General features: G+C 42.6%; 1 protein-coding gene across 1 annotated transcript; it reads right to left on the bottom strand.

Moving 5' to 3' along the window:
- Nucleotides 1-29,889: 29,889 nt before the first annotated feature.
- On the bottom strand, nt 29,890-99,301 carry LOC115087851 (hormonally up-regulated neu tumor-associated kinase homolog A-like). Its single transcript, XM_029595491.1, has 10 exons — nt 98,956-99,301; nt 95,817-96,109; nt 83,540-83,595; nt 71,746-71,884; nt 71,360-71,487; nt 45,594-45,729; nt 39,815-39,992; nt 36,237-36,329; nt 33,852-34,071; nt 29,890-31,154 (listed from the first exon to the last, which is right to left on the bottom strand). The coding sequence occupies exons 1-10, from the start codon at nt 99,205-99,207 to the stop codon at nt 30,406-30,408; spliced, it is 2,244 nt and encodes a 747-aa protein (XP_029451351.1). The 5' UTR covers nt 99,208-99,301; the 3' UTR covers nt 29,890-30,405.
- Nucleotides 99,302-144,179: the final 44,878 nt, after the last annotated feature.

Consider the following 144,179-nt stretch of genomic DNA (forward strand, 5'->3'; position numbering starts at 1 on the left):
TGCCCAGGGTTAAAGATGGAAAAATGCTCTATTCTAAGTGTGATATTGATAACCAATACATATTCTAATGAATCCAATAACTTCTCTAATAATAACATTAAAATGTGTTATCATCCTTTGATTTTTAAAAGGTAAATAATTAGTGACCAATCCACTAATATTTATTAACACAGAATGAACAATTGATTTCATTTTATTAATCTTACACAATTGACCATTCAGCATTCTATGTGATGAACTGCAGTTCTAGCAGACATATTGGTTTTGGGAGAAAACTGGAGCCTTGGATATGAACGTTTTAAAGAACCAACAAAAAAGATGTTGTAATACAAATGCAAGACTGCTGAAACCTAGCCTGGAGACACTACAGTCAGTTGGATTTTCAAGATATCTGCAGTTAAATATGCATGCAATATTTGTACATCCCCACCTATCCATTGTGAATATCCTCAAAGCCCGACCGACTGTGGGATCTCCTGGACGGTTTTGTGGTACTGAGTTTTTGAGGCCATACATGACTCTTATTCACATGAAGGGGTTGGTGAGGTCTTTAAAGTTCAGATATTACAACATCACTTTTCTGACTTTAAAAAGTATCATGGCCTGCTAGGACTTCAGTACTGTGTAACAAAAACAAAACAAAAAAAACCAAAACGATTTCATCTTTTTAAATATTGGGGTTACATTGGCTATCCTCCAGTCTTCAGGTACAATGGTAAGTTTTTTCTCACTTAAAGATATTAATTTAATTAGGTACAATGGATGATTTTAATGATAGGTTATACATTTTTACTAATAGATCTGAAATTTCATTTTTGAGTTCTTTCAAAACCCTGCGGTGCATGCCTTCTGGTCCAGGTGATTTGCTACTCTTTAGTTTGTCAATCTGGCCTACTACATCTTCCAGGTTCATCCTGATTTGGTTCAGTTCATTCGAATCATCACCTTTGAAAACCGTCTCCAGAACAGGTATCTCCCCAACATCCTCATTAGTAAACACAGAAGCATAGAATTCATTTAGTCTTTCTACAATGGCCTTATCTTCCCTAAGAGCCCCTTTAACCTCTCAGTCATTTAATGGTCCAGCCGATTCCGTCGCAGGTTTCCTGCTTTGGATCTATTTTTTAAAGTTTTTATTATGAGTTTTTGCCTCTACGGCCAACTTCATTTGAAAATCTCTTAGCCTGTCTTATCAGTGTTTTACACTTAACTTGACAATGTTTACACTTTTTCCTATTTTCTTCAGATGGATCCTTCTTCCAATTTTTAAAGGATTTTTTTTTTGGCTAAAATAGCCTCTTTCACCTCACCTTTTAACCATAATGGTAATCGTTTGGCCTTCCTTCCCCTTTTTCAATGTGTGGCATACATCTGGACTATGCTTTTAAGATGGTATTTTTAAACAATGTCTACTGTTGCTCCTGTTGTACACTTTTAACCTTTGCAGCTGCACCTTTCAGTTGTTTTCTATTTTCCTCATTTTATTGTTTCCCTTTTGAAAATTTAGTGTTAGAGCTGTAGATTTACATATTGTCCCCCTCACAGTCAAATTTGATCATGTTATGATCCCTATTGCCAAGTGACCCCGCTACCATTACCTATTTCACTAAATCATGTGTTCCACTAAGAATTATATCTAAAATAGCTCCCTCTCTCATTGGTTTCCTTATCCATTTACTCATGAAGCAGTCATTTATTCCATGCAGTAACTTTACATCTCTTGCATGACCTGATGTTACATTTGCCCAGTCAATATTGGGGTAATTGAAATCTCACGCAACAACACTGGTGCAAGATCAAAATTTAATCACCACAATTTCTATGGTGGTTATTAGCAATTCCAATAATGGGAAGACTCAATTTTTATAGTGGCAACTCCATGCGTTCAACAAAACAGAATTCGAACAGGTCCCCCGACACGGTCCCGTGTTTCGCTGGGCTGCTTCGGGAGGGACCAGGGGTATATTTTAATCTTTATGAAAATACCCGGAGCGCTCCGGGGGACCTGTTCGAATTCTGTTTTGTTGAACGCATGGAGTTGCCACTATAAAAATTGAGTCTTCCCATTATTGGAATTGCTAATAACCACCATAGAAATTGTGGTGATTAAATTTTGATCTTGCACCAGTGTTGTTGCGTGATACTTGCTTATGTGCAAGGGTTCGCTCCTTCTTCATTTGGGTAATTGAAATCTCCCATTATTACTGTACTGCCAAATTGGTTAGCTTCCCTGATTTCTCTTAGCATTTCATCATCCTTGTCATCATTTTGGCCAGGTAGACAGTAGTATATTCTTGCTCCGCAACTGGCGTGGTCCATGACCAGCCCATAGACTGTGTAGGGAGTGTTGCAGTGCAGGGCTCATTCCAAACCTGAATCTGAAACCTGAACCTGATCCTGAATCTGAAACCTGAACTCGAACCTGAACTTATGTCTTCGTCTTATCCCAAGTCTTCAGTGCCTTCGTCTAGTTCCAAGTCCTCAGTGCCTTTGTCTAAGTTCCAAGTCTTCAGTGCCTTGTCATGTCCATGTTTCCAGAGTCACCTTCTGTCCTCGACCTCTGCCTGTCCTGACGCACAAGTCGTTCCCAAGGGCCAAGTCCGGAAGGGCTATTGAGTGGCTGGAGGGCTACCCCAGAGCCTAGCATTGCGTTTCTGAGTCTCACTTCTGTGCGTGCAGGTTCAGTGGAGTCTCCAAGTGTTCCAAGTCGCTGTTTAAGTCTCCAAGCTTCTGTCCAGCCTGTGCCCAGATGCACTCGCCTACCCACGGCATGTACCTTGGAGCCTTGCCCTGGGGTTGTGCCATGGTCCAAGGGCTCACACTCCCCTGTCGATCAGGCCCTAAGCCCGATTGCAACAAGACCTACTATTAGTAATCTATAAACTATCATTACCTGAACATTGGAGGGTGGCCAGCATAACTCCAGTTTTTAAAAAGGATTCCAGGGTTGTTCCAGGAAACTATAGATCGATGAACCTGATATCAGTGCTGGAAAAAATGGTTGAAACTATTATAAAGAACAAAAATACTGAACATATTGATAGTCATAGTTTAATGAAACAAAGTCAACATATATTTAGCCAAGGGAAATCTTGCCTCACCAGTCTGCTACATTATTTTTGAAGGCATGAATAAACATGTGGATAAAAGTGAGCCTGTAGATATAGTATATCTGGATTTTCAAAAAGCATTTAACAAAGTACTTCATGAGAGGCTCTTGAGAAAATTAAAAAGTCATGAGATAGGAGGTAATGTTCCATTGTGAGAACTGATTAAATATAGAAAACAGAGTAGGGCTAAACAGTCAATTTTCTCAGTGAGAAAGGTGAATAGTGGAGTGCCCCAGGGATCTGTATTGGGACTACTGCATTTTAATGTATTTATAAATTATCTAGAGATGATAACAATGAGTGAGGGGATCAAATTTGCTGATGATACAAAATTATTCAAAGCTGTTAAATCACAAGAGGATTGTGAGAAATTGCAGAAGGACTTGGTGGGATTGGGAGAGTGGTATTCAAATGACAGATGACATTTAATGTGGACAAGTGCAAAGTGATGCACATAGGGAAGAGCAACCCAACTTATAGCTGTACAATGCAAGGTTCCACACTGAGAGTCACCACCCAGGAAAAGGATCTAGGCATTGTCATTTATTTATTATATACTGACATTTGATCTGAGATATCACATCAGTTTACATTCAGGTACTATAGGTATTTCTCTTTCCCCAGAGGGCTTACAATCTAAGGGGTAGATTTTAAAACCCCATGCGCACGTAAATCCTCCCGGATTTACGCGCGCAGGGCACTCGCACGCTGGCACGCCTATTTTGCATAGGCCGCCGGCGCACGCAAAGCCCCGGGACGCGCGTAAGTCCCGGGGCTTTGTAAAAGGGGTGGGCGGGGGCGTGTCCGGGGGTGTGTCTGGAGCAGGGGGCTGTCTGGGGTGGGTCCGGGGGCATGGCAACGGTTCGGGGGCGGGCCAGGAGGGCGGTCCCGAGTCCCCCGGCACTGCGGCCTGTGCCGGGGGATGACGGGGCGGCGCGTACAAGTTATGCCTGCTTCAAGCAGGGGTAACTTGTCCAACAAAGGTAGGGGGGATTTAGGTAGGGCTGGGGGGGTGGGGTAGATAGGGGAAGGGAGGGGAAGGTGGGGGGACACGGAAGGAAAGTTCCCTCCGAGGCTGCTCCAATTTTGGAGCGACCTCGGAGGGAACGGAGGCAGGCTGTGCAGCTCGGCATGCGCAGGCTGCCGATTTTGTGCAGCCTTGCGCACGCCGACCCCAGATTTTATAAGATATGCGCGGCTACGTACGTATCTTATAAAATCTGGTGTACTTTTGTTCGCGCCACTGGTGCGAACAAAAGTATGCATGCATGTATGTTTTGAAGATCTACCTCTAAGTTTTGTATCTGAGGAAATGGAGGATAAAGTGACTTGCCCAAGGTCACAAGGAGTAAGAGTGGGATTTGAACCCTGGTTTGTAGCACACTGTTCTAACCACTAGGCTATTCCTCCTCCCATGGAGGAGTCATGGATAATATGTTAAAATCATCTGCTCAGTGTGTGACTGTGGTCAAGAATGCCAATGGAATGCTATGAATTATTAGGAAAGGAATGGAGATTAAAATTGAGAATATCTTAATGCCTCTGTATTATTCCATGCTGAGATCACACCTTAAGTATTGTGTGCATTTCTGGTCACTCCATCCCAAAAATGATATTGAATTAGAAAAGGAATTAGAAAAAGTACAGAGTAGGGTGACCAAAATGTTAAAGGGGATGGAATGATTTCCCCTATGAGGGGAAATAGATTAGGGCTCTTCACCTTGGAGAAGAGATGGATGAGTGGAGATAAGATAGAGGTCTTAAAAAAATGAGTGCAGTGGAAAGGATAAACATGAATCGGTAGTTTACTCTTTCAAAAAGTGCAAAGACTAGAGGACACCCAATGAAGTTGCTTAGTAAAATATTTAAGACAAATAGGAGAACATTTTTTTTTCTACTCATTTCATAATTAAACTCAGGAATTTGTTGCTGGAGGATGTGGTAAAAGCTGTTAGTGTAGCTGGGTTTAAAAAAGTCCTAGACAAGTTCCTGGAGGAAGAGTCCATAAACCATTGTTAAGGTGAACTTGGGGAAATTCACTGTTTATCCCTGGGAAAAGCAGCTTGGAATCTATCAACCTTTTGGGATCCTGCTGGGTACTTGTGACCTGGATTGACCACTGTTGGAAACAGGACACTGGGCTTGATGGACCTTTGCTTTAACCCAGTATAGCAAATCTTATGTTCAGTTCTGTTATATTCCCTTTTCTTTCCCCTTTCTTTATTCTTCTCCCTGTTTCTATGTGTCTGTCTCATTTCTTTCTGAATACTGATGGTAAATAGGAGCACACTTCCCTTTCTCCGGTGCTTCAGATTTGCAGTTTATAGTTCATATCCAGTAATATGAGAAGCCCGTGGGTGGTGGTTCTTTCATGTCAGTCTCTCTTCACCATTCCATGCAGGGTAGATATCTTGACTCTGAAAAAGCTATCTTGTATCAGAATGTTTTTTAATTATTCAACAACTCTGCAGGGGCTCAACAAATATTCCTCTGCTATTAAATTTTTAATAACCATTCATTTGTCTGTTTAAGGAGCATATTAATTACAAGTACAGTTTAGTGGTAAAGTATCTTGTGCAGAATAACTCTATTTTACATTTGTCTTGCTCTTTATAATTAAAAAATTGTTGCCTGGTACCCCATGAACTATTTTTAGTCAGCGAGTAAGATTTTTTTTTTTTTTATTGTTTGATTTGATTTGTGCAGACTTTTTAACTAAAGTACTTAGGTTACAAAAGGTGTAGATAAACCATAATCAAGCAACAGCAGTTCAAACTGATAAGCTGAAAATACTAAAAGATAAGTGAGAAGGATGGCTTTTTTGAATGATAGTGACTTTATTTTGTGCTTCACACTGTAAGAGCAGACATCTGCCTGAGCTTTTAGTTAGCAATTTAAAAAAAAAAACAAAAACCAAAACTTTGACCTTCAGATTAAAAGCACAAAATTTAACTTGCCCGCAACCCCCCCCCCCCTATTTTTTTCTCCCTCACCTTCTAAAATAGGGTTTCATTTACTAAGCTGTGATAGGGGCAAAAGCTGCTGGTGCCATTTTGGAATATGACGTTGACCGTCTCAGGACCTAGGAGGTGTTTCGGGATACTGCTGGATCACCAGGGACTACATTTCTTAGATAAGGGGAGAATGGGGGTGGGGAGATCCAGGGCTGGGCCCCAACTAGACCTTCAGGGTCAATTTTCTAAGTATGGGAGGGGGTCCACTAGACTACCAAGGAAGATGGTGCATGTAATGGGAGGCTAGGGAGGGCCTGCTACTGAGGGGGTATTTGGATCCAGTGGGGGTCTTTGGTTGGGGGATGAGAGTTTTTACTAAAGGAAAGAGGTGGGGAGTTGCCACATTAGGCAAAGGGTATTTTTGGAGTATGTGGCCATTTAAAATGACAGTGGCCCCATGTGAAATGGGCTGACATTGATCATTTTTGCCCCATCCGCTGAGATACTTTTTCTCCTGGCGTTTTCCTATGAGGAAAAACATCATAGGGAAACCGCTGCAATATTTTCCCAGGAAGGGCCAAATATCATGGGATGCCCCCATGATATTTTGCCCCTCCCAAGATAAAATATTGTGGCTTAGTAAATGACCCCCATCGACTCTTATGATGACTCATGAAGTGATATGATAGGGGTATGGACAGTTGCATAATGTGGGTTGTTTGTTTAGTTTTTTGTTTTACTGATGATTTAGGTATTTTTTTTTAATTATTTATGAATTTTTTCAAAATATATTACAAGGAACAACCTTGCAAGGAAATACAGAAAATAATTATCAAGGAAATTTATGTACATTCCCTTATGTATATAATACCAAATACATATCAATCTCTGCTGTTTTTCATTGGAAATTAAGGAGGGAGGAGATAAGGAAAATCAGAGAAGACTCCAAAGGAAATAACAATTACAGACGTCTGGAAATAAAAGTAAATACATTTAAAGTAACATCATTTTTCCTTTACAAGAAACAAAATAAATATCCAGATTCTTCTTGAAACTTAGAATATACTAGCCTTTGCCCTTACTATGTCACAGGGGCTACCAGTGCCATTGGTTAGCCCCTGTGACATAGTAAGTGCAAAGGCTATTGGCGCCATTTTGAATACTGGCAGCCGACGGCCCGAGTGCAGGAGATCACTCCAGGACCCCCGCTGGACCACCAGGGACTTTTGGCAAGTCTTGGGGGGGGGGGGGGTCAGGAGGGTCAGGATGGTGGGGGGTTGTAGTTAATTAAATTTAAAGGGTTGGGATGGGGTTTTTTTTGGGAAACGAATACATATGTAACTAATGAATGGATCAGGGTCCCCCGAGAACGGATGCAACGGATTTGGGTCATGACGAATACAAATACCGAATGGGACGAATCCGTCCCTGCTGCACATCCCTACCTAGTTCACCTTAAATTCCTTGTATTTCCTTTAATGAAAGAGACTTGTTCAGTTCAGTTGAAAGCTCACATAGTGCTGTCATCAAGTATTTTAAAGTTTCCTTGCTGTTGGTTAGTAATACGCAGATTTCTGAATCAAATGAGGAATGCTGAAAATGTTCACACATCTCAAAAACGTATGATCAGGAGCAACGTTCACCTCTGCAATGCTGCTTCAGTTTTAAACTTTTTCCGACTGAAAAGGCCCCTACAGATATAATAAATACACCACCGGTATATAAAATGTATATTTTGTTTTGCAGTCAAGGGTGGATTTAGATAGGAGATAATTTCCTGGTGCATAAATATGTAACTCCTTTAGTTTTATAAAAGTAGGATGGGAACAACTCCTTGCACTTCAGGATGACCTTATGCTTCTGCTCAAACTCTCTCCTCTGACATCAACCGGCAGTCGCAACACTGAGTGCTGCTTCATGTTCACGCTTATTAAACTGAGCCATGATGTTTGCTACCAAATGAGTGATGCTGTTACTCAAACATCTGGCTGCTTAGGAGGCCGACCCTCCTGGATAGTACCAGCAAGTCATCACCAATCTGCTGATGTCAATCCAGTTGGCTTCTGGGGAGATGTAACCTGTTGATTCCAACCCGGCTATTGTAGAACCTGCAATGTTACTCGGTCATACTGCCTTTCTAAAAATGTTTACCCTAGAAGAGAGGTAAGAAAGAGGGAATATGATAGAGAAATTCAGATAATAATGCAAAAGAAACAAGTATTTCCTAGTGGAAAGGAAACTATAATAAAATTCATGACAAAGGGGATAGACTCAGAGTCAGGATAGGAATAGCCTAAGCCAGGAAATATTTGTTCACAGAAAGGCTGATCAATGCATGGAAAATCCTCCCAGTGCAAGTTCAAACTGTAACAGAATTCAAGAACGCGTGGGATAAGAGCAGAGGATTCTTTGACGTGAGGGTAGAGCCTGAGATTGGACAGGCTCTATGCTATTGCATCAACACTGTGGAGACTTGATAGCCCTTAATTCTCTTTATTGCTGTCATTTGCTATTTTTCCACGGTATTTTCACAATTTCCCTGGACATGCATAACCAGAAATTTCATTGTAAAACACCGGGAAAATCTGAAATACAAAATCAAAACACCTTTTGAACTACTGCCTCATGAAGGATTTCATACATAGTATGCCCACTGGATATTAAACTACTTTGCAGTTTATTTAATGTCAGCACATATCAAAAAGTAGGATCATGTAAACAAACAACCTCTCACAAAACAATATCCAAAAAATACATTTATTTAATTATAAAGATAAACCTCTCTAAACACCACAACTGTCAATATAGTGTACACTATCACATAATACTGTATCAAATCTCATTAAAAAACTGTGCAAAATGTGAATAATAAATATCACATAGCATTCTTTAGATCATTTAGGGCAGTGATGGCAAACTCCAGTCCTGGATTGCCACAAACAGGCCAGGTTTCCAGGATATCTACAATGAATATGCACGAGAAAGATTTGCATGCACTGCTTCCATTGTATGCAAATCTGTTTCGTGCATATTCATTGTGGATATCCTGAAAACCTGGCCTGTTTGTGGCACTCGAGGACTGGAGTTCGCTATCACTGATTTAGGGCATAATTTGCACTCAGCTAGCAAAAACACATCAGATGTTTAAAGACTCAACACTTTTCTGTGGGTTGCTGTAGTCCAAAGCCAGTTGTATCCAAGCATAATCCTTAAAGATACACGTTGCCAATATATTACAAAACCAACTATTTTCAAAGAGAGTCTTTAGATATGTGCAAGCTGTAACCAATCCAAGAATGTTCACAGTGTTCTATGTAACCACTTCATCCAGATGAAATCTTAAAAAATAGAGAAACCAAGTTCCAGTTAATCCAAATCTCTCTCAGTGGCAAAACAAATACAGAACATTTCATCCCAATGCATCCTGGTGGAAACAGGCACTGTCAAAATCCTGATGCTAGTGTTTCAGCACAACTGGTCTTTGTCAGGGGAAGTGAACAAGGTTCAATCTATTACAGTGGGGAACACAATTTTCGTTGAGTTAGATCTGACACTTGTTTTTGACTAACTTTTGACATCTAAATCAAAAAAATGACCCCAGTTTTTCTCTATCACGTCAACTTTTTAAGGTACAGGATACCCTCCCTTTGTCCCAAAAATCAGACAAAATGTACATACAAAGGAAATAAAAGAAAAAATTACCTGAATATACTGTTTATTTAGAGTTATTTTATTCATACAAAGGCTATATATTGTTACTGTAAGTCAAATTGTGTACAAGTAGTAAAGTTCTGCTACCAAACATTCATATTAAGGTAAACATTTATGCTTATAGCTTTTACGGCAATGTTCAATCTGTGGACAATCTCACCTGATGCTCCAATAATAGTCAGTCATCATATGTACATCCCATCTACCCTGATATCATGCCTCCATGACCTTCAAATCTTGGTGGAATCATTCACCTTGCTCATCACTGACTGCACCAAGGTTTTTCGGGAAGTCAGCAAGATGGCTATGCAGAAAATGTACCTTGATGCTCATGTTGCAATGAAGCATTTTGAAGCTCTCCAAGAGTTTCTGGACAATTTTGGTGTAATTCTGTGCTCGTGTATTTCCAAGAAAGTCCTTGACAAGGTTTTTGAATGACAACCAAGCATTCTTTTGGAGTTCTGACATTGTCCCGATGAAATGTTCATCTTTAATGAGCTGCCGAATCTGTGGACCTTCAAACACACCTGCTTTTATCTTTTCAAACGATAGGCTAGGAAATGCCAAAATGATATACTTGAAACAGTCTCCTTCAGTTGGCAAAGCTTTAGCAAATTGCTTCATGAGTCCCAGTTTTATGTGCAGAGGTGGGACTATAATGTTCTTTCTGTCAGCAAGTGGCTCATGTAGAATGTTTGGATAACCAGGTTTGAGGTCAGATCTTGGAGGCCAATTCGACTGCACCCAATGCTTCTCATGAGCTCTGCTGGCCCACATACACAGAAAACAGGGATACTTGGTGTATCCGCGTTGCTGACTGTTGCGACCGTCACTGCCCGACGTCTCCACTCCGCCCACCTTACCGCATTGGCGACTCCCTCCGGGGTTGATGGAAGGCTGGCTGCCGCGGCGTCTTTCGGCCATCTTCGTCTGGCGTCCCCAGACTGGCCCGATGCTGCAATCCGCCATGTTGTCCTGATGCCTAGGGGCGCGCGCACGGCGCGGCCCCGCCTTAAGTACCAGAATTGGCACTGAGATGACGTCATCCGCTTCAGATATTTAAAGGTCTCTGAATTGCTAACAACTCAAGTTAGCAAGGATAAGGTTAACGGATATTGGATAAGGATTCGTTCTATCTACGCTACGCTTCCTCCTCGGACTAACCAGGGGTACCCGCTCCTCGGGGGCCTCATTCTCTCTTACTTTGTAGATTGCAATCTGGAACCGGTACTCGCTCCTCGAGGGCCCTTGTTCCTGGACTTCTTCAGAATTCACTTCTGCCTGGAAGTCATCGCTGCCTACTACATCTGTGAGTTACCATCGTTCTCTCAGAGCTTTCACTGGAACCAGGTATTCGCTCCTCAAGGGCCTTCTTCATTCCAGCTCCTGGGCTTCTATGAGACATTGTGTGAGTGTTACCATCAGGTTCTATCCATGAACCCTGCATACCCTGCCTACTCACTATATTTCAGTTTCTCTACAGCTCAGCCTCCAGGGATCGCTGTTCCAGTATCTGAGGGACTACAGCCCAGCCGGGCATTCCAGTTCACTACTGCCACCTCTGGTGGTTCAGTATACTGTCTAATAAAAGAACTAGTGTGTGTCTGTCTCCTAACTCTTAGCCTGACCAGTGGTCCCTCTCGGGATCTTCCCCCGGGGGCGTGGTCATCTGCCACCGGTCCAAGGATCCACCCACAACTCTCCTAAATAATAACACTGACCAAGAAGGAAGCAGACCATTTTAAGGTCAACACAGATGATCCAATTGTGTTTGTGATATTGCAACAGATCAATGACTCTCTATGTCTTCATAGTCTTCACGAAAACAAACTGAATGGCCAGTTGAGACCGCACCAAATAAATTGCCATTGTGGAGGAGGACACACTTCAAGCTCCGCTTTGAGCTATCGATGAACAGTCGCCATTCAGTTGCGTTATAGATTGGAATTCCCACTTCCTCCATTAAACCATGTATGTTATGGCAATAGACAAAGCCACCATCACTTCAAAAGTACTGCAGAAATGCACTTTCTCTTGATCGAAAGTAGGATACTTAAGATAGGCTGTAGAGAAAAAACTTGACATGATAGAAGAAAACTAACTGCAATTTTGAAATCAGCATGCCTATTTAAGTCTAAAACAGCTGAAAAATCAAACTCAACAGGAATTATGTTAAAAATTGTTCCCCAGTGGTAATGTGAACACAAACATGCCTCCCAGTGTTTTTTCCACAACTGGTTGGGATGAAGACAAGTTCTGCTGAAACACTAGAGATGGGATTTGGACAGCACATGTTTCCACCGGGATTAGGATGAAATGTTCTTTGTTTCAAAAGCCAAATTACAGCTTCTCTCCCTAGCTTGATGCATTCTCTACCTAGCTTCAATCAAGGCTAGGTAGAGAGTACATTGTACAAAATCAACGCCTCTTGTACCTTTCATCACTCCAAATGACAGAAAATCTTCAGTGATGTTAACTTTGCTGTTTGTACCTCTGACTGTATATGTAAAATCACCCCCAACCTACCCCAGTCCCAACCTCTACACTGAGTTTAAAGTAGCCCCCTCTTACAATGCTATAAATAGAGAGTGAGATAGTGAGGTCTATTCAAAGGCTCTCTCTCTCTCTCTCTCCCCCCCTCCAATAAAATAATCTTTTCTCCAGTAATAGAGGAAGAACGCTTGAAGTGAAAAATAGCGCAGGTGCGATAAATTTATCACGGGTTGCGGAAATTGCCTATGTGGTAGACAGGAAATTATCCTAACCATGCCCTTTTTTTTTATCACAGGCACTATTTTTGCTATATTTATAGCATTTTGATAAATCTAGGCCTAAGTTTGGCACTTAGCCGGACAAACACAGAAGTTTCAAATTTCTTGAGTATTGAACACCTCTGAGTGATCCAGTTAGGTAGTTAGCTGGCTGAAAACCAGCTGGGTGACCCAGAGGCGCTCTGGGGCGGTGCCACTTATCTGATTCAAGTAGCTGCATACATACTGATAATTGGCGTCATTTGGGCTAAGGTAGCTGGAAATCTTATCTGGCTAACTTAATGACAGCTGGGGGTATTCAGCAGTGTGTTCATGCCGCCAAATATAAGTTTATCTGGCTAACATAGCCGGATTGTCCACAGTTGAATGTTGCCCTCTGACTGTTTGAAGAACATGTTAATTTGAGTAGGTCAAGTTGAAATTTCCCCTGCAGATGTATTCAGTGGGTACTGCTATACAGTATATCCTTAAAAGGAGAAAAAAGGCTTTCTGGGGTTTTCCGTTAGGCATACAGCATTCAGCTGCCCTCTGTACCTAGCTAAATCTAATTGGAGGCTCACATCCATCTGAGCGGGTCTGCTGAGTTCTGAAGTGCTGCCAGGGAGCAAGCAAAGTTTCACGTAGGGACAACAAGCATCATGTTATGGATAGGATTTGGGTTTTTAGGCTTAATTATTCACATTTCCAAAGCCAAGCTACAAATCCAGTTACAGTAGGTAAGTCCCTGCTCAAGAAAGGCCTTGCAATTTAATTTGGTACCTGAGGAAATGGAGCAGGAAGTAACTTGTCACAGGTCTGAAGGAGCCTCAGTGGGAGAGCGGGGTTTGTGTGCTGGCTTCCCTGCTTCTCATTCTGCTGCTCTAACCATAAGGCTACTCCTCCACTGAGGAGTAAGCATATCTATTTTTTTAAATTTATTTTATTCCTTATGGGTGTACAGTGCTATATTTTAGCTTTATACATCCAGTAGTGGCTGTGGTGGTTGATGGCAATTCAACTTCGCTAAACTTGGTTATGTGTTGAAGTGCTTCAGTCATCCAGTCTGATTGGTTGATTCAGTCAGTGTTTTAAACAGTCAAATGTAAGTTGCTGAATGGAGTCCTTAAAACCGAAGTAAGGCAGTCTTGACATTTGTATATATACTTATTCATTTCTATGACTGACAGGTCCATTTTAAAAGCATTGCTCGTGCAAAAATGCCCACAATCGCATGTTGTTGCGCTTCCCGGCCACGTCCGCTCCGCGGCCGGGCCTGCTCACCTTTCTCTCCCGTCCATGAGCTCCGGGCTCTCCTGCTCTCCTGCCACAGTCGCTGCGCAGCGTCCCCAGTCCTCCCGTGCTCAGTCTCCTGTCCAGGCCTCACGGCGGGGCTCAGTGTTCTCTGTGGCGTCGGCCCCATCCCTAGGCAGACGCGTGCGGACCGCCCGGCCTCTTAAAGGGCCAGGGGTGGATCCCACCTCCGCGGCGCGCCCTGATTGATGGCTGCATTCAAGGAAGTGGTCAGACACCACTTCCTCGTCTTGGCAATCGGGTCGTACACTCCGGTGTCTCTAGTTTGCCTTTTAGTGACCCTTGTTCCAGTGTCACTTGTTCCAGCGTCTCCTGTGTCTCCTGTTCCAGCGTCTTCTGTTCCTTCACCTCTCCATCCCTGGTAGTACCCTTCGGACTGATCTCACGGTACTGACCTTTCCTTGCTCCTGACTACTCCTGTTTGCTGCCCGGACCTGACCTCTGCCTTTTCACTGACTACTCTTGATCGTTGCCTGGAACTTGACCTCTGCCTGACTTGACTACTTCTGGATTGACTAGAGGTACTGACCCCTGCTTCAGCTGACCATTCTGGACTGTTACTCTGGCCTTGATCCTCATTATCCATTCGGACACTCTCTTCTGGCCTCCTGCAACCTCTGGACATTCCTATTTTGACATTGACCGCATACCCTTGTTTGTGGTGGGCACTCCCCTGTGCTTCCTCTCTTGGAGACCCTGTAAGGCCCACCTAAGACCAGGTGGCCTGGGTAACCAATGGCTCAACCTGAGGGAACCCCGGGTTGCTATTGGCGAAGTTCCAGCTAGCCTCTGTCTTTTCCTGTGCTCCGCCTCCTGGTGGCAGGCGCTCTCCAGGTCCGACCAGAGGGTCATATCAATCCTGCACCAGGCCAAGGGTCCACCTCCAGTGAAACACATTGTTATAATTAGTGAGGTTTCGGTGGACCCTTGGACACTGTGGCAGCTGACCACGCCCACGGGGGGAAGTCCCGTGAGGGTCCACAGGTCAGGCTCAGCTTAGGACACACAAACACAGAGATTGATCTTTTATTAGACAATGTGATGAAGCCACCAGAAGTGGCAGTAGTGAGAAGCAGAAGTAGCCCAGCTGGGTTAGTATTCCTCAGGCGCTGGAACAGCGACTCCTCCAGTAGCAGTGCTGTAGTGGAAAGAACTGAGAATGATGAGTACAGTGGAATATGCACAAAGCCCCAGTATGGAGAACCCCAGGATAGGGAGAGCAGGCCCTCGAGGAGCAAGTACCTGATCCCTGAGAGCTGAGAAGCTTGAAGGTGATGTACTCACACAGCGGTTCCACGTAGGAGATGGCACTAGGGCTAGAACGGAGGCAGGCCCTCTAGGAGCGAGTGCCTGGTTCCAGGGAACAGCTCTGAGGTGAAGATGGTAGTACTCACTGGTGTTGAAGATAGCGAATCCTTCCAGGCAGAAGAGAAGGTAGGAGCAGGCAGCGAGTCAGGGAACATGGGCCCTCGAGGAGCGAGTACCGGTTTCCTGACAGCGACCTGAAAAGCAAGTGAGGCCCCCGAGGAGCGGGTACCCCGTTAGCATTAAGAGTCCAATGGAAGATTGGAGAGGCAGAGTAGCTAGGTACGGAGAGCGAATCCCATCCGTAATATCACCCTTGCTAACTCAAAGGCTAGCAAACATCGTAGGCTTTAAATATCCGGGCAGCATGATGTAATCACAGGGGGACACCCTTGAGGTTCGCGCCAAGTAGGAAATAAGAGTGAGGGCCGCGCAGCGCGCACGCCCTAAGGTACCAGCGGAGCACGGCGGGAGGCAGCGCCCAAGCCGGTCCGGGGACGCCGGAGAGGACGGCAGGCAGACGCCACGGCAGCCAGGCATCCATCCATAGCGAGAGGAGGTGCAAAGAAAGAAAGGTAGGCGGAGTGAAGCCGTCGGGAAGGGACGGTTGCAACACACATGTACAATGTGTGAGCAACGCAGATTTTTAAAAGCTGCAAAATACACACACATGTACCAGTGCACACGTGAGGAATAAGAGGGTGGAAAGGGGCAGGGACTGGGCGGGGCCAAGACTTGCATGTGTAACTCCAAATTTTAAAAATGAAACCCGCAGCGCACATCCGCTAGATATCTGCGTAACTTTACTGCTGCTCCTGATGAGGAGCAAGTTAGTAGATCTCACGTTTCAGGGCTTATAGGACAGGATGAGGGGTCCGGGTCAACTGGGCGGTGTGTAGGATGAAGAACCAGAGGGTCAGAAAGACCTCACGATTAACTGGACAAATTGGTAGACTATTGGAAAATTGGGAATGTGCCTCATGCAAGAACGTTTTAAAATTCACTGTCATATGCATGTAAAAGCCGACATGGTCCGTATTGAAGAAACGCGCGCTAGCTGTGCTTGAGTAACCTCTTAAAATTAGGAGTTTACTTACACGTGTTTGGCGCATTTTAAAACATATGTGCACCAGATTAAACATTTTAGTGGATCCATGCTTGTGCACCAGTATGTGCGTGAATGGGCATACACGTGCTCTGTTTGAAATCGACCTGTTAATGTTTTATTAAGCTAATGCTAAAATGATAGATTTACATATCTTAAATACTTTTTTTTCTTATAAAAACTCATTTTCAACTAAGCATAAACCTCATGTGAAGTTATTAAAGATATATAAAGGTGTTAAAAATTTTCTTAATGAAACATTTATACAAAAACAGTACTTTTATCAGGACTTTGCATTTATTATCACTCTCTTCATTTGGCCACCATACTTTATAGAAAACATTGACCAGGAGGCACAGTTCTTACAGTATATCAAACCTTATGTGTTATTCTTGACATTTTATTTCATATCTTGTCTGTATGAAATATATACATTGCAAATAACTAATTTGAACACAGCCTATAAAAATTATGATCACTGTATCTATCTTGCTGTGATTATTGAAACAAAGCACAAGTTGGTAAGCACTTAGAAATCTTTGCAATTCATTTTGTGCAAAAGATTTTTTAGTGTGTGGGTCTGTAAAAATTTAATATGCATACTAGTTCATTACCTAACCCAACCCGTGATGCAATGCATTTTACTGCATGCATATTAAAAAAAAACAAAAAAAAACAACCCTCAGTAAGATGAGAATGGTATTAGTATGGATGTTAACACAACAAGTATAGCATCCACAGTCTTTGACATGAAATCTCTGGTGCTAACTGGTCGAAAATTAAAGAACTGGTTAGTCCAGGGGACTTCCTCTTCCCTTGAACCCCCTCAGATCAGAAGCTTTCTTCTTTCTATCCTCCGTCTAGTCACCATCAGGCATCTCCTTCCTCAAGTAGCATCCCAATATTCTCCCCCCCTCAGCATCATCAGACTTCCACCCCCTAAAGAAGATCTGCCCCGAGTCCCCTCTGATCCCTCCAACCTGAATCAGCTCCCACTCCACCTAAAACCAGGGCCAGTGTGTCTCAATAGGCGAACTAGATGGACACTTAGGGCACCAGCCATTAGGAGGCGGCAAAGAGCAGCCATATGCGGCTGCGAGCAGAGCCCATTCCACTCACGGACGAGAGGAGTAGAGACTCGGCGGGCCGCGAGCACCATCCATCCTGCTCACGGCTGAGAAATGCAGACACTCGGCAGGCTGCGAGCAGCACCCATCCTACTCACGACCAAGAGAAGCAGAGACTTGGTGGGCCATGAGCGGCACCTCTGTTTGTGTGTGTATGTATGTGTGTGTGTGTGTGTATGTGTCTGTGTGTCTGTGTCTGTGTGAGTGAGAGGAATTGTGTGTATGAGAGAACAATGATATTAGTGAGAGAGAGGGAGGGAGCCTGTGAAAGCATGTGTGTGGGTGAATCAGTCAAGGAATCTGTGTGTGTAAGAGAGGGGGGGACTGTCTGAGTGAATGAGGTTGGGACTGGAGCCGGTGCCTGGACCGGAAGGGGGGAGGAGGGAGTGGTGGGCGGGCGCAAGGCAGAAGCTTCTCCTAGGTCACCTAATACCCTTGCACCGGCCCTACCTAGAACTCTGACAATTCTCCCAACCCTCCCGAATGAAGTTCTACCATTCTGGAAGGTCTTGCTTTTCACAGGCAGGAGGGACTTCAGAGCCTTTTTACCTGTACCACTGTGACTTGCTGAATGACACTGTTAGGTGATACTTGGGTGAAACACCATTTAGCATTGCCATTCATTGGGCCACAGTGGTATGAGAAGGATGGCTCTCTGACATCCATCCTGTCTCTGAAGACCAGGACCTTCTGGAATGGTAGGATCTCATCTTGGAATGATAGGAGGGAGGTTGAGGTTTTAGGCAGTTGGGGTGGGGAGGCATTGTGTTGTGGGGGTGGATCTTCCTGGGAAGCTTTGGAGGGTGACAGTTTGATGTTTGGAGTGGGTATCTGAATGTCCTCAGAGGGGAGAATCTTGTGATCCACAGTCTAAGGCTAGAAGAAATCCCCCGTGTTTACTAACCCTTTCATTTTGGGCTGCTTAGTACAAGGGATTTGGAACACGGCTGGGCACTTTTAGGAATAACAGGGTTAACTTTTTTTTTTTTTAACATACTACAAATTTGAATTATTTTATATGTATTTTGTGCTCTAAATGTTTTACACGGGCTTAAAAGTCTGTGCATACTTTTGCTGTTAGATGCCCTATTGAAAATTTTATTGTGAATTTTCAAAGGAGATTCACGCATATGTGTGTGTAAGTAGCTTGTACTCATGCACATATTATTTTAGAAACTTCAAAAATACATGTGTAGGGATAACCCAAATATTGTGCACTCTTTTTGAGTTGGTAGCTGTACAAGAGGTTCTGGGCAGGGAAGACCCGGGGGTTATCATGTAAGCATGTTTGAAACAATGGCTTATAAATCTGTTGTATACTACTACTAAAAGACCACTAGATGGCTTTTTAGAGGCGTGAGCAGTATATTTAGTGGATGATGTGTCATTTTGGGAAAGAGTGTATGTTCCCTTAAAGACTTTGGGCTGTTATGAATGGGTGATTGCGGTTTAGCAGGACCTTTGGCAGGGTTTTGCCTTTTTTGATTCCTGTTCTTATAGAGGAAGGATATGTAATAGGGACCTCCAGTATGTGACCAGCTGGAGCAGTTATCCTGTGAGCTGGTGAGGCCCAGGAACCTTTCCAAGTGGTAGTGGATCCCTCAAGGGGAGATGTCCATGGCAAAGGAATGCCGTGGAGTGGGTTTCTTCCTCCTCCCAAGGATCTAACCAGGAAGCAAAGGAGAGACAAAATCAGGAGACAAAAGAGAGAAGAGGTCATTCTTCCCTTTGAGTAAGACTGCCAGGAGTTCAGGAATAGGGTGAGTCCGAGACAAGGAGTGCCCCAGAGTATCCCTTGAAGTGCAGTTGTCTGGGTAACGTGCACCGAGAGGAAGGTGGAGTGGAAATCATAAGGAAGTTTGACAACCACAGAAATGTGAGTAACTCATGTAATTGGGAGTGACATTTGGTCCTGAATGGATGTGAATGTTGATATGGGTATGTTAAAGATGATTACCTATCCTTAACAGGTTTGAAAGTGTGATACTCTAAGAATATGAGGGGGTGGACCGGCCATTCAGGTTGGTCCATGGAAAATAAGTTGTGTGAAAAAAGTACTGATAAGGAGGAATGTACCATTAGGTTCCTAAGTAAATTGAGATTTTACATGATTCTGACTATTTGGAAGCACATGAATTTTTTATGTATTCAGTTATTCACAATATAATCTGCTTCACATCCTTGTATATAGCAGCTGTTGGTTCATCTAGAAAAATAAAGTTGATTGGAATTTTGAAACTCTGTGTCTGCTACACTTATTTGGGTACTTGCCAGGTTCTTGTGACCTGGTTTGGCCTCTGTTGGAAACAGGATGCTGGGCTTGATGGACCCTTGGTCTGACCCAGTATGGCATGTTCTTATGCTCTTACAGGCCGATACAGTACAGTGCGCTCTGGTACAGCTCCGGTGGAGCGCACTGTTAGCCCAGGTTTGGACGAGCGTTTTCGACGTGCTAGCTTTACCCCTTATACAGTAAGGGGTAATAGCGCATCCAACCCCCCCCCGAAACTAATAGCGCCCGCAACATGCAAATGCATGTTGATGGCCCTATTAGTTATTCCCGCGCGATACAGAAAGTAAAATGTGCAGCCAAGCCGCACATTTTACTTTCAGACATTAATGCCTGCCCAAAGGCTGGTGTTAATTTCAGCAGGCACCGGGGAAGTGTACAGAAAAGCAGAAAAAACTGCTTTTCTGTACACCCTCCGACTTAATATCATAGCGATATTAAGTCGGAGGCCCCAAAAGTAAAAAAAAAGTAAAAATTAAAAAAAAAAAAATTAAAAATTGGCCTGTGGCCCATGGGTCGGAAGACGGACGCTCAATTATGCCAGCATCTGTTTTCCGAATCCGTGGCTGTCAGCGGGTTTGAGAACCGACGCCGGAAAAATTGAGCTAGTGTTCCTAGTGCCTACTTTTACCGCGGGCCCTAATTTGCATAGGCCACCCTCCTGAATCGCACGCCCAGGAGAGTGGCCTGTGCGCGCGCCGGGAGAGCGGGCACTCGCCTGCTCTCCCGCGCGTTTTTCTGCATCGGCCTGTTATTTATCCAGCACTGGGGTGAAGCATGGACTCAGAGTTCTTGGAGAGGAGTTGATGGTTATCCTCACTGTCAAATCAGTGAGGATAATAAACCTTCAACTGCTGTTGCTTTTAAGGTCCACTTCATCATCTGCATGTCCAAACTATAGAACACACCAAAAAAATTGGAAGGGGTGATCTTTATCTAATAGGGAATCCCCATGCCATCATTTTATATACCCAGTCTGTTGTCAAGCATTGGTTGGGTGGGAGGTCTGGGTGAACTGGAGGAAGTTCAGGCTGAAAAACTAGGAGGATCTTGATGGCCTGAAGAAGGAATGAGGAACTGATGGAGGAATCAGAAAAACTGTGATTTAGGTTATGCACACATGTATTAAAATATACAGATTTACGTGCATAAATCAAGGTTTTCTGCGAGCAAGCTGTATTTTTTTATATGTAAAATATACACACATGTTTATAAAATAGATAGGAAAAGTATGTGCTTTCAGTGCATTACAGGGATTCTTATGTAACCATATATATGAGTGTATGTTGTGAGTAGACATATACGTATTTTATAGTCTGCATGTACTTGATAGACACAGGTAATGAAATAGAGTAGAAGATCTCCATGTGGCCATATATGTGCATATATGAGGCCATGCGGAGTGCTTAAAGGTTATACTTATTGCCTTTTAGGAGATTATATTAATAATGTAACTATACATATTTGGTTCACATATGTAATGTTGTAAACCATTTATTCATCTATACTGCAAAGGAACGGTAATTTTCAAACCAGCACGCAGGTCCACATTTGCGCACATATATCAGCCCACACCCAGGGACTCAGTATTGTATAACTTGTGTGTGTATATACACGCATGTTATGAAATAGCCTGGCCATGTACACATGTCCTGCATAGGAGAATCCTACTACCCAAGAAAGAGATCTAGGCGTCATAGTGGATAACACATTGAAATCATCGGTGCAGTGTGCTGCGGCAGTCAAAAAAGCAAACAGAATGTTGGGAATTATTAGAAAGGGAATGGTGAATAAAACAGAAAATATCATAATGCCTCTATATTGCTCCATGGTGAGACTGCACCTTGAATACTATGTACAATTCTGGTCGCCGCATCTCAAAAAGCTATAATTGCGATGGAGAAGGTACAGAGAAGGGCTACCCAAAATGATAAGGGGAATGGAACAGCTCCCCTATGAGGAAAGACTAAAGAGGTTAGGACTTTTCAGCTTGGAGAAGAGACGGCTGAGGGGGGATATGATAGAGGTGTTTAAAATCATGAGAGGTCTAGAACGTGTAGATGTGAATCGGTTATTTACCCTTTTGGATAATTGAAAGACTAGGGGGCACTCCTTGAAGTTAGCATGTGGCACATTTAAAACTAATCGGAGAAAGTTCTTTTTCACTCAACGCACAATTAAACTCTGGAATTTGTTGCCAGAGGATGTGGTTGGTGCAGTTAGTATAGCGGTGTTTAAGAAAGGATTGGATAAGTTCTTGGAGGAGAAGTCCATTAACTGCTATTAAGTTGACTTAGATAATAACCACCGCTATTACTAGCAATGGTAACATGGAATAGACTTAGTTTTTGGGTACTTGCCTGGTTCTTATGGCCTGGATTGGCCACTGTTGGAAACAGGATGCTGGCCTTGATGGACCCTTGGTCTGACCCAGTATGGCATGTTCTTATGTTCTTAATCATGAATAAAATGAAAAGCTTGGGACACAGTGCTAAGGTGGTGGAGTGGATTACAAACTGGTTGACTGACAGGAGACAGCATGTAATGGTAAATGGAACATATTCTGAAGAGAGAATAGTGTTAAGAGGAGTGCCACAGGCATTGGTGTTGGGACCAGTTCTTTTCAATATCTTTGTGAGTGACATTGCAGAAGGGATAGAAGGTAAAGTTTGTCTATTTGTGGATGATACTAAGATCTGCAACAGAGTGGACGAGCCTGAAGGAGAAGAGAGAATGAAAGCTGATTTAAGAAAGCTTGAAGAGTGGTTGAAGACTTGGCAGCTGGGATTCAGTGCCAAGAAGTGCAGAGTTATTCATCTGGGGTGCGGAAATCCAAAAGTGTTTTATGTGATTGTTGGGTTTGTGGCATAGTGTGGACTCTTAGTCGCCGTGGTGATGACTCCTCCCACGGGGAGGGGCCCCATGGGGAACCACAGCGATAGGCTAGACTCAGAGAGCAGACACTTGAGAAGGAAAGCTTTTTTGTACTGCTGAAGATAGAAAATACTTGCACAGGAACGGATGGCACAGAAGTCCAGCAATGTGCCAATAAGCTCAGGCAGTCTCAGATGTAGATGGTCTCACCCAGATGTAACTAGGTTGGTAATGTTCCGCGGAGCGGAATAAGCTGAACCTGGAGAGTGGAAATGGAGAGCTGGAGCATAGAGGTACTCACTGAAGAGTAGTGCAGGAATCCTCCTGGTAGTAGATGAAGGCAGGACCCGAGGTCCGTGGTGCAGGATACCCTGAACTGGATAGGCCCTCGAGGAGCCTATCCAGCATTGCTCTCCACTTTGATAGTGGGGGGAGGGGGGGGGGGAAGAAAAGGGCAATTGGATTCAGATGACAGCCAGTACTGAGCCCTGACTTTTACAGTCTAGGGCACTGATAGGCAGACATTATGGGAAAAAACACAAGGCTGCTTCTACATCAAGTCCAAAAGCAAAGCACATGCAAGCAGAAGCAGTGTATGAATTATCAGGAAGGCTGATCATTCTGTATAAATGTTGCCAGCAGTAATTTTGTTGTGGATTTGACAGTTTCTTGTTTTAGATTTTTAATATTACTACCCTTGGGGGTAACTTGCATGGAGCGGCAGTTACTACCATAAGAAGCTTGCTGGGCAGACTGGATGGACCATTTGGTGTATGAATTTTAAGTGGATGTGAAAATCCCACTTCTACCGTGTAAGTCGGGGGATTTTACAAGGGCTGCGCACTGACGCCATTCCCAGTTTACCAGTTCATCCCTAGTTTGCCCAGTTAAGGGATAGGTCCTCCAAACTTCTCCCCCTAGTTTAATAACCTTCACTCCCCCCAGATAGCCCCGACCCTTAAAACCCCACAGATCTGTCCTAGTTTTCTTTATTTTATAACTTACGCCTCCTACTTAGCAAAAGTAAACGTACACAGCAGGGATTCTGGGTGCGTGCCCAAGAATTTACGCACGCATCTCTGGCTCACGCTCCAAAACGCCTAAGCCCCGCCCCTTTTTTGAAAACTTTTTAAGATGCTGCGGGAGATATGCGCGTATCCGGTCGGCTTTTAAAATCCACTCGGAGCACCAGAGCCTGACTTGTGCAAGCATCCCCTAATTGACGCATGTGCCGGGCTTTTAAAGTTCACTTTTACATGTTGAGAAAGTCATCCTAGACAAAAGATTTAATTCCTACTAGTGAGAACAAATGTGAAAAAAAACCCCTTTCAAATCAAACAATTAAACAAAGTCCAACAGAAATAAAATGCATGCGTGTGTGCATAGAGACTTTCCAGTTTTACCAACTTCCGCAATGAGTTTTTCAGTCTTTGTTAATGAACTTTTTAGATTTGTCAGCATCCTGGCACCGAAGAGGTTATCAGCAAATGTGAAGAGAGAGTGAGTAGTGCTAATGTTAATGCAAGATAAATGAATTCAGGTAAACACAAACGCTATAGTAAAAGTCAAAACCTGTATGGGCGCAACATTGCAATTTCAAAGGCACATGATGGGAAAAAAGTCATTTATGAAGAAGGTCCTTTAAGGATTTTAGTTTGGCAATTTTCTCTCTGCATCTGGACTCTGACCTGGAAACTTCATGCCTTATTAGATTGCTTAGTTAGTATATAAGGTATCACTCATCTCTGGTCATTTTTTTCTCTCTACTAGAAATTTTCAGTTATATTTTCAAAAACCTGTTGGGACTTACACCTATAATTTTGAGAGTTATGCAAGTAACTGAATAGCAAATGTTCAAAAATGGCATTGAGTGTGTCTGTCTGTGGGGGCCTATGCCCTAAAGCAGTGGTTCCCCAAACTGTCCTGGTGTACCCCCAGCCAGTTACGGTAGGTTTTCAGGATATCTGCAGTGAAGATGCATAAGAGAGATTTGCATAGAATGAAGGCAGTGCCTTCAAATCTATCTTATGCATCTTCACTGCAGATATCATGAAAACCCAATTGGCTAGGGGTCCCTCAGGACAAGTTTGAGAGCTATTGCACTAAAGATTTCTTCCCATTTTGTGTATATTTATTTATTTATTTAGTGTTTTTTTTTTATACCGGCATTCACGATAGGCATCACATCATGCCGGTTTACATTAAACAAGGGGTGAATAAAATGAGAGAATACAGTAAAACTTTGACAAGTGCGAAGCTAGAAATGTTGCAGTTACAATAAAACAAGGATGTACACAGCTGGGAGCCGAAAAAGAAATAGGCGATAGGAAGTTTAACAAAAAGAGCAATTATTTACAATGATATGATATTTACTATGTAATTGTAATTTTTTACAGTGTAATGTTAAAGTCTGATAGTAAATTGATGGTGAGTTAGGGTTCAGTTGGGGTCTGGAAAGGCTTTCTTAAATAACCATGTTTTGAGCCTTTGCCTGAAAGTTAGTAGGCAGGGTTCCTGTCGCAGGTCCGATGGGATGGAGTTCCATAGTGGTGGTCCTGCTGTGGAGAAGGCTCGGTCTCTGAGGGATTTGTGTTGAGAGGTTTTGGAGTGTGGTACATGAAGTGATTCTCTATAGGACTCTCTGATGGGTCTGGAGGAGGTATGTTTTCTGAAAGGGAATTGTAGGTTAAGCAGAGCGTGGTGATGGATGGCTTTGTAAATGGTAGTAATGGACTTGTAAATGATTCTGTAGTGGATTGGCAGCCAATGTAGGTCTTTGAGGATTGGGGAGACGTGGTCTCTTCTCCTAGAGTTAGTCAGGATTCTGGCTGCCGTGTTCTGCACCATCTGCAGAGGTTTGGTATGAGATGCGGGGAGACCTAATAAGATAGAGTTACAATAATCTATCTTAGAGAAGATTATTGCTTGCAGAACTGTTCTGAAGTCATGAAAGTGGAAGAGTGATTTTATTCTTTTGAGGACATTAATTTGTGAAAGCAATCCTTAGTTGTTTGGTTGATAAATGATTTTAGGTTTAGACGATTATCAATGATAAAGGGGATTATGATTTTAGGTTTAGACGATTATCAATGATAAAGGGGATGGAACAGCTTCCCTATGAGGATAGGCTGAAGAGATTAGGGCTGTTCAGCTTGGAGAAGCTGAACAGCTTCCCTATGAGGATAGGCTGAAGAGATTAGGGCTGTTCAGCTTGGAGAAGAAACGGCTGAGGGGGGATATGATAGAGGTCTTTAAGATCATGAGAGGTCTTGAACGAGTAGATGTGACTCGGTTATTTTCACTTTCGAATAATAGAAGGACTAGGGGGCATTCCATGAAGTTAGCAAGTAGCACATTTAAGACTAATCGGAGAAAATTCTTTTTCACTCAACGCACAATAAAGCTCTGGAATTTGTTGCCAGAGGATGTGGTTAGTGCAGTTAGTGTAGCTGGGTTCAAAAAAGGTTTGGATAAGTTCTTGGAGGAGAAGTCCATTAATGGCTATTAATCAATTTTACTTAAGGAATAGCCACTGCTATTAATTGCATCAGTAGCATGGGATCTTCTTAGTGTTTGGGTAATTGCCAGGTTCTTGTGGCCTTGTTTTGGCCTCTGTTGGAAACAGGATGCTGGGCTTGATTGACCCTTGGTGTGACCCAGCATGGCAATTTCTTATGTTCTTATGTTCTAATGATAGCTTCTAAGTCTCTTACTTGGGAAATTTGCAGGTTGGCTGGTGGATTTGTGGTGATGTTATTGTTTTCCGGGGATATGAGAAGGAGTTCGCTTTTTGAAGAATTAAGTTTAGACTGGTGAGGAGGCTGTTGATTTCTAGCAGGCAATTTTCCCAAGATTCTATGGTTTTTTTAATGGATTCTTTAATGGGGATCACGATCTGTACATCGTCGGCGTATAAGAAGTGTTTCAGGTTCAGTTTAGTTAGCAGCTGGCAGAGTGGGAGAAGGTAGATGTTAAAGAGCGTGGGTGAGAGGGAGGAGCCCTGAGGAATCCCTAGTGAGGAAGGATAACAGTGAGATTCTTTATTGTGTATTTTGACTTTGTAGCCTCTGTTCCCAAGGAATGTTTTGAACCAGGCCAGTGCTGTACCTGTTATGCCGATGATCGCCAGCTGATTTAGGAGGATGGAGTGGTTAACGGTATCGAATGCAGCCGAGAGGTCCAGGAGGATCAATAAGGAGGCACGACCTTTATCAAGGCCAGTGAGGAGGTAGTCTGTAAGGGAAAAATGTTTAGCCCTAAATGTACGTGGTCGATCAGACTTAGACGGGACATGGTGCAGGTGTGTTTTTAATGCCAATGCATAAATGAGATTTATTAAAAAATTGGGGAAACTTACCTGGCCCTGACTTGAAGTCAGATTTGGTGTTGTGGAAATACTGTAGGAGAGCAGCAGTTATCTGTAGCTGCCAAATGCTGTGTGGAAATGTGTTGGCATCCTTCTGGTAACCGATCAGATTAACCTAGTGGTTAGTTTGATAAAAAGTGATCAAATAGCCTAGTGGTTAGAGCAGTGGACTATGAGCCAGGAGACCAGGGTTCAAGTCCTGCTGTTGCTCCTTGTGACCTTGGGCAAGTCACTTTACCCTCCATTACCTCAGGTACAAAAGCTTAGATTGTAAGCCCTCTGGGGATAGAGAAATACCTACAGTACCTGGTAAAACTGTGTGTAAACTGGTGTGATATCTTGATTGAGATCAAATGTTGGTATATAAAAAAATAATTAAAAAAAAATTAGAATCACTAACCATACACAGATGGACTTGAAAGATAGAGACCTTCATATACTCAAAGCATAGTTCTGAGTATATGAAGGTCTCTATCTTTCTGCCTCCTTTATCATGCGCACAAGAATTGTAATCATTGGTTTCAGCAGTCTCAATTTTTTTTCAGTTTTTCCAAATAATGCATATAAAATTTCACTTATCTTCAAAATGTTCTATAAAACAAGGCATCCAGTGTCTCACTTCAATACCAAATGCACTGGGTTAATGTGGAGAGGGATTAATGGTCTATATCAAATGCTCTCCTTTAGGAAGGATAGAGATTTGTTGCGTTCATGCCTATTCTCACCCTCGCTCCACCCTCTCTACCTTAGTGGCAACTCCCTTCGGGTCTGACGGACAGATGCTGCTGCAGCTTCTCCTCGCCGTTCTTCCTGGAATCCCTGGGCTGGCCTGAGGCTGCGGATCTGCCATGTTCCCGATGACGTAAGGGCGCGTGCGCACGCTCCAGAGTTTGTACCGGCAAGGGCGCGAACCTCCAATCAGACCTGAGAAAAATCTACTTTCCCCAATAAACCTGAACCGAGTTGAAATTCATCTGGTTCCAGTTTGATCTCAAATGTTCCACATGTCTAAATAGGAGCTCAGCTTAATTTAATTCAAATATTTCTGTCAAGCATAAACAAAAAAAGGATTTCGTTCTCAGAAAAGGCCAAATTGGAATTTTTCAGTGTAGAATCTCTTACATACCATACAGGTATGTAGAATGACCTCAGTAGAACAATATCTCATAAGAACATAAGAAAATGCCATACTGGGTCAGACCAAGGGTCCATCAAGCCCAGCATCCTGTTTCCAACAGTGGCCAATCCAGGCCATAAGAACCTGGCAAGTACCCAAAAACTAAGTCTATTCCATGTTACCATTGCTAATGGCAGTGGCTAATCTCTAAGTGAACTTAATAGCAGGTAATGGACTTCTCCTCCAAGAACTTATCCAATCCTTTTTTAAACACAGCTATACTAACTGCACTAACCACATCCTCTGGCAAAAAATTCCAGAGTTTAATTGTGCGTTGAATAAAAAAGAACTTTCTCCGATTAGTTTTAAATGTGCCCCATGCTAACTTCATGGAGTGCCCCCTAGTCTTTCTACTATCCGAAAGAGTAAATAACCGATTCACATCTAACCGTTCTAGACCTCCCATGATTTTAAACACCTCTATCATATCCCCCCTCAGCCATCTCTTCTCCAATCTGAAAAGTCATAACCTCTTTAGTCTTTCCTCATAGGGGAGTTGTTCCATTCCCCTTATCATTTTGGTAGCCCTTCTCTGTACCTTCTCCATCACAATTACATCTTTTTTGAGATGCAGCGACCAGAATTGTATACAGTATTCAAGGTGCGGTCTCACCATGGAGCGATACAGAGGCATTATGACATTTTCCGTTTTATTCACCATTCCCTTTCTAATAATTCTCAACATTCTGTTTGCTTTTTTGACTGCCGCAGCACACTGAACCGATGATTTCAATGTGTTATCCACTATGACACCTAGATCTCTTTCTTGAGTTGTAGCACCTAATGTGGTACCTAACATTGTGTAACTATAGCATGGATTATTTTTCCCTATATGCTTCACCTTGCACTTATCCACATTAAATTTCATCTGCCATTTGGATGCCCAATTTTCCAGTCTCACAAGGTCTTCCTGCAATTTATCATAATCTGCTTATGATTTAACTACTCTGAACAATTTTGTGTCATCTCCAAAGATGATAGTAAGGAATTAGGAGAAAGGTTATCATTCTAATAATGTAATGGGTATAAAGGTACTCTCTCAATTTGCCTTCTAGTAAAAATGGTCTTCCACCCTTAGATCCATAAGGAATAACCCAATATGTTCTTCAGCTGGTAAAGCAGAGTCTTTCTGGGTTCACCTAAATTGGGAGCCATAAATATGTTTTTTATTAGATGAATAAACTTACTATAAATTGCCAGTAATTATTTTGAGCCCAATTTTATGCCAGAATGCATAAGGCTGAAGTCCGCATGTACAAAGTGCACACAGACTCCAGTCGTAATTTTCAAAGAGGACATAATGCCCATAAGTCTGCTTTGAAAATTAGTGGGTACACGTGAACCCTTGCATGGCATGCATGCATACATTGATGCCTGAATGGGAGCAGGTGTAAATGTCCATGTGCACATGTACATGCATACTTTCAGTTTTAGAAAGCATGCGCGTAAATGCTTTCCCTGCCCTAAGTCCACCTCTGGGAATGTTGCTTTCAAGTACACATAAAAGCGCACATGAAATTGCTCCCGTGCATACTTTTACATTTACCCAGTTTTGGGGTAATTTTTAAAAGGTCTATACATGCGTGTAAAATGTTTTTTTACTTGCATATATGCTTTTGAAAATTCACTCTTTTTTATATGTTTCATCTCTATTCCAGAAGGGATTTTTTTTTCTGTTGTGTGCCATAAACTATGAAAGAGTTCTTTATGAATAAGGGTCCTTCATATCTAAATTTAATTTGCTTTTCTTTATTTTTTTATTCAAAATATAAGTAAAAATATACAAACAGAACTGATATTTGGGACATAGTTATTGTGAATGAAAGCTACTGTGCTGCTGATGTCTTTCACCATTTACAAATTAATTTTTACTATTATATAGTGCCAAAATTATCTTTCATTTTAGCCCCGTACTTGACATTTTCTAAGTCTCTGCAGCCATTAAAAGAAGTGTCCAATAGAGCTGTCCATATGTGAAGCACACCTTTTGTGCGAGGAATCTCCACATTTTTGCATATATTTGGACAACTGAAATGTTCTGTGCATGTTTTGCATGGCATATTTTAAAAATAAAATATTAATAATGTAAACTTTTGAAACATATGTTTATGAACTGATATTATTGCATTTAGGCCAGAAATTAATGTTTCCCTCCTACTCTATCTGACCTTATTCAATCTCTTTCCATAACCCCTTACTTTCCCATCCCTCTTCTCTCTGTGCTCCCCTCCTAATTCCATGTCAGCCATTCATCTCATTGGTTGATAAAATTTGTGGTTCATGATACCAATGTTTTAATGGAAGTGCCATGTTTTTTTTTTTTTATTATACAAAATCTAACCTTAAAATCTCGGACTTTTTCTCTGGTTTTGTTGAGAATGGAATAGATAGCATTGGGAGATTCAGATCTGTAGCTTTATGAGTGTGCTTCAGCTGTATCAAGTTTCTTTTAATCCTGTTATTGGTGAAAGAAATCCTTGGTCTCTCTTTAGACTGCCTTAAATTTCTGGCCATCAGTGTTTGCTGGCGGGATACTGAAAAAGCTGGAGGTTTAGAGCAATCAACCAGAAATGGAGGAGAGCCACTTGTTGCTTGCTGTGAGGGTCCAACCCATGAAAACTTTTTTGTTAATATGTCCCTAAATGCAGCTTGCCTAAGCCTAGGTAAAGGAGAAAGCTGTGGCATTTCATTCGTTCCTAGGTTGGGACTTTCTTTTTCTGGGTACCGCCAGGTAGGAGCTGGAATATTCCCACCTACAGCTTTAAGAAGGTCTTTAAATCTTGCGTCTTGTTGAGGTGCTGGGCTTTGATCTTGTACTTTATTTTCCAGTAAAACTCTTGGGGTTATTGTGCCTGAACTTGATAAGGCCGACTTTGGAGCCTGCTGGTCTGATGGTGAGTTATCCATTAAAGCAGTGGTTTGTTTATCTTGAACACAAGGCTTCTGAGCTTTAGCTGGTTCATCTGGGTCAGTCAAACGATCCTGATCGTCCAGAGATGGCTGGTCTGAGGGATTCTTATGGGGAGACCTGGGTAGTTCTAGGTGAATCAGTTCTCTGCCTGCAAACCTGGAAACTAAGAAGGATATATATACAAGTAGAGAAGATTAGTTCTAAAAACACAGATCTGCTTTAGAGGCAGCAGTTATAGTAGAATAAATCAATTCATCAGTAAAGAACTAATAGGGTCAATCATCAAAATGTGTTATGGCGTTAACCCCCGTGATAGTAATGCTATCGCATTGCACACATTTTCCATAGGGGCGGGACTGATTAAAATGAAGGGCATTATTGCACATGTTTAATGAGTGAGAGCGAGCAAGAGAGCGAGAGCCTCTTTATAAGCCCTGTATAGCAGTGAACTATTTATATCACTATAGGAAGGCCGGCTAGTAAATTGAGTTGAGGTGTTGGTGATGGTTGAGGGTTTAGGGGCCAGTTTTACATGCAGAGTGATACGTACAGCCAGCACAGTACACCTCAGTGAAGACTTGACGTCAATCAGAGTGAGGAAAGGCTCACAAAGATGAGATTTCTACAATGTTCTCTCGCCCTAACTCGATAGTACCCTGTTATAGAGTCCATCAAGCGAGAGAATATAGTAGAAATCTCATCTTTGTGAGAATTTCCTCACTCCAAATGACGTCATATCTTCCCTGAGATGTACTGTGCTGTTCGTGCATCTCACTCTGCATGTCAAACTGGCCCCCAAACCCTAAACCACCACCAACACATCACCTCGAGTTCTTAGCTGGGTCTCCTATAGTGATATTAATAATTAACAGCTAACTCTCTCTCTCTCTCTTTCAAAATTATATCATTTTGATGAATCTAGGACTAAGAGTTTCTTTGTAGGCTTAGAACTGAAAAGGTAGAAAAAAAATCATTTTTGTACAACATTAATTTTTGTACTTGCATGAAAATGTTTTTAAAAGGGGCACATTGCATAATGGATTTCAAATTCATGCTAGTATATAAACTTGCATTTTCATTCATGGTGGATTTCATTCATGGTGGAAGTGAAAAACAATATCTGGTCATCTCTGCACTGAAGTCCCTTTCTCTTTTAATATGTATAGAAATTAACAACTATACAAATAGATGAGAAGATCATAAACTATTAGTTAACCATACATAGAATGGAAGAACATTTCAAAACCATGACCTTGTCAATGTCATGGTTTTGAAATGTACAAAGCAGCGGCAAATGGCCCTGCTGCTTTGTACATCCCGAGGTATTTTTCCTGGTGGTACATGATGGTTGCTTTGGAACTGGGGTTTAAGGAGGCCAATTGGCACAGAGTAGGCCCTCCCCTCTGCCCCTCAAGGTGGTTATATAGTAAAAATATATTAAATAAAAGTAGAAAGGACTGTGCAAGGCCCCACCCCTAACTGCACAACCCCTCCCTTTAAATGCACTCAACATTCTACCACCCCGAGGCTGAACCCCTTACCCTAACCCACCCTCTAGGCTCCAATCACTTACTGTTTAGTTTCTGGTGGTGTAAAGGGGGGCCCGGATCGCCCCCTAAGCTCCATGCTCTGCAGCGGCCATTTTTCAGAATGGCACTGCCAGACCTTTGCTCCTACCATGTGATTGGGTGGAAGATGATGGAGGTCCGGGGGGGGGGGGGGGGGGGGCTGTGTTGGTGAGCTGAATGCATTTATGGGGAAAGGTTGAGGCAGGGCCTCACACAGACCTTTTATTAACTTTTTTACTATATGGGCTTCCAGGGGCAGGGAGGACAGGGGTCTATGGAGATCCCTGGTGTTTTTTTATTACTTCGTGGAGGAAGGGGGCTTACTCAGGACTGAGCAGCCTCAAAGCAATGAATCTTTTTCATACTAAGAGGGCTGATTCTCAGAAACATAGAATGTTTAAGTTGTAAGCTATACTACTCTTTTTTCATTATCGTGCCTTACTGTAAACTGTTGTGATGGTTATCTAACTTAACGACGGTATAGAAGAGTTTTTAAATAAATAAAAATAAATGATGGTAAGTAAGCATCTTGAGGTCAATATTAAAAGCCATTTAGATGGCTAACTCAGAAATTATCCATCTAAATGGCAAGTTATCCATCTAACTCACATGTTATCCATCTAACTCCAAGTTATCCATCTAACTCCCAAGTTATCCATTTAAATGTTTAGCTATGAATATTGACCTCCATAAGACCAATCCAGTGTGCCTAAGTTCATTCCTCCTGCGATATCATAGGTCCCAGCTAATCTCTGGCTTTCCCTTCACTTCTTTGCAACTAGGGATCCTCTTTAGTTATTCCAGACTTTCTTAAATTCCATTTTTATTTTTGTCTCTACCATCTCCACTGGGAGGCGGTTCCATCCATCAAACACTCTTTAAATGAAGAAATATTCTCCTTTGTTGCTCCTGAGTCTATCTGCTTGGGGCATCATATTGTGACCTCTTGTTCTAGAGCAGTGGTTCCCAAACCTGTCCTGGAGAACCCCATCCAGTCAGGTTTTCAGGATATCCACAATGAATATGCACAAGATTAATTTGCATATCACGGAGTCTCGGTGTATGCAAATTCATCTCATGCATATTCATTGTGGATATCCTGAAAACCTAACTGGATGGGGTCCTCCAGGACAGGTTTGAGAAAGTCTATTGCAGAGCATTTGTTCCTTTGAAAAATGGTTTACTTTGTGTTCATTATTTATACCTTTGAATTGTTTAAATATTTCTATCAAATTCCATCATCTCTCCCCTCCTCTATGGTCCCTAAGAGGCAATGTATAGTGCTTCAGTACCTTCCTGAAGGTTTTCTGAGTTTTTCAAGGAAATAGCAATTTCCCCTTCTTCAATGGCATCTGGGAATGTTGGGTTTTGGGTAGCTGTTTGTTCTTTCTTCTCACTTTTCTTGACTGGGTCTGGTGACCCTTGTTCCGTTTGTTTAATTCTCAGAATCTCTGCTTCATGATTTATGTTTTCAGGCTGTATGCCATCACATTTTTCCATTATAATTGCTCTCTGAAAGATTATTAAGAAAAAACTGCATACATTAACAACAGTTACTGTGGGTAAAAAAAAAAAGAATGATAATAAATCTCATTTAAATGTTCTATTGTTTAAACAAGATTTTCCAACTTCTTATGGAGAGGATAAAAATATCTAAGGATTTCAACTAATGAGCTATCTTTAGGACTAAAATTGTCTTAACAAACAATTCAAAATAACTTAACGGATTAATAGAAACGGTGGATAGATCTTAATTAGAAAATGAAATAGCCTACGAGCTCCAGAGGGGTCTATGATACAGTGATAGTCTACTCTAACCTTGCAGCCGAGTTGATGGTTAAAATGTCTTCAAAACCTTTGAAAAAGTATTTTCTAAAATTGATAGTTCTGTTGACACTGGGTTCTATTGCCAATAAAATTGTCCTTGACCTGTATTAGATTTCCTCAGCTTTGGCTCTGACTTCCAACTTAGGTTATTATGGGAGTGATGTGTAGTCATTTGAAATAAAAGCAGAAAACGTAGCTAAACCTCTGGTTTCATTTACTTTAATTTTACATCCAAAAAGAAATAAAACCAAACAAAGGTTGTACGTAGTTTTGTGTAATGTTATTTTGATACTAACAGGCAACACTCTCCTGGCAGATTGATTCCGACATCCCCCCCCCCCCCTCTCCAGATCAATCATCGTCCTGGCACCTTGATCCTTCCCCCCCAGCCTGATCACTCTCCCGACAGAATGATCTACCCTCTGCCCCCCCGCCACTTGATCACCCATTCCTCAGCTTAATCCCCGCATTCCCATCTTCTCAACAGCTTGATCCATTCTCTAGCCTCCTCAGCTTAGGCACTGCAATGTATTTATTTGTTTATTTAATCAGAATGAGCTCTGATTAAATAAATGCATTTAGGTACTTAAGTGCAGGTGAATTTTCATCTGAAAACTCAGGTTTCTAAATTCTGCTGAAAAATAACTTAAATTTAGGTTCCAAAATTTTAGGAAGTAAGTTTAGGCACTGAACATTTCTTGAAAACTGACCCCCAAGTTACTATGTCAGAGATAGTCATGGTATGAAAAATTGTTTAATCTTACTTTAACAAAAACCACCATCAAAACAAACTTTTACCATATGTAAAAGGCATAATGACAGTCATATGTGAGCAAACAGCGATTCTCCTCATTTTTGAAATTTTGTAGGCAATGCAGCTAGCCTGGATGGAATAATTTGCATTTAACAATGTTCTCATTGAAGACATGAATAATCTCATTGTGTCTGATATCTACATTTGTAAAAAAAAAAAAAAAAAAAAGCATGCTAGGTGAGTAGAAAGTTGAACAAATTTAGGTCTGCTATTCATTTGCCTAGATTTAGGCACCTAAGTTAGGGGTAGATTTTCAAAAAACGCGAATAGGCATACTTTTGCTGGCGCATCAGGCGCCAACAAAAGTACGCTGGATTTTAGTGGATACGCGCGAAGCCGCGCGTATCCACTAAAATCCTGGATCGGCGCGCGCAAGGCTATGAATTCTGTATAGCCGGCGCGCGCCGAGCCGCGCAGCCTACCCCCGTTCCCTCCAAGGCCGCTCCGAAATCGGAGCGGCCTTGGAGGGAATCCTCTAACGCCCTCCCCTCACCTTCCCCTCCCTTCCTCTACCTAACCCACCCGCCCGGCCCTGTCTACACCCCCCCTTACCTTTCTCCGGGGATTTACGCCTCCTGGAGGGAGAAGTAAATCCCCACGCGCCAGTGGGCCGCTAGCGCGCCGGGACGCAATCTGGGGGCGGGTCCGGAGGGCGCGGCCACGCCCCCGGGCCGCCCCGGGCCGTAGCCACACCCCCGGGCCCGCCCCCAGAACGCTCCCGACACGCCCCGAAAACGCCGCACGGTTCGGGCCCGCCCCTGACACGCCCCCGACACGCCCCCTCCGAAAACCCCGGGACTTATGCGAGTCCCGGGGCTCTGCGCGCGCCGGTAGGCCTATGTAAAATAGGCTTACCGGCGCGCAGGGCCCTGCTCGCCTAAATCCGCCCGGTTTTGGGCGGATTTAGGCGAGCAGGGCTCTTAAAATCCGCCCCTATATGTTTAAAATCAATGCTAAGTGCTTAACCTTTTTCTCCAATCTTGATACACCCTTCTTACAGTACAACAAATAAAAAAAAAATAAGTTGATTAAGCACCTGGGTAGGATGTTTGCTGACAGAAACATTATTTTCTGCCAGTTCTAGCCATACGGTTCTGGATGGTAAGTGCCGTTCATCAGGCTTTCTTTTCTAGAACACAAAATATGAAGTGCAAGTTCATCAGCTGATAATGTTTGGAGGAACTGAGCCACAAGTTTGAATATGACGACAACCTTCCAAAGACATGCAATGTCTGTATATGTACTGCATTTTATGCAATTTCCTTTTACTCTGTTGCAAATAGCTTTTGGCAGTCCTCTGGGATTGATTAGGCAATAGATAACTTTAAATGGAATGCAATGTGGAGTAAACTTTGAAAGGAGATTTGTGCGTAAAAAATAGCACATACATGCCCAAGTAGTATGCCGTCACGTGCATGATATTTTGTAAATGTTGAGAGTATGCGAGTGTCCTCCATTTCACGCCTACATTTTGTTGTGGGGGAAAAAAGGGGGGGGGGGCGGGCTGGGGCGTTCTGGTGCAGGGTTCAGTAGTACAAGTGGTAGCAGCCATTTTACATGAGAGACATGCATATCCATTATCGAACTTATTCGTGCAATTGTACACCTGCTGATTGACTGGCGCGAGTGAAATCGAACAGGTCTGAGGTCTGAGTGACCTGGTGGGGGCTCAGGATGAAGTGCTAGAGGGCCTAGGTGGACTGGTGAGGGATCATTGAACTGGTTATCCCAAGTACACGCACAAGTATTTTCAAAACAGTATACGAACACACTTTATAAAATACCCGCCTCTGCATGTAAATTGGGTTTATGATGCAAACATTTTTTTTTGCATGCCTAAAATATATGCCCATTTGTTTATAAATTAGGCAGAGAAAGTATGCATTTTCTTGCATTGGAAATATCTGCATGCACCGAGACATTTGCGTGTACTTTTGGAGCAGAAACTCGTCCTATTTTATAAACGGTGCAGCTCCTGCTACACCATTTAGAAAATACTAATGTAAGGGAAACCCAAAATCTGCCCCTTACTAACAAGGTTTGCCCTTTAGTAGCATGGCATTTGTGGCCTCAGCAGGTCATCCTGCCAGCAGGGTGATTCAGAGGTTTCTTTCCAGACCCTGCCCCTGTATGCGAGATCAGTTTACTGTAGATATGGTAGTGTAGTATACAACTCCCCACTGGGAAGAGTCTGTGCCTGTGGAACATGGGGGAGTACAGCATCAGCCTTAGCACAGATCTGAGAGAGCAGGTGTTTTTCCTCACAGAAAATGCTTGGTGGCTCTGCCCCTTCATAGGGACAGGGCCTGAAGGAATGATGTCCTTTTAGGCACGAGGACCCTTGAAAGGAGAGAGGAGTTCCAGAACCCAGGAGGGGTGAAGTCCTGGGTCTCCAGAGAACCCAGGAGAGGCGTGCTGTGTGAAGAAATTGCACCTGAGGAACCCCAGAAAGAAGGGATCTCTTCGGAGACAGACAGAGTGCAGTAGAGAGGATTGTCCAGAGAGAAGCAACCTGCCCCAGGAAAGTCCCCAGGTGTGCTGACTGACTAAATCCAGCAGCCAGAGACTCCATTAAAAGACAAGAGAGAGACAGGGGATTTATAAACTCTAAGGGGCAGATTTTAAAAGGTACGCCCGATTTTATAACATGCACGCAGCTGCACGCGCATATTATAAAATCCGGAGTCGGCGCACGCAAGGGGGTGCACGATTGTGCACCTTGCACGTGCCGAGCCCTATCCCAGCCGCGCTACCTTCCCCTGTTCCCTCCCAGGCCGCTCTGGAGGGAACTTCCTTAACCCCCCACCCCACCTTCCCTTCCCTTGTCCTACCTCCCCCGCCCTTTCCCCCCTACCGTTTCCTTTTTGTTTTCTTTGTTCCAAAACTTCCTTCAGCCCTGGGGCTGAAGGAAGTTGTGCGCGCTGGCCGACTGCCATCCCAGGCCCAGTGGCCATGCGGAGGCCTCTGGCCACGCCCCTGCCCCACCCCCGGCCCGCTCTGTGAAAGAGAGAGAGAGAGAGAGGTTGGGAGCCTACTTGTGTGTGTGTTGTGAAAGAAAGAGAGAGAGAGAGATTGGGAGAATGCTTGTATGTATGCCTGTGAAAGAGATAGAAAGATTTGGAGCCTGCTTGTGTGTGTGCCTGTGAAAGAGAGAGAGATATTGGGAGCCTGTTTATGTATGTGCCTGTGAAAGATATATATTGGGTAGGTTCAGATATATACAGGTAGGTTCAGAAACCTACCTGTAAAAGATAGAGAGAGATTGGAGCCTGCTTGTGTGTGTACCTAAGAAAGAGTGAGAGAGAGAGAGAGAGAGAGAGTGGGAGCCTACTTATTTGTGTGCCTGTGAAAGAGAGAGATATTGGGAGTCTGTTTATGTATGTGCCTGTGAAAGATATATATTGGGAGAATGCTTGAGTGTGACCTGTAAAAGATAGAGAGAGAGAGAGAGATTGGAGCCTGCTTGTGTGTGAGCCTGTGAAAGAGAGAGAGAGAGAGAGGTTGGGAGCCAACTTGTGTGTGCTGTGAAAGAGAGAGAGATATTGGGAGCCTGCTTGTTTGTGTGTATGCATGTGTAAGGGAGAGAGAAAGAGAGATTGGGAGAATACTTGTGTGTGTGCCTGTGAAAGAGAGAAAGAGAGAGAGAGAGAGAGAGAGATTGGGAGCCTGCTTGTGTGTTTGCCTGAGAGAGAGAAAGAGAGAGACACAGAGAGAGATTGGGAGCCTGCTTGTGAGTGTGCCTGTGAAAGAGAGAGCCTACCATCTCAGGTTGACTGGTAATGAAAAGTTTCCAGGTATGGAGATAGGGGGGAGGATTTTTTTTATCATTATTAGTTTTAATTATTGGGTGTTGATATGTCTGCTGTTTTGAAATATTTGATTGATTGTGGGGAAATGTTTAAAGTATTTTATCATTATCATTATTATTATTATTATTAGGTGGTGTTTTGAAATATGCCTTTTTTTAGTATGGTTTCCTTACTGTTATGATTGATTTATATTTCTTGACTTTGTTTTATGAGGAATGGTGATATCTCTGTTTTGATTTATTGCACTGCAAATGAATCTGCCTTTAGTGGTTTCCAGTCCAGATTTTTGTCTACACCTTACTATTTATACTTATGGCCTGCATTTGTAACTGAGGTGAGGTGGTCTGCTAGCTGGGAAAATGCCTTGTATCTGTTGGATTGAAAGCTTTTCTAATTTTGATAGAAGCTGGGGATCCATGATTGAAGGGTGCTAAAAATGATGGTGCTTAAGCCTGCTGGATACTGAAATGCCTGCAACAAGTGGAGGAGATTTGATTGCTTTGTTACGGATCCACCCCACCACAACCTACCATGCCATGCCTGCCACATCCCACCCTGCTAGGCCATAACCTACCCTCTGGCCCTCGTTGCGCTCAATAACTTGTAATATGGCCCCAGCACAAAAAGTTTGCCCATCATTGTTCTATAACCATCCTCTTTTTTTCCCCTCTGACATTTAAGGGCTTACAGTTTTTATCCATGAGCACATACACTACTTATGAACCTAGTATTTTTCAGTTGTTTTTATTTCCAAGTGCTGTGAGATACAGTAAAATAATACACAATGTGAATATATCTTGCTTACCTTCACTGTTTTGTGCTCTCTTTGATACTTTAGCAATTTTTTCAACAGTAAGCAATAAGAAGCCATGACAGGAGATGGCCGGTTATTTATCAACACATTGATAACTTCTGAAAGGCCGAGTTCCAAGTTTTCAGTCATGTAATTTAAAACAATAGTGTTTAGCTCGTCTGGACGGAGTCTGAAATGAACAAGAAAACCATTAGCTTGAGGCACAGGATGGCTGGGTCAGGCTTTTGCAAAGTATTGTGGCATAGGGAGAGGAATGGTCGGTAGAAAAAGGGAGGTGATATTGTCACTGTATAGGTCCCTGGTGAGACCTCACTTGGAATACTATGTACAATTCTGGAGACCGCATCTTCAAAAGGATATAAACAGGACGGAGTCAGTCCAGAGAGTGCCTATTAAAATGGTCAGTGGTCTTTATTCTAAAAGATAGGGAGACAGACTTAAAGATCTCAATATGTATACCCTAAAGGAAATGCGAGATAGGGGTGATATGATACAGACATTTAAATACCTCCAAGGTTTCCATGCACAGGAGGCTAGCCTCTTTCAGTAGAAAGGAGGCTTTAGAATGAGGGGTCATGGGATAAGAGTGAAAGGGGGTAGACTCAGGAGTAATCTAAGGAAATATTTCTTTAAAGAGAGAGTCATGGATGCATGGCACAGCCTCCCTATAGAGGTGGTAGAGGTGAGGATAGTATCATTAATTTAAGAAATCATGGGATAGACACAGGGGATCTCTGAGGGAGTGGTAGGGATTGTAAAACTGAATTAATTGGTGTGGATGAGCAAATTAGATAGGTAGTATGGTCTTTTTCTGCCTTCAAATTTTCATGTTTATATGTTTCTTTGACACTGCAGTCAGCATGCTCTAGGACTGTGCTGTACATATATATGTACTGTAATTATAAACATTTCTAGACTTCCATTGAAATCTGAAGGCTGCTCCAGGTAAACCATTAGAAACTGATCTGGGCATAGACAGAATGCCTTCAGAAACCTGTAATAGTAATGGTTAAAATTGTCAGACCAATATTACTCACTGCAGTGTACCCTTTGTAGGTTGGGATACCTTTTAAAAGGACCAACTAAAAAGGATGTTGGTCTCAACAACCTATGTACTGTACCTTTTTGGCTGACTTTTAAATGGCATTATAACCTAGAAAGATTCTACTGTTCTCTAGGATCTCTATAAGATCTCTAGAACTATATTCCATCGCATGGGAATATGTTAAATTCATTAGAATAGTATTCATTCTATCCTCTTCACTTTTGGTCCATCCATATATACTTGCATAATATTCCATGAATGGAACAAAATAGGCTTGTTTATTGCATTTTATTCATTTATTTCAAATGAATGTGAATCCCTAACACATACACACACACACACACACACACATGCGCGCGCGCACACACACACAGTCAGTATTGAAAGGATTTGTCTGGCTAACCTTTGGAATTAGTCGGATAAACCTGTACATGATATTAGGGTTCAGAAACCTACCTGCTACTGTGCACCTCGTTCCCCCCCCCCACTTCCCCACTCACACCTATCAGGGCTGTGTGTGCTATAGACAGTTCTCTCTACTATCTCCTATAACTATGGCAATCTGAATAGTTCAGAAATGACCACGTGTTTTATTCACAGAATTAGACTTTTATTTGTCAGACTTTGCAGGATTAGTATTTAGACGAAAAAAAACAGTACATGTCTCTAAAGTCCTTGCTACTTAGCATTGATTTATACTAGAGATATGCATCATTAGTGGATTGAAATGTGCTATAAACCATAGCCTGCGTAGAGTATTAATAAAGGTGACTAGCTAGCTTACCCTCCCCAGTTTTGGGGTATTCCCTTCTGTATACCACTAGAACAGTCTCTGGCTGGAGATCTTGGGGACCATCTTGAAGGAAAGGTTTGCTTCCTTGGTCATGGTACTGGCTTGACTGAGGAGGTGTCTCTCAGCTCTGGGGGCATCTCTGGCTGGAGATCTCAGGGACTGTCTCGAGGGAAAGAGCTTGCTTCCTTGGTCTTGGTACTGGTTGGGTTGAGGAGGTGTCTCTCATCCCTGGGGCCATCTCTGGCTTTGTGGCCAGTGGCCAGATATCAGGAAGGGCTTTCTTTTCTCCAGTCTCCTCAATACTCTCAGTCCTCTTCCTCCTTAACACAGGGAGGGGCAGGGTTGATGCCTCTGTGTCATTAGATTTCCTCCCTTTTTCCTTGTTTGTCTTTTCTTATAACAGTCAGCTGATGAATATGCAAAAATTTCTTGCATAGTCATGCAGTATTTATTTATTTATTTATTTAAAATATTTCCTATACTGTTGTTAAGATATATACCATCACAACAGTTTAAAGAAAGGCACATATAGAATTATGGGGATTGTATATCTTAATACTATCTATAAAAGTGCCATTAAAGTCCGGTAACATAGTTTCAAAATAAAGACTAGTTGATGAAAGTTATAAATATTGTCCTTTTTTACATGTCTATGCATAACTGTATATTTTACTAATGTTAATGGTGCAATAAAATAACAAAATCGCACATATTAAGTTAAGTGCTGTGTGCTGGTGTTCTGCTGCCTGTATTCATTACTCTCTTAAACTCCGTTTTCTCTAACAAATGCTTGTTTAAAAAGCCAGGTTTTTAAACTCTTTTTAAAAAGTTTATAATCTCTCTGTAGTCTAATCTCCAGAGGCATGGTGTTCCATAATATGGGTCTGGCTAAGGATAGCGCCCGTTCTCTGACTTGGGTCAGTCTTGCTGTTTTAACAGAAGGAATGGTTAGGAGGGCTTTGTTAGCAGATCTCAGGTTTCTATGTGGGTCATGTACACGTAGTGCTGTGTTCAGCCATTCTGCTTTTTCGTCGTGAATTAATTTATGTATAGTGCATAGTGTTTTGTATTGTACTGTGTGTTCAATGGGCAACCAGTGTAATTCAACTAGAGTTTCAGTGATGTGATCCCTTTTTCTTTTACCGGTAAGTATTCTTGTGGCAGAGTTTTGCAATATTTGGAGTGGTCTTAATGTGGTGTATGCTAATCCTAAGAGAAGGGCGTTACAGTAGTCGGTGCTCGCAAATATTAATGCTTGAAGGACAGTTCGAAAGTTTGTAGGTGTTAGTAAAGGTTTTAGTTTCCTGAGAACCATATGTTTAGCGTATCCTTTTTTGACTTTTAGTGATACGTGTTGTTTGAGGCTGAGTTCCGTGTCAATTATCACACCGAGGTTCTGAACTTTTTCGGCTAATTCTATTTTCTGTTTATTTTAAGCTGTATTGGAGTTTGAATAGTCATCATATTTTTTTGTTCTAGACGTAAGAATTCTGTTTTTTCGATATTAATTACTAGCTCCATTTAGTTTGGTAACTGTTTGATGATGTCTAGGTATATATTAGCCAGGTTTAGTGTTTTTTTCGATTGTGTCTTCAATGGGTAGTAATAATTGAATGTCATCAGCATATATGCAGTGTATGAGTAGGTAGATGGTGCCATCTCTGCATTTCAGATCACTGACCTCCCCCTTTTCCATGGGTGGAGTCACTGCTCTTGCCACGTAGAGACACTGGACTGTGTCTGGTCACATCTTTAATAGCGTGCCTTGCCATGTCAGCAATTTGCTTCCTTTCAGATGCTCCCCCTTCTTCCATCGGGAGGTCACTGCTCCTGTATGACGAACTGTCCTTGGACAGGCTGTGTTTTCTGCTCTGGGGGGGGTGGGGGGTGGGATTAAGTTGTTTTTTTAGTTTCTGCCCTAGCTGTCCTAGGGCTGCTTGCTTTTTATTTAGAAAAGTTTATAGTCACCAAGCTGATCTGATAAGCTGGGGAGCATTGCGCTGGTCAACATTATTATTTTGTTTCTCTCTACTGAGACAGTGTTTCTTTGCTGGAACATACATATCAGCATCCATCTTTTAAGGTCTGTTCAGTATTCATAGAAGGTAGAATTCATATTTTGTTGCATACATCTGGTATCTCCCTTACAAACCCAGTGTTTGAAATTTACCCCCACTCACTGATTCAGATTTGTTCAGCACATTGTTGACTGCACAAAATTTACTTGGATAAAAAGAGTGGGGGTAAAGGCATTTCTGGGGCAATGGTTAAATATTATCTGGTCAGCATTGGTATTCAGGGATGATCAAATAATAACATTATCTGGATAACTCAGATCAGCCAAATAGGTGTCCTATCTGGGTAACCAAGACAGGCCCTGATCTACCCTCTCCCCCCCCCCCAAGATAAAAGAAAATGTAGCGGGCAAGTAATGCTGGATCCTCCCTCCTTCCCAGCCCCCAAGTTAAAATGTAGAGGGTGAGTAGTACTGGATTCTCATCCCTCCCATTAACTAAAGAAAAGTAACAGCCAAGCCTGAAGACCCCTATTTCCTGTATAAAATATCACAGCACCAAATCCCCACCTTACCCCCACGCTGATCCCCCAAAGTGTCCCTGAAACCAGGAGGAAGGAGGCAATGGTCTTATTTCCTGCCACTGGTATTAATAAACTCAGTTCTGAATGGGGATTGGTCCATTCACCCCAGAGTGCTTTGTAGCACCACTTAATATTCAGCCCAGTGAGAGGAGGTAAGGCCCTCTCCTCTTTCCTCTGGGTTTCAGAGATGAGTTTGGGAGGGGAGGTCAATGCTGAGCTGCTGCTTTTCTTTAGTGGGCAGACGAGAGGGGCTAGGCAGTGCTTATCCAATCCTTTTTTAAACACAGCTATACTAACTGCACTAACCACATCCTCTGGCAACAAATTCCAGAGTTTAATTGTGCGTTGAGTGAAAAAGAACTTTCTCTTAGTTTTAAATGTGCACATGCTAACTTCATGGAGTGCCCCCAGTCCTTCTATTATCTGAAAGAGTAAATAACCGATTCACATTTACCCGTTCTAGACCTCTCATGATTTTCAACATCTAGAAGTGGTTCACCATAATAGCTAGATTCATTAAACTCTACCAAAACAGTCAGCTTTGATAACTATTTACATTTTTCTGAAAAAGTCAAAGGCCTTCCCCACCCAGACTTTTTCCAGGCCACTCTCAAGTGACAGCAAGGCTCTTTTGAAGGATCTATTACATATATGTGCAGGAATATTTGCAGAATTATTTAAGGACATTTTGCAGTAGCGCTGTGTTAATTTCTTTAGCCAGTTTTAAAGGAAGTTAAATTTTGCTTTCCAGTGAAAAGAGATACCCTGTTTTAGGATAAACACAGATGTGGTGTCTTAGGGGGCAATGTTCAAACTATTCACAGTGGTGAATAGTGTGTTTTTTACCCACTGGCTTTGCATTCGTTTTAAAAAGAGAATTCAGGCATGTGTGGGTAGATTTTTTGGCTGGAAAAGTAGCTGTATTGATTTGAAAATGTCATTTATGAGCGCACTTTTCCCCTCCCTAGACCTATAAATGCGGCTCTGGGAACGCCTTTTCTGAGGGAGGGGTGATTTTCAGACAACCGGTCAATATGAGTAAAACACTTTTACCTACATAAGCTGCTTCGACAATGGACCTCCCAATGAACTATCTCAAGAGAAAACTATTTGATATAATAGAAGGCGATAAAGAGAGGGAAGGGAGCCGGCAACCATACCAAATTCTCCAGCTACTTCTGTGAGTGGGATGTGCTGCTTCGAAAGGGGATAATGAGATCACACGTTCAGATTCTGAGAACTTCAGAGAACTAGGCCATAATATCCTTAGCATTGTTATTGCTAGGACATAGAGTCTGGCTGCTGTCTATTGAAAAAGCTGTGCACTGCATTACCTGTTTTTATATGTAACAGAATTTAATGGCTTCTGTATAAATCCTTCATTTAGCCATTTGTCTTCCATTGCCTCCTTAACGGTAGGTCGCTTAACTGGATCAGGCTCAAGAAGTAAATGCATAAAATGTGCAGCTCCTGTAAAAATTAAAATAAAATCTTTAGCTTGCCTAGAATTTTTTTTTTAATCCTATATTATATTATACAGTGATTTTTTTTTTAAATGTCTAATATAGAGCAGCAAACATGATTTTGAGAGATTCTTGCACAGTATTCACAAGATTATGTCAGCTTCTCCATCCTCCATAGTTCTGCCAAAGTCCCAGTCTGTAGTTTGGTTTAGGCATGAATCAAATTTTCAGGGCCAGTGTGTATTTCCAACACACAAGTTGTTTACATGCTGGAGCAGTTCAATTACCTTTTGCCCTTTTTTTTTTTAACTGATATCCCCTTTTTTGATTTAAACTCTTGTCTATTGCATGTTTCTAAGTGAGCTTAACCACCTTCAAATTCACCATAAGACAACTCTGCTGTTACCTTCCTATGTGGGCTTGTCCTAAGAGATGACGCTGAGGCTTCACATCCAGCAAGGGCAAAGCATTCCCTTAGGTTATACATTGCCCAGGAGTCCTACTATAGGGAGCCAGAAGACTCCTGCAGACAGGAGGTGCAGACGTCTGGAGACAGAGACGCTGGAGATCTGGAAATCACAGGTGTAGGAGTCACAAGACAAGACTGTGGAGCAAAGGCAGCATTCAAGTTGCTCTTTCCCAGCCTGCATGTACAGCTGTTTCCTCAGCCAATCTTCTCCCTCAGGGATTTTTGGTTCATGTCTACTAGGATGCTAAGCATTCCCAGCATTGTTCAATGACTCCGTGGCTAAGTCATTCTTCTGCTTCACCTTGGATCCCCCCTCCCGCAAATGGAGTCCACATGACCTCTCTCCCCACCCAAGGGTGACCTCAGGGCACAGGGGGGCCTGGTTTATGAAGATACAGAGCCTTCCCAGATCATTTACATTTTCTGCCTGTTCCCGTGATCTATTCTCTGGGCCATATCCTCCCCAGTCTTTGAGGTAAGCAAGTTTGCCACAAGTGTTTTTTGTTTTTTTTCAGTCCAAGATTGCTTTCATGACATATTTGTGATCTGGACTAGAGATGAAAGTCAAGTGCTTGACTGTGACCTAGATACAGGTTGGTGAAGGCCTTTAGCAAAGATATATGGAGAACTGGATGTACTCAGAAGTACTAGGGGAGCTTTATCTGGAACATGACCAGGTTGATCTGTCTGAGGATAGGCTATGGTCTGAGGTACCCATGGTCCAACTTGATGCATAGGCAGGTGGCCTTTAGGTGTTTTGCTGATGTCCGTACCTTCTGACCCGCTATAAAAATGAAGCCCTTCTGGAAGTTTCCATTCAACCACTTGCAGCTTATATGTCACCTTTGCTGCATCTGGCTGTTTTTGAAAGCTGAATGGACCCAGTGTATCATATCCATTGTAGAAGTGACAGGGCAATTGATTGGTACTATCAGAGGGTGAAGGTGAAATCCATACTTAGCACAGAAAGATGTCTGCTGTGTGGAAGTTTGTATTGCATTGTTATAGGTAAACTTAGTCTAACTTCCTTTACACTTGAGGTCACCTTCCCAGCCTTATAGTCACTACCCCAAGGTGGGCAATTAAATCTACGAGGCCATGAGCTAGGGGGCAGAATAGCCTGCAGGCTATTCTGCCCCCTAGCATTCTTATGAGCAACTACTTTGCTAACTGAGGAAATTAAAGAGAGGCCCAGGATAGGTTGTGCAAAAGCCTGAGAAGAGAAAAGAAATAAAATAACCAGAGCTACTGTGTTTCTGTAAGAATAAACTGTTATTCGGGCCTAGGCCTGGGTCCTGGTGACTGGGATCTGCCTTCTGATTGGGCCTGGGCCTAGGCCTGTGACTTGGCCTCAGCCGGGCTTTGCATCAAACCCGGACCTATGTTCAGGCCTGGGGCTTGGAAAGTGAACCCGACCTTTTGGTTTGTTTCATTCATACTAACTTAAAATGGCTTCATTTGCTGTGTTTTTCATATTCATTGAAAACAAATGCACATCCCTAGTTATTTTGATGGCAGCAGGCTTTTTCTTGGAGGAGAGGAAGGTCCCTGAGGATAGCTGTGCCTACGTTTCCTTTTTTTTTTTTGTTAAAGAAATGAAACAAAAAATGGGCAAACTTCATTTTTTCTTTCATTTTATCTTCAAAATGAAATAAAACAAAATATTAAATTTTGTTGAGATTTCTTATTTCATTTAAAACAAAAGCTTCTCTCTCTCTCTGGGAGTCCATAGTACTCCCTTGACAGATAGGATGTACTCTGGAATTCCACAACTTTTGATTAAACAAACCCTTCTTCAAGTTGGCATTATCCTGTATTGTCACAACCATTCAAGAACTTTGGCTACTTGCTGATTGTGGATTAGGACAGGGGGGTGAGCAAATTTTGTGAGCCTCAAGCCCCCCACCCTCTTCCATCCATACAATTTGTTGGGTCCCCCACCCACCAAACTTGGGGTATATCGTGTATATAATATATATTTATATGTGTGTGTGTGTGTATACATATCTCAAAAATACACTCTAAAAAGAGAGGGACAAAAGCAATTATGGGATAAAGTATCTTCAGTACAAATCAGAGGTAAATCTGTTACAATAAATCTTTATTCATATACATATACACAATTAAAATGTTAGTATTTTCTCACAATAAAGAATAATATAAAACTAATACAAATATACACTAATGACCCCTAAGACTACATCTACAAACAAAAACTAAGTATGAATAAGAATGGTACTTGAAAGAGATTGAGTCTTTCAAAGCAAGGTTGCAATATCAGCTAGTTTATGCAAAATTGTTATTCCTCCATAGCAAATGAAAACCATGTCTCACAGTCTTAGCATCATGAGTAATATTACATTGTGGCAATGCAGTAACTGTTGCGCCTGGAGGTGGACCCATGTTCTGGAGCAAGGTTGGTAGGCTCCCTGGTCAGGCCCAGGAAGTGCCTGCCACCAGGAGGCAGAGTACAGGAGGAGACAGAGACTAGCTGGAGCTTCACCACTGGAAGCCCGCGGTCCCCCCGGGTTGAGCCCTTGGGGACCCGGGCCGCTTGGACTTAGGTGGGCCTTGCAGGGTCTCCCAGAAAGGAGGTTCAGTGGTGTGCCCACCAGGATCAAGGGTGCGCAGTTGATGTCAAGGCTAGGGGTCTGAGGGACCAGAGAAGGCCAGAACAGTGTCTGAGATGACAAGGCTAGGATCAAGGCCAGCATCAAGGAAGCAAGGTCAGTAGTAGCAGAGGTCAAGTTCCAAAGGTCAGTCTGAGAGTAGCCAGCCAAAGCAGAGGTCAGGTTCCAGAGGTCAGATGTGATCGAGTAAACAGACAGGGGTCAGTATCCGGGCAGAGGTCAGCATAGTCACAAGCAGGCAGAGGTCAGTATCCGGGCGGTGATCAATGTAGTCAAGAACAGGCAGAGGTCAGTACCAGAGAGTCAGTCCAAGAGGTACTACCTGGGGAGACAAAGGAACAGAAGGATGCTGGAACAGGAGGATGCTGGAACAGGATTGGAACAAGACCGGGACAAGCGATAAGACGTGGAGGCAAACTAGCACACACTCGGTGTCGACCTGATTGCCAAGGCAAGGAACTGCAGGCGGGCACTTCCTCTTGTACTGTGTTCAATTAGGGTGCACCATGGAGCTAGGACCCACCCCTGGCCCTTTAAGCGACCAGGCAGTCCGCGTGCGCGGCTAGGGGCAGGGTCGATGCCACGGAGGATGCAGAGCTCCGCCGTGAGGCCTGGTATATTATGACCGCCACCATGGGACGCCGAGGCCTGGAGGAGCTTGCGGCTGCTGCTGGGGAGGCCGACCCAGGACCTGCGGAGGAGTTGGAGAGGTGAGCAGGCCTGTGCGCGGGCTGAGCGTGGACGGGGCGTGCAACAGTACCTTCCCTTCTAGGCCTCCCTCTCTGCAGGCGAGGTTTCTCAGGGTGAGCCCTGTGGAAGGCCCTGAGGAGCGCCTTGTCCAGTATATTATGGGATGGCTCCCATGAATTCTCCTCAGCCCCGTAGCCCTCCCGGATAATAGAAAGACTAGGGGGCACTCCATGAAGTTAGCATGTGGCCCATTTAAAACTAATCGGAGAAAGTTCTTTTTCACTCAAGGCACAATTAAACGCTGGAATTTGTTGCCAGAAGATGTGGTTAGTGCAGTTAGTATAGCTGCGTTTAAAAAAGGATTGGATAAGTTCTTGGAGGAGAAGTCCATTACATGCTATTAATTAAGTTGACTTAGATAATAACCACTGCTATTACTAGCAACGGTAACATGGAATAGACTTAGTTTTTGGGTACTTGTCAGGTTCTTATGGCCTGGATTGGCCATTGTTGGAAACAGGATGCTGGGCTTGATGGACCTTTGGTCTGACCCAGTATGGCATGTTCTTATGTTCTTATGTAAGTCCTTGGTCCATTGTCATTTTGAAGATTTATCAACCATCTAGAAACTTACAGTCATCTCAGAGAGGCCTATTAGACATTCCATCATCGAAATGAGTATGATTACACATTACTTGAGAATGCTCTTTCTCTGTTGCTGGTCCAGTCCTCTGGAATTCCTTTGGCTATGTGTCACAGTTAAAACATTCAGAGGACTTTTAAAGACCTTTTAATTTAAATTGGCTTATCTGTAATTTTATACAGCTGCATTTTTGTATTTTATTGTATATTGGTACCTTTTATTGTATTTTTTTATGTTATATTTTCTAATTTTATGCACGTTTTACTGTACATTGCCCAGGCCTATTTTAGTGATAGGTGATTAACAAATTTTAATAAATGTAAATGTAAATATGTGTAGCATGAAGTAAAGTTTAGTGCATACCTTGACTAGTAAATTGAAGCTTTAATCTATTTTATGGTCTACTTAGTACCCAGGAGAAATTTATTATGCTTATGAAATGGATTATACTTAAAAAACACGCTCAAAACATTTTAAGATTAGATCTTGGATTTAACAAATCATCCTTCCACAATGAAAAATAATACATGAAGATATGAGGGGTAGATATTCAAAACCTAGCCAAGTACCTTAGTTAGCCAGATAGACTTATCAGGCTAACTTAGGCGGGATATTCAACTGCACGGCTATGCAGCTGACTATCCCCAGAAAAATCACTACTTAGTTGGTAAGTCTTATCCATCGAAGTTTAGACCTGCTATTGAGCAGGTCTAACTTAGACCTGGATTTATCAGAATGCACTAAATATTGCATGTGATAGGAAAAGGGGTGTGTTTTATGGTAATAGTGTGTTTATAACAAAGTGCACTACCTTAGTACTTCACATAGGTATTACTGCAGACTGCAATAACATTTTTACACTAAGAACCACAATTGTTGCAATTTCTACCTACAACCACTGGGGGGGGGGGGGGGGGAGAGAGACTAGCTATAAGACCCTCATACTAGGTAAGTATTTATACCTCTGTATGAGGCCCACCTAGCTACTCGAGGTCAGGTTTAGGTATTAGTGTAGGGGTTAGGGGCCACTTTGACATGCAGAGTTCAACGACCTTTATATTAGTCCATCAAGCTAGGTTGAGAGAACTTTGCACAAATCTCATCTTTGTTTGAGTTTCCTCACGCCGAAGGTCGGGAGGGGTTTCCTCTTCCAGTCCATTCACTGGCTGGTTAGGATTTTCCCTCTGGGTCTATTTTTTGTATTTTATGTTTTGAAGTGGTAGGACTCTCACTGGATACCTGAACCTTTCTTGAGCTCAGGGCATGGGGAATCCTGACTCTAGAATGCCCCTGGATAGGGAAGACCTGCTCCTGAAGTGGTGGTGACCCGTTGTGAGGAGGAACTCCAGTGTTAACTTCAGTTGGGGATAAAAGACTTTGAGTTCAAGATCCAGGAGGAAGTTGTGGCTGCCCTTCCTTCCTGTATGAAGCAAAGAGAGCTGCTTGCTTCAAAGGGATCCCTCCCATCATGGATCCAGAAAGAAGAAATAAAGAGACTATGTAAGAACCAAGGAGATCCAGAAGTTCTGCGAACCATGAGTAGGGGAAACCAAACATCACTGTGGACACCTATCCGGTGTTTCCCCAACCTGGGGAGAGAGAAAGAAAATTTACTCTCTGTGCCATAGACTCTTTAACATTTGTATCATATTGGAAGGGGTTTTTTGACCAGTCAAAAGCAACCCTGCCCACCTGGGAGCTCCACATTACCTAATCCAAGAGAGTGGAAGTTTCCCTTGCCCTGATATGTGAGACCTGCGCAGGTAGAGCGAAGTCACTATAAGAAAACAAAATAATTCTGTGGTGCTGCAGTTTGAGTTATTGCACCATTCACCACCATTGTTTGAACAGTAAAGACTTTAATTTTGGACACGAACCTAGTGACTCCAGCATCTTTATGTGGGCAAACAACACACAGAAAGAGAAGAGACCCCTCTCTCAGGGATAACCAAAAGGAAGTTAGCCACCCCTGCACTGGGACCCGAATGGACACCTTTCTTCCTCCAGCCAAACAGATTCAGACCTTGGGGAAGGGGACATCAGAGAAGAGATAGTCAGGGTTCTGGCCCAAAGAACTTACAGACACTTTTATGGCCCCCACCTGTGCAGGATAGGCACACCGGGGTGGGGGTTACACAAGAGACTGTCACTTTAGAGAATTAAAAAAAAAAAAAGCCCCTCTCTGCTGTTTGTTCCAATGCATCGATCTTTCAAATGAAGATTTTTCTAGGCTTTCTTAGCATGCAAACAGATTTCCTGACATCTCTAGAAAGCTGTGAATCTTTACTTTCTAATGTTATAAATTGTTTGTCTAACAAAAGACACCAGAGGTATTATAACTTAAAAATGGCATGGTGCAGTATGAAAAGTAGAAAGTAGGGAGATCTAGAAGTCTCCATTTGTCCCTTAACAGCTTCAAAGCAGACAACACAGAAGCAGTAAAACTACATGAAGGAAATGAGATAAGAATGCTGATGTCTGAATACACAAGTAAAATGCAGATTGGATTACAATATTGGTGTTTGTTTTCAAAGGTGTAAAGAGTAGCAAGGTCAAAGTATGGGTATCCTTACAGTCATTACATTAGTTAAAGTCTGTTAGTTGTCTAGATATGTGATAACGTAGGAAAGCAGTAACACGTTGACTTCATTTGTCTCTAGGAGAGAGAACAGGGTGGTTGTGTATTTTAAGCTCTGCATTCTGAAGAAAAATTGAGGAAAGAGACTGAGAAGGTACTAGGAGAATTGTGGGGTGGGCTTGGCTCTGTTTGATGTGTCCTTTTCTGAAAGACTGGGGGGCAATAATCAGAGCTTTTCTCCAGCTAAGTTCAACACTTAGCCTGTCAAATGCCGGGGTTTCACATTTCTCCTGCACCGAACATCTCAGAGTTATCTGGCTAAGTAGTTAGCTTTAGCTGGCTAAATCATAACTGGATAACTTGGAGTCTTTCTGGGTATATTCCTGGGGTTGGGGCCACTTACCTGGCAAATACCCATATTTGGATTTTAGCTGGCTAAGACTGCAGAAAGCAGTCCTAAAGTTAGCTGGATACACTTATCCGACTGACTTTCCAATAATTGGGTATTTTTAATGGCGTGCCCATACTGCTGAATATCCTATGCATGAATATTGGACTCACTGTAACTATATCAAAAATCATTTTTATGTTTTTCAATGAAATAGCAACTGTGTAATGCTGAAAAAAGCAGAAAAAAAAAGTCAGTGAGAGATCTGTGTACCGGGTGCAATAGTTACTATACTGAGAATGACACTAACAGGCCGATACAGTAAGGAGCGGTAGGAAGAGCTGCGTTAGTGCCAGGCGCACCCGCGTTTGCCGCACGCACAGTCCGGCTCACCTACCGCTCGATACTGTATTAAAACCGCATGCAAATTCAAGCCGCTTCCAACATGCGTCCAACGCGCGCCCATGAAGCGCAATCCATTTTACTGTATAGGCGCTTTATACAGCGCCTATACAGTATCCTGGGTGCACTGGTACCTGTCATTTCAACTGTCATTTCAAATCACATTTGAAATGACAGGCACCAGGAAGTGGATCCCAACTTTAACCAAAGAAAACCTAAAAACCTAAAATCCCCTCCTCCCGAAGTGACTAGACATGTAAAATATGTAAAACCTAAAAACCTAAAATCCCCTCCTCCCGAAGCGACTCGACATGTAAAGTATGTGAATAAGTGTAACCAACTTACTTTTTGTTTCTTTTTCAGCCCTTTCAGCCTTCTATGCCGTCCTCCGGAGGGGGCAGCCGGCAGTGAAAGCGGCTTCCAGCGGCCCCTGCCGGCGAAGACGGATGAACGCACGGGTGCTCAAACCACCAAAAGCACATGGACGGGCGTGCGTGACATACGCCGTGACGTCACGCACACGCGTTCATGTGCTTTCATTGGCTTGAGCGCCCGTCAATTTGGGCACTCTAGCCAGCGAAGCGCATGATGTCATGGCCTAGCATGACCTTAGCAGCTCCTTGCTAACGTGACCCCGCGGTTGCCGGTGGTCTGCCGACTATGAACACCGACGCCGATAAACTCGGCGTCGGTTTTCATAACCAACTGACAGCGGGTTAAACAGTGCGCTCGGCTGAGCGCACTGTTTAACCCGCTGTCAGACGTGGGTTAAATAGACGCTAATCCACCCCCTAATGCAATATTACTCATTCACTCCAAATGCAAAAAAATAAATGTGCATCTCAGATGCACATATATCGCTCAGCTATTAACGCCTGCCTGGAGCAGGCGTTAATAGCTGAGCGCAGAAAAAACTGCAGTGCCTCTGTATGCATGCATGCATGTATATGTGTATTAGAGATGTGAATCGTGTGATCGATCGTCTTAACGATCGATTTCAGCTGGGAGGGGGAGGGAATTGGATCGTCGCAGTTTGGGTTTTTTAAATATCGTGTAAATCGTGTAAATCGAAAACCGGCACACTAAAACATCCCTAAAACCCACCCCAGCCCTTTAAAATAAATCCCCCACCCTCCCGAACCCCCCCAAAATGCCTTAAATTACCTGGGGTCCAGAGGAAGGGTCCCGGTGTGATCTTTCACTCTCGGACCTCCGTGCGTTGTAGAAATGGCACCGGCGCTACCTTTGACCTGTCATATGACAGGTCAAAGGTAGCGCCGGCGCCATTTTGTTTTTTTGTCCCCCGACGTCAGGAGCGTAGGAGATCGCTCCCGGACCCCCGCTGGACCCCCAGGGACTTTTGGCCAGCTTGGGGGGGCCTCCTGACCCCCACAAGACTTGCCAAAAGTCCAGCGGGGGTCCGGAACGACCTCCTGCAGTCGAATCGTGTTGCCGTATGGCCGGCGCCATTTTCCGTACAGAAAAACGATTCGTGGTAGGAGATCGTTCTGGACCCCCGCTGGACTTTTGGCAAGTCTTGTGGGGGTCAGGAGGCCCCCCCAAGCTGGCCAAAAGTCCCTGGGGGTCCAGCGGGGGTCCGGGAGCGATCTCCTACGCTCCTGACGTCGGGGGACAAAAAACAAAATGGCGCCGGCGCTACCTTTGACCTGTCATATGACAGGTCAAAGGTAGCGCCGCGCCATTTCTACAACGCACGGAGGTCCGAGAGTGAAAGATCACACCGGGACCCTTCCTCTGGACCCCAGGTAATTTAAGGCATTTTGGGGGGGTTCGGAAGGGTGGGGGATTTATTTTAAAGGGTCGGGGTCGGTTTTAGGGTTGTTTTAGTGTGCCGGTTTTCCCGCCCTCCCCCTTCCCCTCCCCCTTCCCCCGATTTACGATTTTTTGACGATAAATCGGGGGAATTGTTATTGTATCGCGGCTCTAACGATTTTTGACGTTTTAAAATATATCGGACGATATTTTAAACCGTCAAAAAACGATTCACATCCCTAATGTGTATATATGTGTGACTGAACTTTTTAGTTTCCACACTGGTACATGTGTCTGCGTTCAACCCATCCCCAGCAATAGAAGCACCCAAGCCTCTAGAGAAAGAAAAGAAGCCCCATATGAAATGTGGAGATGCTTCAGAATGAAGGAGAACCAGCAATTTGCAAAATGCATTCACTGTTCTAAGTGCATCAGTACAGGAAAGATAGATACTGGGGCATCTTGTAAACAATGGCAGGCAGCATCATATCAAAAGAGAACACCCATTAGCATGGCCTTCAGGCAGTGCACCAGACCATGCACACTGGTATCCTGCCCAGGGATTTAAACGCACACAATTACTGGGATTATACCTGGGGGCTTGAACCCAGGAGCTTATTCCTAACACAAAGAGCTACACACAAACTTTGATTCAGTACATCACGGTTCCAGGTACTTAGAAAAGTGAGTTTATTTGAGCAATAGGAAGATGAAACAAATAAAATCAGATCATACAGAAGAAGTAATGGTAGAAATAACAATTACTACAAAGATATAAAAAGCTTACAATTCCAAAAGATCAGCTTGTACTAGGGATGTGCATTACTTTGCGATGAAATAGGAAATATTGTTATGAGCGCGACCTCCGTCGGTCGTCACGCTCCAAGGCACGGAGGCGTGGTCGTCTCTAAACAGGGTTGTGAGCCCTTGGGCCACAGCATGACCCAGGGAGGAGCCCCACGCCAAACCGTGGGAGGTGAGCTGGTGCAAGCATGGGTACATGGCAAGACATGGCAGACGCAAGGACTCAGGTACAAGAGCTGACCCTCAACCGGTCCTGCACACCCCGGACAACCAACAACGCAATGTTGATTGATGCATGAGCGAACGCCGTGACCTCGGAGGTCCATCCGGGCGCTCAGGTCACGGTGTACACTCATGCGCCTTCGCTGCTTGAGCGCCCAAATTGGACGTGTGTTCATGCACCTTCGCCAGCGTTTGGGCGCTCAAGGGTCAGGGGTGACGTCACAAGCTGCAAGATGGCGCTGGGGAGGCAGTGAGCGGCGGAACGGAGGGAGGCAGGCAGGCAGGTGAGCCGGAGCTGCCCTGCATGCAGGAAAGGTAGGGGAGCCGCCGCCCTGCCCCTTCCCGCGCACCCCCCTCCCGGCCCTTGCTCCGCCACTCTGGCAATCTTCCAGTTGCCTGCCGGTGCAATTTTTTTGGCATGATGAGCTCGCATCGCCTGTATGTCCCATTTGGGTGCTCAAGCCAGCGAAGGTGCCTTGAGCTGGCTTGAGCAGCTGCTGAAGTGGGAGAAGAAATGCTGAAAGAGAAAATGAAGGGACAACATGAGCCAAAGCGGAAGAAGGAATGCTGGAGGAGAAAGTGAAGGGTTGTGAGCCAAAGCGGGAGAAAGTATGCTGAAAGAGAAAATGAAGGGACATTTGTGAGTCAATGTCCCTGTCCCTGTCAGCGCGGGCCCGTACGGGAGACCGGCACCCATGGACACGTCCAGGGCAGGTGAGCAGGGGCTGGGGGAAAGTTTGCCCGTGAAATTTCACGGGCAAACTTTACCGTCTACCCTCTAACGCAGGGGTAAGGGTAGGCGGTAATTTAGTAGGTTAAAGACGCGGCTAAACTGCAAGTTAAAAAGGCGATAGTCGGGGCGCACGTTACTGTATGGGAGGGAATAGCTAATCCGATTGTTTACATATCATATACATGCCGCGGGCGGAAAGGGTTACCCATTGATTTAAAGAAGCGGTAAGGATGGGTTAAAAGGGATAGTGAATCACGGGTTGGACTTACGTGGCCAAATTGCGGGTACAAAGCGGGTTAGAAACGGGGTAATCGTGGCCGCGCTTTACTGTATTGGCCTGCACACTGCACTGGCAGTGCAGCAGATTGGCATGCTGCTCATTGTGGCTTGATGTGTTCATGCCACTATTGCTGCTCCATATTTGCTCTTTAAGTGCCTTGTGGTGCAAATGCCACTATTGTTGGTGCCTTTTGTTGCTTTTTAGGTTCCTTGTGATGCACATCCTAGTATTGTTCTTGACCTTTGCAGTTGCTGAGGGAGTCATCATTGGTACCTTTTTGGTCCAACTTATGCATTTATCACTGGGGCAATGCTTACAATTTTCTAAACAGTAAAAAGGCTTTATAAAATGTAATGACTGAAAGAACACCTTCCTGTTCCAGTTCCTACTTCCACCTCTCCCCCTCCCCCCACAGATCCTTTTATTTTACAACTCTTCACAGCTTTGAAAGCAAACACTAATGGTGTAATCAAGTCGATAGTTTACTGGTATATTTGGACATCACCATCTTTAGCTCATTTTATATTGACCTGGTGACAAATGTACTGAGTTAGTCAATATAAAAATATAACTAACAACTTGTATGTTGACCTTTATTTCTATGTATTTAAATGGACTAATACATCAACTCCTCTACTTTATTCAAAAAAGAAGCCTACAATATCCCATGGTCAGATCATTGTTTGATATCTTTTAAATTAAGTTTTAATACGGAGTCACCTTTAAATCTAAAAGGTTGCTTTCAAACAGAAAAGAGAGGTGTCATTGACTCTGAAAAAATTTAGAGGTAAAGAATTGCGACCATGCCATGAATTATGGAATAGTATCAACATTGAGGGGAATGGAGTAGATGTAACTCCATTTACAGTAGAGAATGTATGGGAAGAGCTGGAGAAACTGAAAGTGGACAAAGCCATGGGGCCTGATGAGGTTCATCCCAGGATACTGAGGGAGCTCAGAGATGTGCTGGTGGGACCGCTGTGTGACCTGTTCAATAGATCCTTAGAAACAGGAGTGGTGCCGAGTGATTGGAGGAGAGTGGTGGTGGTCCCGCTTCACAAGAGTGGGAACAGAGAAGAGGCTGGTAACTACAGACCGGTCAGCCTCACCTCAGTGGTGGGAAAAGTAATGTAGTCACTGTTGAAAGAAAGAATAGTGAACTATCTACAGTCGGGAGAATTGCTGAACCAGAGGCAGCATGGATTCATCAGGGGAAGATCCTATCAGACAAATCTGATTGACTTTTTTGACTGGGTAACCAAGGAATTGGATCAAGGGAGAGTGCTCGATGTCATCTACTTGGATTTCAGCAAGGCTTTTGATACGGTCCCACACAGGAGACTGGTGAATAAAATGAGAAGCTTAGGAGTGAGTGCCGAGGTGGTGGCCTGGATTGTAAACTGGTTGACGGTCAGAAAACAATGTGTGATGGTAAATGGAACTTATTCTGAAGAGAGAGTGGTGTTAAGTGGAGTGCCGCAGGGATCGGTGTTGGGACCGGTCCTGTTCAATATCTTTGTGAGCGACATTGCGGAAGGAATAGATGGTAAGGTTTGTCTTTTTGCGGATGACACTAAGATCTGCAACAGAGTGGACACGCCGGAAGGAGTGGAGAGAATAAGACAGGATTTAAGGAAGCTGGAAGAGTGGTCGAAGATATGGCAGCTGAGATTCAGTGCCAAGAAGTGCAGAGTCATGCACATGGGGTGTGGAAATCCGAAAGAATTGTATTCGATGAGGGGAGAAGGGCTGATATGTACGGAGCAGGAGAGAGACCTTGGGGTGATAGTCTCTAATGATCTGAAGTCGGCGAAACAATGTGACAAGGTGATAGCTAAAGCCAGAAGAATGCTGGGCTGCATAGAGAGAGGAATATCGAGTAAGAAAAGGGAAGTGATAATCCCCTTATACAGGTCTTTGGTGAGGCCTCACCTGGAGTACTGCGTTCAGTTCTGGAGACCGTATCTCCGAAAGGACAGAGACAGGATGGAGGCAGTCCAGAGAAAGGCAACCAAAAAGGTGGAGGGTCTTCATCGAATGACTTATGAGGAGAGATTGAAGAATCTAAATATGTACACCCTGGAGGAAAGGAGGAGCAGAGATGATATGATACAGACTTTCAGATACTTGAAAGGTTTTAATGATCCAAAGACAACGACAAACTTTTTCCTTCGGAAAAAAATCAGCAGAACCAGGAGTCACGATTTGAAGCTCCAGGGAGGAAGACTCAGAACCAATGTCAGGAAGTATTTCTTCATGGAGAGGGTGGTGGATGCCTGGAACGCCCTTCCAGAGGAAGTGGTGAAGACCAAAACTGTGAAGGATTTCAAAAGGGAGTGGGATAAACACTGTGGATCCATAAAGTCTAGAGGATGTGAATGAAGAGAAGAGGCACGGGGGTGGCTTGCTTGCGGGAATGATGGCTACTACCTGGAGATTAATATCCTTATTCAATAAACATACACACAGTTAATGCGACTCCAACATTGCTCTATGCTTCAAGTGCAAGAGGAAATGTGGAAAAAAGAATTTACATCCACAATAAAGCAGGGGAGTAGCTTGCTTGTTACAGCGGTTACTACCCCAAACCAAATAAGCCTGATACTTCACTTGGAATACATATCCAGCATAGCTCTCTGCTTCAACGGCAGGGAGAATGAAGAAAAGATTTATATTCAGACAACAACCAACAAGGAATGAATTACATAGTCTGAGTAAACAAATAAGCATGGGTGTAGCTTGCTTGTTACGGCGGTTACTACCCCGAATCAATTAAGCATGATACTTCACTTGGAATACATATCCAGCGCAGCCCTCTGCTTCAACGGTGGGGAGAATGAAGTAAAGAGGATTTATATTCAGACAACCAACAAGGACTGAATTGCACAGGCAGGGTAAACAAGCATGGGAGTAGCTTGCTTATTACGGCAGTTAGTACCCCAAACCAATTAGCTAGATACTTCACTTAGATGCAGCTCCAGCACTGCTGTCTGCATCATTGGTGGGGGTGGAAGGGAATTGGAACTAATAAGTTACAAATAAGGGCCCTGATCTCAGCGGTCAGAGAAACAGATAAGTATGAAAAAAGTGGGTGTGAAAGCTTGCTGGGCAGACTGGATGGGCCGTTTGGTCTTCTTCTGCCGTCACTTCTATGTTTCTATTAATAAACTTGCCCCTGTCCAGACTGTCAGTTTTCCAAAACTTATATAAACCCTGCACCATGGTACAATTCTGACCTGAAGAAGCTTGATTACAGTGTAAATGGTGCAGAAAGAATTTAGAGACCTATAGGATTGCTCTCCATAAATATAAGGAAAAAGGAATTTTTTACAAAGAAAATCCATGTCACTTGTTTTGATAGCCATCTTCTTTTTAATACCATAAAGAAATTATTAAAAAGCTCTGATAACTATGCGATTTCTGAGGTTCTACCTTCAGGCGAGGTTTTTGCCAATTTTTTTAAGGATAAAATATCCATCTATTGAATTACCTGCCTATTACTGAAGGTCGCTCAGAAGCATCTTCTCTCTCAGTTGTTTCTACCTGGAACGAGTTTGTGTCTATATCTGTTCTTGAAGTTCAAAATGTCATTGCAAAATTAAATCCTGCCCCTAATTAGCTAAATCCGATCTCTGTTTGTCATCTAAAGATGGTGATAGCTCCATTTTTAACATCTCTTGTCAATCTTTCCTTGACAAGTTCAATTAAACAAGCGATTGTCAGGCCTTTACTTAAAAATGGGAATCTTGATCCATGCTCTCCCAATTGCTATAGGCCAATTTCATCCCTTTCATTTATTGCCAAAGTTTTAGAAAATTTTATTTTTTCCCAATTATCAAACTTCTTGGAAGATAATTCATTGTTGTTCCCAAACCAATTTGGTTTTAGGAAACATAGCAGCACTGAGATTTTATTATTATCTGTTACTGATACTGTGCTGTTTGGCTTTGATGGTGGTCAAGACTATCTGTTAGTACTGTTGGTTGTGTCAGCCGCATTTGACATATTAGATCATAATATTCTTTTTTTTTTTTATTTATATTTTATTAATTTATAGAATATCATGACATACAATGTCAGAATAACATTACGGATTTCTGCTATTACTTATACAAAAAAAAAAAATATACAACCATTTCTGTATCATTACAACCATTACAATCGTATGACAACATTTATCCTAATTAACAGGAAATCAAGCAGATATCCAACCATAACAATTACTGGAGCATAAGGAAAATTACATCAATTCTTAACTGGAGGTATTGCTTCTCTATTTTATACCGATAATTAACTCTCTAATTATTCCCTAACAACCTTTTTGCTTCCAAAAATACTTTTAATTCTTCGGGTTCAAAATACACATATTTCTGATTTTCATAACGAATTAAACATTTACACGGGTACCTAAGCAGCATTTGGATTCCTAATTGATCAGCAAGTGTTTTCAATTCGAGAAACTGCTTCCGTCTAACTTGAGTTACCCTAGTGAGGTCAGGAAAAATCCATATCTGATAATCATAAAATCTTTTCATTCTGTTTCTGAGGAACAGCCTCAAAACTGTATCCCTATCTGATGGGAAGACAAACTTAACAAGGACTGTTCCTTTTTTCTCTACAGGCTCATCATTTGATGACTCTAATACATGCGAAACATCTAAGAGAGATGCTTGTTCCTCCAATAGGTTAATTGACTTCAAATAGTATATTTTAGAAATTGGAGGAGAAGCTTCTCTTGGTATTTGTAACACATCTATCATATATTTTTTAAACTGATCCTGTAATGAGGAAAACCTAATTAAAGGAAAATTGTTTACCCTTAGGTTTAAATACCTTGCTTCATTTTCTAATCTTTCTAAATTTCTGTTTTGGGCCTTATCCTCCTGAATTAAATTAGCTTGTACTTTTTGTATTTGAGTTACTTTTTGATCTATCTCTAGTAATTTTTCTTCATGTTTCTTTATAGACCCCTCATTTATTGCAACTCTATTATTCATCTGCAGCGTTATAGTTGTCAATTTAGTTATTGCACTTTCTAAAGACATAATTGCTGTCCAAACAGTATCCAATGTTATGACATTCGGTTTTTCTATTTTCGTCATAGGGAATAATATAGCAGAGTCTTTCATCCCAGTTTCAAGCACACCTAAGTGTGCACTGGGAGAACCATTCAACACTCCCTGCGTTGAAAACTTTTCTTTTTCCAATTTGGACATACTAGAAAGTTCTTCCGATATCCGAATTGGAGTACTAGCAGATGTTATGTTTAAATGTTGTACTTCCTGACAGGGGGGCGATGGAGTTATCGGTGCTCCCGGACTGAGAGATATTGGTGAAGCAAGCATGTCACTACCAGGCTCCTCTGTGTGACTTGCAGCGCTTCCCTCGGGAGTTTGCTCTGAAGCAATTTTGAAAAACCTCTCTATTTTCCCTTGAGTTGGGGTTGTCAAGGGGGTTGCTACCGCCATCTCCCTTAACCTCCCTTTCCTCTCGGTATGAGGGATTAAATTGCAAATAGGTAATATTAAAATTAGAGAGTCTTTCAGTTCCTTCAGTGATATTTCGAATGGATACTGCTTCAAGATGGAGGAGCAGGAACGTATAGGAGAGTAGAATAATATGAAAATCGAAAATAGGAAACTTGTTTACTCACTTAATATGAAGTTTTCAATCAATTCTCAGTCAAAGCCGCACGCCCCTTAGGCGCGCGCGGCTTGGGCGACGCGCACCGACGTCGACTACGCGCCGTGGGCGGGGCGTTCTTATAGTCCCCGGTGGATGACGTCAGCCAGTCATTTTTTCAATTCGGCGGGGCTCCGGGGTTCCTTACCCTCACCGAAGAGGGAAACAATTCTTTTCAGGTAACTTTAAACACCTCTGGCGTCTCCAACTCTCCCACAAGCTGTTTCTCTCTCCTCCTTGTCTCCTGCTCCTCGAAATCAGCTGTGGGCGGGGCGTTCTTATAGTCCCCGGTGGATGACGTCAGCCAGTCATTTTTTCAATTCGGCGGGGCTCCGGGGTTCCTTACCCTCACCGAAGAGGGAAACAATTCTTTTCAGGTAACTTTAAACACCTCTGGCGTCTCCAACTCTCCCACAAGCTGTTTCTCTCTCCTCCTTGTCTCCTGCTCCTCCAGATCATAATATTCTAATCGACCGTTTAAAAGTACTTGGCATTAGGGATGTGAATCGTGTCCTCGATCGTCTTAACGATCGATTTCGGCTGGGAGGGGGAGGGAATCGTATTGTTGCCATTTGGGGGGGTAAAATATCGTGAAAAATCGTGAAAAATCTAAAAATCTAAAAATCGCAAAACCAGCACATTAAAACCCCCTAACCCCCCCCCCGACCCTTTAAATTAAATCCCCCACCCTCCCGAACCCCCCCCCAAATGACTTAAATAACCTGCGGGTCCAGCGGCGGTCTGGAACGGCAGCGGTCCGGAACGGGCTCCTGCTCCTGAATCTTGTTGTCTTCAGCCGGCGCCATTTTCCAAAATGGCGCCGAAAAATGGCGGCGGCCATAGACGAACACGATTGGACGGCAGGAGGTCCTTCCGGACCCCCGCTGGACTTTTGGCAAGTCTCGTGGGGGTCAGGAGGCCCCCCACAAGCTGGCCAAAAGTTCCTGGAGGTCCAGCGGGGGTCAGGGAGCGATTTCCCGCCGCGAATCGTTTTCGTACGGAAAATGGCGCCGGCAGGAGATCGACTGCAGGAGGTCGTTCAGCGAGGGTTCCGGCGCCTCGCTGAACAACCTCCTGCAGTCGATCTCCTGCCGGCGCCATTTTCCGTACGAAAACGATTCGCGGCGGGAAATCGCTCCCTGACCCCCGCTGGACCTCCAGGAACTTTTGGCCAGCTTGTGGGGGGCCTCCTGACCCCCACGAGACTTGCCAAAAGTCCAGCGGGGGTCCGGAAGGACCTCCTGCCGTCCAATTGTGTTCGTCTATGGCCGCCGCCATTTTTTGGTGCCATTTTGGAAAATGGCGCCGGTTGAAGACAACAAGATTCAGGAGCAGGAGCCCGTTCCGGACCGCTGCCGTTCCGGACCGCCGCTGGACCCGCAGGTTATTTAAGTCATTTGGGGGGGGGTTCGGGAGGGTGGGGGATTTAATTTAAAGGGTCGGGGGTGGGTTTTAGGGGGTTTTAGTGTGCCGGCTCATGATTCTAACGATTTATAACGATAAATCGTTAGAATCTCTATTGTATTGTGTTCCATAACGGTTTAAGACGATATTAAAATTATCGGACGATAATTTTAATCGTCCTAAAACGATTCACATCCCTACTTGGCATAGGTGGTTATCCATTAAAATGGTTTGCTTCTTATCTTAATGATAGATTCCAGCAAATTACTATTGGGAACCACTCATCGAGCTGGATCAAAGTTCTGACTGGGGTTCCTCAAGGCTCTGCCCTTATGGCATCCTTATTTAATATATATCTAATTCTATTTGGTGGGTCTGGGACTTTTTTCATGTATGCAGAAGATTTTCAATTTTTGGTTCCCATAAAGGGTACAATTGCCTCTGCAATGGACTATTTGAAAATCTATTTGGAAGCAATTCAATGCTAGATGTCTTATAACCGTTTGGTTTTGAATCTTTCCAAATTAGAGATATTGGGGTAGATTTTCAAAGGGTTACGCATGTAGGTTACGCGTGTAACCCCCGAAAACCTACCCCAAACCCCCCCTGCGCGTGCCGAGCCTATCTTGCATAGGCTCAGCGGCGCGCGTAAGTCCCAGGGCTTTCCTGGGGGGGGTGTCCGGGGCATGTCGGGGGGGTGTGTTGCGGCGGCGTGTCACACGGGGGCATTCTGGGGGCGGGGCTGCAGGCGTGGTTCCAGCCCAGGGGCATTCCAGGGGGCATGGCCGCGACCTCCAGACCAGCCCCCGGACCGGAACATGGCACACCGACAGCCGGCCCGCTCACGCGCGTGCGTTACGCCTGCCTCGAGCAGGCATAACTTCTGGAATAAAGGTAGGGGGGGTTTAGATAGGGCTGGGGGGTGGGTTAGGTAGGGGAAGGGAGAGGAAGATGGGGGAGGTGGAAGGAAAGCTCCCTCCGAGGCCGCTCCGATTTTAGAGCGGCCTCGGAGGGAATGGAGGCTGGCTGCGTGACTTGGCGCGTGCAGGCTGCCGATTTTGCTCAGCCTTGTGCGCGCCGATCCTGGATTCTAACAGATACGTGCAGCTACGCACGTATCTATTAAAATCCTGCGTACTCTTGTTTGCACCTGGTGCATGAACAAAAGTACACAAGTGCGTAAATTTGTAAAATCTACCCCATTGTTTCTATCTAGAACTAGAGATGATCCTGCAAAGTTTGAGTTTCTCTTAAAAGGTCATACAATTAAGATTATATCAGTAGTAAGAAATCTTGGAATCATCCTAAACTCTAGGCTCTCAATGTCTGCTCATATTAAACAAGTGATTTGAACCGGATTTTTTTAAATCCATAGGTTGAAGAGATTGAAACCCCTGTTAGAACTCCCAGTCTTTAAGCTCATTGCGCAATCTTTGGTTCTGGCATATTTAAATTAATGAAATTCCCTTTTGCTTGGCCTTCCTGATTCAACAACACACCAATTGCAGCTCTTACAAAATTCAGCAGCCCGTTTACTATCTGGAAAAACAAGATTTGATCATAGTACTCCGGTCCTTATGAAATTACATTGGTTGCCTATATCTTTAAGAACTAAGTATAAAATTCTTATGCTCATTCATAAATTAATTAATCAGGCAAATATTCCATGGCTTGATGCATCCTTGAGAATGTATATCCCCCTCGCGAACATTACGATCACAGAAAAAAGGGTTGTTGGAAATTCAATCAATAAAAACAGCACACATAGGCGAGGACAGAGATCAACTTTCTACATAGGTATTCCTGCTCTATGGAATAATATGCTAGAATCACTGAGAGGTGAACTATCGATTCCTAAGTTCAAGAAAAACTTAAAGACCTGGCTCTTCCAGAGATATTTTGGGACAATAGCATCTTAGGCAGATGTAGCGAATAGATGTGACTCTTGGGCATGATTGAATAGTTGATCTCAGAATGGCAATTTGAAATGTTTGTCTTTTTATTTTGTTTTTTATTGTTTTAGATTTTATGGATGTATTTTAAGTTTGTAAACCGCATTGATGTACTATCTTTTTGTGGTATATAAGTGATAGTAAGTAAGTAAATAAATAAATACAGTTCTGTTTTGGAATGATTATCATTTTGATTGATGACGATTAGACTAATAAAATCGTTCTATTGTTGGTTGCATAGATTTGAGAGATAGTGAGGAGTAGGGATGTGAATCATTTTTATAATGAATAGAAATACCGTATGATATTTCTTAATTCATTATATATCGGTAAAACGAGAAATGAACACTTTTCCCCTGAATTTTCGTGAAAATTGTTTTTCACGATAGTGCGCGCTAACTCCCGTTATATCCCGTTAGCGCGCATTAAGCCGAAAAATGATTTTTTACTAAAAAAAAAATGCCGATCCGTAGGAAAACGAGATTTTCCTGTGGCCACATGAACCCGAAAGTGCAAACGATCAGGCACCCAATGCACATCCCTAGTGAGGAGTCAAAACAATATCTAAATGTGTTGAGAAGCATATTTTGCTGCATTATCACATGATGTGGTTTGTCTTATCTGAATGCTACATTTTTCCACATGTTTTTCTAATACAGTATATGTAATCCACTATGCATTATTATTATTTTTGGGTCTGTGGAGTACTTAACTGAATTGAACAGCCCATGCACTAGCTCTATATTGGCAGAGGAGCTGAAAACGTGCTGCCAATTAGTTGGCGGTGGATTGCACACTAGTGCTTGCTTGTAGGTTTGACTTGAATTTGGCAATACATTATATATAAGGAAGTAAATATTCAGTGATGCAGCGAGTGGCTAGTTACTTGGTTAAATTTAACTTGGGTAAATAGTTAAATAGTTACTTGGGTAACTTTAGCTAAGATATTATTCAGAGAGATGTGTTCCCTACTGCAGTGATTTTCAACCAGTGTGCCGCGGTACACTAGTGTGCCGCGACACATGGTCGGGTGTGCCGCGGGGAAAGTTCCCCAAACTATAGTGCCCCCTGTGTTTTGTTCCCCTACGATGCGCAGTCACGCATCCTACAGTGTAGGAGCCGTGTACAATAACACATGCGCGAGCTTTGAACGCTCGCGCGACTTAATGACATCACCGAGCTGGTACTTGTACTCTGGCCTCATGACCATAGTATTTCTCATTGTACCCCTTTATATTGCAGTATATGCTTGGCAGAGGTCCTTTAAGTGTGGCAGATAATGTAATACTCTTCTATTTTAGTGTGTGGCTGCGCACACTATCTCAGCAGTGATGGAGAAGTATTTGAGAATGGAAAAGGCAAATGCCGAACAGGACCCTGGACACAATTCTGACCTAGATGAAGGCCCTAGTATCAGAGGTCGACAAAAGAAAAAAGACAAGACGGTGAGCTCAAGGCAATACAGTGAAAGCTATCTTTCATTTGGATTTACTTTCACTGGGGATGCGACAGCACCAACACCACTGTGCTTGGTGTGTGGTGAGAAGCTATCCAATAGCGCCATGGTGCCAAGCAAGCTTAAACGCCATCTCCAAACGAAACACTCTTCCGTTCAAAACAAGCCGATGGAGTATTTTGTACGCTTACGTACAAACAATGAGAAAGAAGCAACTTTTTTGAGAAAAAGCACACAGGTAAATGAGAGAGCCCTCAAAGCTAGCTACCTTGTTGCTGAACTCATAGCTAAATCAAAAAAGTCTCACACTGTGGCAGAAACATTAATACTACCAGCTTGTAAAGCTATTGTAAATGAGATGCTTGGCCCTGACGCAGCCAAAGAGATAGCTAAAGTGCCTCTCTCTGATAACACAATTTCCAGACGGATTGATGACATGTCTGCTGACATTGAAACAGTTGTTTTGGAAAAGGTGCGCATCAGTAAGAAATTTGCCTTGCAACTTGATGAGTCGACGGATATCAGTGGACATTGTCAGCTGTTGGCCAATGTGCGTTTTGTGGATGGAGAAGCCATTAGAGAAAACTTCCTATTTTGCAAGGCACTGCCAGAAAAATCAACAGGAGAGGTAATATTCCAGGTCACATCGGAATATCTTGATAAAAGTGGGCTTACATGGGAAAACTGCACAGGTGTCTGCACTGATGGAGCCGCAGCCATGGTCGGGCGCATCAAAGGCTTTGTAAGTAGGGTTAAAGAAAGAAACCCAGATGTTCTTGTTACCCACTGTTTCTTGCACCGTGAGGCCCTCGTTGCAAAGACCTTACCAGCAGATCTAGTTCCTGTGTTGGATGATGTTGTGCGCATAGTGAACTTTGTGAAGATGCGACCTTTGCGATGTCGCTTATTTGCGTCTTTGTGTACAGAAATGGAAGCGGAACATAAAATCTTATTGCTCCACACGGAGGTCCGGTGGCTGTCACGCGGCAAAGTGCTGGCCTGTGTGTATGAGTTGCGAGAGGAACTTAAAATATTTCTGACAAACGAGAGGTCCGATTTTTCAAAGCTGCTTGCAAGTGATGAGTGGTGTACAAAGCTGGCATACCTGGCTGATATATTTCAATATCTGAATGAACTGAACACACAGATGCAAGGCCGAAATGAAAACCTGCTTACAAGCACTGATAAAATGAACGGATTCCGTTTAAAGGTGCAGCTCTGGCAACAACATGTTCAGGGTGGCAACCTTCAGATGTTCCCGCTCACCGAGAAACTGCATGATGGCAACACTGCTGCAATGTGCGAGGTGATTGGCAGACATTTGAAAACTCTTGAGGAGAAATTGTCGTTTTATTTCTCTTCAGCCTTCACAGAATGCCTTGACTGGGTTAGGGACCCATACAGTTCATTATCCGTTGCTGGAAAGGACATGACTTTAAAGGAGCAAGAGGAACTCATTGAACTGAAGCAAGATCGCGGTTTAAAGCTAAAGTTTGCTGATCTTCCTTTAGACAGTTTTTGGTTATCTGTTGCCAAGGAGTTCCCCATTCTGGCCAACAAAGCTATTTTGACATTGCTCCCATTTTCAACCACATATCTATGTGAGCTGGGCTTCTCAAGCTTGACTGCCATAAAAACTAAAAACAGGGAGAGACTGAGAACTGTTGAGGAAGAGCTTCGTGTGTGTCTTTCCACCATTCCTGCCAGGATATCCCTTTTGTGTTCATCGAAACAGGCCCAGGTTTCACACTGAATGAGTATAGATACATTTAGAATCTATATTTTTAAACATATGTATAATATGTACTGTTTTAGTGTCATTTTGTGCCATTTTGGTTGGTGGTGTGCCCCGGGATTTTTTAAGTGTAAAAAGTGTGCCGCGGCTCAAAAAAGGTTGAAAATCACTGCCCTACTGAATATACCCAAGAAAGTTTGCCAGGTAATTTTAGACGTGTTCTTCACCACAATCAGACTTATCTGGCTAATCTTAGCTGGCTAACATAGGGCCTCATTTTCTAAAGTATTGCAGGCCTGCGATACTTTAGGTAATGAGGGGCGGGGAGCCGAAATGGGGGGCGGTCCTGCGCTAGCTGGCAGCGATCGCACCGCCAGTTTCACACCTAATAGCGCCACCATAGAAGGTGTAGCTATTGGGCGTGAAATAGGACACGAAAAGGCCCTTACCTTTTCATCATCCGCGGCGTCTTTATGGAGTCATCCCCGGTGATGCCCTGACTCCTCCTCTTCCGGGGCCGACTCCGCCCCCATCTTGGTATCGCACGTGATAAGGGACTTTTCGCGTGCGAAACATCTCTTATCGCGTGCGATCTGTCTGGTAAATGACCTCCATAGTATCATAGTTAATGACAGTATATAAAGACCAAAATGATCCATCCAGTCTACGCAACAAGTTGCTTAGGATAACAACTCCATTCCATGTAGGTTAGCCCATGCCTTCTGTTAAAGGAAGTATTGCTGCTCCATGCAGGAACTCCCATGAAGAACTGTAAACTTTGGGTTTAACAGAGGTTACCCTATTTCTTCATTTCCATTCTCTAGCCACTAGGGATGCTCTGTATTTGTCTCTCACCCTTTTGAATTCCATTACTATTCATGTCTTCATCACCTTGTCCAGGAGGGCATTTCATGCATTCACCACCCTTTCTGTGAGGAAGTATTTCTTGACATTGCTCTTGTTTTCCCCCTTGGAGTTTCATATTATGACACCTAGTTTAATAGCTTCCTTTCTATCAGAAAAGGTTTGATTTTTGTACATACATCATTAATTCCTTTTAGGTATCTGAAAATTTGTTTCATATCACCCTTGTCTCTCCTCTCCTCCAGTGAATACATATTTAAATCTTTCAGCCTCATCTCATAAGTCTTCTGGTGCAGACTCCATATCATTTTGGTTGCCTTTCTCTGGACTGCTTCCATTCTGTATTTATCCTTTTTGAAATATAGTCTACAGAACCAAACTCAATACTCCAGGTGAGGATTCACCAAAAACCTTTACATATATAGGGCATATCAACTTTTTTTGGAAATAGCATTACATTTTTTTTTCAGATAAAAGTACGATTTCCTAGTTATAAGATTTAATATCTTGAAATTCCTTGACTTCTGTTGTTAGCAATCAATTACTAGTACATTGGATGTATAGTTTAATGCTTTGATACTGTATCTTCTTGTGTTAACAAGATTATGGTTTTCTGAAATGACTAAAATGTTTATACTATATCACTAATTGTATAGGTCAGGGCTTCCCAAACCTGTATTGGGGACTGCAAAACCAGCTGGGTTTTCAAAATATCCACTATGAATGTGCATGAGACAAATTTGTATAGATTGGAGACTAGCATATGCAAATCTATCTCACGTATATTCATTGTGGATATTCTGTAAACCTGACTCTCTGTGAGATCTCCAGGTTAGATCTAGGAAGCCCTGGTTTAGGTTGTATGAAGGAAACTGTGCATATCAAACAACAAATAGAACCATTGCCCATTGAAGAATGAAAGAATGATTTACCTGAAGAAGTATCTGGAGGAATAGGGCTGATTTCACCATTCACCATCTTCTGATGAAGTTGCTTTATATTAAATGGCTCCACAGTAAAAGGCAATGTGCCAGTTAGCATAGCAAACATGCTAACTCCTCTGCCGACAGAAACATAGTAACATCAAAGCTGTAAATAGTTGTAGCCGGTGAATCAAAGCAGAAGGCTATCTGATGAAGATTTTAGATCGTCATGCCCTTTTGACTTCAGAAGGGCCAGTCTCTAACCTTGCCTGACTCAGTATAGATCTGGGTGTACTAAACTAATTTCCAGTACTCGTCACAGAACCTTAACTTTGAGTTTTACTACTGTCATCATTTTTCCTGTTGGAGTTTAATCTTGCTGCAAATCTACTTACATAGACCAAACATCCACTTTTGGACCATATTTTTTATGTGCTAGAAGTTCAGGGGCGGCATAGGCTGGACTTCCACACTGGGTATTTAACAGCTCCTGAGAAAGGCTTTCAAACTTCAGAGTGTTACTCAGCCCAAAATCTGCAAGAAATACAGAGATAAACAAAAATCCTTCAACCCACTCAAGTCTTTAGCTAATTGGGGGGGGGGGGGAGAGGGGGGGAGAACATATTAATTGATATCAATGATTGCGCCTGTTCTGTGCTTCTGTCCCAGTTATTGTTCTTTTTTCTACCTTCTTTCTGCTCATTTCTGGGTATTAAGAGTTAGAAAATCATAGCTCTACCATGGTGCCTATGATCTTCTTTTGGCAGAATATTGTAGAGATTTTCCATTGCTTTCTGCAGCCCTTAATGCCTTGTCTTTCTCAGTGGTCATCCATCCAGGCATTCGCTAGTCCTGACCCTGCTTAGATTCTGAGATCTGAAAAAATGCAGGCTCTCCTATGCCAGCCAGTGTTAATGGGAGTCCCAAGGGAAGCAAAGAAAGCAACTATCACTAATTTAAAATGAAATATAGAAATATTAGGAATCAAATAACACTTGTATAGGAAGGGTTTTTTTTTTAATTTTTTATAGTCAAATAACCATTTTGTATGCCCACAGTTTCTTCCTACTCCCTTTGGCTTCTGCCTCAGTCAGAATTGGCCTTGACTGGGCTACAGCATCTTAAACTTAATACATAGTATCATAGTAATAGTTAGTAGATAAAGGACCATTTGGCCCACCAGATCTGCCTGGTTATTATGGTCTATCTTGGTCTAGTCATCACTCTTTATTGCCTTTACTTCCACTTACTGTGCTAAGGCTATCTTCCAGCTGTAAGCTATACAATCTTGACCACTTGTAAGAGAATACAGCTTATCCTTTATGTCATTAATTGGAAAGTTTAGTTGGGTCTGTCTGCTTCTCATGCTTGGTGATCTACTGCCTCCCATCAATTATATGAGAGTATTCCAAAGTCTTGTCGCCATTCAATGCCGATTGACATTTCCACCTCTCACTGGGAGCACAGCACAGTCAAATTGCAACTCTGTGCAAGTTGGCTCTGTGGTTTTCTTTTCTGGCTTTCTATCCTTCTGGGTAGATTGGGGTATATGTTTCTATACCTAAAACAACACCCCAATCCCCTGTTCCTTAGCAGTCTCTCTCTCCCCCCTGCTTTTACCTCTGCCCTCTGTATTTCTCACAGACTTGCTTCATTCACAACTATATGGAGTTTTCCCCCTACATTTAACCCTCTCTGCCTCTAATCTAGCTCAGCCATCACAGCAACAATCCTCTGCCAAGAGCTAGTGACCGTGGTTTCCTCCAGAACTCAGTATATGTGCACCCTGAGTCCAACCATTTAATAGTGCCATTATGCAATGGCTGAGATTCCCTCCATTCAGGCTCTATGAATGCTGGCTCTGCATTCTTCCCAGCACAGGTTGGTCCAAGTAGAAAATCAAGAACATCCATTATGCATAGCTAAGCTACACAATACAATTTTACATGCTTTCACCTATGTTTTGTTTTCATTATGGATGTAATTTTATGTCACTCAGAGCTTTGGTTATTGGGTGGCATAGAAATACTTTAAATAAATAAAAAGAAATAACCAACAGCAAGCATCCTTGACACAAATAGATAAACTATGCAAGCCACTATTAGATAGTCTACCTCATGTCTTCCATAATTCTTAAGATGGATCAAAGAGATGATTCAGACTGCTTCTTGGTCAATTTTGAACAAACCAATCAATGGGCTGGATGGCCAGAGTCCTGGTATTCAAGCTGCCTTTCAAGCTGCAAATCCTGATGAAGAGCCAGCTACACAGAGGTTAAAGCCACCATCTTTGAAAGGGCTGGGTGCAACCCAGAAGTGTATTGACAACAGTTCCAGTGGGGAATTCTCGAGCCTTGGGAGAGTCCATAGAGCCTTTCCTACCAGCTAAAATATATAGGTTTTAAATGGTTATAGCCTGAAGGGAAGACTGGCACTGACTTAGTCAAACTAGTCCTTTTGGAGCAGTTTTTGGATGGGGGTTGGACTAGCCTAAGTGATAGTGGGTATGTCAGCACCTAAATCTCAACCTGGAGATTGCCCTGGAAGTGACTGACACCTTCCATCAGGCCCAGTTGATGCCAGACCAACTGTGACTGTTAGTGAGACAGCCTACTCAGATCCCCAGATGCCCCACAGGCCTCAGAGTAGGACTGGCTAGATTCCCTACATCGGTCATGGGATTCAGGCCTGCCACTCTGCTTCATCTATAAAGAGAGAGGCCTCTTCATCTGGAACTGTCACTGGATGGGGGATGTCACCCCTATGGATGTCACCTGATGACCCCTCATTTTAGCAACTTTGTGGACATTTCCCACTTGGGTTCTCAACTTTTGTGGTTCTTGTGGAACTAGATGGGTCACCTTCCCATGCCCTGGTAGACTAGGGAACATAAAATCTCTCATTCAGAGAAAGGTGGTCAAGAGAATACAGATCAATTATGAGAAGATGGCGACTCTTGCCTGTATTCATGGAGACTAGCAAAATTACTTGACTAGACAGGTCTTGTTGAAGACCTCAGCCAGACAAGTCAACATAGAAGTTGACTTGTCCATGGCCCCCATACCCCATTGTTCTGGGATGTGATTATCCAGACTTTGAGACTCTCTGGAGTCAGTGTAGAACTGGTCTGGCAAGCTCCGACAATGATGATACATCATTCCCTGAGGTATTCCTGTTAGAAGACCTGGACCTATATGTCTGGGACCCTAAAATACCAAAAACCTGATGAAAATACTGGCAAAAGAAGCTCAGCTATTCCCAGCACTTAGAGGCTGCTATACATAGAGCTCATGAGGGAGAGGAGAATCCTCAAACACTTCAGGATCTCTTAGTTGTCCCCACAATATGGGATGGGGAAGGTAACCCTGGTAACTTTAGGCATGCCCAAAAATAAGATGAGTCATTTGTTTGACCATGAACATATACAATCAGTAGCCAGGAAGCCAATTCCTGGGTCTGAAGCCTGTAACACAACTACTCCTATTTTCATAATGATAAAGGTCTTAAAGTACCAAGTAGCCAAAGGGAATCGAGAGAGTGAAACCTTTGAACAACTCTTGATGCCCTGGCCCTACTGCCACCAAGTACAGCAACTAGCTCACAGTCACCTCCTAGGATGCCACTTAAGAGAAGAGAAAACTTATGAAAAATCCTGGCTTAGTTCTATTGGCCTGGCCTGTACAGGTAAGACTAGAACTATTATTGTACGGTATATAAAAACTTTTAAATAAATAAATAAATATTGTCAGTCCTGCCCTACCTGCCAGCATCTCCCCATTGCCAATGCTCGTCACAGAAATTCCTTTTGAAAGAATTGCTATGGACCTGGTAGGACTGTTGGAAAGGTCAATTTGTGAAAATATATATATCTTAGTCATCATGGATATCTTATGGAATATGAAGTCTCAAATGATAGTGATGACCTTGATAGAAGGTTTCTCATAGGTTGGATTTCCTAAGGAAGTATTGACCGACAAAGGGATCCCATTCATGTCTAGAGTGATGAAGCAAGTTTATGCCGTGCTGGGAATGAAAACCCTTTGAAACCCACAAACTGATGGGCTAGTTGAACACTATCCTTCAGGCAGATGTTGAGGAAATTCATTGTAGAAGATGGCAAGAACTGGGACTTATTGTTATCCTATACCTTGTTCACACTCCAAGAAGTTCTCCAAAGCTGAACCAGTTTCTCCCTGTGTGAACTGCCATATGGCAGAAGACCAAGGGGATCCTAAATGTAACCCAGGAAACTTGAGAGGAGAAACTGAAAACTAGGTTGACTATGTAATCTGGAAGCAAGAATGGTTAAGGAAAGCTGGAGAAGCTGCATACCTGTCTGGAAGGGCCCAAACTACCAAAGTCTGGGAATATAATCAGTTTTCTGTTCAGCGGCTCTTTCAAGCAGGAGAACATGTCCTGTTACTGTTACCATCTTCAGAAAGTAAATTACTATCCTGATAACAAGACCCTTATAAGGTAATAGAGAAGATAGGTTTTGTGGATTACAAGGTAATCCAACTGGACAAAAGAAAGAAGGTCCAGATCTTCCATATAAACCTCCTGAAAAAGTGGGTTACATCAACCTGTTGTCTTGACCAGGGAGAAGACTTTGGCAAGAAATCTCACCAAACACTGAACCATTACAAGTCCTTTAGGGGACCAACTCTCCACATCTCAAAAAGTTGATTTAGACCAGTTGGTAAACCAGAATAAAGATGTCTTTTCCAGTGTTCCAGGAAGAACTCATCTTGCTTGACATATTATTACACCACCAGGCATGGTGATTCGACAACTGCCCTACCAAACTCCAGAGGCCAGGCATCATATTGTAGAGGCTGAGGTGAAAGAGATGTTCCAACTTGGCATAATAACGACTGATCCTCACCCATTGTGCTTGTTCCCAAACCAGATGGCAGTATCTGCTTCGGCATAGATTTCAGGAAGGTTAATTAGGCCTCAAAGCTGGATGCATATCTGCTTAAATGTCCCACGTAGATTTATATCTATGCTGGACCAAACAAAGGGACACTGGCAGGTGTCCCTCACTCTGGTAGCAAAAGAGAAAACAGCTCTCTATACCTGGAGGACACTTCCAGTTTACAGTCCTTCCCTTTGGACTTTTTGAAGCTCAAGCTACACTGCAGTCTATCTGTCGACATTGTCATTTATAGTGGTGATTGGAGAATATACTTGATCCAACAATAAGCAATGTTCACAAGCCTGTGGAAGGCTGGACTGATGATCAACCCTGAAGAAATTCCTATTAGGAAGCTAAAAGGTGCAATACTTGGGATATTTCCTTGGGAAGGAACAGATCTATCCACAGGCATAGAACATAGAGAAGATCACCTGCATGCCGGTTTCAGAGAAAGAGAAAGGTGAGATTTTTTGTGAAGGTTCATACTAAATTTTATGGAAAAGACCAAACCCTCACACACCTATTAAAGAAAAATGCCCCAGAGAAGGTCAGCTGGTCAAAAGAGGTACAAGAAGAATTCCATTAAATAAGGCATTAAGCTCAGAATAAATTCTGATGAACCAGAATTTAGCAGGCCCTTTATAGACCAGATGAATGCCTTGGAGGCAAGTGTAGGAGCAGTCCTGGCACAAGAGATAAAAGGTCAGGAACACCTGGTGGCCTTCATAAGCAGAAAATTAATGCCCAGGGAGAGACAATATTCAACAATTAAAAAAGAGGCCTTAGCCATTATGTGAGCCTTAGAACTTTTTGTTATTATCTGCTGGGCTACCTGTGTACACCTATGACAGACCACCAACCCCTCATGTGGATCACACAGAACAAGGAGTGAAATAGTCAGATGATCAGATGGTTGTTGGCTTTCCAGCCATTTACTTATAAGGTGCAACACAGAGCCAGGAAGGGGAATGCCATTGCCAACTACCAGGTGCTCCTGGTAAAGGCAGGTGCTCATCCAAAGAAGGTTGAGCTGAGGTGGAGAGGGTGTGAAGGAGTGTACAAGAGATAGCCCCAGAATACCTTAAGGGAAAGGTTCCTGGTATCTAGCCCGGTCCACCTTAAGGTGCAGCCGAAAAGGGAATCCTGGCCACAGGGCATTTCCCTAAGCAGCAGAATAAAAGAGGAGGCCCAGCAAGGAACAGAACGGCCCAGGGAAGGAGGAAAAAAAACAGCCCCTACACTAAAACTGTCTATTTGTGATTGCTGTAACTTTTAATTTAAAGCTTTTGAGGTAAGCAGATCTTTTTCTGCTATTTTTCTGTTGTGCTGTAAATAATACGATTTATTATGTGAAAAAAAAGATCCTGAGTCCAGACTGCTCTGTCCTCTGATACCCTCCCAAGCGATGGTTTTTCCCCAGTGCAGGAAATGTGAAGAGGGATCCTGTATTGCTGCAGCAGATATAGCAGGACCCTGGTACATCGGGGGGGGGGGGGGGGGGGCTGAATGTGGGATACTATGCAGTTCCCAGGACCTATGGTTTTCTCTCTGAAAGGAAATTACACAGTTGCTGGGATGCTGGGCATCCGTCAGCGGGGAGGAGGTTTACACCTCCAGAGCCCCTGATGCAGTCCAGTGCTCGGACATACAGGTCAAGGGGTACCCACAGTCGCTGTTCTGCTTTGAAGGATGATGCACTCTTGCAATAATAGGATGGAGTCCAACTGAAAAAAATCTTTAACTTAAACAAGATGATCCAAGATAGTATTGCAAAAATCATAAATAGCAAAATAAAAATCATGACAAGAAAAGCAGGGGTGCAACTTCTAGCCACTTGGTGCAACTTCTAGCCACTCTCCTTCCTCCAACTGACCCAATCTCCACCATCTGTACTATCCCTTCCCCATAGACGGTGGGTTGATTGTCCTCATTAACAATCATAAACTGGGGTAGCACACAAAAACTTCCTATGTGGGACAAAAAAAAAGCTGTTTCCAATAAAAAGTTCTTTTTACATTCACAGATCTCTAGGGCTTCTCCTTTGTTTCAACTAGGCACAAAGAATAAAGAACCCCAAAAACTGAGCCCTTCCAGAGATGGGAGTTTGCCCTTCTGTCAGGAACTGGTCCACACCAGACAGCAACAAAAAAACATCTCAAAAAATCCTCGTAAAGTTCCTCTCTTCTTACTACTCCTCATACTCTTCAGTTCTCAAAAGCCTGAATCCAGTTCACCAGGGGAACAGAAAGACCGTGATCAGTCCTGTAGGGTAGACCCCAAGAGGGAAAAACCGTGCGCACATGCTCAGGGGAAAATTGATATCCCTGAGACACATCCCAGTAAAAGGTGGAGGCAAAGGCAAGGGGAGGATCCCAAAACATGCTCAAATCCTACGATGCTGGAAAAACCAGGGCAAAAATAGTAGCAAAAAATTAAAGATGAGAATAATACATCATAGAGAAGAACAAAGTGATACACTTTTGCGAAAACATTTTGTAAGGCCAGGCCTTTGCATCAATGGCCTCCTGATCAGAATACTAAAAGGAAGCTTCAAAACTATCCAGGAATGTAAGACTTTTGAAATTAAAATAATAAAACACTTTGAAACAAATATAAATAGACTTAACAGAGATATTACTTTCCTCACTCATCATTACCAGATATCGGCCCCTATGTACTGAAGAGTAGCCTAGTGATTAGAGCAGCAGCCTGAGAACCAGGAAAGGCAAGCTTCAAATCCCACTGATTCTGTTTTTGATCCTGAGCAAATTACTTCTATAAACCTAGAGTGTGAGCCCTCTAGGGACAGGGAAGACCAGGATATAACTGACCATGAGCTGCAATGAAAAGGCATAAATAAAGTAAAACCATCACTAAAAGAGTTTTCAGTTACATGTGCTGAAGGTTTTAGCATGCACACTACAATGGCCCTTAATGGGTAATGTTATCGATATTTTTGCATGCACACTAAAATGTTGCCTCTATAGTGAGTATGCAAAAATGACATGCATGTGATCCCATAAAGTGTGGCATGCTTGCTAGCTGCATCTTGAAGTCTCCTCTGTTAACTGGCCCAAAGTGAAAGGACTATAACATGAGGTATTACATTTTCCCTCTGATACCAGTAACAATGGCTTCAGTAGCCTCCTGATCACTCCATTGACGCAAGTAAAAAAGGCCCTCCAACCACTAACCAATCGATGATCAAAGGGCCTCCATATCAAATTCCCCATTGGCCCTTTCTCCTCCTTTCATCCTGTCCTCACCTGTCTATCCCCCTCTGATGAACCAAAAGGTCAGCGGGGTAGGAGATGGCATGACTCATCCTGCCACATTCTGCCAACTTACGAAATGGCTGACCTCTAACATTCTCTTGCCACTGGCATGTGTGCAGGAAAAAAGATTGCAACAGATCCGCTGGCAGCATTTCAGTAGTTGTCTTAGATGAAGCAGGCAGTAGTCATGCTCTCTCCTACCCCCATCATCCTTTAGCTTCCTCAGAAAGGGTAGGCAGGGAAGAGTGCACACAAGCCCCAATATCTTGAAGGGGTTGGAGGATGGGGATGAATGACACTGTAACTTTGGTTACTTGTGTTGGAGAGGAGGATGAGCTGGGAGAGGAAATTGAGGCCATTGTTACATGTATCAAGGTGATTGAGGACAACAAGGTCATTGTTACTTGTGTTGGGTGTCTGATTGGTGCAACACAGCCCCTTGATGTTGCTGTTGGGGAGTTTGGGCACTGTATGTTGGGGGGAGACCTCAAAGGTAGGGCCTCCACCTCATTGTAAATGTTAGTATGGTGGTCTTGTGGCCATGTTTGTGAATCGTGTCCTCGATCGTCTTAACGATCGATTTCGGCTGGGAGGGGGAGGGAATCGTATTGTTGCCGTTTGGGTGTGTAAACTATCGTGAAAATCGTTAAAATCGTGAGCCGACACACTAAAACCCCCTAAAACCCACCCCCGACCCTTTAAATTAAATCCCCCACCCTCCCGAACCCCCCCCCAAATGCTTTAAATAACCTGGGGATCCAGCGGTGGTCCAGAACGGCGGCAGTCCGGAACGGCCCCCTCAATTGAATCCTGTTGTCTTCAGCCGGCGCCATTTTTGCAAAATGGCCGCCGCAAAATGGCGGCGGCCATAGACAAAAATGATTCGATGCAGGAGGTCGTTCCGGACCCCCGCTGGACTTTTGGCAAGTCTTGTGGGGGTCAGGAGGCCCCCCCAAGCTGGCCAAAAGTTCCTGGGAGTCCAGCGGGGTTCAGGAAGCGATTTCTTGCCGCGAATCGTTTTCCGTACGGAAAATGGCGCCGGCAGGAGATCGACTGCAGGAGATCATTCAGCGGGGGTTCCGGACCGCCGCTGAATGACCTCCTGCAGTCGATCTCCTGCCGGCGCCATTTTCCGTACGGAAAATGATTCGCGGCAAGAAATCGCTTCCTGAACCCCGCTGGACTCCCAGGAACTTTTGGCCAGCTTGGGGGGGCCTCCTGACCCCCACAAGACTTGCCAAAAGTCCAGCGGGGGTCCGGAACGACCTCCTGCGTCGAATCGTTTTTGTCTATGGCCGCCGCCATTTTGCGACGGCCATTTTGCAAAATGGCGCCGGCTGAAGACAACAGGATTCAATTGAGGGGGCCGTTCCGGACCGCCGCCGTTCTGGACCACCGCTGGATCCCCAGGTTATTTAAAGCATTTGGGGGGGGGGGGGTTCGGGAGGGTGGGGGATTTAATTTAAAGGGTCGGGGGTGGGTTTTAGGGGGTTTTAGTGTGCCGGTTTTCCTGCCCTCCCCCTTCCCCCGATTTATGATTTTTTAACGATAAATCGGGGGAATTGGTATTGTATCGTGGCCCTAACGATTTTTGACGATTTAAAATATATCGGACGATATTTTAAATCGTCAAAAAACGATTCACATCCCTATTGGACACATTCTAAGTAACGTGTGCTGCAGACTGTGCAATGATATTTACCACATGCCTGCTTAATGACTTTTTCCATATGACACCCCTGCATTTATGTGCAGGTTTGAACTCATGTTAGTGCCTACCCATTAGCGTCTCCTCGTGCCTGTTTAGTGGGAGCTCTAGGGCTTTAGTGCGTAACACATTATGCAGCAGGTAAACTAAATGTCTTTAATATGCACACCAAGCATGGGCCCCATCATCTGCTTATAAGATGGGCAGACTAGAGAGACCTTATAGTCATTTTATGCCATCACATTTCTATGTTTTTATAAACTCTGCTATTTAATTAACCTTCTCACCTTACTTTCACCAGTCCAAATTTGTACCAGATCTGAACAAAATGGCCATTGTAAAATAAAAAATTATTTCCAAATGCACAGAATGAGAAAAAGTCCTTTTTCAACAAGTCCCATAGAGGTTAAGAAATGCAATGACAGGAAGGACACTGAGGCAAATGCATTCCAGTATTCCAGGTCCATCAGTCCTGCCTCTCTCCCTCCCCCCCACCAATCCTTTCCTTTTATACATTTTTATTTTTGAAAACAAACGGCGATGGTGCAATCCAGTTTATAGTGTGCATTATCACCATCCTTTACTCCTGATGAAAGGAATATATAAACTTGTCACAAATGTATCAGATTATCCCAATAAAAAGGTAGAACCTTCGAAACTGAATTCAGGTTTGGATTGTAATATAGCAATCAGGGCCGAATGGGGCGAAGGGGGGAATCGGGATGACTGCCCTGTGACCTGGGCTTTGGAGGGCCCTGCACAATCCTGGTAGCCCTGATCCCGACAGCAAAAAAGTTCCCAACCCTTGGTCCAATGCTCATTGCCAGGAGGAGGCAAGGCACAACATCATCAGGCTGCTGCCTTCTTTGTGATGAGACTGCTGTGAGAAATAGAAGCCCAGCTCCACTGCCCTGCTTTTGCTACACCAGACTAACATGGCTATCCTTCTGAAGATTTTTTGCCCTGCTTTGATGAGGCCCGGGAAAGGAGGTAAGAGTCTAGGCTGCCTGCTCTACCCTTTCCTCCCCTGTCTCATAGGAGGCTCCCTCAGGATCATCAGGGTGGGAGAGCCTGTCCCCCAACTCATGAGTGGCACGGAATGTTATGGAGATCCCACACCTTTTGATTTGACTGGGCCCTGCACCCTGTAAAGTTCAGTCGAGGTAGCAATCTAATGACTTAGGGGGTCATTTTCTATCCCTATCGCACGCGAAAAGGGACTTTTCAGGAAGGTGATTCAGGAAGGCGTGTGAAGATAGAAAATCCAGCCCTAAGGAAGTTAGGGCTGGATTTTCTATCCTCGCACACCTTTCTGAATTCTGCAGTAATGGGCGCGGGGAGGGGGGGGGGGGGTGAAGCGGGGGCGGGCCTGCGAAAGTCATCAGCAATCGTACCACCGCGGTGTTATCGCTGCCAGCTTTTGCGAAAGGTGGTGCTATTGGACGCGCTACTGGCGATGATAAGGGGTCTTACCTTTTCGCTGCCAGCGATGTTTCTGCGGCGTCTGCCCCGATGCCGCCCCGACTCCTCCTCTTCCAGTGCTGATGCCGCCCCGACTCCGCCCCTATCTAGCTATTGCGTGCGATAGGGATAGAAAATTACCCCCTTAGTTTGAAGCCTGTCATGCTCAGCTTTCTCAACTATCTAGTTATATTCAGTGATGTGCTCCAAAAGGGATCCCAGAAAACCTTTGTTAAATTATTTTATGAAAAAACAAAGGAATGTTTTATCATGTTTTATCACTGAGCAGAGTGGGTGGGTCTAGGGATCCTTATTTACTGACATTTGCTAAGCTACTATAAAAGTGGAGCAGAGCTGATGAGAGCCCACCGATGAGAAGAATTGATGGCACCTCAAAGTAATTGTATATTATGAATGGTTGAAACCGTCCTGAAGTGTGACCTTAAAAGTAATAAATACTACTGCACATAACTGAACAATAAACAAGGAAAAAGAAAACCTTCATGTAAAAGAATGAACTTTTGTACAAAATTAGGGATCATGAAATGTCAATTAGTTAATAGGATTCTGGTAGTATAAATTCAATGCTCTAAATAAGGACAGCAATTTTGTTTGCCTAAAAAGTGCACATCTAATTAGTCAATCTATACCCTATCACAAGATATTAAAGACAGGTTCTCATCCTTGTTTTCAAAACTGCAATTGTTAAACAATAACCAAATCACTGTGTACAGCTAACGATGCACTTGTTACCATAGAAAGTTTCATGAGCTGTTAAAAAAGATGTCCTGAAAATTAGAGCAAACTTGCATGCTGATCTGGACTTACCTACAATTTTGATGTTGTTGTTCTCATCTAGAAGGAAATTTTCAATTTTCAGATCTCTAAACATCAGAAAACAGAAGAACGTGATATTGTACGGTATGTTAGTTATTTAAATGAATCTATTGAAGTTATACATAAAAATAACTTCATGGTACATTAATTGCAAAGCAGCAAGAAAAAACAATATCAGCTTTCCTCTATTTAGTACATTTAGGGTCCTCATGAGATTTTACTATGGCACTGAAATCGTATTTTAGGAATGAAATATTCTAGCCATAAATAAGTAGGTGATCTACGATTCGGTGCTGGCTATCTTGAATCACCTGTTTGGATATTGATCCAGGTTGGAAAGTCAGAGGTGACCTTGCCTCGGTTCAGTTCAGAATTTAATTTTAACTGAAGGCTTCAATTGCCACAGTTTAGTTTGGAGTTTCACCAGATTCCAGGACATCTCTCAAGGCTCCATTGAAATACTTTTAATAAAAACCTTTCATAAAACCCTTTAAATGCAACAAAATCTCATCAGATCTTTTCTGAATAGTCCCTCCTCCTCACTCCCTGCTCCACAGGACTAAACGGGACATTTCTAAATTTTGATAATCCAGGACTATCATGAAAATTTCATATGGGTTGTCATGGCAACTAGTTGTAACTTCATTGACATCACTGAAACAGCCTAAGGGACATTATAGCACATCCAGAATTATTCAGAAGTATCTGGCATTGTGCACATTTTAAAACTGCTGAACAGGCTACTTTGAATTTATCATGCTAAAATTTAGTAAAAAATAATCCTACATTCCATTCTTCTGCCCTAAACCCTACCATCTGTACCTCATTAAAATAGTCACACTGGGCAAACTGAGATCTTATATTGGCTGATGACTGGAATAGAAACCTTCTCCCTGGCTGAACCTTCAGCGTGCTTTTCTGACAGGCAAGGATGCCACTGGCTTACAAAACTGTCCTCAATTCCCTGGGGTCCAAGTGAATTAATTTTGAAACATGCTAAGACCCTCATAGTTCCAGCAGACAGGAGGCCTGGATCCTTATTTCTTTATTTTTAACATGCTCAAATGTTAATACAGCAACTCAAGTAACACAAATCATAAAGCAAACCAGTGGTATTGCTGCTACTTTTTAAAAAAAAAAAATAAATTATAGCATATATTTTGGGTTACACATCTGCCCCAATTTTAATATGGCTTTTGACTGTGTATCACATGATATAATTTAACTTGGACAATGTAATTTAGACCATACTACTGTGATATCAGGTATACAACTATATGAAAAACTGTTTTCAAATAATATTCATCACATGTTCAGCATCAGCCTGAAGGCCACATCCATAGGGGCAGGCCCTGGGACAATAGTTTCATTAATGATTTGGATTTTGGCATAGAAAATGAATTTATATAAAATATATGAATGACATTTACTTTGGACTAGCTACAAGCACTATGGAAGATAGAATTAGAATTTAAAATTGAAGAACTGGTACGATATAAGCAAGATGAAATTCAACACTGGAAAAATGCAATGTATTATTATTATTATTATTATTTATTGGCTTGATTAATCAAATATATTTCAAAAGTAAATCAATGCGATGTACAAAGAATAAAATAACCAAAATAACAGGTTATAGTAAATAGCCAAAGTAAATGCATAATGTTAAAAAAAAAGTTACAGCAAACATATAACCAGGGTTGTCAAAAGAAGGATAAGAAGGATATGGGTTGGTATAAAAGAAACAAAAAAAACCCTTACAACTCATAACAACATTTTACAAAAGTAAAACAATTTAAAACCACATAACAGACATCATAAATGTTTAGACGGAAAAGTCACAAGTTATCCGTCTAAATGGCAAAAGTGGCATATTAAGCCACTTATCTGGCTAAATTATAGCCCGATAAGTAATCGGGCTATAATTTAGCTGGATAATAAAGGGGTGTTTCAGGGGCTTTCCAGGGAGGGGTTGAGTTGTCCAGATAACCTAGCCAAATATCGGGTATATTCCCACTCCTTCCCCGACCCTCCCGATCCTCCCTAATACCTCAAATTAGATTGCCTGGAGCAAGGGATTCTTCACCCTGCTCCTGGCGCCTCCGTGCTGCTCTGCAAGAGACAGCACTGGGAGACAGAGGCAGCGCTGGAGGCGTAAGCTTAACATAAGCATTTGCTTCCAGAGCTCTCTCTCTTAGAGCAGCACGGAGGCGCCGGTAGTGGGGTGAAGGTCCCTTGCTTCTGGTAATCTAATTTAGAGTATCAGTGGGATTGGGAGGGTCAGGGGAAGGGGGTGGGGGCACTGAGATATGGCCAACGCCTTGCGGGTGGGTGGGTAGGAGGGAAGGGAGGAGGAAATCTGATTTTATAATTTACGATACACTGGGACTGTGGGGTGTGTGTGTGTGTGTCTGTCTTCTTAATATTTTAAAGAATTGGGGGGGGGGGGGGGGGTGAGGAGGTCTAGTCCTGCAGGGTCTTTATAAGATATTTTGGGGGAAAGAGACGGGATGGTCCGCTGTATTTTTTTAATTGTTTTGACAGCACTACTTGGCCAGATATCTTTAAAGATATCAGTTTAAGTAGCAAGTTATCTGGCCACACAAGGCCGGATAATTTTAGACCTGCTCAGAAGCTGCACTTTTCCGGTTAAGCTAGCTTTTTATACCTGATATTTGGCTATGTTAGTGGGATAACTCAATCCTTTCCTGGAACGCCCCTAAAATGCTCCCTTTTTATCTGCCTAAATTATAAAGTTAGAAGATAATTGTCCTGTTTATTCAACGGGATAAATATCCCACTGAATATACTTGCTTAAAGTTATCCGGCTGCATGATGCCACCCCTACATGTAGCGGATAACTTTAAGCAAGAATATTCAGCAGGATGTTATCAGGACAAGTGACAGGCTGTTACAGGACACGTTATCAGGCTAACTTTGGGGGTCATTTATCAAAGTGCTATATGGCGTTTTCGCATGCAAAAAACGCCTTTAACGCATGCGAAAGCACCATAACGTTTGGTGCAATGCAAATGAGATAAAGGGGAGGATATTGGGGTGGGAATTTTAGCCAAGTGGGCTGGGCTCACAGTTTTGCATGGCTTTAATGTGAAGTTTAACCACCCCTTTTTCATTTGCGTAAAGCCATGCGATAGGGCTTTTATTGTGGTTGTGATGTTTTTTGCACATGCTGTTTTAAGCTGTGAGAGAGAGAGAGAGAGAGAGAGAGAGAGAGAGAGAAGCCATAATGCCCTCGCACTAGATAGGTATTTATATCTCTATGGGAGGCCCACCTAGTAACTTACCTACTATGAGTTGTATCATTTTGATTCAATATTCTGTAGGCCATTTAGTGCACAAGTTACCCGGTAAAGGCCTGGATTTATCAAAATGCACTAAATATTGCATGCAATAGGAAAAGGGGTGTGCTTTATGGTAATAGGCAGTTTATCACAATTTGTGTTAATACCTATGCGAAGTGCAAATTGCAATAACTTTTTTGTGATAAGTGCCAGACTTGATGTATTTGCTACATATAACCACTGGGGGGACCATGTTTAGTAGGTTTAAGGAGAGGGAGAGAGAAAAAGAACACCTAGCTGTAATGCCCCTACTCTAGGTAGGTATTTATATCTCTATGGGAGGCCCACCTAGTCACTCGAGGTGAGGTTTAGGTATTAGTGTAGGGGATAGGGGCCACTTTCACATTCAAAGTGAGAGGTACGAACAGAACAGTGCTCTCTTGTGAAGATTTGATGACCTGCGGAGTGAGGAAACTCATCCAAAGATGAGATTTGTGCAGTGTTCTCTCAACCTAGCTTGATGGGTAACAAATGGAGCACTTCGCCTGGGTTACAACCTTTTTTGCATGTATTATTGTAACCCACCCTGTACTTTGGAGGGCATGGGCTAAAAATAATGCAAAATAAATAAAATAAATAAATAAGCCTGTATTGCTCCAACCACAACCCCTGTGGCCCGAATCTTCCAGCTTCAGCATGCATTGCTCCAAACACACCCATTGAAGCCTAATGTATCCTGTATAAGCCTGTCTTGCTCCAATCATAAACACTGTGGCCTGACACTTCCAGCTTCAGATTGCATTGCGCCAAACATATCCACCGAGGCCTGTCATAGCCTGCATAAGCCTGTCTTGTTCCAAACACAACTTTGCGGTCCGATCCTCCCAGCTCCAGCATGCCATGTTTCTGTGATAACCACTGTGGCCTGATAGTTCCAACTTCTGCATGCCATGCTTCAACCATATCCACTGAGGCCTGATGTATCCTGCATAAGCCTGTCTTGTTCCAACCATAACCACCTTGGACTGTCACTTCCAGCTTCAGTATATCAAAACAGTCTTAGAAAGGCTCATGTTTTTAAATCATTTTAAATACACTTTGCAGTCCCTAAGAAAGCTATATTTTCTATCTGTAGAGGTATTTTATATATGATACATGGACCTGACATGCTGAAAACACTACAGCTTTGTGGTTAGGTGTGGCTTCATCATGGAGCAATACAGAGGCATTATGACATTCGCCATTTTATTCTCCATTCCTTTCCTAATAATTCCTAATATTCTGTTTGCTTTTTTGACTGCTGCCACTCATTGAACTGATAATTTCAAAGTATTGTACACTATGATGCCAAGGTTCTTTTCCTGGGCTTTAACTCTTAATATGGAACCTAATATCCATGTAGCTACAGTGTGAGCTATTTTCTCCATGTGATTCACTTGGCACGTGTCCACATTAAATTTAATCTGCCATTTAAATGCCTAGTCTTCCAGTTTAAAAGGTCCTCGTTTAATTTTTCACAATCCACTTGTGATTTAACAACTTAGAATAATTTTGTGTTGTCTGCAAAATTTATCACTTCACTCATTGTTCCCCTTTCCAAATCATTTATAAATATATTAAAAAGCACCAGTCCTAATACATATCACTGAGGCACTCCACTGTTTACCCTTCTCCCCTGAGAAAACTGACCATTTAGTCCTACTCTTTGTTTTCTATTTTTTTAACCAATTTGCAATCCAGAGTAGGACATTACCTCCGGCCCATGACTTTTTAATTTTCTCAGGAGTCTCTCATGGGCCATTTTGTCAAACGCCTTCTGAAAATCCAAATATTTTACATCCACTGGCTCACTATTGTTTATTAACTCCTTCAAAAAAATGTAGCAGATTGGCGAGACAGGATTTCCCTTATGTAAATCCATGCTGGCTGTGTCCCATTAAACCATGTCTTTCTATGTATTCAGTGATTTTGTACTTTACAATAGTTTCCATGATTTTTGCTAGCACTGTAGTCAGACTCACCTGTATATGTTTTCCCAAATCATCCCTGGAACCATTTTTAAAGATTGAGGTTACGTTAGCCACCCTCCAGTCTTCAGGCACAACAGATGATCACCACTAACAGAACTGCAATTTCATTTTTTAGTTCATTCAGAATTCTGGGGTGTATACCATCTGGTCAAGACAATTTGCTACTCTTTAGTTTGTCAATCTGCCTTATTACATTTTCCAGCTTCATAGTGATTTGTATCATTTCTTCTGAATCATCACCAATGAATACAGTTTTTGGTACAAGTATCTTCTCAAATTCATCTTCAGTAAACACCGAAGCAAATAATTCATTCAGTCTTTCCACAATGGCTTTATCTTCCCTAAGTGCTCCTATAGCCTCTCAGTCATCTAATGGCCCAACCGACTCCCTCACAGGCTTCTTGCTTCAGATATATTTTTTAAAGCTTTTATTATGTGTTTTTGTCTCTAAGGCCATCTTCTTTTCAAATTCTCTTTTAGCTCACTTATCAATGTTTTACATTATTATTAGAGTCACCTCTGCCAACAATAACAATTAACATAGAAACATAGAAATGACGGCAGAAAAAGACCAATCGGTCCATCTAGTTTGCCCAGCAAGCTTCCACACTTATTTTTACATACTTATCTGTTTCATCAACCACCAAGTTCAGGGCCCTTGTTGGTAACTGTTTGATTCAAATTTCCTCCCATCCCCTGTCATTGATGCAGAGAGTAATGTTGGAGTTGCATCAAAGGTGAGCATAAGGCTTAATGGTTAAGGGTGGTAACTGCCGCATCAAGCAAGTTACCCCGATGCTTGTTTACCCAGACTGCACAGATCAATGCCTTGTTGGATATTGTCTGAATGTAAATCCTGTTTTCCACATTTCCCCCTGCCGTTGAAGCAGAGAGCAATGCTGTATAGGCATTCAAAGTGATGTATCAGGCTTAATTGGTTTAGGGTAGTAACCGCCGTAATAAGCAAGCTACCCCCATGCTTATTTGTTTACCCAGATTGTGAAGTTCAGTCCTTGTTGGTTGTTGTCTGAATGTAAATCCTCTTTTCCACATTTTCCCTTGCCGTTGAAGCAGAGAGCAATGTTGGAGTTGCAATAACCATGTGAAGGCTTATTGAGTAAGGGTAGAAATCACAAGGGAGTGGCCTCCACTCCAGTAATCCATCCCCATGGCTCTTCTCTTCATTCCCATCCTCTAGCCTTTATGGATCCACAGAATTTATCCCATGCCCCTTTGAAATCCTTTACAGTTTTTGTCTTCACCACTTCCTCCGGAAGGGCATTCCAGGCATCCACCACCCTTTCCGTGAAGAAATACTTCCTGACATTGGTTCTGAGTCTTCCTCCCTGGAGCTTCAAATTGTGGCCCCTAGTTCTACTGATTTTTTTCCAACATAAAAGGTTTGTTGTTGACCATGGATCATTAAAACCTTTCAAGTATCTGAAAGTCTGTATCATATCACCCCTGCTCCTCCTCTCCTCCAGGGTGTACATATTTAGGTTTTTCAACCTCTCCTCACAAGTCATTTTATGTAGACCATCCACCTTTTTGGTCGCCCTTCTCTGGACCCCCATCCTGTCTCTGTCCCTTTGGAGATACGGTCTCCAGAACTGAACACAGTACTCCAGGTGAGGCCTTACCAAGGCCCTGTACAAGGGGATCATCACGTCCTTTCTCTTACTAGATATTCCTCCCTCTATTGACTCAATACCATTGAGCCCTCCTAACAGCTCATGCTGCTTCTGCTTATACACCTCTGGTTCTATCAAGAGTCCAAATGGTAGTTTAAGCCATCTTTATCTTCCCTAGAGGGGCAAAAACAGTGTCATGAGACTCTTTTTCTCATCTAACTTACATTGCAGGAATGCAATGCACAACAAGTATAAACATTCAAGCTTTAGGCAGTTTGCATAAAACATTTCCAAGTACTGGCATAACATAGTGACATTTCTTCAGTGCTAAGTTTAGAAACTTTGGATGAAAACAAATTCTCAGTTTCTCCAGCTTCATTACTATAACCAAATTGCTTATCCAGTCAGTTGGTTTGGTCATCGGTGTGGGATGACCCAGCTTGATGTCTGCCTAGCTGTGTTTCTACCTTTGACTTTATTGCAGCCTAAATAATAACTCTGCAATTTGTAGCATTAAATCTTAATTGCCAGACTCTAGAGCACTCCTCAAGCTTCACTAGATCCCTCTTCATGTTTCCACACCTTCCTGGCTGTCTATCCTGTTGCAAATTTTGGTATAGGCAATAGGGCAAACCTTTCCCAACAATCTTTCTGTAACATCACTCATGAAAATGTTGAAAAGAACAGTACATGGATCAGTCCTTATGGCACACTGTTAATAATGTCTCCTGCTTTGGAGTAACCTCCATCTTTCACCCCCTTTGTTGCTTCTTACTCAACCAGATTCTAACCCAATAAGTCACTTTAAAGCCCTTACTAAGGGTGCTCAATTTATTTATCAGTCACCTAAGTGGAAGCCTGTCAAAGGTCAGGTATACTACATTTAGTGCTCCCTCTTGATTCAATTCTCTGGTCACCCATTCAAAGAAATTGAGAGTCTTTTGACAAGACCTACCTCTGGTAAAATCATGCTGCCTCAGATCTTGTAATCCATTGGATTTCAAAAGCTGCACTATCCTCTGTTTTAGTAGTGATTCAATTATTTTGATCAGCCTTTAGTTCCCAGGCTTCTCCTTACTTCCACTTGTATGAATAGGAACCACATCCACCTGTTTCCAGTTCTCTGGAACTACTCCTCATTCTAAAGAAGCATTGAAAAGGTCAGCTAGCGGAACTGCAAGAACTTCTCCGTTCCATTAATACACTCAAATAAATCCTATCTGTCCCCATCGCTTTATCTACTTTAAGTTTAGTTAGCTCCTCATGAATACACTTTTCTGAAAATCGATTGAGGTTTTCCGCACTTCTAATCTTATTTGTGTTTGTTTTATATGGTCCTAACATGCAAGGTGAGATCAAAGAATTTGTCAGCAATTGTTCCTCCTGCAACAAATATGTGCACAAGCAGCAGAAGGAATCCATGATGTCGCATGACATTCCAAAGCAACCTGGGCAGATCACTATTCAGACTTCAGAAAATTGAACTGCTCCCAGACATGTCTCTGGAAGGCACAATCAAGTTCTGCAAGGTACGGTTTGCAAGTTATAGTCTAGCAGATTGATTAATTTTGGATAATGGACCTCAGTTTGCATTCATGTCTTTTAAATGGTTTGTTACTTATCGGGAGTTTGACCGTGTCACTGTATCACCATGAAAACCAAAAGCTAAAGGCAAAACTGAACCAGCTGTGAAGATAGTAAAAAACCTGTGCAAGAAGGCTAAAAGAGATGGCAAAGACCCATGGAAAGCTATACTCCATTGAGAAGCACACCAGCAAAAAGCAAGGATAACAGTCCAGCACAGTGTCTGATGTTGAGAAGACTGAATATATCATTGTCAGTAGCCAGTAAACTAGTTGAGCTCTGTGTGATGCAAGGTATTTCAGAAATGCTGCAATACAAGAGGCAAGCTATGATGTAGCTGCTAGGGATTTGCGAGAACCAATCCACATGAAACCATCAGCAGGAGACTGAATGAGCTATTGGAGGCTGTGTACTTGCATGCAAAAGGTCACACCCTGCTCCTATCTGGTGGATTTTGAAGGAGCTCTCTATTACAGTAATCTTGTGGATCTGCAAGTGGCTGAGCAGCCAGCTTCACAAGGCTTCTGTGGGCAGCTCACACATGACTCAACTGAAGGGCCAAGCAATCCCTCCTATGCAACTACTTGCCCAAGCATGGAGAGTAGAGTAATATTGATGGGAACCCTAAGCAAGGAGACACATCTGTTGGCAGTTTGGGACCAATCAAGACAGCCAGGAGAGATCACAGCACACTGACCCAGAGATCAGTAGCACAGAAAAGCCCCATCTCACTAGCAGTGGTCAACACTCAAAAGTCTTCTAAGAGACTTAATCTATAGGACATTTTACAGTAGAAAGTTGTGCATATACTGAACAAAGGAAAAGGGAGATGTTATAGATGTTAACTTATAGATTGATGCCACCTTGTGGCTGATTGTTATATTTCCCCTTTTTCTATTTCCTGTCCTTGTTGTTACTTTAATCTTGTGAGTTTGTTGCTGGGTAATACAATAGAACATGGTACCTGCTCATTAGCAGCTTCAGTGGTCTTTATTTCTATTTATGAAATAGTCAGTGCTCTCTGGCATGTATGACAATAATTACTAGATATTTGACCATTTGCAGAGCTTGGGAAGTTTGCTGAATTGAGACCAAAGTATGAAGAAAATCAATAGGCATTATGAATCACTGGAAAAGACTGAAATTGCCATTTTGATTCATAACTCCATGCCAAATTCTGAGTAAGTGATTTTTCTTTTATTCTTCTAATATATGGTTTTTTTTGTTTTTTTTTTACAAAATATTGCATATGAGAAGATGGCAAAGGCAGTAGCTTGAGAATTTATTCTCTTCTGCATTAATTAACATTAAATGATTGGTTATTGTGGACATTTATTTCCAAACACTTATCACATATTTGCCGAATTGAGCACTTTTTAAAATATACATTCTGCCCTTTTATGATGCTTCAAAGTGGCTTGTAGTCAGGTACTATAGGTGTTTCCCTATCCCCAGAGAGCTTATAATTTAAGGCGGTCATTTACTAAGCTGCAATATTTTCCCCAGTGGTAAAATACTACCGGGAAAAATATTGTGGGCTTAGCTGCCCCAAGAAATAATGTGTGATGGCGGTCTCAACTTGTTAAAGGACTCAAGTGGCCCAAAGGCCCCTCATCCCAAATTGTAAAAAAACCCTGATGGTCTTGTGAGCCCCCCCCAATCCCATTCCTCTGCTGGCTTTAGAGGCTGCCCCAATGTAATCATGCATTACAAGCCTTATTTCCCCCCCCCCCTTCCCAACCCTCTCCCCTTTATCAAAATTGACCACCCCTCAGCCTCCAAACCCCCATCAGGCCTCTGCCCCTCCCCCCTCAATCCCCCTGTCATACATTTCAATCCCTGGTGAGCTAGTAAGGCCCAGAGCGCTCCCCAGGCTTTGGGTTCTGCACTGTCTGAGTAAAAATAGCATCAGCTGGTTGCTTTTCAACTTATGCCTCTGTCACATGATAGGGGCATAAGTTTAAAAGTGGCTATTATATCTAGCACTTCATGCATTGTTTTAAAATATGTTAAATGCTAGAACAAGGAAGCTTATTAGAATGAATAATAAGTGCAAAAAGTTCAGCAATTAAATATCTCTATATTTGGGTCCAGTGAAATGGAAATGGTTATAAGTTTGTCATCTTATATACCTTTGTTATGGGGCTTACCTGCTCTAGAGTCTCCATTATCAGAAAGAGTAGAGGAGTACCTAATGGTTAGAGCGGTGAGCTGCAAACCAGGGTTGAAATCCCACTGCTACTTCTTGTGATCTTGGGTAAGTCACTTCAACCTCCATTCCCTCAGCTACAAACTTAGGGCCTGATTTACTAAACGTTTTTCCCATAAACACAGATGGTATCTTTCAAAGAGGCCCACGGATGCACATTGATGCACAGATGCCTGTGTAAGTTATAAAATAGCCTGGGCACGTGTATGCGTGCATCCTATTTTGCAACTGGGTGTGCTCAGGTGCGCACATTTGGGATTGAACCGTGCAAGTGGGAGAATTTTTTAAAAGGTGGACCTCCACGCCATGACCAGTTTCACCAATTTGTCCACCAGTTTGCCCACTATAAAGCTAGGTCCTCCAAACCTCCCCTTGGTTTAATAGCCTGCATTCCCTGCCCCCCTCCCCCCCCAGTTACCCCAGACCCTTTAAACTCCTCAGGGATGGCTGTTTGGTTTTTTTTAAACTTATACCCCCTCCACAGCAGAAGTAAAGTTACGCGGCATTGGACCTGGTATTTATGCGCACATCTCTTGGCCCCGCCCCGGAACCCATGTCCCTCCCAAACCCCGCCCACACCCACCCCTTTTTGAATCAGAGTGAGATAATCACGCCTCTGGAGATGTGCGCGCATGTAGGTGGCCTTTAAAATCCGCTGGGCGCGTGCATGTCCTACATGTGCACATCTCCCGATTTTGGCAAGCATCAGGCTTTTCAAATTTACCTCAGAATGGGGAAAAAGCCCTAGTAAATCAGGCCCTGTGACTGTAAGACCCCTGGGGCTAGGGAAATACCTGCAGTACCTGAATATAATCTGCTCTGAAGTGTCACAAAAGGCAGATTATAAATAATTAAACAAAACACTTTAAAGATTTAATAGGTCTTGTATTAATTTGATGTTCCAAATACCTCTTGTTCTTATCCCTCCATTTGATGGTTGTATCTCTGTATCTACTCTCTGAAGGAGACTTATGAGCAAGGCTGGGGTTTGGATTTTAAGGGTGGTAAACTAGGTTAGAAAATGGTTGAGTCGTAGGCGACAGAGGGTACTGGAGGGGATCAGTCCTTGGCTAGTGTCTTGTTTTATATACCTAGGGGAGGGTCATTTTCAAACTGCCTGTGTAGGAGCAAAGTCCATGGGCACTTTTATTTTACCCGTGAACGTTGCCCTCATTTTCAAAGAGAAAGCATGCATGGACTTTCACTTTGAGCAATAACCCGGGAAAATTAGCTGCCCACATTTACGCCGGCTCATTTGTACGGGTAGTTTTCCCAAGGAAAAAAAAAAAAAAAAAGATTTTTTTGAAAATTATGTGCGTTGGGCGAGCCCCTCCCCCCAACCCCGCCCCTCACTGCGGGTAAAGCCTACACGTGCAGCGGCGCGAATTGCGTGCATTTCCTGCACCCGAGCAGGACAGTTTAAAAAAAAAAAAAAAAGGATTCCTGGCAGAAATGGCCTTGAAAACTACCCTCTGCGTCACTGCATAATTAAAAGAACAAAGAGGGACCTACCTGTGGACAATCCCATGGCGATGCAAGTGCTCTACGGCTGACATGATCTGCCTGGTGTATCTCCTCACTTCCCTTTCTTCCAGTTTCTTTTTGTCACAGATTCTGTCCATGAGGTCTCCTCCTAGGCACAGCTCCATCACCAGGTAGTAGGAGTTTTCCGTCTCCAGAGTTTCGTACAGCTGCACGATGTTGGGATGCTTGATCATCTGGTGGATGCGGGGCTCCCTCTTCATATTCTTTAAAACATAGGAGTCTTGCTTGGCTTTTTTCTTGTCAATAACTTTCATGGCTACCTGTGTTACAAGTTAGAACAGCCAAAGGTGAAAAACCGTGGTTTTGTGACTTTGAAATTTTTTTTTTGACTCAAAATTGCATGCTGTGCAATATTTAGGATTCCATATTTTATAGCATTAGCTTTAAGTCTTTAATGCCTTAGAGCTTATGCTCATGTATTTTGAGAGTTCTAAGTTACACAACATGGTATGAAAAATAAGCACCGTGCAGCGTATCCCTTTAAAAATAATTTCCCTGGGAGGGGGCTGCAGGATCAAAAGTACAGACTAGAGTTTGCACATGCAAACTCCCCTCTTTGGAAATATGCGCAGGGAATTAAAAATAAATGCCCCACAGGTACCTTGCCTGACCAGCCCTGGCCTAGCACTGTCCCTGCCCCCAGCCACACTCAGTTTCCCAACAGGGGAATATACTCATGCCGTTCACAGCAGGGCAGGGATTATTTTTTAAAATTGTCCTCACCCATGGGTAGATTTCATGAAAAAATAAATGAAGAACACTGAAGCAATGAATAAGATTCTGAATACAGAAAAAATAAATTTGCTCAGTCCTAGAACCTGATTTGACCACATCATTTCTAGCATCTGAAGGAAAAATAGTAGAAATCCTCCTAACAGAAGCTATCGTAAATGTAGTTATTCATGTATTTGGCAAAAAAAAAAGGTTATTCTCCATAGCATGCAAAAAGATATTCAGAACATACATGAAGAGCCGTCACCACAGAAACTCAATTCATGTCCTCCTATCTGCCCCCTGTGAGCATGATGGGGGAAAAAAAAGGTATCCTTTCTTACATAGGACTGTGAAAACGGTTTAAGAGCACTAAGGCAATTTATTTTACAAGCAAAACTAAAAACCTGTTCTTGAAAAGAAACATGCTTCTGTGGTCCTTGGCTAATGGTTTAATAAAGCAGACATGGAATGTTATTAAAGGGAAATAAGATGAAATAGTTGAGTGGTGCTATTTCAATAGTGCTTTTCAGAGGTTGTGAGTTCTAATAAACAGCTGAATTATTAATCCATAGCAAGCATTGATTTGGGAATTTGATTAAGGAACTCTGTCTATGAATTTCCGTATTGCTTTACTTTGTGTTTTTATGTAGCCTGCCAAAAAAAAAACAAAAAAAAAAACCCATGAGAAAATGCAGGCAATACATTCTGAAAATAAATAAATAATATGAACTGGCAAGGAAAACTGAGCCCCAGCGGAAATGCTACTTATGTCCTTTCGCTTAAGGCAATATAATTTTCTCCCAGTCATAAATTTCAGTCTCAGGGTTAAATAATCTCCATTATGGATCCCATTGACAGTTTGACAGTTCACAATTTTCGGATCACTTGCTATCCTATACATTTCAGCAGCTATTAAATGCATTTTCAGGGAATATTACTTAAGATTCCCTTAGTTCTGAGCTGTAACCTCTGTCCTGGAATTGGAATGCATTGGTTAAAAAGATCACGTCTGCCCCATCAATAGTGATTGATATCACAGGCTCAGTTGCTTTCACACTAGTTGATGGCATCACAAGTCCATTTTGACAGTTATAGTCAGTGGAATCTGTGTAATCACTCTAACATCAACTGTATCAGTAAAACACTGGGATCATAACCTTGGCAGCATTGCAGAGAATGAAGAGATTGTGATCACATGGGACATTCGCATTCCAACCAATAAAAGGAGAAATCCACAAAAACAACATTATTAATAGAAGTGACTGTAGCAAGTAACTATTCTGTAGTACATAATGGAGAGAGAGAAGATCAAACATTAAGTACCAAGAAAGGCAATCAGAGGCCAAGAAAATATAGCAGAAAGATACAGAAATAGACCCAACTTTATGCCACTGGCCTAATGAAAAAGAATTTCCAAGAGAGTCTTGATATGTTGCCTATGTACATTACACTCATTGAGCTCTGGAAGAAACTGCTTTTTGGCACAATGAATGAATGCAAGTATTAAGATATGCACTAGAAGTAAATTTGAGAGACTGAAATCATACCCAGCATATCTTGGCTTAAAACTGAGGCTCATTGCTATCATAGTATGCAGAGAACAAACACTACCCAGAGAAAATCTTTTTATATTCAAACCAAAATGGATAGGAACCGCTACATTAATTCATTAAATGCCATCTTTATACAAAATGCCATTCAAAATCCATTAAGAATTGTTTTTATTAGATGCATTTTAGGTTAGGTTTAAAATAGGACAGAGGTCTATCAAGTACAATCATCTAAACCCAGAGGAGAGAGTAGCCCCACTGTACTTCTGTAGCAATTTCTGAAGAACAGAAAAAAAGATAAAAGATTCTCTGTCCTGACCCCAAATATGGTATATAAAAATGGTATGCAAATTCTAGTATTTCAAAGTAATCTAAAATTTCTGTTAATGAAATCTGAACACGTCAACATATTATAATTGAAATGTTAGTGGGATATGAAAATTTCTTTAATTAGTTTGCTTCTATAATACATGTGCTCGTGCATTTAATTTTATAAAAGTCATGTCAATGACTATTGAATTATTAACAAAAGCAAAAGACCAAAGTCTCCCTATTGTGATTATAGTGTTGTCCTTAATATACAAGTTTCAGTTTCATTATATATATATGGATTTTCCAACAATTATATATAGTACCATCAAATAACCAATTATTTTAATACATACCTTCAAATTTCAAAGCAACGACTTGATTCCTCAGTGTTTACCTCTGCAATAAATATCTATAAAAATATCATGTTTCATTTTAGAGCAGATTTTCAATGTTAAAAATCCCAGACATTTCTCATATTCTGCAAATGCTGGATTCTGTTTAGCAACAGCCAGTAATGATTGCACATTTACCTTCTGTCCTGTAGGGATATGCAGTCCCTCCATCACCTTAGCAAAAGAGCCTTTGTTGATCATTTTCCCCACCAGATAATTCCCAACTCGTTTGGTGTGAGAGAACTTCTTCATAGTATCCTGGGGCACCTTGCCAAAGCATGCAGGTATCTGGAAATCTCTGCTTGTTTTCTCCCATTCTGGTAGCATCCGCTCCAGATCGCCAGTGTTTGCGATGGTGCCATTGAGGTTTCCTTTGACAGCTGCAGGCATCTTTGAGTGAAGCCTAACTCACTGGCTCTTGAAAAGAGACCTACTTTACACATACAATATGACCGTGAGGTTGGTACATCTCTGGGCGAGAACACAGTCCCGTAGATCATGCTTGATCTGTTCCCTCTAAGGCAACCTTTTCATCACCGATCTGCCCGGTCATGCTGGTTTGCTCAAGTAGAACCTAAACTGTGGATTATTAACTTAACCTGATACATGGTGTCAATTAATTCCCTAGAGCAGCCAGCTCCAATGACACTTAAGCCCTGTATCAGTAGTGAACAAGCCATTGCCTTGCACAAGGCTGGCGGGTTAATGATAAGTTCACTGGCAGGCAACACCAGTCCGTTAAATTAGACTTCAGGCTCTTTGCTTCTTTTTCAGGGGAAAGAACGGCACTGTTTCTTACAAAACGGTTCAAGGCAATGTGCACAGACTGAAGGGCTGATTAAGCAGAAAGTGGTTGCAAGAGAAGTTTTTATATACAAACACCTGCTGTAGAACCAATGCTACAGATAGCTTGTAGGTGGCTTTATGTTTTATTTGGAGGATTTTTACATCTATCAGCATGTATTATGAGCATTTGGTAAGCTAAATTAATAGCAATCTGTGCAGCGCTTGCAGCATTTGACCAAACTTTTATCATTTCATTTCTTTCTTTTTTTTTTTTTTTTTAAGAAAGAGAAAAAATGACAAACATTTTCATAGCAGATCTGTTATAGAGCCCTGTGCAATAAAGATCTAAAGGCTGCCCACTGTTGTCATTTTTCACCTTTGTTTAAAAAATCTCCAGGTTTTTGCATTTCCTTTTTTATTCTGAATAGGACAAGCAGAATTACAAATACCAGAGTTCATTGGGATTGGACTTAATAGCTGGGTGCTGACCAGAAGTGTCACCGTGACCAGGACATGAGCTGGTCAACTTTCTAGTAAGTAGTCCTTTCATGGACCATCTTCCACTTCATCAAAATAACAGGAAATAAGTTAATGGTTAATAGATGCAGTGCTGTCAGGGGAAATGTGTAGGCGGGGCAGGCAAGATAGGTCATGAGCCAGTGAGAGAAGGCTCTTTATAACCTTGGTTTGCTCATCGCTTCTTCCAGTCAGGACAAGATTGGATGGTATTAATGGCATTACATTAAGGGTTGAATTTTCAAAGACTTAACACAGGAGGACTGCGCATGTAAAATCGACAGATATGCACATAAGTAGCCTCAGAGTGGTAAATGAGTTTTCAGAAAGGCGGAGTCACTGCCATGTAGAAAAATATGCACTTACCAAAAAGGCGTTTTCAGGGCATTCTAGGGTTGGGCTGGGAAGTATCTGCACAAGTACATAATTTATAAACAGAGTGGTGTGGATTATAAAACCTGTGCGCATGTGCACTTATGCTGGCTCGTGCATATAGACACGGCAATTTTTATAACATCCGTGCACATGCTATAAAATTGGCTGTGTGCTCAGTTTTATATAGACATGCGCATATGCATGCAAATGCCGCGTCTACCGTGTAAGTGGGGGGAATTTTATAAGGGGTGTGCGCAGAAGCTATTTACCTTTTTCCCAGTTCATTCCGTTCGCCCAGTGTAGGGATAGAACTTCTTAACTCCCCCAGTTTTAAAGGCTCCCCTCTTCCCTTAGAGACTCAACCCTTAAAACCCCGCTGACTAGCCCTGATTTTTAAAGTTTTTAACTTACACACCAGCAATTACAGAAGTAAAGTTACGTGGTGGGGACCCTTGGCAGTCACTGTACATTTTATAGAATGCAGATGTAACTTTAGGCTCATCTACTAATGTGCCTGTGTGCTGAGTTATTGCAAATTATTGTAAATGACCTCTTTTATGTAAAGTCAATACAAAATGAGTGCAGACCCTCTGAATATATCACATAAACATCATAAAAATGATCAGAGGTACATATATAAGTTAAAATAACATTTATTTCCACAATCACCTAATAATTTTTTATTAACATTCTTATACAAACTATCTTTTTAAAGATCTTCTTCATACCCCAACATGTGGTGTTTTCAGCTACAAGCTATCCCACAATCTTAATAATTAAAGCATAATCATATCCCCCAATCGATGCTCACACATTCCCAACCACTCATACCCTAATGCACTCATACACACTCATTAATACATGCTTCATTATCCCAAATAAAATTACATCTAGTAAGAGAACAAACCCCCACTACAGTAAATTGTGCCACATAATACAATATGGAAGTTACCCAAAATCCACAATAAGGTTCAATAATGACAATGACAACACAGTATCAGTAGATTGAATTCCCAACTTCAATTGGCTTAACTCATACAGCTCCCCAAAATATAAGTAGATTGAATTCCCAACTTCGATTGGTATAACTCATATGGGAGCCATTTTTATTACTGGCAGACAGGCAGGTTATAAAAACCGAGGCCGAGTTTACTGGTGTCGGTCTTCATAACCGGCAGCCGCAATGGGTCGCATTAGCAAGGAGGTGCTAAGGTTGCGCAAGTGCATCATACAGCTCCCCACAGTATAAGTAGATTGAATTCCCAACTTCGATTGGTATAACTCATACGGGAGCTCAACTTGTGTGCACATCCTCTCATGGATATGCGCGCCAGGCTTTTAAAATTTACAGACTACCCCACAAAACCATTTCTATGGCTGCCACCAAACAGCCTGTTTAAGGGGGCCCACAACCACCACAACTATGCAGCCTCAACAATACAGAATTCTTCATTGGAGACACCCTTCACACCACTGTGGTCTTGGAGCAGTGGGTTAAAAATAAACTTAGGGTCATTAACAACAATGGAGTAGCTCTGATCCTTGCAGTTTCTAACATTTTCCTGCCACCTGCACTGGTGCAGCGTTTTGTACTGCCCACCCCCATCTGAAAATGAGGCCTCACCTCTGATGTTAAAATCTGATTTTCACTCATGACTTGACAGCCTGATTCTTCCTGTATGTACAGCCTTTTATTTCAGTGTAGTTGATATTAACAAAGAGCCACATGCAAGTTTAGGAGCTGCAGCTGCTGACTTCTGCCCTACACAGAGGAAAAGTGAACAGGCAGCATGAGAAATCACGGAAGCAAGTTGGTCAACTATGTGATAACTGTTCTGTCTTAGGCCCAGGGAGAAATATGAAACTGTCAGGAAAACTAGTTGCAAGACCAAGAAGTGTCCCCCTGGAGGCAGAGTTCTATGAAGTTGAAGAGTCAGAACACCAATTCCCCACCCTTGTTGCCATTTGTCTTAAAAAATGGATGGTGAGACTTTAGGGAAACATAGGAGCGGAAAAGCGAGTTCTGCTCAGCATTCCTTTTTCCTCCCCAAAGTGGATGATGATGATGTTCCAAACCTGGAAGAAATTGTACCCTGGATAGACAGGAATGGAAACGCTTTCCCCTATGTGCTAGCAGAGATTTTCTGACATCTCAAGCCTGATCTTGACTTGAAAGGCAGCCAGTGAAGTCTTTCCTCTGTAAACTGATGGTCTTACTCTGGCAGGTAGTTAAGAGGAACAAGAAGGAGAGATTGACTCCAATGAGATGCACCAGTTTCCCCTTGTGGCAGGCTAAGTGAAGATAACCAGTACGAGAATTCTGAAATGTAGACGATAAGGCTGCTGCAGCCACTAGGGTTACCTGAGGTCATTCTATTAAAAAGGACAATACAACAAAAGTGACCACTAATAGACATTTCCAATGGTTCTGGGCAAGAAAGAGATGACTGAAGAGTATCTTAGAAGACGATGGCAATTACCCACCGCTCCAAACTCTCCCCAGGCTAGTTTATAACAAAGGGTACATTATAGAGTAATGTTCAAGCAGCTCACATAGGCTGAAGCCTGCAGATATTTTTTACCTGCAGACTTCATCCAAAATTTCAAAAGCACAATTATGCACATAAATCCACCTAAAAATGTGCAGGTTTGAGCAGAAACCCTTGCGGCATACAAGCATGAAGTTACCCCTGCTCAAGAGCGGATGTAACTTTGTGTGTGCGGATTTATGTGCATACTTTTAAAAAATTGAAAGTATGCATATAAATCCCAGTCCTGCCCCGACTCTGCCCTCAGAATAGCTAAAGAGGTGAACAAAAGGTGAGCGTTCTAGCTTTATAAAATACAAGAGTAACCCTGAGGGGGTCACTAGATGGTATTGTGCCTCTCTTTACTGGGCTATGTATTTAATGTCAATGGCTAATGGGAGTTCAAAAGGTTATCCTATCCTTTAAAATGGAGTGTTCTGTTTAAAAGGGGTCAGCCAAGGTTTATGAGAAAAAGATGGCTAGTAGGAGGAGATGTGTGCATAGCCCTTCCTATAAGGGGTGTTTATTGGGTATTTTTTTTTGTAAAAGATTAAAAGTTTATTCTATTTCCTATAATGGGGAAAATTCTCGAGTGTGGTGCAAGGACAGCCCTGGTAAGAGTGTGTTTGTGTGCTGAGTGGCAAGTGTGACTCTTAGCCAATGGCTGTGGGAGTTGCATTCATATATAGAGATTATGTGCACAGGCGCCAGGGGCTGATCGCCTGAGGAAGGAGTCAGGACAAGAGGAGGCTCTGGAGAGTTCATGACAAGGGGTTAGAGGAGAATAGCAGTGCTTCATCCAGAAGTGCTACAACTTACAACTTGCCAAAGTACCATGCACTGAAATGCCAAAGGATCTTCGGTGAGCTGAAAATGAAAAAGATGACCTACAGTGTGGGTTGAGACTGAAGAGAGAGATAGACCAGTGTGGAGTACAAGGCGTGAGCAGAAGAGTGCCTTGGGGGTTTCTAACAGCCCAGAAATGGACAAACGTGCAAGAGTGGAGTAAACGTTCTTGCTGATTAAGGAGAAGTTTGGAATTTGGATGCAGAGACTGTGCTGAGGGAGATGGCTGGACCTAAGGGGGAAGTTGCAGCTGGTTATTTCAGTGCAGGGTTCGAGACTATCACTAAGCTCCAACGGACTGGGGGGAGAGGGTGTGCACCTTCATAGAGGTGCTTCTGTGTGCAGAGAGGCTGAGCTGAATCTGAAAAGCGAGTACTGAATTCTGAAAGGCAAAGTAGTTTGAGTTTGGCCTTAAGCTCAGGAACTTTGTTGGGTGGGGGGGAGGGGGCTGGCCGACCTTGGTGGGGTTGCAGCTGGTTTTTTCATCACAGGGCTGGAGATTGACACTATTATGCCCAAAGTACTGGCAGTGTACAGGCTCTGATGCTGCTCCTGAAGTGTGTGACTGGATGTGAGCTGCTTTCTGAAGTGAGAGCAGAATGGGAACTTCTGTAAAAGAGAAAGAAATGTATTCAGTGGCTCTTACTGGTCCTAAACTAAGAGGTCGTAGAGAGAGAGAGAGAGACCGAGTAATGAGAGATGCTGGCCAGAGGTGCAGCGCAGGAGAAGGAGATGGAGCAACAGAGGCTCTGGAATACAAATGATAGAGCTGGGAAGAAACAAAGTGGTAAACTGGGAGTTGTTATCTGACCAAGATGACAACTAAGCTAAATAAAGATCTGAACTGTGACTTGAACTTGAAAATCTATCAACTTCTATCTTTGTGGATTACAATAAATGTTTACTATTTTGGCTCACCAGTAAGGTGGGGACCTTGGATTTATTGGACAGTGTTGGAAGTGCTTTCAGCCAGTTTGGACTTACAGGTTATCCTGTCCAGAGACTTAATATACCCCACCCTGGGGTGGTTAGCCCAATGCTCCCCAGGGCTGGGAAGGTATCCCCTTAGCACAGGGGTTACACAAGAGATCTGGGACTTTTGAAGGCCATAGAGAATAAAGATGTAGAAATCAAGATGGATTGATACGATCAGATTAGGCAGATATTTTATATTTTGACCTATGCTTGAAAAGTGGGTTGTTACAATGACCCTCCCTTCTGTTTTGTGTATTCTAGCTTTCCATTTTCATTCTATGTTCATATGTAATACCGTGTCTACCTTTTAATTACTGTGCTTTTTTCTTGTTCTGTTATGACTTTACAGGTGAATTTTCAAAGGAGTTTTGCGTGTAAATGTAACATACTATCATAGCAATTTTCAAAAGCCATTTACGTACATAACGTGCACTTACGTGGGTAAATCCTATGGATAATTCAATGGCATATTTTCATAAACCCACTTACATGTGGAAAGTATATTTACATATGTAAATGTATAACATCCACAGTAAGACCATCATACTAGGCATCATCAGGATAAATGTGTGCAAGACATTTATACATCTTCTGCCTTACTTTTAATCATCGGTCATTCAATAATTTTTTAGAACATTTTTTTAGAATTTTTCATTGCATTTAAAAACATGTGGCAGTACTTCCAGACTTCTGAAAAATTCAAACCAAACACTTATCTGAAAGTTTGAAGTGCAAGGCTGACTCAAAGCTGTTCCCTTTAGTGCCTAGATAGTCCCAACATGGGCCATGTTTCGAACACATTGTTCTTCCTCAGGTTGAAGCTGGGACAATCTAAAATTATAGAGGTGATAAGTAAATCATAAAAATGCAAAATAAGACTCATGACAAAAAATAAAATGAGACTCACTGATATAATGGCGGGATAGCTGTAGATACCGGAAGTGATGTCAAAGTTCGTACGCTGTGAAGCACTGGTATATATGCTAATATTGAAGCTGTCATTCAAATGACATCACAGCTAGCCAGCTGTCATTTGCCAAGCTCTAATGAAAATATGATCACTATAGTACTTAAGTCAAGGAATACCAATCAATGTCATGGTTGAGTCCCTCTGGTTCTACAGTGTTTAGGGAAAAGATCCAATATTGTTCCCGATAATTCAGACTATGGGCTAAATCTCCACCATGCACAGAGCCCCGAATAACTTCAATGACTCACCATTGTAAATCACTGAATGAATGGGCAAGTGTTATGCAATGATGTACTAAAGGGTCTTGAATTTTGCGATGTTCAGTAATGCGTTTCCGAATCGAGCGAGATGTGCGTCCAATATATTTCTGCACATTGTTATTTAAATAGACTTATGAGTAGCAGAGGAATATGTGACAGTCCAAAATTGGGGTATTGGTTATATTACTGTTATATGACTTAGTTTTGTGTATTGGGTCATGAGCAATGGGTGAGGACAGTAACTGCTTAAAATGATGGTATCTAGAGGGTTTTATATGGCCATGCTTTTATTTCGGACATTGTAGAATTACTATCTGGCTAGGCTTTTATTGGGAGCCTTTTTGATGAGCACAAAAGCTAGGTAAATATTAATAATGCAAGGTCTTTCCTTTTTTGTATTTTGCCTTTGTTTTTATCTCATTTTATGATTTTGGTGAGCACAAAGGCTAAGTAGTTATTAATAACGCAGAGTCTTTCTATTTTCTATTTTATCCTGTCTGTTTATATCACATTTTATGATTTTATGATGTCTATTTTGATTGAAATGTATATTATTTATTGATATTTTGTCTGTTTTTGGATAATGTTTTATTTGTTTTTAATTTAACTACTTTTATGGATGTTTAGCATATGATCTGCCTAGAATTGTAGATAGGCGGGCTATAAATATTTAAAATACAATTAATAAATAAATAAGAGAGGACCTGATAGATAATCAAGAGGTCCTAACTGTTGCGCTTCCCGGCCACGCTGGCTCCGTGACCGGGCCTGCTTACCTGGCACGACCCTCTACCAGTGCTGCCTCGAGTTCCTGCTCTGTCCAACCCAGACCACGTCCTCCATGGGCATCCCTGGCTCCCTCACGGTCTTCAGCATCGCAGCTCTTTTCCAATGGGCAACTACCTCACTGCTGAACCCAAAGGCATATCTAACTGTTCTTCTCTGCCTTCTTCCCTCAGGTGAGAGATGATATCCACTCAAAACCTGGTTCATGAACTGCTGGCTAACCTACAGACTACTGCAGATATTTGCTACAGCAGGGATCACTGACAGAGCAGGACAGTCATCAAGAGAACTTTTAACCTACTCAAAGCATATTTATTTATCTATTTAGGCATTTTATATACCGTCATTCCAAAAGAATGTCACAACGATTTACATATTTCTACTGCCTGGACAGATATGGGGGATGCCTTCTTTACAACTCCTCCAGATGTCTGTGAAATCTTTCTAACCTACTGCATACTTCATAATCAGGCCAGAACCAGAGGCCTGCCTCCTCCAGAAGAACTATAAGATCATCTAAATGAAGAGGCAGAGGAGGAACTAAATTAGGAGGAATTGCAGGAGAGACATTGCCAGAGTCAACAATACACTATTGAGGAAAGGAACACTCTGATACAAAGACATTTTTGAAGGTGAACGTGCATTCATTTACATGGTGTGATGCTCAATGTGATGACTATTATAAAAAATCTATTTAGTGCTTCCTTGGCCACCCTCTTTTTCTGGAAGGGGGAAGCTCTGGTGCCTTCAATTGCCCAATTATGGAACTCCTCTGCAGCAGTGTCCTATCACAGCTGACATTGCCCTCAGAGGTTGTGGGACCCTGGCACAGTGGCACATCAGCAGAGCTGATGGTGGGGCCTGCAGGGCTCTCAGTACTCCAAGAAGATAGCCTGGCAGCTGTGGTAGGCATTTCCTCCTCAGTAATCTGTTACCTCAGAGAGGTGAGAGTATCTCTCTTAACTAGTAATGTCAGTGGTGATGATGCAAGCTGCATGGGCAGAGGCAGTGGTGGCATAAGAGGATGAGATAGCATGATGGATGCTGGAGAAGGAATAGGTGAAGCTGGCAATGGTGCATGTAGAGCTCCAGCCAAGGGAGGGCCCATACATCCTGGTGGGGGCTGCATCCAGTGAAGCATGATATAGTAGTGAGCAGGTGGGGTCTGTGGCTGCCAGGGGTGCATTATTTGTAGCATCTCCTGCCACACTGCACTTCTGGGCCTCCATTACATGCCGAATGCTCTGTAGTCAGAATCATTGCCTTGCTGCTCCTCTGCAAAATGTAAATGTGTACATACTTTCAATATACATGCTGTGTGAGAGTATTTCACTTCACATACACGAGGCCTTCCTTTCGGCCTAACAGAATAGCTCTATGATCCCCAATATAGCACCTCCTGTTACACAACAAAACATGTAAAAAGCATTCCAGTGGTACAGATAGATACCCTGGAAACAGTTATTATGTACCAGCATGCAATGCTAGAAAGAGAATTTACTACATGATGTGGCTCTTGAAAAGGTTTGCTTACTAGCTCGAGGTTTTGTGAGCAGAAATATCCAGTCCTTGAATTTAGCCATAGCATTCAGGTACTCATAGTTCAGACTTCCATAATGTTGTCCTTTAGAAAAGTTAGACTACAAGTCCCTGCATAGTATGGGGTAAAGTCTGGACTGGATCAACCTGTTCAGAAAATCTTAGCTCTTTAATGCTCAGCTATCTGCATTATGCACCAAATTATATTTCACACACATAACAATTTTATATGTAAGCAGTTGGCCAATTGTGTCGCCTTAAAAGATTTATCCACACCTTACTAACATCCTGTAGGTCCTTTAACTGGTCTGAGTATCTTCAGTAGGAAATGACTTTCATCAAGCTTAGCCTGTCAGCTATCAGCATAGTGGCCAATTACAAAGGAAGTGCTGCACTTGCTCATTATGTGGGGCGTGTTCTCTGAATGCCAATATAGGGACAGTATTGAAGAGGCTCAGAAGAGTAGAAGAGAAGCTTTCTAGGTAAAGATGTATGGGAAGTTAGATGAGTGATGAAAGAAAGATGGTCCAGCAAGCAGAGGAGTAGTGTAAAGAGAGTTGCAAGATGTAGGGCATTCTGCTTGGGAGCAATCACCAGAGTCTGAGTTCGATTCTTCTATAAGCTGCCTTAGACTGTAAGAAGAGTACACATTACATTGGAGATAAATATTACAGCTAACTTTTATCTACGTGGGGGGGAGCAAAGGTGGACATGGTATCTGTCCTAAAGACCTATTCATTTTGGTGGAAGTTACAGAAAAGTGGGGGGCTTGTATTATCTGTGGGGTGGATTTTCAGAGCCCTGCTCGCGTAAATCCGCCCAAAACCGGGCGGATTTACGCGAGCAGGGCCCTGCGCGCCGGGAAGCCTATTTTACATAGGCCTCCCGGCGTGCGCAGAGCCCCGGGACTCGCGTAAGTCCCGGGGTTCTCCGAGGGGGGTGTGTCGGGGGCGGGCCCGGTCGTCGCGGCGTTTCGGGGGCGTGTCGGCAGCGTTTTGGGGGCGGGTACGGGGGCGTGGCTACGGCCCAGGGCGGTCCGGGGGCGTGGCCGCGCCCTCCGTACCCGCCCCCAGGATGCGGCCCGGCGCGCAGGAGGCCCGCTGGCGCGCGGGGATTTACGCCTCCCTCCGGGAGGCGTAAATCCCCCGACAAAGGTAAGGGGGGGGGTTTAGACAGGGCCGGGCGGGTGGGTTAGGTAGGGGAAGGGAGGGGAAGGTGAGGGGAGGGCAAAGGAAAGTTCCCTCCGAGGCCGCTCCGATTTCGGAGCGGCCTTGGAGGGAACGGGGGTAGGCTGCGCGGCTCGGCGCGCGCCGGCTATACAAAATCCATAGCCTTGCGCGCGCTGATCCAGGTTTTTAGTAGATACGCGCGGCTCCGCGCGTATCTACTAAAATCCAGCGTACTTTTGTTTGCGCCTGGAGCGCAAACAAAAGTAGGCTATTCGCGCGCCTTTTAAAATCCGCCCCTGTATGAATAGATACAGAGGCAGTACTATACAGAAAAGGATCCTGGTTAGACATTCCTTTCCAAGTAATCAATCTATAAAGGGGTAGATATTTAAAAGCCATTTAGACGGATAATTCACAAGTTGGCCAAAGAAGCAGGTCTGTGCTTTTTCCCTTATGTTTGTATCAGTGTTCCAGACCATGAAAACTGGGGCCCTCTGCTATAATCTGAATCCAGTTCCTCTTTTCCCCCTGCTGTCTAAGAAGTAGATTTTAAACATGTTGCTTGCGCAATAATGGCCACATACTCGCATATGTAGGCCATGCACGAGCAAGTGAATTTTAAGAATTCACGAAGTATGTGCATCCATACCCATGTGCGCATCAAGAATAACGGGGTGGAAAAGGGGCGGGGCATGGGCGGAACATGGGCATTCCGGGTTGCAGCTAAGATTTACATGTGTAACTCCGAATTTTAAAAAAACTGAATATGGTGCACGTCCATGTATTATCCACGTAACTTTGATGCAGGTACTGATGAAGAGCAAGTCTAGAGATCTCAAGTTTTAGGGCTTTCAGCATAGCATGAAGGTTCGGGGTCAAGTGGGAAGCTTACAGAATGAAGAACTAGAGGGGTCTTGAAGGCCTCAATATCAGCTGGACAAACTGCTGGACTATTTGGACAAACTGGTTTTTCCCTCGTGCGTGCATGTTTTAAAATCCGCCTGCATACATGCGTAAAAGCCGCTAAATCCCTGGCAGAAATATACATGGGACATTTTCTCGGGCACATTATGCGCACACATACGCAAGGCAGGGCGATTTTAAATTATATGTGCGTACTTGTGTGCACGATATAAAATCTGTTGCAACCGTCGCTGTCTGACATCTCCACTCCGCCCTCCTTACCTCCTTGGCGACTCCCTCTTGCTCAAATGGAAGGTTGGCTGCCGCGGCGCCATTCTGCTGACTTCCTCTGGCATCCCTGGAGCAGCTCAATGCTGCAAACCCCCATGATTCACAAGAGCCTAAGGGCGCGTGCGCGGCGCAGCCCCGACTGATGTAACAGCAAGGGTGCGAACCTCAGGGGCGTCCCCCTGAGATGACATAATCCGTACCGGATATATAAGATCTCAGAAATCGCTAACTAATTGAGTTAGCAAGGACTAGTTTCGCACTCTCCAAGCTGCTCTGCTTCCTCGGACATACCAGGGGTACCCGCTTCTCGGGGGCCTCGCTCTCTCTTTGTTTTTCAGGTCACAGTCAGGAACTGGTACTCGTTCCTTGAGGGCCCATGTTCCTGGACTGGTTGCTGAATACTTATTCTGCCTGGAAGTCATCGCTGCCTACTACACCAGTGAGTCACCTTCTCTCTCTCAGAGCTTTCCCTGGAACCAGGTACTCACTCCTCGAGGGCCTAACTCATTCCAGTACCTGGACTACTTCTAGAGACTATTGTGTGAGTGTTACCATCAAGGTTCTGTTCCTGAACTCTGCATACCCTGCCTACTCACTATATTCAGTTTCTCTACAGCTCAGTTATCCAGGATTGCTGTTCCAGTACCTGAGGGATTACAGCCCTGCCGGGCACTTCCAGCTCAGTACTGCCACCTCTGGTGGTTCAATATACTGTTTAATAAAAGAACTAGTGTGTGTCTGTCTCCATACTCTGAGCCTGACCGGTGGTCACTCTCGGGATCTTCCCCCGGGGGCGTGGTCATCTGCCCCCAGCCCAAGGATCCACCCACAACTACCTCAAACACCAACAAAATTGCAGCATATCTTCGCTCATGCACCAATACATTTGGTTATGGGCTCATGCGTGTTCCTTTTAAAATTAGCCAATAAGCAGGGAGCAATGTTGCAATTGCATTAAAAGCATCAAAGCATATTGGTTAAGGGTAGTAATTGAAGGTATAATCATAAATCGGAGTTTACAAATAAATCCTAATAATATTCATAATTGTAACTACTTTTAGGATTCCATACTGTGAACTAAGTTAAACAGACAGAATTATTTTATTAAGATTTATGTATTCAGAAAAAATATAAAAAATCACATATATCAATAATACACATATATATATATACCTTTGTAAAAATACAAACATTTTTTATTAAAAATGGTGATAATCACAAACACCCATACTCACTATCATTTACAACCATCCATACTCATTTAAAAAAAGCATATCCAATCTGTGACTCTGCTATGCACTAAACAATTATTTTCATAATAAAAAATCTTTCTATATATCCCTTTCTAGATATCCCAACAACGGGCCCTGCGTTTTCGCCAAATTGGCTTCCTCAGGGGGATTGATATATTTCTCCCTCCAACCTGAAAACTGTCGATTGTTCACAGATTTTATATAGCAAATAAATCTCAAATTTTCTCCAGAGTATGTAGTCTGTTACTTGATTGAAGGACCAGCAACACATGTCAAAAGTTTACATTTGTGCTGTACATGTTGTTTAACTGTTTCCTTGAGTGCACCACACTTCATCAATTGAAGAAAGAGGATTTCCCCATAATCTAAAAAAATTAAAAAAACAAATTAATCACCTGAATAAAACTATATTTGTACTCTTACCAAATATCAAGACTAACTTACCCTTAAAAATATGTGACTGCTTATGGATTATACCCATATATTATTATCCAGCAACCTGGAATCGATAACATCTACAATAAAATCATACATAAAAATCATTTAAACAAATATAATAACAATATAATAATTTTGTCTATTTAACTTAGTTCACAGTATGAAATTCTGTAAATAGTTATAATTAAGGGTAGTAATCTCCATGCCTTCTTCTAAAGGTAGCAACCGCCATACCAGCAAGTTGCCCCCCTACACGCTTATCTCATTTCCGTCCTCTAGCCTGTAGAGATCCACAGTGTTTATCCCATGCTTCTTTGAATTCTTTGACTGTTTTCTTCTTAACCACCTCCTCCAGAAAGGCATTCTAGGCCTCCACCACCGTCTATGTGAAGAAATATTTCCTGATGTTGGTTCTGAGTCGTCCACCCTGGAGTTTCATTTCATGACCCTTATTTCTATTGTTTTCTTTCCAACGGAAAAAGTTCAAGTTTGTGCATTATTATAACATTTGAGGTATCTGAAGGTCTACCCCTCCTCTCTTCCAGAGTATACATCTTCAGATCCTTCAGCCTCTCCTTATAAGCCTTCTGATACAGACCCCACACCATTTTCGTCACCCTTCTCTGGACTACCATCTTGTCTCTATCCTTTTTGAGATATGGGCTCCATGACTTAACACAGTACTCCAAGTGAGGCCTCACCAATGTACGATGCTGCTCATGGGCCCCAGCCACGAGCAACCTCTCACCTTCGCCAGCCCTGAAGTCCCGATGCCGCTGACTTGTGTGGCCTGAGTGCCACCGCCATCCTCTCTTTGCGACTGGCGGAGCTGCCGCCAACCTTGTTCCTTGCAGCCCGGAGGCCGCCGACATTGCTGCTGCCCTTCTTGTAGTGGGAGCACTGTTGCTGCTCCTCCCTTGTGGCCTGAAGGCCACCGATATACCTCTCCCAGTGTTGCAGGGAAGCCTTCTCCTTTGCAGCAGAAGCGCACCCACCACTCTCTTCTTCGCAGCCTGGAGGCCGCTGACATTGCTGCCCCTCTCGCGGCATGGAGCCTCCATCATGCTGCCTTGTCCTGCAGCAGGAGTGCCACCAGCAGCCTTGTTCTTTGCGGGAGGCTGCCGCCGCCGCTTTCTCTGACCCATGCTCTCTCTAGGCGTGCACCGCGCCACAGCATTTAAAGGGCCCGTGGTGGGAAAAGCCCAGCGGCCCTGCTTGATGACGTCATCCTGGCATTGTATATTCAGCTCCTCGCCAGTCCCTCGTCACCTTCACAAAGAGCTTGCCTGCTCCTGGATGCTCCATTCCAGTTCTTCTTCCAGGAGGCTCTCCTTCAAGGTCCATGTTCTTCGTCTCTCCTTCAAGGTCCAAGTTCTTCATGGGAGCTCCCTTGTCTTCGTCCATGGTTCCTGGTCTCTCGTCAGATCCTGCGTCCTTGTCCATCTTGTGCCTTGACGTTCCAGTTCTTTGGTTCTTGTCTCCAGATATCCTTGTCTCCAGATGTCCTTGTCTCCAGATATCCTCGTTTCCAGATGTTCCTGTCCTTCAGTTCCTGTGTCCAGTTGTCCCGGTTCCTCTAGTTCCTGGCTCTGGGTGTTCCAGCCTTGTTTCGCCACCAAATTCCACCTCCAGATGACCATCCTGAATTTGCCTGAATCCATGTTTGAATCTGAGCCAGAGTCCTGTTCCCGTTCACTGGAGCCCTGATCCGGTCAGGTCTGTCTTCAAGTGCTGCCTGGACTCCTCTTCTGTCCTGAGCTTCAGTTCTGCGCTTGCTCCGCTTTCCACGTGGTCCGCGACCAGCCTCTTCAGGTTGTGTAGGGCATGCAATGGGACAGGGTGGTCCATGACCAGACCACAGAAAACTGTGTAGGGTGCCCTGAGGGGCAGCGCCTGCCTAAGTCTCCAAGTGCCTACGTCTCATCCTAGAACATAAGAACATAAGAAATTGCCATGCTGGGTCAGACCAAGGGTCCATCAAGCCCAGCATCCTGTTTCCAACAGAGGCCAAACCAGGCCACAAGAACCTGGCAATTACCCAAACACTAAGAAGATCCCAAGCTACTGATGCAATTAATAGCAGGGCTATTCCCTAAGTAAACTTGATTAATAGCCGTTAATAGACTTCTCCTCCAATAACTTATCCAAACCTTTTTTGAACCCAGCTACACTAACTCCACTAACCACATCCTCTGGCAACAAATTCCAGAGCTTTATTGTGCGTTGAGTGAAAAATAATTTTCTCCGATTAGTCTTAATTGTGTTACTTGCTAACTTCATGGAATGCCCCCTAGTCCTTCTATTATTCGAAAGTGTAAATAACTGATTCACATCTACTCATTCAAGACCTCTCATGATCTTAAAGACCTCTATCATATCCCCCCTCAGCCATCTCTTCTCCAAGCTGAACAGCCCTAACCTCTTCAGCCTTTCCACATAGGGGAGCTGTTCCATCCCCTTTATCATTTTGGTTGCCCTTCTCTGTACCTTCTCCATTGCAACTATATCTTTTTTGAGATGCGGCGACCAGAATTATACACAATATTCAAGGTGCGGTCTCACCATGGAGCGATATAGAGGCATTATGACACTTTCTGTTTTATTAACCATTCCCTTCCTAATAATTCCTAACATTCTGTTTGCTTTTTTGACTGCTGCAGCACACTGAGCCGATGATTTTAAAGTATTATCCACTATGATGCCTAGATCTTTTTCCTGGGTGGTAGTTCCTAATATGGAACCTAACATCGTGTAACTACAGCAAGGGTTATTTTTCCCTATATGCAACACCTTGCACTTGTCCACATTAAATTTCAACTGCCATTTGGATGCCCAATCTTCCAGTCTTGCAAGGACCTCCTGTAATGTATCACAATCCGCTTGTGATTTAACTGCTCTGAATAATTTTGTATCATCCACAAATTTGATAACCTCACTCGTAGTAATCCTTTACCAGATCATTTATATATATATATATATATATATATATATATATATATATATATATATATATATATATATATATATATTGAAAAGCACTGGTCCAAGTACAGATCCCTGAGGCACTCCACTGTTTATCCTTTTCCACTGAGAAAATTGATCATTTAATCCTACTCTCTGTCTTTTAACCAGTATGTAATCCACGAAAGGACATTGCCTCCTATCCCATGACTTTTTAGTTTTCGTAGAAGCCTCTCATGAGGGACTTTGTCAAACGCTTTCTGAAAATCCAAATATACTACATCTACCTGTTCACCTTTATCCACATGTTTATTAACCCCTTCAAAAAAAATGAAGCAGATTTGTTAGGCAAGACTTCCCTTGGGTAAATCCATGCTGACTGTGTTCTATTAAACCATGTCTTTCTATATGCTCTACGATTTTGATCTTGAGAATAGTTTCCACTATTTTTCCTGGCACTGAAGTCAGGCTCACTAGTCTATAGTTACCCGCATCGCCCCTGGTGCCTTTTTTAAATATTGGGGTTACACTGGCCACCCTCCAGTCTTCAGGTATAATTGATGATTTTAATGATAGGTTACAAATTTTAACTAATAGATCAGAAATTTCATTTTTGAGTTCCTTCAGTACTCTAGGATGTATACCATCTGGTCCAGGTGATTTGCCACTCTTTAGTTTGTCAATCTGGCCTACTACATCTTCCAGGTTCACAGTGATTTCATTCAGTTCGTCTGACTCATCACCCCTGAAAACCATCTCAGGAACTGGATCTCCCCAACATCCTCATTAGTAAACATGGAAGCAAAGAATTCATTTAGTCTTTCTGCAATGACCTTATCTTCCCTAAGAGCCCCTTTAACCCCTCGGTCATCTAATGGTCCAACCGACTCCCTCACAGGTTTCTTGCTTCGGATATATTTAAAAAAGTTTTTATTATGTGTTTTTGCCTCTATGGCCAACTTCATTTCAATCTCTCTCTACGCTTGTCTTATCAATGTTTCACACTTAATTTGGCAATGCTTATGTTTTATCCTATTTTCTTCAGATGGATCCTTCTTCCAATTTTTGAAGGATTTTTTTTGGTTAAAATAGCCTCCTTCACCTCACCTTTTAACCATGACAGTAATCGTTTTGCCTTCCTTCCACCTTTCTTAATATGTGGAATACATATGGACTGCACCTCTAGGATTGTATTTTTAAACAATGTCCATGCCTGTTGAACACTTTTAACCTTTGCAGCTACACCTTTCAGTTTTTTTCTAACTATTTTCCTCATTTTATCAAAGTTTCCCTTTTGAAAGTTTAGTTTTAGAGCTGCAGATTTACTTATTGTTCCCCTTCCAGTTATTAAATTTGATCATGTTATGATCACTGTTGCCAAGTGGCCCCACCACTGTTACCTCTCTCACCAAATCCTGCGTTCCTTCCTTCAAAGTCTCCTAGTGCCTATGTCTCATCCTTGTTCCTCAGTCATCGCCTTTCCTTGACCTCTGTCCATCCTGTCGCACCTGCCGTTCCCAGGCGGCGGGTCCAAAAGGGCTATTGAGTGGCCAGAGGGCTACCCCAGAGACCAGCATTGTGTTGTTGGGTCTCTTCTGGTATATTCGGGTTCGGCAGAGGTCAGGGCCCCGAATCTTCAGCCTGTCCACCAGTGCTCGGATGTGTCTTGTCTGCCTCAGTGCTTCTCCGGAGTCCTCCTCTGGGGCCATGCCATGGCCCAAGGGCCTACTCTCTCTCCTGAATCGGGACCGCTCCTTAGCACTCCCACAACAACCAAGAACTTGTACAAGGGCATCGCCTCCTTTTTCTTACTGGTTATTCCTCTCCCTATGTAGCGAAACATTCTTCTGGCTTTAGATATTCCCTTGTCACATTGCTTCGCCATCTTCAGATCCTCAGCCACAATCACCCCAAGATCTCTCTCTTGGACTATGCACATCAGTCTTTAACACTCCATCACAAATGGGATTATTATTCTTAACCAATAAGCCTTGATGCTTTTGATGCAACTGCAACATCACTCTCTGCTTTGAAAAAGAGGGGTGGGGTGGGGTGGAAGGAAGAGGAATTTGTATTCAGAGATAACCAATACGAGCCATGACTTTTATATAGTCTGGGGTACTGATGCAAAGACATTAAGGGGAAAAAAATAGGATTTCTTCCTCAGCCAAGTCCATAAGCAAAGCACGTCAAGCCACACTGACTGATACATGGGGCTACCCTGCACGGTGCAGCAGATACTATCAAGGGAAGCTTGCTTGGGCAGACTGGATGGACTATTGGTCCTTTTTTGCCATCATTTCTATGTATATTTCTATGTTAAGTTATCCATTTAAATGGCTTTAACAGCATATTGAGCCGCTTATCCAGCTAAATTATAGCCAGATGTATTGATATCCAACTATAATTTAGCCAGATAGAAAAGGGGCATTTTGAGGGCATTCCAGGGAAGGATCCCATTATCCAGCTAACTTAGCCGAATATCGGGTATATCTGGTTAAGTTAGCCATGTAATTTTAGACCTGCTGGAAGCAGGATGTTAGGAAAGCATGGCATGTGTGGATGAATAGATAATCAGGATACTGGATGATTTACATTTTAGGCTAGGCCCTTTTTTAAATTGAATAAAGTTTTAATTTATTTTATTTAAATGTATATTTTATTAAATTTAGCATCATATACCAATGAAGTTAACAGGCAATCATATTAGAATACAACGAGGAAAAAAAATCTCATAAGCATATACATATATTATTATCACAGTATTCCTATAACTTAAGCCCCATTATAAAACTGGGAAACAAAAACTCAAAATAGAGAAAGTTTTACTTTCTATATGGAACATTACCCCTTTTTTTTTTTTTTACTTTCCATCTCTTAGTAATTTCTTTAGATGCTGGGTGTATCAGGCCAAAAGTTTCTAATGGTTTTCTGTAGTTTCTTCTTCCCTTACAACACTTTGTCTTATGAAATAGCCAATGAAATCAAAACATCTGAGCCAGCTTTACATGGTAGACAATTTATTTTTTTAAAACTTTTTATTTATTGCAATTTAAATAATAAACAAAGAATCAACATGAATGAAAACAGAAAAAAAGAAATATAAAAGGGTAAATGACAAAACAAAAACAGGAAACAATTACATGTATCTTCATTCATAATCAAACTAATTACAACACAATGGTGGAGAAAGTCAGAAACATAATAAAAATACAACAACTAGCTTAGCATGTATCAGAATGAACCTCCCCCCCACAAATATATGCCCAACCCTAAGTATGGATACTGGAGATGAAATAAGAGACCTTCTGGAATCAAGAAATGCTCTTAATAATTGCTCAGGAAAAAAAAACAAGAAACATTCATTATGATACTTAATAAAACATTTACATGGATAGCGCAGGGTGAAAGAATTTACTAAAGAAATAGCCTCTTGTCTAAAGGCAAGAAAATCTTTTTATCTTTCTTGAGTTATTCATGTTCGGGCAGATTTTAAAAGCCTTGCTCGCGTAAATCCGCCCGGATTTACGCGAGCAGGGCCTTGCGCGCCGGTGCGCCTATTTTCCATAGGCTGCCGGCGCGCGCAGAGCCCCGGGACGCGCGTAGGTCCCGGGATTTTTGGAAGGGGGCGTGTCAGGGGGGCGGGACCCGATGACGCTGCGTTTTGGGGGCGGGACTGGTGTTTTGGGGGCGGGACCAGGGGTGTGGCGCCAGCCCGGGGGCGTGGTCCAGGCCTCCGGACCAGCCCCTGGGTCGGAGGATGGCGCGCCAGCAGTCCGCTGGCGCGCATAGATTTACGTCTGCTTCTCGCAGGCGTAAATCTACGGACAAAGGTAAGGGGGGTTTAGATAGGGCCAGGGGGGTGGGTTAGGTAGAGGAAGGGAGGGGAAGGTGAGGGGAGGGTGAAAGAGAGTTCCCTCCGAGGCCGCTCCGATTTCGGAGTGGCCTCGGAGGGAACGGAGGCAGGCTGCGTGGCTCGGTGCACGCCGGCTGCCGAAAATCGGCAGCCTTGCGCGCGCCAATCCAGGATTTTAGAGGATATGCGCGGCTATGCGCGTATCTTATAAAATCCAGCGTACTTTTGTTTGCGATTGCTGCGCAAACAAAAGTACGCGATCGCGCTGTTTTTAAAAATCTACCCCGTTATGTCAGGAAAAATTCAAACAGATTGACCATAAATTAAAGAAGGCAAATATCTAGAGGAGAGAGAGAGAGAGAGAGAGAGAGAGAGAGAGAGAGAGAGAGAGAGAGAGAGAGAGAGAGAGAGAGAGAGAGAGAGAGAGCGAGCACCTTACTATAGTGCCTATGCCCTACATAGGTATTTGAATCCCTATGGGAGGGCTACCTACTAACTCGGGGTGGGGATTAGGTATGAGCGTCGGGGGTTGGGGGCCACTTTTGCATTCCACATGAGACCTACGGACAGAACAGTGGTCTCTAGTGCAGATTTGCTGGCCGTCGGAGTGAGGACGCTCACACCAAGAAGTGGTTTGGGCAACGTTCTCTCCACCTAGCTTGATGGACACTCTACCTGGGCAACAACATGCTAGGTGGAGAAAATGTTGGCCAAATCTCCGCTTGGAGTGAGCGTCCTCACTCCGACGGCCAGCAAATCTGCACTAGAGACCACTGTTCTGTCCGTAGGTCTCATGTGGAATGCAAAAGTGGCCCCCAACCCCCGACGCTCATACCTAATCCCCACCCCGAGTTAGTAGGTAGCCCTCCCATAGGGATTCAAATACCTATGTAGGGCATAGGCACTATAGTAAGGTTCTCTCTCTCTCTCTCTCTCTCTCTCTCTCTCTCTCTCTCTCTCTCCCTCCCTCCGGAGCCTGCAACAGGCTGTCCGGAACTACCGTGGATGGCGATAATCCTTTTCTGGCCCGTAGTAGTTAAAATCCGCGATAGCAGCCGCGCTACCACTGCGGTTGTTTCGCCGCACACGATACACAGGTTCCCGCTTTACATATGCTCCGCCCCAACTCCGCCCCCTGAATACCAAATGACTAATTTGCAATCGCGTTAACAGCTGTTAACGCGATTCGCGAATTTATCGCACGCGGTAAAGTGCTTTGAAAATGAGGCCCAAAGTATACTAACAAAGTAGAATGCTCAATTACTTCAAATGAAGAATCCTGAACAAAATTAGCTAGGTTAGGAAAAGCAGATGAAGACTGAGCGTTACATGTTTGGTTAACAGCACCTGAAGAAACAGAAGTGAAAAAATACATTTTACTTATAGTTGACAAATGGTCAGATTGAAACCTTAACACCTCTAAAAAATATTTCTTTAGCTCATATTTAAAGTTTCTCTCAAAACCTTGGGAAAGTTTAAGAAATGTAAATTTAAATGTCTTGAATAATTTTCAAGCTGCTCATCTGGATAACACATTGCGATCTCTAACAGAGATGGCTTGGAAGACTTGAATATCTTTAATATCAGTTTTCATCACACAGACTTTATCCTTAATAGTGGTGATTTGACCATCAAACTCTTCATCCATCCACTCCAACTTACTGGAAAAAGTATCCATTTTAGAAGAACAAACATTTAGAGATTTCCCAAAGCCTATTATCAGCTCCCAAAAGGAGTGCAGAGTCACAACCACTGGGTGTATAGGAATTGCAAAGGACTCACTGTGTTTAAACAGGATCGTCCCGGGGCAATTCCGTGGAGAGTGTGCCCTCAACTTCTCCAATCTCAGCTGAGATTAGCAAATTCACAGAAAGAGTTTGAGGGATATCCAGGTTCTCTTCCTGACACTATTCATGTGGCAGAGCTGATCCTTGCTTGCCCCAATGCCGGTATCTCGCTAGCCCCCTCTGATGGGGTCGCTCCAGCAACATCGCTGCTGGGCACTGCAGGGCTGTGAGGTGAATCAAACTACTATGCTGGGGGAGGACACTGATTTAAAGGGCTCAAGGATGCTTCCTTTGCTGTGTTCCTTCATTACAGTAGTCACCAGGATCTTCAGCTCCTTAACTCCTTGTTGTTCATTCAGAAGAGATACGTAAGTTGTTATCAGCTGTTGGCCGGTAGAGTAAAGGGTTTCAAAAGGATAGACCCTCACCCCAGCCTTTGTTTAGAGTGCATGATCACAAGATTCCAACAAAGAAACCACAAAAGAGCTCAATGTCTAACCACAACATCTAACATGCCACCAACTTGACTCCTTTCGTAGACAATTTCTGATGACTAGCTGGTATATGTTTAGTGTGAGAATGTTTAATAATAACTGATGGTGAGGGTGGGGAGGGGTCAAGGTCAAAGAAACACCAAGGAATTCCTGATAGCTCACAGGTGGGAGTTTGTGAGAAAGTACTCAAATAGCAAATTATTTTTGCTGTTTATTAAAACACAGGGCGATGCAGTCTTTGTGTTGGCAGCGATGCATTTCAAGATCGGCCTGGGAGAGATATATGTATGTATGGTTAACTCCATGCAGAGCTTGACAGATGGAACCAGGGCTGCTTTCAGGAAAGCAAAAAGGGCTCTACCAATCAGGCTAGCCAGTGCGAGAATGGAGAAAGGTAGGCTTGTTGCTGTACATTTCTCAGACACCTATATTAAGTATTGTAGACCTTCAATCTCAGTATTATACGAAAGATAAAAAAAATTTTCAGTGACATCTGAAGCCTATGGGACATGGAGGTTTATTAGTAGACCTTTCAGCAGTAGCCTGCTTCAGGTGAATGCAGCTCCTGCTTGGCCATCTATATGACACCTCTTCTCTGTTGTAAAGTGTACAGATTAAAAAAGGGCCATCTCAAGTGTGCTCCTTATCTCCTATTTTCATTCCATTGGTAGCATTTTTTGAGAATTAAATTTAATATTCTTTATTTGTAGAGCTGAAGACTTTAGAAATTGTAGCAGCTCAGCTGGATGTTGCCAGCACAAATGAAAATCTTGATGTGTTTTTATGAAGGAGAATTTGAGAGCAAGCTTTTATTCTTGTATTTCCAAGGTCTTCTATTGCAGAGCCACATAGGTAAAACTATTCGTGTAAGGTACATGTAGTGGTCAGTGTAGAATATATTTTTTATATATATTTTTGAAACTTAAAGACTAGACATTTTATAAGATAATATAGATTAGAAAAGCATACATATTTTCCTTTTTCTTTAAGAAGACCTTTTCTGCTTTTAGCTGGCTTTATACCATGCACATATATTCTTGTCAGCTTTTGAAGATAAGCCAGGAAAACTCAGCTAAGCCAGAAACCTTGGTGGGAGGTTGTAGAAGTAAATGATAGAAGTTAGGTTAGTTATAAGGTTAAGGTGCAAAAGATGGCCAAGCAGAGATTAACAAAAGTCTCAGAACCATCACAAGAAGGAATCTGAAGAGATGGCGGTAAACCACAAATAAGAAGAGGACTTTAAACCTTTCAAAACAGGTAACAGTATTTTGACTAATGTGCAGGAGGTTCCCATGAATAGCCAATTCTTGATATACAATGAAAGATTATCCAATCATAAAGCTTGTGTAAAGGGGAAATACAAAAATGTGTTTAAAAGCTTGTTCTCAAATTTCATTTATGCTGGAAACATCCAGCTGAGTAGCTATGATTTCTAAAGTCTCCAGCTCTACAAGAGTCCTCTTAGAGTCTTAAATTTAGGAATTCAGCTTTTTTTAATATCAGACTCAATGGGGGTCCATATTTAACCGCTGATTGGCTAGATAATTTAGCTGGATACACCTATCTGGCTAACGTAACCAGGATATTCAGTGGTTAAACATGGACCCTATTGAATCCAATATTAAAAAAAAAGCAGAGTTAACTGTTTAGGTTCACCAGCTAACTTTGAATATCACCGTTAACTGGTCATCTTAACAGGCTAACTCCACTCCTCCCTGGAACACCTACCACCCGCCCCAGGAATGCCCCCGATATATTCAGCTAAATATTAGCCAGAGAAGGAGATCCAGCTAGAATTTAGCTGGATAAGTTGCTGAATATCACGGCTAAGTCATTTAGACAAGTAACTTTTCAGTTATCTGTCTAAATGACTTTTGAATATCTACCCCAATGTGTATTAGGACCCTATAGTCGATTATAAAATAAAAATGGCTCAATTAGAGACGACAAAGGGTATTGGTGACTGGAGTGTACTCTGAGGAGGTGTAATTACTAGTGGTGTGCCTCTGGGATCAGTTTTGGGACTGGTTCTTTTCAACATTTTCGTAAGCAACTTAGCAGAAGGATTGTCAGGAAAGGTTTGTCTTTTTACCAATGATACCAAAATGTGCAGTAGGGTAGACAGCCAGGAAGGTGTGGAAAACATGAGGAGAAATCTAGCAAAGCTCAAGGAATGGTCTAGGGTCTGACAGCTAAGATTTAATGCTAAAAAATGTGGAGTATTGCATTTAGGATGCAAAAACCCAAGAGAGAGAGATACATACAGGGCCACATTTAGACATAGGCAATGTAGGCAAAGTCTGAATAAGTCTGGATAAGTGTAAGGTGATGCATATAGGGAAAAATAACCCATGCTATACTTACACAATGTTAGGTTCCATATTAGGTGCTACCATCCAAAAAAGAGGTCTAGGCGTCATAGTGGATAACATATTGAAATCGTCGGTTCAGTGTGCTGCAGCAGTCAAAAAAGGAAACAGAATGTTGGGAATTATTAGAAAGGGAATGGTGAATAAAACGGAAAATGTCATAATGCCTCTGTATCGCTTCATGGTGAGACCGCACCTTGAATACTGTGTACAATTCTGGTCGCTGCATCTCATAAAAGATATAGTTGCGATGGAGAATATACAGAGAAGGGCGACCAAAATGATAAGGGGAATGGAACAGCTCCCCTAAGAGGAAAGACTAAAGAGGTTAGGACTTTTCAGCTTGTAGAAGAGACAGCTGAGGGGAGATATGATAGAGGTGTTTAAAATCATGAGAGGTCTAGAATGGGTAGATGTGAATCGGTTATTTACTCTTTCGGATAATAGAAGACTAGGGGGCACTCCATGAAGTTAGCATGTGGCACATTTAAAACTAATCGGAGAAAGTTCTTTTTTACTCAATGCACAATTAAACTCTGGAATTTGTTGCCAGAGGATGTGGTTAGTGCAGTTAGTATAGCTGTGTTTAAAAAAGGATTGGATAAGTTCTTGGAGGAGAAGTCCATTACCTGCTATTAATTAAGTTGACTTAGAAAATAGCCACTGCTATTACTAGCAATTGTAACATGGAATAGACTTAGTTTTTGGGTACTTGCCAGGTTCTTATGGCCTGGATTGGCTACTGTTGGAAACAGGATGCTGGGCTTGATGGACCCTTGCCATGCCAGTATGGCATGTTCTTATGTTCTTAAGAAGGTGCCCAAACTTCTGGGACTTTCCCTGCTGTTCTCTTCTTTCCAGAGGGAGGTGAAGAAAAGAACACCTTGCCCTAAGTCCTCTGCCTATGGGCACCATCATCTAAAATCTGACTCTGGGTACAATATTGGAGGTGAAATTTTTTGAAGCTCAAAAGAAGAGCGGGATCTGGGGTGATTGTATCTGATGATTTTAATGTGGCCAAATAGGTGGATAAAGCAGGGGCAAAAGCCAGAAAGATGCTTGACTGCATAGGGAGAGGAATGGTCAGCAGAAAGAGGGAGGTGATTTGGCCCCTATATAGGTCCCTGGTGAGATCTTACTTGGAATACTGTGCATAATTCTGGGGACCGTACCTTCAAAAAGTTATAAACCAGTTGGAGTTGGTCCAGAGAGCTACTAAGATGATTAGTAGTCTTTGTTCTAGGGATAGACTTAAAGATCTAAACATGTATACGCTAGAGGAAAGACAAGATAAGGAAGATATAATAGAGACATTTAAATGTCTCAAAGTTTTCCATGCACAAGAGATGAGCCTCTTTCAACAGAAAGGAGAATCTAGAAGAAGGGGTCATTTATTTTTATTTTATTTATTTAATGTTTTTTATATACCGCAGCACGTTATGAAACATCACCTCGGTTTACATTGAACATTAACTTATGGCATGGCATGAGAGTGAAAGGGAGTAGACTCAAGAGTAATCTTAGGAAATATTTCTTCACTGAGTGGGCAGTGGATGCATAGAACAGCCTCCCCATTGAGGTGGTGGAGACAAGAACAGTATCTGAATTCAAAAAAGCATGGGATAAACACAGGGGATCACTGAAGGTGTGCTGAGAATTGAAAGGGCTATCCATTCACCAGTGAATCCAAAATACAATTTTAATGATAATTCATACTTTGTTAAACAGTACTTCATCTATATGGTTATGCTCCACTCTCCGAATTTATCAACCACCTTGCCATCTACGTTCCGCCGACAAAAATCTCCTCCAAATTCCCACAGTAAAAACAGCCAGACTGAATTTGACATTTAAATGTGCCTTTTCAGTCACTGGTCAAAAATATGGAACTCCCTAGCCAATCATATCCACCAGCTTACCACAAAACATGACTTCAAAAAACCCATAAAAACCTACTTATTTTCACAAGCCTTTTCCAGCTATTAACATCAACCCATCAGGCTAAAGTACCATCCACCATTATTCATCAGAGTCTGTACTTCGTGTCTAGTATTCAATACTTTTATTCTTTGTTTTTATACCTTGCTTGATTATTATGTATATTCTTTTAATTTGTAAACCACTTAGTTCCACTTTGTGTGTGTGTATAGATGGTATATAAAAACCTTTTAAATAAAGAAAGAAAGAAAGAAAGAAAGAAAGAAAGAAAGAAATTGGACAGATGGTCAGACCTTATGGTCTTTTTCTGCAGTCATGTTTCTATATTTCTATGAATTATCCAAATAAAAGTTTAACTCATTTTTGTACCCTAGATCCCCTAATAAGGAAACTATTTATGAAATAATATTATTCCTTGAAGAATTAGAAATAAATTGTAAGTGATACCTTTTATTTAATTAACTTACTATGTTTTCAACTAAAAATATAAGAACAAAAGATTTGCCATACTGGATCAGACCAAAGGCCCATCAAGCCCAGTATCCTGTTTCTAAAAGTGGCCAATCCAGGTCACAAGTACCTGGCAGGATCTCAAAAGGTTGATGGATTGCATGATGCTTATACCAGTGATAAACAATGGATTTCCCACAAGTCCACTTTAATAATGGTTTATGGACTTTTCTTCCAAGAACTTGTCTAAGCCTTTCTTAATCACAGGTACACTAACAACTTTTACCTCATTCTCTGGCAATGAATTTCAGAGTTTAATTATGCGTTGAGTAAAAAACTATTTTCTCCTATCTGTCTTAACCAGTTATGTCCCAGTGTTCTATTTAGAGGATAGCTTCTTAAAAAATTTGGAACATAATGGGTTAAATGTATCACCTAGTAACTTCATTGAATGTCTCCTAGTCTTTGTACTTTTTGAAAGCGTAAACAACTGATTTGTATTTACCCTTTCCATGCCACTCATTATTTTATAGACCTCTATCATATCTCCCCTCAGTCGTCTCTTTTCCAAACAGAGGAACCCTAACCTCTTTAGACTTTCCTCATAAGGGAATCGTTCCATCCTTTTTATTTATTTGGTTGCTCTTCTCTGAACCTTTACTAATTCTATCAGGGCTGGTGCAAGGGTAGTAGGTGCCCTAGGGGACTTCTGCCATGCAACCTCCCCCCCCCCCCCCCACCGGCTGAGTTGTGCCACCTCGTGCCACCCCAGGGATCCTGCCACCCCCAACTTGCCTCTGACTCCTATCTTGTTTGTGCGCTGCTCGCAGCCCGACGAATCTCTACCCCTCTTTGCCATTAGCAGTATCCCGCTCGCGGCATCACATGACTGCTCTTCAGCGCTCCTAAGGGTTGGCGCCATAGGCGACCTCATAATTCACCTAATGGATGAGCCGGCCCTGTCTGCTATATCTTTTTTAGGATATGGTGACCAGAGTTGCACGCTATACTCAAGGTTCAGTCGCACTATGGAGCAATACAGAGACATTATGAAATTCTCTGTTTTATTCTCCATTTCTTTTCTTATAATCCCTAGCATTCTATTTGCTTTCTTTGTTGCCGTCGCACACTGAGCAGAAGATTTAGGGGTAGATGTGCGGATGTACATGTGCGCACAATTTATAAAATCAGGGTTTGGCGCACACAAGGGAGTGCACAGTAGTGCACCTTGCGCGTGCCGACGCCCGCGGGCTTCCCCCGTTCCCTCCCAGACCACCCTGAGATCTAAGTGGCCTGGAAGGGAACTTCCCTTCCCCCTAACCTAACCTTCCCATCCCTTCCCCTAACCTTCCCCCCCAGCCCTACTCTAACCCCACCCCCAAATTCTTGTCCAACCTTTTGTGCCTGCCTGCAGGTTGCGCATGCCAGCAGGCTACTGACACGCAATCCTCCAACACAACAGCAAATGGTTGCTGTGTTGGAGGCCTCTGGCCCCTCCCCGCCTCAGACTGCCCCGCCCCATCTCTGTCCCGCCTCCGGACCGCCCCTTTTTGCAAGCCCTGGGACTTACACGCGTCCCGGGGCTTTACGCGCATCTCCAGGCCTTTTGAAAATAGGCCCGGAACGTGTAACCTTTTGAAAATTCAGCCCTTAATGTATTATCAACGATGACACCTAAATCCTTTTCCTGAGTAGCGACTCCTAATGTGGAACCTTACATTGTGTAGCTACAATTTGGGTTGCTCTTTTCTAAATGCATCACTTTGCACTTGTCCACATCAAATGTCATTTGGATACCCAGTCTCTCAGTTTTGCAAAATCATCTTGCAATTTCTCACAATCCTCTTGTGACTTAACGTTAAATAATTTGTATCATCTGCAAATGTGATCACCTCACTCTTTCCCATCTTTATGTCATTTATGAATATGTTAAAAATAATGGTCTCAGGACAAATCCCTTGGGCACGCAACTATTTATCTTTCTCAATTGAGAAAATTGACAATTTAGCCCTATTCTCTGTTTTCTATCTTTTAACTAGTTCTCAATCCATAATAGAACAATGTCTCCTAACCCATTTCTTTTTAATTTCCTCAAGTGTCTTTCATGAAGTAGTTTGGCAAACATTTTCTGAAATTCCAGATGCACTATATTAGCTTTTGAGCACTGTGCTTCTTTCATCTGGTCTGAATTAGCCTGATGAACAAACCATGGCTCTCAAAAGATAGTTGAAAATGAATTAAGTTAGTCCAATATAAAGGTATCCCACTTACAATTTATTTGTTGATCCTTATTTTCATATATTCAAGGGGATTAACACAGCAAAAACACCATCTGATTCCTTGAATAATGAATTTATTTAACTTTTACTGGAAACTAATAATATCTTGAAATTAAGTAACATGTTGCACAGTGCCATGATGTAGCAACAATTATAAAGTCATATGCAGAGGCTGCATGCTATAGAAAGAAAATTATGCAAAGTCAGAGGATAGTAAGGTACCCAGGGTGTTGCCAGCCCCAGAATTTTCAAAGGGAAACTCTGTGGGGAGTTTCCCTTTGAGAATTCATTTACAGATCAAAGGATTCAAAGAGCCCATAAATCTGCAAGCCCGCCTTGCATAAATTTAAAAATCCCCCCCCCCCTTAATATTGCAGAATACTAGTAGCAATGTTTGATCCATGAACAAAATGGATCCTTTGCAAGCAATGATATTTTTTTTATTGGGCTAGCACATGAATTATCCAAAACTGATGTTCACGTATATGAGGTTTTGAGATCATGCAAGATGTTTTCTTTAGATATACAGAAACATCTTGGAGTCATTGAACAAATAAATGTAGAAGCTCTAATTATAAGAAATCTTATTCACATGACATAGAAAGTTCAAGACAACATTGCTCATTTCTGAGCATAAAATGAATCTGAATAATTGTTATCAGCGGTCAGAATGTTTCTTGTGAAAATCAGAAGCCTCAAAAATACAAACAACCTTTTTTTGACAAGGAAGAAGGTAGAGGAAGTAACAGTGATGAAATGGCATTGAAAAACAACATAAAATACACCTAACAGGAGCAATTTTCAAAGAATTATGCCTTGGTTATGAGTGTAAAATCAGCAGGTATGCATGTAAGTAGCGTCTGCATGTGTATATGCTATTTTGGAAACATCGGGAGTACAAGTGTAATTGTAGCATCATGCGTGCATGTTAGTAAAAAACAGGGTTGGTTAGGGATGTTACAGGCAGGGTTTGGAAGTATGTGCACAAACTATTATTTTGTAAGTGGTATTCATGCATAATTACAAACTTCTTGGTACGCTTTTGTACCTGCTAATTAAATTGTGGAAGTAAAATTGCACTTGTCTTTTGTCTGCAGTTTTTGGGGGAGTGGACTGAGTGAAATGCTGGAGTGTCTAGAACAGGGGTCAGGAACCTATGGCTCGGGAGCCAGATATGGCTCTTTTGATGGCTGCATCTGGCTCGCAGACAAATTTTTAATAAAAAAGTAAAAATCTAACAAAATTCCCCACCCTCCTGACCCCCCCAAGACCTGCCAAAAGTCCCTGGTGGTCCAGCGGGGGTCCAGGAGCGGTCAGGGAGCGATCTCCTGGACTTGGGCTGTCGGCTGCCAGTAGTCAAAATGGCGCCGATGGCCCTTTGCCCTCACTATGTCACTGGGGTCGACCAATGGCGGCGGTAGCCCCTGTGACATAGTAAGGGCAAAGGGCCGTCGGCTGCCAGTAATCAAAATGGCGTCAACGGCCCTTTGCCCTTACTATGTCACAGGGGCTACCGCCGCCTTTGCTCGACCCCAGTGACATAGTGAGGGCAAAGGGCCGTCGGTGCCATTTTGACTACTGGCAGCCGACAGCCCAAGTCCAGGAGATCGCTCCCGGACCCCCGCTGGACCACCAGGGACTTTTGGTAGGTCTTGGGGGGGTCAGGAGGGTGGGGGTTGTAGTAAATTAATTTTGGAGGTCTTGGGGGGCGTCAGGAGGGTGGGGGGTTTTGTTAGATTTTTACTTTTTTATTAAAGATTTGTCTGCGAGCCCTGGACCCCCGCTGGATCACCAGGGATTTTTGGCAGGTCTTGGGGGGGGGTTTAGGAGGATGGGGGGTTGTAGTAAATTAATTTGGTAGGTCTTGGGGGAGTCAGGAGGGTGGGGGGTTGTAGTTAGTATGGCTCTCACGGAATTACATTTTAAAATGTGTGGCGTTCATGGCTCTCTCAGCCAAAAAGGTTCCCGACCCCTGGTCTAGAAGAACTGGTAGAGGTGTTGGTGAACTGGTGATTCCAAGTAGGAGCACAAGTAGTTTGATACGAGGAGAATGCTCATATTTTCTGAACTACCTGCCTCCACATATAGCTGAAGGTAATTATATGCACATGTTTTAATTATTTATTAAAATGTATGCGTGCATTTTTGTAAAACAGGTTGAGAAAGTATGCAGCTCCCTGCATTAAAATATGTGTGTACTGATATATACCTGCAAACTTTGATTGATTTACGTGTGTTTGTGCTGATTTAATCACACTATTGAAAATTACCCTCAAAAAATTTACAGAATTAAATTGGATTAGGCAACCCGGGTGTGTGTGTGTGTGTGTGTGTGTGTGTGTGTCTGGAGAACCTCTAGATGACTAGGTCCTTTTGTGATATATGGGGAAGGGAGGGAGCTCACTACATACCAGGGATTCTGGCCTATTTTAGAATGGGGAAACCAGATGGGGTGGGGGAGTGTCAGCTGTTACTGTGGGGGGGGGGGGCATTCTGAAATAGGGGGTTTTGGTTGGAAAAGAGGGTTTTTTTAACAAAAGGGGAGGGTTTAGGTAAGGGCACAGCATCATTGCACAAGTTAAAATCTTTTTTTTTTTCACTTCTGGACTTGGTGCTGCCTTAATAGACAGTGGGGCAATGGGCAGGGGTCTTGTAAGACCCCTGGAGGGAATTTGTAATTTGTGGAGTGTAGTTTTGGCCCTCGGGACCTTATTAATTTTTACCACGGGAGCATCAGCACCCATGCTAGTGTCCCAGTGCTGCTGTGATAAAATATCTGCATCTCTTTCAAATGAGATAAAATAATGGCACTGACTTTTTTCTAAGTCAGCTGCACTATTTTATTAGCATTGGATTAGGTATGCATTAGCTGCTTTGCATAGATTTGCAAAATTCATGCATGCAAATCGCATGTAAAGCAGCTAATTTTAATAAGGCTCTTTTGGGGCCCTAAGTACATTACGATATTACTGTGTGCATTATACTCTTATCGTGGCTTAGTAATGCTAGGTATTAGTGATTAACAATTTTAGTGGTGAAAGTGAGAACTAGGGAGCTTAAGAAACTGTGTTGGATGATCCCCCATATGACCCAGTGCCCTGGAGGCTTGGTCCTCCTCACCACCAGTGGAAATCCAGTCCAAAGTCTGATAAATCAGAGGAAGATTAGAGAACTGGGATAGTGATATTGTTGTGGCTAGCATCAGTCTTGAGCAAGCACTCGAGGTTTGGCATACCTAGGCTCTCTCGGTGGAAGAGAAGTGAGGTGTGCCCTTGCAGTGGTGAAGACGGTCCAAGTCCCGGCCACTCCACCGACCTACACGCCCCGGGAGACCACACTATTATGGTGGTCTCTGAACAGTCCTCCGACCGCTCCCAGCCCTTTCGGACCTGCCACAGGGAGCAGCAGAGGCGGCAGGCTGGACGGAGGTCAGCTGGCACAAGACTGAAGCGGATAAGGCAAGGCCTTGGAACTTGGAGCAAAGCACAGAGGAGTTCAGGACGAAGATAGGAACAAGAGGGATGAGTAGGGCCTTCAGGCACCCTACCATTCTCATGCCAACAGGCAAGCCCCAGATGCATTGGCTCTGGTCAGACCCAGGGTGGTCTGGCTCTAAGCAGGCTCTGGCTAGGCCAGATTATCACAGGGACCTTGGGAGATTCCTCTCACTCCTTGCTCCAATCTAGAAAGAGCAAACTCTTTCCAAATGACCAAGCATTTATACTTCCCCAGGACATATCTTCCACCAATCACATCAGCCTACTGCTTTTAAGGGAACCAACTCATCAAACTTCTGACACACACACACACACGTTCAAATATCACATTCATCTCACTTAAACCAAATGCTATCCAATAGACATTCAGCAGTATTATATATTCAAACATGTGAAACATTTTAGATAAAACTTTGAACAATAGGAATCCTGGAGTCTTCCCCACCTAGAATATATTGTGCTACTATCTAAATGGGACACAAATTTTTTAGGGGGGGGGGGCCCTCCCTACACATAGACTGTGGGACAATGGCTCTTTGGAGTATCTGCTGCATGTTCTGTGTAGACAGAGGAAAAGAGAAAAAGTAGGAAGAAACTCAGATGCTAGGGGGTTACAAATTACAATAATAACCATGAAGAAAGAATGGAAAGGCAGGATGCATAGAAGAGAGAAGACATTAAATTGTAACCAAGAAAGACAAATATACTGTAAGCAACATGACAGATATTAGGTAGCACAGAAGGGGCATACAACAGAGATCCATACCCAAAGCACAGAAAGGAAATAAACAACGTGGTGCACACATGCCATGTATACAGGCACTATTAAATAAATACCCAAAGTATAGCATGAAATCAAAAACTCAGCATAAATCAAACTTGCTATAAAGAGGACATATCTAATATATTAGCGACCTTCATATAGTGCCACTTAAGGCTTTTTGGCTTGTGTCAATGGTAAGCCCTGAGAAAGCACTAGGGCTTTATAATCATGAGGACACTAATGATGCAAAATTCTGAGATCCTTCGAAATGAAGTTATCGAATGCACTTATCTTTGAAACAGAGTCCACAAATTATTTCTTAATGTTCCGTAGTCAAGGCAAGGCAAGGATTTGGCTTAAAAAATACATTTTTCCAGCTTTACATAAAGCTTGTGAACTCGCAGGCATTGCAATACTTGTTGAACATCACAGCAGTGAGACTGAAGATCTTTGGAAAAAATCAGTACATTATCTAGATAGATGACTACTTTTGTATACAATAAATCTCGAAAAATTTCATTCATCATAGACTGGAAAACTGCGGGTGCATTGCACAGGCAAAAGGCATTACTAAATATTTGAAATGTCCATCTCGAGTATTAAAAGCAGTCTTCCACTCGTTGCCAGACTTGATGCGGACCAAATTATAAGCCCCTCGAAGATCTAATTTCGTAAAAATTTGGGTGCCCTGTAACTAGTCCAATAACTCAGGAATGAGAGGTAACGGGTAATGATCTTTTCTTGTAATGGCATTCAACCCCCCCGTAATCTATACAGGGCCATAGTGTACCATCTTTCTTGGCCACAAAGAAGAAGCCAACTCCGGCCGGCGATGTTCATGGGCGGATGAATTGTCTCCGATTAGTCTTAAATGTGCTACTCGCTAACTTCATGGAATGCCTCCTAGTCCTTCTATTATTTGAAAGTGTAAATAACTGATTCACATCTACTCGTTCAAGACCTCTCATGATCTTAAAGACCTCTATCATATCCCCCCTCAGCCATCTCTTCTCCAAGCTGAACAGCCCTAACCTCTTCAGCCTTTCCTCATAGGGGAGCTGTTCCATTCCCCTTATCATTTTGGTAGCCCTTCTCTGTACCTTCTCCATCGCAATTATATCTTTTTTGAGATGCGGCGACCAGAATTGTACACAGTATTCAAGGTGCGAACTCACCATGGAGCAATACAGAGGCATTATGACATTTTCCGTTTTATTCACCATTCCCTTTCTAATAATTCCCAACATTCTGTTTGCTTTTTTGATTGCCGCAGCACACTGAACCGACGATTTCAATGTGTTATCCACTATGACACCTAGATCTCTTTCTTGGGTTGTAGCACCTAATATGGAACCCAACATTGTGTAATTATAGCATGGGTTTTTTTTCCCTATGCATCACCTTGCACTTGTCCACAATAAATTTCATCTGCCATTTGGATGCCCAATTTTCCAGTCTCACTAGGTCTTCCTGCAATTTATCACAATCTGCTTGTGATTTAACTACTCTGAACAATTTTGTGTCATTTGCAAATTTGATTATCTCACTCGTCGTTTTTCTTTCCAGATCATTTATAAATATATTGAACAGTAAGGGTCCCAATACAGATCCCTGAGGCACTCCACTGTCCACTCCCTTCCATTGAGAAAATTGTCCATTTAATCCTACTCTCTGTTTCCTGTCTTTTAGCCAGTTTGCAATACATGAAGGGACATCGCCACTTATCCCATAACTTTTTACTTTTCCTAGAAGCCTCTCATGAGGAACTTTGTCAAACGCCTTCTGAAAATCCTAGTATACTATATCTACCGGTTCACCTTTATCCACATGTTTATTAACTCCTTCAAAAAAGTGAAGCAGATTTGTGAGGCAAGACTTGCCCTGGGTAAAGCCATGCTGACTTTGTTCCATTAAACCATGCTTTCTATATGTTCTGTGATTTTGATGTTTAGTACACTTTCCACTATTTTTCCTGGCACTGAAGTCAGGTTAACCGGTATGTAGTTTCCCGGATCGCCCCTGGTGCCCTTTTTAAATATTGTGGTTACATTTGCTATCTTCCAGTCTTCTGGTACAATGGATGATTTTAATGATAGGTTACAAACTTTTACTAATAGGTCTGAAATTTCATTTTTTTGGTTCCTTCAGAACTCTGGGGTGTATACCATCCGGTCCAAGTGATTTACTACTCTTCAGTTTGTCAATCAGGCCTACCACATCTTCTAGGTTCACCGTGATTTGATTCAGTCCATCTGAATCATTACCCATGAAAACCTTCTCCATTACGGGTACCTCCCCAACATCCTCTTCAGTAAACAACGAAGCAAAGAAATCATTTAATCTTTCCGCGATGGCCTTATCTTCTCTAAGTGCCCCTTTAACCCCTCGATCATCTAACGGTCCAACTGACTCCCTCACAGGCTTTCTGCTTCGGATATATTTTAAAAAGTTTTTACTGTGAGTTTTTGCCTCTATAGCCAACTTCTTTTCAAATTCTCTCTTAGCCTGTCTTATCAATGTCTTACATTTAACTTGCCAATGTTTATGCTTTATCCTATTTTCTTCTGTTGGATCCTTCTTCCAATTTTTGAATGAAGATCTTTTGGCTAAAATAGCTTCTTTTACCTCCCCTTTTAACCATGCTGGTAATCGTTTTGCCTTCTTTCCACCTTTCTTAATGTGTGGAATACATCTGGGCTGTGCTTCTAGAATGGTATTTTTTAACAATGACCACGCCTCTTGGACATTTTTTACTTTTGTAGCTGCTCCTTTCAGTTTTTTTCTAACAATTTTTCTCATTTTATCACACTTCCTTTCTTCACCTCTCGACTCTTCTTCTGCCTTCACAGTCACCTCTGTCTCCTGTGCCGAGGGTCAGCTGATCACGTCCTCTGTTTCTGCCTCGCCACCCGACGGGAGAACCTATGGACCATCATCCCAAGGTATTCCATCCTCCCGTTGGCCCAAGGGTTCACAAGCCTGAGCATAACAAACATGGATTTACCCAAGGGAAGTCTTGCCTAACAAATCTGCTTCATTTTTTGAAGGGGTTAATAAACATGTGGATAAAGATGAACCGGTAGATGTAGTGTATTTGGATTTTCAGAAGGCATTTGACAAAGTCCCTCATGAGAGGCTTCTACGAAAACTAAAAAGTCATGGTATAGGAGGCGATGTCCTTTCATGGATTACAAACTAGTTAAAAGACAGGAAACAAAGAGTAGGATTAAATGCTCAATTTTCTCAGTGGAAAAGGGTAAACAGTGGAGTGCCTCAGGGATCTGTACTTGGACCAGTGCTTTTCAATATATATATAAATGATCTGGAAAGGAATACGACGAGTGAGGTTATCAAATTTGCGGATGATACAAAATTATTCAGAGTAGTTAAATCACAAGCGGATTGTGATACATTACAAGAGGACCTTGCAAGACTGGAAGATTGGGCATCCAAATGGCAGATGAAATTTAATGTGGACAAGTGCAAGGTGTTGCATATAGGGAAAAATAACCCTTGCTGTAGTTACACAATGTTAGGTTCCATATTAGGAACTACCACCTAGGAAAAAGATCTAGGCATCATAGTGAATAATACTTTAAAATTGTCGGCTCAGTATGCTGCAGCAGTCAAAAAAGCAAACAGAATGTTAGGAATTATTAGGAAGGGAATTGTTAATACAACAGAAAATGTCATAATGCCTCTATATCGCTCCATGGTGAGACCGCACCTTGAATACTGTGTACAATTGTGGTCGTCGCATCTCAAAAAAGATATAGTTGCGATGGAGAAGGAACAGAGAAGGGAAACCAAAATGATAAAGGGGATGGAACAGCTCCCCTATGAGGAAAGGCTGAAGAGGTTAGGGCTGTTCAGCTTGGAGAAGAGATGGCTGAGGGGGGATATGATAGAGGTCTTTAAGATCATGAGAGGTCTTGAGCTAGTAGATGTGAATCAGTTATTTACACTTTCAAATAATAGAAGGACTAGGAGGCATTCCATGAAGTTAGCATGTAGCACATTTAAGACTAATCGGAGACAATTCTTTTTCACTCAACACACAATAAAGCTCTGGAATTTGTTGCCAGAGGATGTGGTTAGTGCAATTAGTGTAGGTGGGTTCAAAAAAGGTTTGGATAAGTTCTTGGAGGAGAAGTCCATTAACGGCTATTAATCAAGTTTACTTAGGGAATAGCCACTGCTATTAATTGCATCAGTAGCATGGGATCTTCTTAGTGTTTGGGTAATCACCAGGTTCTTGTGCCCTGGTTTGGCCTCTGTTGGAAACATTTTACTGGGCTTGATGGACCCTTGGTCTGACCCAGCATGGCAATTTCTTATGTTCTTATGTAATGTTTTATTTTTTTTGTGTGTGGTTTGGCAAACAAATCAAGTTAAACAAAAATTAAACAAACTGAAAAAAATAAACAACCCCCAAAATGAACAAATCAGAAATTTGGGTGCTGCACATCCCTACTGGTAACTATTTATGTAATGGAGGTCCAAGCCTTCAAGGTGAATCAAGCCTGTAGTTTAGATGTCAAAAGGGCATTTGCCCTACCTGCTGATCTTGGAAATGCCATTTCTGGAGTCTTAAAGGAACTTTCCCATTGAGGGACAAAAGTGACTTTGGCAAGTTAGAGATAAGCTTTGATCTGGAAGTGAGGATATGGAATGTGATTTGTTTTATCCATTGCAATCCCCGTTTCTGACCTTTATTTTGTCATGGCAATTAAGAAAATCCTCTTTTTATAATAACGGATGTTGATCAGCAAAATTTATAAATCAATAGCACCTGAATGCAAATCATGGTATATGAATCTCTCTGCCTATTTTTTGGCAAATGTCCTTACCATAATTTTTTGTTTTCCACAGATCATCACTTAAAGGTTATGAGAATAGCAGTTAACACAGATTGAATATGATACATTTTTACAATCCAACTGACTTTGTTATGAAGGTTCAAACTTCATTTTTTCCCGAAATAACACTGTGTTAATGTTATCACTCAAGTTCCACCAGTATTAATGTAAATTGAAATATGGCTTATTGCAAGATCATATAAAAACAAAAAATAACATTCTTATGGCCACCATTGCAATAAATATTTTTAGTTGCGTCAATTCCTTGATACTTAATTTTGAAAAAAAAAAAGTAATAAAAACTACTGTAGATGTTATGATGGCTTTTATTAAATCAGTGTAGATGGTTTTTTTTCCCCTAAGATTTTGACTATCAAGTCCTTTGAGTATAAGATCCTTCTCCAGATGTATTTTCATTTAGTTTGCTATTGGGTTGAGAAATTGCAAGCCAGATGGTGTTTCTCTTTATTTTTTTAATTGAAACCATAGGTTTTTACTAACCTAATGTAGCCCCTGTTCTGGTAGATTGGCCTAGAAAGCAGAGGTTACTTGGGATCCCGGGTCCATATCTTTTCCTTTCTCTCTCTCTCTCACTCCCTCTCTCTTTCAGCCCAGAGGCACTGAGTGACAGGTTCTTACTGACATGGTGGTGGGTTGGGGCAGGAATAATCATCCTGGGCTCAAGCTGTGGGAGTGACTATCAGTGTCTCTTTCCAGGGGAGGTCACTCTTCACTTTTAATGGTAGGGATGTGAGTGCCAACAAAATATTCTGGATTCTTAACATAAGAACATAAGACTTGCCATATTGGGTCAGACCAGTGGTCCATCAAGCTCAGCCCTAGGTTCATCAAAATGCTATAAATATAAGCAGAAATAGCGCCCGTGATAAAAAGGGGGCATGGTTCGTCTAATTTCCCTGCTACTGCATTGCATAGGTATATTCCACAACACATGATACATTTATTGCACCCCTATTATTTTTCACATCGCATGCTGATTAATCCATTGAAGGTGCCTTAACAACCGAGAAGGTTTTTATTGCAAATGGCAGTTCGGGCTGAGAGAGAGAGAGACAGAGAGAAGCCAACATGTAAGTTTACTATTTATATACCACTGTAAGAGGGGGCACTATTAACTCAGGGTGAGATTTGGGGGTTGGTAGGTTTCGGGGGGCAGTTTTACATGCACAGTCAGAGGGACGAACAGCAAAGTTGACATCAGTGAAGATTTTCTGTCATTTGGAGAATTGAACGGTAAGGAGGAGTTAATTTGTACAATGTACTCTCTAGCTTGACAGTAGGGGACACAATGAAGTTGCTAGGCAATATATTTAAAACTAATAAGAGGTAATTTTTTTTACTCAATGCATAATTTAGCTCTGAAATTCATTGCCAGAAGATGTGGTGAAAGATATTAGTGTAGCTGCATTTAAAAAAGGTTTGGCCAAGCTCCTGGAGGAAAAGTCAATAAACCATTATTAAAGTGGAGTTTCAGAAATCCACTGCTTTTCAATGGGATAAGCAGCATGGAATCTATCTACCCCTTGGGATCCTGCCAGGTACTTGTGACCTGGATTGGCCACTGTTGGAAACAGGATTCTGAGGGGCCTTAATGCATGCAATAACATGTAATGCACATGGTAAATAGCGCAATGCATGTTAGTATGCATTTGTCACATTTGCTAAGCAAGTGTGAGGAGTTTGGGTGGAGTTAATGGTAATGAGCAGCTCCTAACTACAAATGGAATAGAGTAATGCGGGTTTTGACACCAGAAATAGCTACACCTTTTTTCTGTGCATTGTGCCTGCGTTAGTGACCAAAAAGGTTTTTATCACAAATGGAAATTTAGGCTGTTGGAGAGAGACAGTGAGAGAGAGAGAGAGCCTCTGTAGAGGCCAACATGTACGTTTATTATTTCTACCACTGTAAGAGGGGGCACTATTAACTCAGGTCAGGTTTGGGGTGGACTAGGTTTTGGGGGGTAGTTTTACATACACAGTCAGAGGTACAAACAGCAAAGTTGACATCAGTAAAGATTTTCTGTCATTTGGAGTGATGAAAGATAAAAGAGGAGTTGATTTGTACAATGTACTCTCTAACTAATGGTTTAACAACTTTTCCTCCAGGAGCTTGTCCAAACCTTTTTTAAATGCAGCTACATTAGTAGCTTTCACCACATCTTCTGGCAATGAATTTCAGAGCTTAATTATGTATTGAGTAAAAAATATTACCTCATTATTTTTAAATGTATCGCCTAATAATTTCATTGTGTGTCCCCTAGTCTTCCTATTCTTTGAAAGAGTAAACAACAAATTAACATTTACTTATTCTACTCTATTTATTATTTTGTAGACCTGGGTCCAGGCCAATGTCCCTGGTGTTGAGATCTGGCCTCCAGACCAGGCCTTGGTATTGGGCTTGAGCCTAAGCCTGAAAACTGGCATAGGTTAAAGCCCAGGTGTCAGGACCCAGCCTTCAGACTGGGTCCAGGCCGAGGTCCTAGCATCAGGACCTAAACTCTGGACTGGGCCCCCAGGCCTTGGCTTAGACCGAGGTCCTGGCATTGGGATCCAGGCTATGGGCGAGGCCCTAGAATTGGGCCTGGGTCTAGACCAAGGCCCGGGGATTAAGACCTGGCCTTCAACCCTGGGCTTTTCATAGGACCTAGGCCGAGGTCTTCATGACCTATCACAGCCTAAGCCTAATATGCCAAAGGCCTAGGCCTTGTCATTGGATCCCCCTGGACCAGGTAAGTGTGGGCTGGGGAGGATCCTGGCCCTGGCATTTTTTGGGTGGGAGGGATGGGTGGTGAGGATGGAAGGCCTTGGGAGGCCCCATATTTTTTTTATTTTTTTCACTTTTTAGGTTGCTTTTTTCTGTTTATTTTGTTTTTTTTAGGGCCAGATTTATAGGTTTTTTACCCCTAGACAGGGGTTACATTTTCTATTGCATGATGTCTCCTGTCAATCAACCAGTTTATAATCCACTCCTGCACCTTGGCACCCATTCCCAAACTTCTCAATTTATTTATGAGCCTCCTATGTGGGACCATATCAAAAGCTTTGCTGAATTCCAAGTAAATCACATTGAGCGCTCTTCCTTGATCAAATACTCTAGTCACCCAATCAAAAAAATCAATCAGATTTGTCTGACAGGACCTTCCCCTGATGAATCTATACTGTCTCGGGTCCAGCAACCCACCAGATTGTAGATAGTTCACCATCCTTTCTTTCATCAGATTCTCCATTATTTTTCCTACCACCGAGGTGAGGCTAAACGGCCTGTAGTTTCTATCCTCCTCTCTGCTCCCAGTCTTGTGAAGCGGGACCATAACTGCTTTTCTCCAATCTTGCGGCACCACTCCCATTTCCAGGGATCTATTGAGCAGATCTTTCAGTGGATCTGCGAGCACATCTCTGAGCTCCCTTAGTATCCTGGGATATGCCTCATCAGGCCCCATGGCATTGTCCATTCAGTTTTCCTAACTCTTCCCATATATTCTTTCTGTATATGGAGTTTTGTCTATCTCACCCCCATCTATGGTCTTATTAACAAGCAACAGTTCTTCTCCAGGGTCTTCTTTACTGAACACTCTACTGAAGTATTTGTTTAATATTTCAACCATTTCGTTATCTCTCTCTACATATTGCTCCTTATCACCTTGCAATTTCATTATACTACTATGGGCTTTCCTTCTTTCTCTGATATACAGTATCTGAAAAATATTTTGTCATATGGCCTAGGTCCAATCCCTGGCCCTTCCCCTATCACACAGTACATCTGTGCTAATTTATCGGGGAGGAACCAAATGTCCTGGGGATGCTCCCTCCCCTTGAGATGTTTGGCCCCCTCCCATGATAAACTACCCCAGCTTAGTAAATTTCCTTCTTAGCCTGATATCTTTGGTCAGGTAGCACTGAATATCTATGGTCACTGTTTAAAATGTAACCATGCCTCTAGAATGCCTCATCAGCGCCTTATTTATCCAGCTAAATTTAGTGCAGGCTTGGAAAGGAGGCAGCTGAGGGGGGATGTGTTGGAGGTGTTTAAAATCATGAGAGGTCTGGAGCGAGTGGATGTGAATCGGTTGTTTGCTCTTTCGGATGGTGGAGGGACTGGGGGGCACTCCATGAGGTTGGCATGTGGCACATTTAGAACTAATCGGAGAGAGTTCTTTTTTACTCGATGCACAATTGGACTCTGGAATTTGTTGCCAGAGGATGTGGTTAGTGCAGTTAGTATAGCTGTGTTTAAAAAAGGATTGGATGGATTCTTGGAGGAGAAGACCATTACCTGCTATTAATTAAGTTGACAGAAAATAGCCACTGTTATTACTAGCAAAAGTAACATGGAATAGACTTAGTTTTTGGGTACTTGCCAGGTTTTTATGGCCTGGATTGGCCACTGTTGGAAACAGGATGCTGGGCTTGATGGACCCTTGGTCTGACCCAGTATGGCATGTTCTTATGTTCTAATGTGTTAACCTGAAAATAATTTAGCCAGGCAGTGAGAGAATATTTAAATCTCAGGTTTTGTCCAGATAACTCAGCAATTTACCCAGATAACCTCTTTGAATATTGAGCTCAGTGTAATTAGGATAAAGAATGATAAAAGGGGCAGGTTGAAATGTTTGAGCATACCAAAATCTTTTATTTATTAAGCAACTGGGTCCAATATTTTCTAGTTGCCAAATGCTTTGAAAAAAAATGTTTTATTAAATTCCCATGAAACTTCTAAACCTCTTGGGATATTAGCCTCTTATTGGACTAGTAAAAGAATCATCCCAAAACCTTTTGCATACGATTTCAAGAGCACATTGGATCCTGCTTTAATTTTGGTCAACTGCATCTAGAATTTACAAATATTTTCAGAGGTTACACAAAACTCCAAACCTCTTTTTTTTTAACCTCTCTGATATTATTTTTCTCTTTCACTCTGAGTCTCTCCTTTTTTTTTTTTTTTTTACTTACCTCTTATGTGTAATTGCATGAGTGTCATACTACAGCTATGGTGTCAGTAGGGGAATCCTAGGTTTAAACCGTGCATATGACTCTTGTTCATTTCCTCAAACACTGAGCACTTCAGTATCAAAAAAGGCTTGATAATTTATTAAAACATCTTTAAAGTTATTTACAGCAAGATGTGTTTGTTACCTAGATTTGGTGTCTGTTAAGCTTGTCTTTATATTTGACTATGCTTATTCCATTAAATCTGGAACTTTCTAGTCATTTTCTTAGAAGATTTAGGACTATAAATCAGTGAATGTGATGAGGACTGGCTCATCATTTCCAACATCTGGAAATTTTATCATAAGAAGATGAGGTGACCATATAAAACATAAATTGCCTAAATATCTCTGTAGAGAGAAACATTCCATAGCAACACAAATAATGTATATTTTTGCAAACATGCATTGCATTATACTTTCCACTGCTGGTCTTTTAATCAAAAGTAGCTTTTGTAAATCTTTCCTAGTGGCAGATACCATATCTACAATACCACGAGAAAAAGAAGTTTAAAATATTAGACATTCTGGAAACATAAAAAGATGAAGGTGGACGTGGAAGGAAGAGGACCCTTGTCATCAGACAAGAGCAGCACCTCCTAGTTTAACTGGGAATATATGTGTAAAGCCAGCTAGATTTCACGATGCTGTCAAATTAAGAACACGGTACTACTACCTTTATTACTTCTATAGCACTACTCCACATACGCAGTGCTGGACAGACACATATAAGAGAAATTCTCTGCTCAATAAACTTACAATCTAATCAAGACACGCATACAGGGCAAAAAAGAATTTGAGAATTTCATTTAAGACAATGGTTAAAAATTATTGCAGCTATTAGCGGGCCAATCAGGGGTTAAGATTTAAAAGCAGCCTCGAAAGTAGGTTTCAGATGGGATTTAAATAAAGCAAGGGAGGGAGCTTGATGCACCAGCTCAGGAAGCCTATTCTGAGCATACGGTGTAGCCAGCTGGAAGGCACAGAGCAGAGGCTTACCGAGGCTCTCCAGTACCCAGGGGCCAATGCCTAACCTGCACCCCCTCTCCCCCCCCCCCACTGCAAATGCGTGCAGTCACAGAAAGTTACACTAATACAAATTCCACAAAAGAAATGGACTGACAGACTGTTGAGAGCTTCCCTGCCTTCAGACAGGGCGCCAATAGAGTTTCCTTTGCCCCTTCCCTCTGTGGTACTGCAAGCAAACAAAAACAGTCTCTGATAAAGAATGAGAGAAAGAGTCAAGGACTGTGATGTAAAATTTCTACATTCTTCCAAAATTTCCAATTTTTCCACTTCTGAACATCAGAAAAAAAAAAAAAAGGAAAAGCAATTCCAAATTTGTCCTTTTTTCCAGACCTGCACACATCGCTGCAGGCTCATTACAGCACACTGCCTCTCCCCTTACCAACAGGCCGATACAGAAAGACACACCGAAGAGAGGGCGAGCATCCGCTCTCCCGGCACG

This window comes from Rhinatrema bivittatum, chromosome 3 (genome assembly GCF_901001135.1).
Source record: "Rhinatrema bivittatum chromosome 3, aRhiBiv1.1, whole genome shotgun sequence".
Lineage (NCBI taxonomy): Eukaryota > Metazoa > Chordata > Amphibia > Gymnophiona > Rhinatrematidae > Rhinatrema > Rhinatrema bivittatum.

Excerpts from the sequence above, each read along its gene's own strand:
- LOC115087851 (XM_029595491.1), bottom strand. The coding sequence starts at position 99,207 with ATGCCTGCAGCTGTCAAAGGAAACCTCAATGGCACCATCGCAAACACT. Across the intron at positions 39,993-45,593 it reads TCTGTTACATATAAAAACAG|ACTCCGTCCAGACGAGCTAA; the intron begins GTAATGCAGTGC and ends TGTTCATTTCAG. Across the intron at positions 31,155-33,851 it reads CTCAGAAAACCTTCAGGAAG|TTTCCAGGTTTGCAGGCAGA; the intron begins GTACTGAAGCAC and ends TATCCTTCTTAG.